The sequence below is a fragment of the Ixodes scapularis genome, unplaced genomic scaffold, assembly GCF_016920785.2.
Source record: "Ixodes scapularis isolate PalLabHiFi unplaced genomic scaffold, ASM1692078v2 PGA_scaffold7__128_contigs__length_106722199, whole genome shotgun sequence".
NCBI classification, from domain to species: Eukaryota; Metazoa; Arthropoda; class Arachnida; order Ixodida; family Ixodidae; genus Ixodes; species Ixodes scapularis.
Window position 1 is genome coordinate 13,907,894 of NW_024609882.1, and position 144,179 is coordinate 14,052,072.

At 49.1% G+C, this 144,179-nt stretch overlaps 1 protein-coding gene and 1 non-coding gene across 2 annotated transcripts; one reads left to right on the forward strand and one right to left on the reverse strand.

Moving 5' to 3' along the window:
- Positions 1–1,507: 1,507 nt before the first annotated feature.
- Positions 1,508–93,909, reverse strand: LOC121833303 (ankyrin repeat and BTB/POZ domain-containing protein 2-like). Its single transcript, XM_042286482.1, has 10 exons — positions 93,510–93,909; positions 37,673–38,007; positions 31,921–32,135; positions 27,079–27,279; positions 25,789–26,454; positions 24,725–25,143; positions 4,672–4,827; positions 2,697–2,877; positions 1,933–2,085; positions 1,508–1,604 (listed from the first exon to the last, which is right to left on the reverse strand). Exons 2-10 carry the CDS (start codon positions 37,955–37,957, stop codon positions 1,508–1,510), a joined length of 2,373 nt encoding a protein of 790 aa, XP_042142416.1. The 5' UTR covers positions 37,958–38,007; positions 93,510–93,909.
- On the forward strand, positions 29,419–29,500 carry Trnas-cga. The gene has a single exon. It is a non-coding gene; the product is annotated as a tRNA-Ser (tRNA).
- Positions 93,910–144,179: the final 50,270 nt, after the last annotated feature.

A 144,179-nucleotide genomic window follows, 5' to 3' on the forward strand; every position in this document is an offset into this window, starting at 1 on the left:
ATACTGGCGCACCGCAGGGACATCGAACGTTTTAATCAAACGCACGGCTCTGATCAAACGCATTCACCAGTCTTAAAAGGATGAAGTAAGACACGAAAGCCCGGGAAGAAAAATCACCAGCACGAGGGGTGCAGTAACAACTTCAACCATATTCGCAACTCTTTAAAAAAGAAATGTCCTCGTCAGTTAAGCTAATAAAAGGCTGGCTGACGCAGCGGTCTGCCGAACCGGAGATAATGAGCGCTTCAAATATTTCTCTACAATGAAAATGGGAGGAATTGTCTCCTTTTCTCCGTCACTGCACCGTTTCTTTTTCTATTTATGGACTAAAAAAGTTTATTAGGGTAAAGGGAATATTCACTGGCATCCGGTAGCTATGTGTGCCACTGCTGAGCGCGTGCTCACGGCGAGCTTCCATAGTTCTTTTGCAACGTGCATTCGACACCTTCAAGATTACCGGTCTTAGCAGCCTATGCGGAGCGCAGGTTCGCCTGCAAAACGGGAAAAAGTTGTTTAAAAAAAAAAATATTTTTTTTTTTCCAAGCCCTTCATATTGCTAACTCTATTCCCCCCTCTCCCCCCGTCCTCCCCCCGCTCCCCCCCCCCCCCCCGCCCCCCCCCCCCCCCCCCCCCCCCCCCCCCCACCCCCCCCCACCCCTCAATCTCCCAAACACTTCCGACGCCTTTGGTTTTTACGATGTATCTTTCAACAAATATTTCACATTCCCTAAAACATCTGTACGGCTCAACAATATTTCGAAGAATCGGTAGTAAGTAGGGCTGGGAAACTGATCACTTAACCTGCCAATTAATCGATTACTTCTTTATTCGCGATTAATTATTTTAACCGATTAATCAGTAAACATTTGCGAACCAAAAGAAAGTAAAAATAAACGGTTGCACCTCGCAGACGTGGACACCTGCAGCAAGGGCAAACTTTAGGTAAAGCCTGAACCCAAAGTGAACCGTAGGGGCGAGATTCGCAACCGCAGACAAGCGCAGAAGGTGCGAGTGCCCGTTTGGATCAGCAGAGGTCGCTCTTGCCGGAGAGTGTCAACGAACCTGCCTCATGCAGCTGAAGTAATAAGCTGTGAGTGTGATTGTGCCTTTAAACTCTTCTCCACTAACCTTCGAGGCTTATTCATAATCAAGATTTTATGTTGCGCCGTTAATAACACACTCAGCAAAAAAAAGAAAAAAGAAAAAAAAATTAAAAATGTAGCCCTTTTACTCTGGTGAAGAAGGAAGAGCAGCGTAGCTCTAGTGTGTGCCGCCATCTATGAGCGACGGCGGCAGACAGACAACCGGCAAGCCGGTTATCTGGTTGCCGCCCTCGCTCATAGATGGCGGTAGCTGTCCAGAGGGTTGTGTCGATATTTACGTGTCCACGGTTACGAAACTGGGGAAACTAGCCCTTAACAGCTCCGTTTTAGAAAAAGTACTACGCATGTAAATAAACGAGTCCGATTAATCGGTTAAAAGGTGGCGATTTTTCGGTTTAAGCAGTTTAATCGACGCCCAGCACTAAGTAAAAGTATTGAGCATTGCGAACCTGACTGAACTGTCCAGGATTTATTTTAACTATATTCACACAAATGGGGACACTGCAATCGTGGTATTGCTCACTTTCGCGTTACATTCATGCCCAGAAACCTAAAGGCCTAAGCAAGGAAAGAGAACTACCTATCCCATAGGTGCGCTTTCTTCCGTGGTCCTCTAACTGTTTGCCTGTTCGTGCGAGTTCTTTCCGTAATGTTACGTATAGTAGAGTTGTATATGCGGAATCAGTACCAATAAATAGTGATTCTGTTTTGGTGATGCGAATGATGATTTATCGCGTCAATTCACACACAAACTCAAATGAAATCTCGTCCTCCTTCTTGATATCCCGTTTCTTCCTGGCCCAAGGCTGGAAAGAAGCTCAGAACCTACCCGAAGGCTCGCACGGGGCAGTCGACGCCTGGCAAGAGTAACCTGGCAGCCTGCATCACGTCGTCTTGGTCCACGATGGGCGAGCGCCGGTGTTCCGCATGCGCGTGTGCCACGCGGACCCATTCTACCAGAGGGGGCAGCACCTGGTAGGGCCTGTGGCGAGAAAACACTTGGAATGAATGAGTGCGCAAGGTTTCCTCCTAGACACTGGGCACTGCACTGGAGTTCCCAATGACGCAGCAAATGCAATACGTTCGACAAAACTCAACGTGCAACCATGCCTCGAACCTTAGAATAAAATTTCCAAAGGTGGTCCAGCCCTAGAAATGGGGTAGACTACACGAACTTTGACGACAACAGCAGCTGTGCTTTGTCAACTTAGAAATTGACTGAACAAACATAATTCCAAATCTAGACCAACGTGACACTCGCGGTCGATCTGGTCTATGGCACAGGCAGGAACGGATCAAGGAGAGGATTTTTGTCTTAGGTTGGCTCGCACACCGAAAGCAAGACGACCTCCTGCTTTTTAATCCCTCTCGCCCCCGCGGGTCAAATGGCTATTCTTTCGAGATCATCTCTTTTCCTTGGACGTTACAAATACGCGTGTTAGACAGCACGCCGTCTAAGGGCTCTTCCAGCCACTTGATGGATCTTCACGGCCTGTTTATCGACAATTTGTTCGCAGAACATTGAAGCGTGAAAACGACTCTTTTTTTTTCCACGGCATCGCAGAGAAAATGCGTGCTAGGACTCCAGCCGACCTCTCGTAGATGAGTTCCGGCCCCATGGCCCTGCGGGACGATCCGTGCTCCGAGTGCTCCAGCTGTGAACAGCGCATGTAGTGGAAGAGCGCGTGGAGCGCCCCTGAGCACCAGGTGAGCGGCGCCCTGGGCGCGCCTGTCTTGCGCCTGTACAGCTGCACCATGCCGCTCAGGAGCTCCCCTGCAGAAACGGGGCACAAGTCAGAATGAGGATGTACGTGGAAGACCACGCTCATCATAAGGCCCAAGAGCCGAGTCCATGTCAGGATACGTGGCCACCCGCCACTTTTGAAGCGCTTCGCGGCAAGGGACACGTCAAGCGCCCAGCCACCCCGTCTCGCTAATCGGTCCTCCTCGTCAGCCGCTTCTCCGAGCAATCAGGTGCGGTAAAGCCTACCTTGTCACGTGGCCTCTACTCTTGAACCGCGCCCAATCTCACGGTTATCCACTAATTTTGGCTGGGCGCTTACTCGCTACTTTAGGGTAATTACACACTAAGAGAAATGTTTCCTTCGAAGGACATGTCACATCCTGTCCACTTGTGAACAGAGTAAAGGAGAGAGCTTCGCTGCCCTTTGACTGCAAGCGCCCTTTTCGGGACCGTACGCACCCGTCGTCGCCCATGCCGTCTGCTCGCTTTCCGACGGACGCTTTCAAAACTCGCTGGCATTATACCCAGATGGAAGACACAACGAAGAAGATTCGAGCTGGTCAGGATTTACACTTCGACACTTCGCGAACGCTAAGCGAAAAATCTGCTCCACCCAAAGTTCGGTACTCCGCAAGCTCGCTTTTCCGCAGTACGTTTGGACAGTTTTGGCGCTTGGGGCCACTTCTCAGCCAACTAAAATGTTCCCTTGGAAGAAAAAAAGAGTTGGACACTCTACGCGACCGGGCCACCCAACGGCACTTAGAAAACCGTAAAGCAACGCAAAAACAATTTTCATGCATGACTTATTTTTTTTGTCAGCAAAAGCTATTCATTTATTTTTTTCAGCAAAAGCTATTCATCCTAAGGCGCACCCAGCACTTGGCCCCCACTCCAACAAAATTGCTAGCATATAAAACAGTTATTCTCTCAAAACTAGAATATGCAAGTATCATATGGCATCCCACATCAAAATTATCTTTCTTCTAAATTAGAATCTGTCTAAAGTAAAGCAGCCCGGTTCCTGTCAAACGACTTTTAGCCTCGAACTAGTGTCCCAGCTTTAAAAGCAAACTTTGGTCTCACTTCATCGTTGGCGCGGAGCAAAATTAACCGAATATGTCTCTTTCATGACTTATACTACAGTAACTAGTGCTTTAAAAACACATATTGTCCTTCCGCACATTATATTTCTTCTCGAACCGGCAATTCCTGCAAAGTACAGTAATACCAGTCACACACAAATTCCTTTCTGTTTCCACCCTTAATATTATTGATTACAGAATGGAATAACTTGCCAGGCGAGATGGTTACTACCACAAATCCCGTAGAAATTAAAGCAATGTGCCAGCGCCTATGGTAAGAATAGTACAGCACGTGCTTACGTCTTGTTTTCATAGTTACTTCCTGTTTCCCCGTATTGCAATTATTGTTTTGTAGATATAGTTACTTGCAGTTGAAAAGTGCTTTGAGCACGTGCGATGTCACTTCTCTTTGGTGAACTGTGTTGGCGCTGATTGCGCTTATTTTGTTACTTTGTTATAGTATATCGACTGTGATCGGAAAATTGTGGGATTATGTTGTTACGAATGCACGCATCGCCTTTGAGGTAATGCGTCCTCGAAAACGCCTTTGAGGTAAATAAATGATATGAAATGAAATATGGGAACCCAATTTGTCAATGACATGATTAGAATGGCAGGCATTCCTCTAGCGCGAGCTTGCCACCTTCGATGATGCTTCAGAGTCTCGCGAGCCTCGAGCGCGAACGCGCAGCACGATAGAAGGAGCGTGTGCACGCCCTTCCGTTCTCATTCCGGCACTCACCCAGTTCCGAGAGGCTCCCCACGCAGGTGGTGAGGAAGTTCTGGTCGTGTGACTCGCCCCCGGGATCGTCCTTTGCCTGGCGATGGGACTTGCTCGACGAGGGGCCGCAGGAGCTAGCGCCACACGGGCCGGGCCACTGAGGCATCGACAGCGCACCTGGACACCACACAGGCGCTGTCTTACACCAAATGTTGTGCACATTAGCGGAATACTTCAGCGATGCGTCTTCATAACGGCCTACGCAGACTTTCGCTCAGAAACCGAAAAAGGAATTAAATAATAAAAGAAAACACTTCCTGGGTGGTCTGTCGATTTTAAGACGTCGACCACGAAATAGGAGTTTCCGAATCTGTCCTACCTCGAAATTTGTCTCGCGGCATACATATTTTGCAAAAAAAGCGAAGTTTTCTTTTTTGGGGGAACGTTTATTCTGTGCCGTATACGTCCAATAAAGAATAACCGGTATTTTCATACAGTGACCGACTGTAGGTTTACAAAGTCTCGTCGTGCGGGAAATGTTCTAAGAAAACATTTCATTTTCACATAGAACAAAACAAATTAGTCGCTAGTCGGTTTTAGAGCAGGAGTTTAGTCTGTCAGAACATGGCGATATTGTCACCTACTGTCGATGAGCAATTTAGATAGTGCAGTCCGACTGCTAGTTCAGGGTCTTTAACGTGCACCACGCAGTAGGGATACACGACCGCACGCCGGTACGATGCTCATCCAGATTGAAACGGCCAGGGGTATCCCTGGGTTCCGCAGCGCGAGCTTTCGCTCCACGTGCTCCTAGCTGGTGTGCCCTAGCCCACTCGTCCACCGATCCGTTTTTCTTCTCTATTTAATGCCGGTCTTTGACATAAACATACAAGAGTATAGATCGCTTCCCATGCTCTCCACCCTGTCCCCGCACTCCCCTTTACATTCGCCTGACCCAGCCTTCAATGTTTCCCTCTTCTTGAGCTCCTCCACCTGTCTCTCCAAATCAAGCGCCACCCGCTTCTCCCGCTCCCTCGTCTGCCATGCGCTCCACCTTTCTTTCCCATTCACTGATGAGCTCCTGAAACTCTACCGTGAGTTGCTCCCCTTTAGCTAACACTTCGACCTGATTCTTCAGGACCACCCGTTTCTCTCGCTCTACTTTAAGCTCCTGCTTGACCTCCTCAACCCTAGCTGCGCACTCCCGTTCGACCTAGGGAGCCTCGCCTCAAACCCGTCCTCGCCTCAAACAACAATGAGTTTCTCCTAGAATTGTCATAAATGCATTCTTTGGCAATGACTGTTTTGTTTAATCTATACCTTTCCAGAGCCGTCTTTGTCTGCATTCCCTCTAGCCACCGATCTCTTTCTGTGGCCTTAAGTTTCTTCTTAAGTGAGACTTGCTCTTCCGTATCTTCGCTATAGCCCAAAAACTTTCCTCTTAATTTCCTAGTGCGCTGTCTCCACTTTGTGTCTACACTCCTCATGTGTAAATAGCTGAAAACCTTTCGTGCCCATTGCTCCCCATCCATTTGCCTCGACCGATCCTCCAATTCTATCTTGCTCACAGCTTCTCTGCTCTTAAATGACGCCCATCCCATGTCTCCTTGTACCCTCTGGTTTGGCGTTCTGCAATGTGCCCCCAAAGCCAGCCTACCTACTCCGCGCTGTTTTATTTCTAGTGCTGCATGCACTTCGGATTTCATGCATAGCACTGCGTTTCTAAAAGTCAAGCCCAGGCACCATGACCCCTTTCCAAATCTCTCTCACCACCTCATACCTGTTGTAATTCCAAAGTGCTCTATTTTTCATTACAGCTGCATTTCTGTTGCCCTTAAACATGGTTAAAATCGCGCACAAAGAGACGAGGACAAACGAGGAAGGAACACAGAACACAGACAGGCGTGCACTCACAACTCTAGTATATTAAGTGAAGAAGAGAAAGATGAAGCACTATTTTTTACAGGGGACAACGTCACCAGGGGGAAACAGATCACCCGCAGTCAAATGATCGCAAGAAGGCAACTTCTTTTTCACTCAAAGCAACCGACGGCTGGCTAACGCAGCGATCGCTCGTTAGCCAGCCGTCGGTTGCTTTGAGTGAAAAGAGGAAGGATGTACTACCACATCCGATATCAGGGGTCCAAGACAGGCTGGATGAAGAGAATAAAGACCATAGATTCTAAGTACGGTGGGGGCACAACAAGGCATCTGGCGACGACGGAACGGGAGTGGGCGAGGACAATACGGACAGAGGTGACACGGGCCGGAATAGAGGACTGGAGATGGACAATGCAGAAGAAACAGAGCCTCCAACTGTACAGGAAACACAAGAAGGAACCAGCACCCTATAGGCCCGTAGCTCTCAAGTTTTGAGCAGCGCTCCAGGCGAGCAAAATAGAATATTTGGCTCGCGTTTCGAACGTGCGTCAATACGCTTCCCCACTAGAGTTTTTTATACTCTGTTCTATTATAAGTGCCAGCGTAGCAGAGGCTACAAGAGCGAGCTCCGAGCTCTTAGTGACCCTGCCAAGCACGCGCGCTCGTGTAGTGCGAGCATCGTTCAGGGGAACATGCTTTAGCAAGTATAGCTTCGGCTTCGCTATCACGTAAAGTGAAACATAGGGGCTCACGGAAGCTATGAAAAAGAGCCATAAGCTTGAAGGAATATTTAATCAGACGCTGAGGCAGCGAGCTGCATAATTCTTTTTCTATTTTAGTTCTTTTTTAGACGTTTGGTTATCGCGCGTCTACAGATGCTGACAGATGCTTGCATTCGAACATGGCAGGTGCAAAATCGAACATTACAGCGCCGCCTAAATGGCGCTGCCAGCATAACATGGTCGCGTCTTGCGGACACGCTCGCGCCCCCTGCCCGAGAGCAACGGGTCTATCCACACTACCGGGGAGACCGAGCCAGCGCGCTGCTGTTCCAGGCTCGAACGGGCTCCCTACTGACCCAGAGACGCAGATTTGAGCTCTATGGAGAGGACCCAAACTGTGGGCTCTGTGGCGGCGACGAGGGGACTGTCGAACACATCTTGGGACAATGCAGTGGCATCGACCAGAAAGGGCAAAACGCGTTGCAGTGCGGTGTAGAAAAGGCCCTTGGCTACGGAGAAGAGGCCGAGGAGGGCAGCGGTGACGACGGTGACCGTAAAAACCGCACGCATTCGACGGACGCAACAAAACGCCGTCTGGTGGCGTGGGAGCGACTTTGTCGCACCGCGAAACTCCTGCCTAGGGCGGAACGCCTGAACAACCTCAACAGTGCACATCAGAAGTGACTATTTTTATTTTATTTATGGTACCAGAGGCACTCCTTCTAGGAGCGCCCGCCCTGTTTCAAAAGGGTTTTGGTCCATCTATTCGACGGACGCAACAAAACGCCGTCTGGTGGCGTGGGAGCGACTTTGTCGCACCGCGAAACTCCTGCCTAGAGCGGAACGCCTGAACAACCTCAACAGTGCACATCAGAAGTGACTCTTTTTATTTTATTTATGGTACCAGAGGCACTCCTTCTAGGAGCGCCCGCCCTGTTTCAAAAGGGTTTTGGTCCATCTGACTAACTGACTAACTAACTAAGCCACGTATCTGGTTGCCGCCGTCGCTCATAGATGGCGGCAGCCTTTCCACTCTGGCTTGCCGACTTGCGACCGGCCATTACTTTCCACTGTACAGCTCCGCTGGTCTTCCTTCTTCACCAGAGTGTTTATTTAAATCTTTTATTATGTCCAAGGCTAACACGCAGGTTACAATAATTATAATTCAAGTGACTAATACTAAATTTATGACTTGGGTAAACCTAGAACTACAAACTAAAACAGGGGGCTGTGTTCAGTTGTGTAGGAAGATGACGTACAAGTGAAAAGAAAAATTGTCCCCAAGTATACACCATTCTGATGTTTACAAGTCCACAGTCCAGCGTGGGATCTCCATAGTTCAGCACGCACATGTTTGTCGCTTCGGAAAGCGAGCAAATCACGCGTCATACGGACGAACGCTGAAAATGCCACCGGCCTGAAGCTGTTTCCTGGGAAGGTTTATGTATTCGCTGGCGGCCACAGCTGAGTGCGCGGCTGCTGAGCGCGGGCTGACGGCGAGCTTTCACATTTCCTTTGCAACGTGCATTCCACACCATCAAGATTACAGTCTTAGCAGCCTATTAATGTGAGCTCATTCTGAGCATGAACTCTGAAAAGCGCCTTCAAATATGGCGTCCAGTCGTGTTTCGTATGCTACGTTGCCAAATTCGGCACGCACTAGAACGTGCACGTACCAAGGAGAACGTACACTCGTATACGCAGCACACGCGCTGCACGCACTGGCCTTGTCTGTATCCCCAGTAGTAACCCGCAAGAACCCTCGTGGACGAACCAAAGAATCGCTGATTTCTTCCTCTTCCTTAAAAGCTCGGATGAGCAGAAACTCGGCGAGCAGCTTCCATGAGCCAGCACAGCCGAGAGCCCGAACGACAGCCTGTGTGACGAATGTTGAAGAAAGCGGTCCTGGACGCCTTGCCGCCCCCCACGGACACGAGCCACGAAACCGCCTTCGCCGACTACGAATCGGTGCCCCAGGCGATTGCGGAGGATATCGACGAAAGCAATACGAGATTCGAATCCAAGTACATATCGCCCTGGTCCTCCCAACCGCGCCGCCAAGGGACGCATGGCACAACTGGTGGCCCACATCAGCAGCCACCGCAGTCACGCCAACATCAATTTCTTCCACAAGCTCCCAAACCGATCGTAGTAAGCTCGATTGGAGGCAACGATGGCCGCTACCTCTGGCTCTTCAGGGATGACCAAGGACTTGTCCACGGACCCTACCCCGAAGACAAGATGGCCTCCTGGTTTGAATCCGGGGACCTGAAGATGTCCCTCAGCGTTAGACGAACTTGCGACCAGGAGTTTCAGATGCTCGGACAAGTAATAAAAAACTGGGGCCGCTTTCCCTTCAAGAGCCAGGGACAAGCCACCAGCAGCGGGGATGTGGTGGACAACTGGTTGGTCCAAAAGCCATTCAAGAACCAGAGAAAGCAACCGCGGCTTCCCCCCGGCCGCCCAATCACAGCTTCCCAAGTCCCGGGCCGTCGCCCCGTACTACCCTGCTCTCCAGAATGCGAAGCCCCCTTCAAAGCCGTGTTGAAGCCGCTGCCACCGCCAAAAGAACGAAGTCACGGCGGCCGCCACGACCAGCGTGAGGCTTCGAAACCACAGTCTGCTTTCCAACGAATCTCTGCCCAGAAGTCGACGTATCTCTTCCTCGGAGACGGCCCGCAAGAGTATCCAAAGATGTGCCAAGCGGCGGCCACGGTCGAGCCCAGGTCGCCCAGAGAGGGCGCTTGGGGAGGGTACGAAAATACATCGTCCCAACGGCGACCCATACCTCAGCCGACCGTTGTATCAACCCGGCTGCCACCGAGTCCGCAGCCTTCAACGTGGGCCGGCGTCTGCCAGAAGCTTCCGGTAGAACCCGTGGAATCCTGGGAGCAGCCGATCGTCATCGAGAACATGACCAGCTTCCCGTCGTTGGAAGGCAAGGCCGATTGTGTCCAACAGCAGAAGAGCCTTTGGGAGAGGCGCAGCGCAGCCGATCAGGAGTTTACTCGTTGGAGCTACGAGTCGCTCAAGGCTTTGCCGTCGTACGTGCACGTACCGACACTCTTTGAGCTGCTCAGGGACGTGGACTCGAGCGAAGAGATCCAAGAGTACGTCAAGATGCACCTGGGTGAAGACGACGACGTGAAGAGGTTCTCTCAGGAGTTCATTCGGCGGAGGTTCAGGTGGAAGGAACTGACCGGCTGGAAAAGCCCGGCGGCCTTCTTCGATCCGGGCAAGGCTGGGTCGAGCAACGACGCATCGGTCAAGAGTAAAAAGAAGATGCAGAAGCTCGACGGTTCCATGCTCGGCTTTGTAATGGCGGGCGACGCCAGGAAAACCTGCCGGTAATGCGGGAGCCAGAAAGCTATACGCCGACGAATCTACGCGTCCGCCTCGTTCCCATTAAAAATTTCTTACCCATTCGGCGCGGCTCTGCAAGAATTTTCGTAGTTTCGATAAATACAGCTTAGAATTATAATTTTTGACATTAAAAACCAATGAAACACGCGCTCTTTATCTTCGCGCATAGGGGAAGATAAACTATAAACATTGGCGGCATAAACTTTGGCAGCTTTGTGGTAGAACTCGGGCACTGCCGGAGTGGATACGCGCTCACTGTATTACGACCTGTCCAGTGAGGCATGATACCACCTATGTTTCCGAAGCGGCACTGGCACATCGTAGGCTCTAAGCGCCACTGGGCGGCCGGGAGCTGTGCTACAGCGCAGCTGCAATCAAAGGTACGGCAGAGCGCGCTCGAGCACTCATCAAAGCTGCTCACGCCTGCTCTCTTTCCCTCTTTGGAAATTCCACAGAAAAACGAGTATAGACTCTGGTTATGGTATAGGCTAGAAGGGGAAGGCGTGACGATCGCGCTTGCGAAAGTGACTCAGTGATTCAGCAGGCGGAGCTGGTTATAGCGGGGCGGAGACCCATCGATAAGTGGATGCAGTGCCACCCTGCATGCACTACAGGGAACGTGAAACAAGTACATCGAGTGGCTTCACAAGCCCACCATAGCTTCATTGCAACGTGTCTTCATTGCATCCAGTTCAAAGTGCCGTGTCCCATTTCGTTATGGCTAACAAGGAAATATTCATTGTGCGGCACTTCACGATCTTGACCAAGGGTGAAGACATTTTCTTCTTCTTTAGCGTTCACAGTGTGGCGCCGCTGCGGGCATATCGATGCTCATGCTGCGTGCTGAACATCCCCGCCATTTTCTCCCGCTGAACGAAGCGAGCGATCGTCACACCTCCCCCTCTAGCCCACCATACTCTGGTCAAAGCAAACTGGAGAGGCAGACAAAGCCAACTTCCGTCCAATCTCTCTCACCTCCTGCGTCTGCAAGCTGGTGGAGAGAATGCTACTCGGCCGCCTCTCCTGGTATCTGGAGCGGACGAAAGCCTTTCATCCGACGCAGACAGGGTTCAGAACTGGCCTGGGCACGCAGGAAAGCCTTATCCTACTCTCCAAAGATCTTATTCCAATGCCCATTCCACAGAAATTTAAAATCAGAACAGTCGTCGCGATCGATGTCAAAAAAGCCTTCGACAGCGTCCCACACTGGGCAATTGTCCAAGAAGCGCGCGCCCTCGGCATTGAAGGCCGCGCCCTAAATTTCATCAAGTCTTTCCTCGAGACTCGCACCTTCGCTGTCCGGATCGGCAAACACCTGGCAGCGCCAAAACCGAACAAAGTAGGAGTTCCACAAGGGTCAGTTCTGTCCCCACTCCTCTTCAATTTGGCCATGGCGCGTCTCCCCGGTCGACTGCAACAGGTATCCAACCTCCACTTCACCATCTATGCGGACGACGTTTCCCTCTGGACAGTGCGCGGCGACGTTCCGCAACAACAGCGCATCCTTCAACGGGGGATCGACGTCGTGACAAGTCACCTCCAAAGCGTAGGCTTAACCGCCTCGCCGGATAAGACAACCTACGTAGTCATAGCCCCCAGACGGGAAAGGGACGCGAACATCAGCTCAACTCTTCACTTGACTCTCGCGGGCCAACCGATCAGATCAGCACCTGAGGTACGCATCCTAGGACTACAATTCCACGAGGATGGCACCGCAAAGGCTTGGCTAACAATGGTCACCCAACAGTGCCAGGCAGCACTAAACGTCATTAGAAGGATCAGCGGCACCAGAGGAGGCGCTGACGAGGAAGTTGCCCGCCGCATGGTGAAAACCCTCATCGTCTCCCGCATCTGCTACGGTGCCCCCCACTACCGACTTACCAACACACAATGGAAGAAACTGGAAATCCTTACCAACAACGCAGCTAGAATTGTCACTGGCCTCCCCCGATATACACCGCTAGACAAGCTCAAGGCACACGCGAAGCTCAACACGGCTCGAGAAACCGTAGAGGAGAGAGCACGAGCTCATCTAGAGCGACTCCAACACTCAGCCTCCGGACGACAAATCCTAGAGATGATCGGCTCTGATATCAGAGCCCTTCCCCCTCTCCCGGAGGTTGACCCCCCATGGAGCGACGATGTGTGCCTCGTGGACGATCGACCAGTACCAAGGGGAGCCGGGCCCAGTCGCCCTGGCAAGCAAGCTTGCCAAGTGCGACAGCACTGCAAACTCGTCCAAGAGTGGACGGACACCAATGAGAAGCTCGCAGTATACACTGATGCGGCTTTCGTCTCCTTCCCTAAACCGATTTGCTCCGCTGCGGTTGTGATTCCCCGCCTAGGAATCACCATGGCCGAAACATTGCCCGGCGGCACATCGGTCAAGGGCGGAGAACTTGGAGCTATCCAACTGGCACTGCGCACCGTCATCGAGAAGGAAATCCGACCGACACACCTACAGATTTTCACTGACTCTGCGGCTGCATTAATAGAATGTCGCTCTCGCCACTCCCCGAACAAGCGAGTTAAGGCAATCCGAAGGATGGCCTCCGACCTAATTGCAGCCGGTACAACCATCAAAGTGTCCTGGATACCTGCCCACGCAGACATTCAGGGCAACGTACAAGCTCACTGCATGGCCCGCGCGCATCTGGATTCCCCCCGCGAGCCGAGTAGTGTGCCAAGTCACCTACAAGAACACGGGTACTCGCTCCCGCCTGAGCTTGGCGACGATGGCGAAGACCCAGACTACGACCCTGAGGAGGCAAAACAGCTCGTTAAAGAATCCTCAAGACAGACCCTGAGGGCAGCCCTGACTCCCTGCGTAAATCCGCTCCCGAGCGGAATGGGCAGGGGATCAACGGTGCTGCTCCGGAGGATAATCACAAACACCACATGCACACCGGCACGCAGGACGCATTGGACCAAGCCACCTACATCACCCCATTGCAGCTTCTGTCAAGACCCCAGCCTTCTTGCCGACCAAAGTCACTTACTCTGGGACTGTCCGGAGCTCGAAGAGATTCGCCGAAAACACATACCACCAGACGTATCCAGCATGGAGGAATGGGTCCATCCTCAGGGCCCTCCCGACAAACGTCGGGCAGTTATGACCACGCTCGTGGATTTCATCCACGATGCGGGGCTCACCGCCTATCTATAACCCCCCTCAACCCCTCAACCCCTTCCCTTGGCCATAGATCCAGGCTTGTAAGCCACCGATCTCAGCCCCATTCTCCCTCCCCCAAAGGCCAATAAACGCTTTCTGAACTGAACTCGTTTTGGAAACTATCGCGGATCCTACTTTGCCCCATTTCTTACGTTGTGCTGGAAATGCCACATGCGTGTAAGGTGCTGCTAGATTCTCGCTGACTGGCGGTGAGCGTTAATTCTGAGTATGAATCCTGAGAATCAATAAAAAGAGCATAATTACAGCGCTGGTTGAAGACCTGAATGCTGACTCTCCCCGAGGTAATGCCACGGCACACAAATCGCAGGGACTGAGCATATTCTCGGTTATTATTTTGATTGCCATTAAAACAATAATCTGCTAAATGCTTCCCTAAGGGAATAGAGGACAACAAGCACGCACCGTACGTGCGTGCTTGTTGACAACAGGGTTTTTTCTTGGCATATCCTCTCTCCACGCGGTGCTTAGTGGGTCATCGCTGGGCAGTTAGTGGAAAGAGACGCCAGAAGTCTTCTCCGATGTTTATGTGCAATTCGGAACACAACAATGCACTAGTGGGCCGCGATCAACAGACCATTTCGAGCATCAGGGTTAGCAGGGTGGAACTGCGAGAAGAGTTAAAATAATAGTAGGATGGCCAACGTCCCAATGCAGAAAGATGCAAATGCTTTCTCTAGAAACAGAAAAAACCGTATGAAAAAAAAAAAGCTGGCTAATCGAAAAAAAAAATTGGGTTGTGTGTGTGTTTATACAGCCTAGAACTTGGTCTGCCTCACAGGGGCGACGAGTCTCCCAGCTGTAGATGAGAAATTTAGCCAGTGCGGTACAGCCGCTAGCCTGGGTTCTTTAACGTGCATCACGCAGTAGTGACACACGACCGCACGCCGGTACGATGCTCATCCAGATCGAAACGGGCAGGGGTGGGGCTCGAACCCAGGATCCCTGGGTCTGGCTAATCGAGTTTGCTTGTGTCTGGGGTTGGCAAAGCCAACGTTGGGCAAAGCCACGGCCGGACTGGAAGCGTGCTCTCTCAGAAAGAGAGCGCGCGCTTCTGCAGTCCGGCTGTGGCAAAGCGTTGGGGCACGCCCCGAGTTCCGCACATTATTAAAGGGGCACTGCAAAGGGACAAAGAAAGCCAAATACTGTTCGAAGGGCGTGCCTTAGAGCCACTAAATGAGCTAAATAAACGTAGCTTATTTAGTGGCACGTGCCTTTCAATATCAAACACGAGCGTTCAGTGACAACATTGGTCTAGAGCGTCGGATAAATGACGACATACAATTTTGGAGGTAAGGCTGGTTGAATAGGTGCACGTGGCCTTTTCTGATCCTTTCAAGTGCGTGATTCGTTGCTTGAAACACCCGTACATCGACTGGGCGTTCACAAATTTATAACTGAACGTTAACTGAATTAGGAAGATCGCGCATGGTTGTTGCATGCTCTTGTCTTTTCGGTTCTCTATTAGTTCAGATCAAGGGCGTCATCAACGATAGAAAATGTGCCCAAAATGTTCAACGTCTTTGACTTATTATGCTCAAAATGCATAATATTTCTTCTTTATTTTATTTCTAATGTGTGGTCAGAGTCCCGAACCCGATGCAAATTAGAAAAAACAAAAAGTCCAGAAACGCTTCGCAGGGCCCCTTTAAGGTTCGTCTATTCTCATCATGCAGCGACTGGGCCCGAGCGACCGCCCGAATGCATGTTGAGGTATTGATTGCCACGAGATGAAATCGAATGCTCAGGCAGTGCTCGTGTCGACTGTAGGAGCCGCATTTAAATGGAAATCGCGAAGCTCGATGACCAAATCCTGGGGATCGGATTGTTGACAACCCCGGCAGCGCCATCCCCGCAACTTCCTCATCAAGTTTGGTGAAGGAGAGAAAGAAAGAAAACATCCGCTTTTATCCTCCAAGTTACGCGGCGACAAAGAAGCATTTAGGTCAGTGGCGTTGCGTGCGACATTACTTGGGTCCCAGTAGTGCCAGTAAGCTTGCATAAAGTGAAAAAAAACATTCCAGCTCCCCCCCCCCCCCCCCCCCCCCAATCCCCTTAAAAAAAGAAAATTAATGAGTTTTACGCGGATTCCAGCATGAGAGGCATAGCGAGTCTTATCGGCACCGACATCAGAATGGCCGCCCTCGGCATGCTCTGGCTTCTGCGACGTGCCATGATCGTTCTAACGGCAGCTCTTGCCCCGAATCCTGTTCTCTTCCGACAATATTTGCTGCTACGACTTTCAAGATACCTCCCCGATCTTTCACAGTAGTAAGTGCTTCGCTGGCGCTGGCCGTGGACGGTGCCATCTTTAGCTCAATTGGGGCGAAACCCCCTCAGTTGGCGGCTCAATGACAGCTGGCGCCGCCATGTAACTCCGGCCGATCGCGTCTGAGTCAAGTGTCGTGTGCTTAACGACAGTTAAGGGCGCTAGTGTAGCTAGGGTATCAGACACTACAGAATTCGCCATACTATTGGAGAGGGATTGAATTTAATTTACACAATCCTAACGAGCTTTTTTTATGCCCAAGGCTTCGGTTAACTTAGATACTCTCCGCAATGGCAGTACACAAAAAAAATTATTCCACTGAAAACCCTGCAGTTTACAAATCATCATCTAGAAATTTTGGCATACGAATAGCGGCATAGGATATAAGAGAGAGGGTAGCATGGCATATTGTTCAATGCACTGTGCGTAACATTTCAGGGATATGGCCGTATTTGTAATTAGGGTCATTCTCCCGAAGGCTTCATCTTTGAGTTCAAGAAACGAATATCTTGCGACGTTGATTCAATTTTTTAATATTTTGTCGATTATTGGGTGAATCATTTGTAATCTTGATAGAAAACATGGCCGAGCTCCCAGACGTTCATTTTTTTTTTTATATTTAACATATTGTAGAATGTACCCTACTAAAAATGAATAATGGCTGTCTTAAAAATTTTTTTCTCGCGCTTATCGCAACATAAATATTGATAATTTTGGAGTGATTTACATCTGCGCCAGCATGCTTTTCATTGACACAGTCAGTTGTTGTTTCCAGGCGAAGAAGTATTTCGGCGAGGGCTGCTATTTTCCAAAACAACAAAGTACCGCCTTTCTGTCTGAAAGCCAGGAAAATGAATCTGAAGAAACGGTGAGATTTCTTTTATCGGCGCATGCACGTTCTCTTCAACGGCTTGTTATCTTTGGAGAAAAGAAAAATTATTCTAGCGCAGCGACGGATATAGAATAACTCAACTCAAGGATGTCACGTCCCCGCGGTGGCGCTGCTATCGGTACTGCGCATGCGCACACTCTCCTCCCGAAACTGGTTTCTTCGAACGCGTAGTGCCTCCACCTGGTGGGGGCGAAACGGGCGTGTTCGTAAACACCGTTGGTCTATAAAATCCCTATATTTTTTAAGCGTTCAATTTTTTTTTATTTTTTTACTGTGGGCAACGCGGAGATTGTCAAATATTGCACTCGGTGGTTCCCATCTAAAAAAAAAAAAAAAAAAAAAAAAAACTGTCTCGGAAGTGAAAAGTTGAAAGGTCAACCTCGCAGAAAAATGCCGAAAATAATTTTAAAAAGAGAAGAGACGGTTAAAAAATAAGGGTAAAAAAAAAACGGCTCTGTGCTCAGCGCGCATCGTGACATTTGATTAACGTTTACGATGAACGATGCTCGAACTTTTGCCATATATTGATGATGGATACGCAAACTTTTACCATATATAACGCGACTGACACGCGACACGGCTTACCCGGGACACATCTGACCATTTTGAGCAAAGAAAAACAAAAATCCCAACTTTTCCCTGAAATGGAAGTTTTAGATCAGTAGGAAGGTATAGCGCTTTTGTCAATGCTCCTTGTTTCTCGTCAATAAATTAAAGGTAGAAAGAAGGTCGTACATTATGCGTGACACCGCGGACACGTTAAAAAGGTACGCAAATGTTTCTAGTTAGGTTTATAAGATCTAAACTTTTTGCACGAAGTGAGCACCACGTTTGGTAAGGCCGTCGTGAAAGGGGGTTCGAAGGTGATCACATACTGAATGCCGTGGATATAACTGTTTATATTAATTCGTATTTTCTTAGCTTCACCTCAAGCATTTCAATCGGTTACAGCCGTTTCTTGGTATTAATTATAAATACTTTGGCAACACTGAGTCTGCGGTCATTTCATAAACGTTGACTAACATAAGTCTACATTCCTTTTTTTTTAATCAGGTTCTTAAGAAATCGGTTTGCTAGAACTAAACTGGTAGGCTTCGAAACGTCTATGATAGTTAACGAATACAGCTTAATTGCCGTAATTACCCGTAGGAGGCATTACAAAAGTAATGAGCTCCAAACATGTGACGACTGAAAATAATAAAAGATGTTTGTTTTTATCGTCTTGTCCTAACAATAAATCTTTAAAAAAATTATCGCAGCTAACGATTATTAAAGTTACACCAATCAGCTACACCAACGTTTCATTTTTCGGGAGAATGACCTCTGAAATACGTTGGTTTCTATGGGAGCTCGCTGCCCTAACCCGCTAAGAGGTGGCGCAAGCTTACGATGGCATAAATTTCTGGCAATGATTACAGCCAAGCAGACTGCTCTCAGTCGAATGTTCACGTTCATAGATGCGTTTGCATCGCCCTCACTCCCCGAGTGATTCTACACCAATCAGGGGCCTTTGACGAAGGACGCATTTCACGATGTGGCCCTGGTACCCTCGCCTTTGCCTAGAGTGAATCGGAGTAGAGCCACGTCCGTCAAAACCAAAATAATAATGAATATTGCGCTCTGCGCATACTACACGGAAAGGAAGATCAGGCGAACGTCCGAGAGCGTGAAGCAAAAAAAGGAATAATAAGAATAACTATAAACAAGAAAAGACGTACACGCGCAAAAACAAACAGCTTTATTTTTTCCGCCTCGCACAGGACCGGCGACCAAGAGAACCTGACTAACCGGTGCCTGACAAAAGGGCGTCACCCGCGGCTTCCTTCTCGTACATTTGTAGTTTATTGCGCTCGTGTTGGGGATGCGTTTCGCTAAAAGGGCGACGCGCCTCTCGCCCTCTTAAGAAAAGAAACGCACCAGCCGAACATGAATCTTGAGCGCAATGGCGGGACAAAATATAACGCGTAGAAGAGAAACGGAGGGGGTGAAAAAAAAAGAGGAGCTCATCGTTCCTGACGCATCCGAAGATAATCAAACACACGCTGTTATGTTGTGAGCCCGTAGAGACCGGGAAAAGCAATAAAAGTTTCGGACTGTGGGAGATAGACGCACGATACATTCTGGGAATCTTTTTAATTTATTATTATTATTATTATTCACTAGTCTCATTTAGCTTCAAACAGATTCAGTGTTAAAGAAAATGGCGACAAAAAAGCACAAAAATAAAAAAGCCCGAAAGATAGAATTTTATTCTCCGACTGCTTGTCACCGGCTCTGCAGGTAACTCTTATTTTAGCATTCGTTCGGAAGCGTTCAGAAACGACTGTTTACGACGAGATGCTCCTACGGGTCACTATGACAACCAGCGGTCGCATGTCGTAGTAAGTCAAAGAGATCGATGGCTGTTTGAAGGGATGAGTCGGTGTTTGAACGTATCGAGCTCAGATTTTTTCACAGAGGTGGCCGGAGAAGGTATATTAAGGGTATAACAATTTCACTGAACAAACTTACCCGAGTGAAAACGGTACGGAATGAAAAACTTGAAATTCCTACCAACGCCGACCGTGTGCTAATGAAAGGCCTCTGATTGGCGCAACAGCCGATAGATGTCGGCGGTGCTCTCCCCGACAAAGGGCAGCAGTGAAGGCACCCCGAGTACCACATTTCCCAGCGGCGGCTTCGGTAACGACAACGCTGTTGTCGGTGGTTTTTAACGCGCAGCTGTTAAGGGCTAGTTTCCGGAGGATCGTGTCCCACGCAAAGAAAAGTCGACACAAAACTCTGGACAGCTACCGCCATCTATGAGCGACGGCGGCAACCAGACAACCGGCTTCCCGGCCTCGCTCATAGATGGCGGTAACTTTTCCAGCCTTTCCACTCTGGTTTTCACCACAGTGGAAAGGCTCAATTTCTCCAGGCGTCGTCCTAGAAATCGTCCTTGAGGTCGTCCTAGACATCGTCCTTGAGGTTGTCCGAGAGATTGTCCTTGAGGTCGTCCTAGAGATTGTCCTTGAGGTCGTCCTAGAGATCGTCCTTGAGGTCGTCGTAGACGTTGTCCTCGAGGTTGTCTTAGAAGTTGTCCTTGAGGCTGTCCTAGAAGTCGTCCTTGAGGCCGTCCAATAAGTCATCCTTGAGGCCGTCCTAAAGGCTGTCCTCGGAGTCGTCCTTGAGGTCGTCGTAAACATTGTCCCCGAGGTCGTCTTAGAAGTCGTCCTTTAGGTCGTCCTAGACGTCGTCCTTGAGGTTGTCCTAGACGTCGTTCTCTAGGCGTCGTCCTTGAGGTCGCCCAAGAAGTCGTGCTTGAGGTCGTCCCATCATGGTACAGGTTCGCTGGTCTTCATTCACCAAAGTAAAAAGGCTAAAATTTTTTTTTTTTTTTTTTTTTTTTGGGGGGGGGGGGGGGGGCTTCTTTCTTGTTGAGGAGCGCCTCACCCAGCGTAGAATAGGTGAGCGGCATTTGGCAATTTCCGGTTCCTTAGGCAGTTTTGTTTAGCTGTTGACGAACGACGTCGATGATCTGCAAGCCTTTCAAGCATGGTTCTGAAAACTATAGTCTGGAGGTTTCAGAATTATGCTTGCACAGGCTTGCACCTCATTGTCGTCGTTTGCCAACGGTGAAACAAAATTTCCCAAGGAACCCGAAGTAGCCAAACGCTGGAGGTCGCCGCCGAAACTCCGCCCGAAAACGTCGGTGAGCCTCTTTCGTCCTCTGACGCTTCCCGAAACAGAGAACAACCTCCACTCGCTTGTTGGGAGCTAAGCGTACCATGAAGATGACTTACACCTCAAAACAGCACGGAAGAAGGTTGCAGACAAGGAAATAGACGCGGTACCAACCAGAGAGTACAAAGCAGACGGCGCAAGAGATTCCCCAGGAATTAAAATTAGGGGGGGTGTCTAAATTTTTAAGGGGGAGGGGGGTTAAAGGGGGCCCTTATAATCGCCACTATAGAATTCATTAATGAATCGATTGATGGGTTTTGTTTATTACCATGCATATTAGCTTAACAAAGTCAAAATCACATATTTTGCCTTCGCTGATACAAACGGCAGAATATACAATTCCGCGTTTTTAAATCAACCTTTCTGTGTAGTTGGGAACAGTCAAAAGACGCGCACATTCACAGCTAGTTACTTCAGCCGTAGAGGCAGTTTCGTCGATATTCTCCGGCAATAGCCAACTCCTTTGATTGCTCAGAGTAGTCCCTGATGCGCAAAACGGACACTAGCCGGCGTTGGAAGTGGATGGGACACGTCTAACCTTCTCCGTTTGTATGGAGCTACAAACCTCGCCCCTGCAGTTTGCTTTAGGTCAACATTTCACCTAAAATTCTCCTTCATCCAGCTGTGTACTCGTGCACGTCTGCGTGGCGAAAGCGTTGAATTTTACTTTTATTCTTTGCCAAAATTTAACCGATTAACCGATTAAAAATATTAATCGCGATTAAAGCGTTAATCTATGAATCGGTAGGTTAATCGATCAAATGGCCGGCTCTAATTAGCAGAGTGAAAGCGGCCTCAGTGCACGCCACCGAAACATCTCGTCCTCAATATCCCCGGAATCCGTTCCCCTCATGTGCCGTCTTATCGTCTGCAACCGCGGCACGACTCAAGCAATGTTCGCTGCATTCGATTTCCCTGCAACTCCTGCACCGGTGCAGTAAAGTGCAAAGCAATGTACAAGGTGTCACAAAACAACAAAAAATACAGTGTTTTTTTTATCGCGAAATTTAGCGGGAAATTCAGTGAATATTTTTCGCTAAATGGGAGGGGAGGAGGATTGGAGGAGGGGAGGGTACGAAGGGGGAGGAGGGGCGTATCCTCCCCTCCGTAGCCTCCCCTCCTCCTCCTCAAGAGCTGCGCTCTGATTTCACATTACAAAGAACTGTAAACGTCTTTCATTTCTTTTTTTGGCAAATTTCGAAATGTTATTTGACGATTGCAATGAGCGTCAGGCACGTCTCAGACACTGTTGACCAAGTTCCAGCCCGAACAGAAGTTTGGCTGCCACACCAATCAATTAAACAATTGTGGTAATATTCGCGCCAAGAACGATGCTTGAGAACGACGCTTGAGATGAAGAGACACAAGTGTCAAGAGCGTTCTCCCCTTTAGGGGAGACTGTATAGACCTTTTTTCTTCTTCTGAAAGTGCAGGCTAGCGGTTAGACTAGACTGGCTAAATTTCTCATCTACAGCTGAGAGGCAAGTCGCACGTTGAGGCAGATTAAGTTCAGGTTGTATGAACTTACACACACCCCAATTCATCACATGCTCTCCCTCCCCCTTCTCGCCGTTCCGAAATTGGACCGCGCCGTACATCGGAACGTCACAACGCGTAAAGCAGACGCTGGGGGCACCAGATATCTCCGGAAAGGTTTATTGGCTACTTCCATAGATACGTCACCGCGCGCGTTGCATTCTGGGAACCTGTGGCAGTTCATATTAATTTTGATTCCCACTGATTCCTCCAATGCATAACGTGGAATTTCGCCGCGATGAGGCGCTTCGAGTTTTAAAACAAGTCCATAGGTTGGTGACTTTCGCAGTTCTCAACGAAGTCACAAAACGCGCTGTGTGGAGAATGCCTTGGAGTGGAGCGAGCCCCACCCCTGCCCGTTTCGATCTGGATGAGCATCGTACCGGCGTGCGGTCGTGTATCACTACTGCGTGATGCACGTTAAAGACCCCAGGCTAGCGGCTGTACCGCACTGGCTAAATTTCTCATCCACAGCTGGGAGACTCGTCGCCCCTGTGAGGCAGACCAAGTTCTAGGCTGTATAAACACACACACAACCCTTGGAGTGGAGTGGAGTGTCCCCGCTTCGGTAATAGAACCTCTTTAAAAGTGAGCGCCATCTATACTCCGTTTCACCTTATGTTGTACCGCAGCGAAGGCTAGAAGCGCGAGCTCATGGCATTGGCGGCTGCCCTTATTGCGCGAGAGCTTGTGCCGCCGAGATGCGCCCTTGAGCGAGGAGCTCGCGCTTGTAGCCTTTCCTGCGGTACATCATAAGGCGAAACAGAGTATAGCAGCTGCAGCGCCATGATCCGGATTGGCCGCACTCTAAAGGGTGACTCACTCACTTGCTTTGAGTTCGACTGAGTGCGTGGGTTGCTATGGCAACGGCTGCGACGGCTCCAGCGCAGCTGTTGCTGACGCAGCTGTTGCCATAGCAACCGACGCAATCGGTCTTACTCAATGCAAGTGTGTGAATCGTCCTTAAAGGAGCGATGCAACAATTTTTGTACTGTGCACAAATACCGCTTAAAACGGATCCGTAACGTTAATGACCTATGAAACACGCGTTCGTTTTTCACCCCACGCAATAGAAGTCCCAGAAAAAAATTTAACAAAAACGAGCAGCGTTCACTCCCTCAACTCGCAGCCAGAACAAGTGGCCACGTGATCTGGAGCCGATTATATGCCGCCAGTGTTGATCATAGCCACGCGCTGGGGTTGGCAAAGCGCAGGACACGCGCTGAGTTCCAGACATTGTTATGGCTCGGCTATTGTCGTCGTTGCAGCGATTGGACACGGGTCACAACCCGAATGCTTCTCGAGCTAGCAATTGTCACGAGCCCAAGTCGAGTGCCCACGCAATGCTCGGGTCCAATCTTTGAACCGCATTCAAATATCGTCACTTGGGTGTACTGCGATCCCCGAGTTACGTCATCAAATTTTGCAAAGGAGAGATTGAATGAAAATGATCGCTTTTGTCCTTGAAATTACACCGCAACAAAGTAGTTTCTTGGCCAATGGCGTTGCGTGTGAGTATCCTTGAGTCCCAGGTGTGCCAGTAAGCTCGTGTAGAGAGAAAAACATTCCAATTGAATATCGTTGCACAGCTCCTTTAAACAGGAGGGCTGCGTCCGAGTGCGGCCTCACTTCCTATCGAGTACTGCGCGGGCGTTCGGCGACGAATCCAACTACACGCGACCGAGGAATGGCCACTACCAATGCTCGAAAAGGGTCTAAATGGCGCAATAAGGACTGCGCGACTGCAGCGCAGGTTTCTTCAGGGCTCCGGCAAACCAGGAGGGGACGAAGAAAGGTGCGCGAAGAAGGGGAGAAGGTCGCCGAACGTCACGTCAGGAAGCCGGGCACGGAGGCCACCGGCCCAGGAATGCGCTGTCCATCTCGGCCACGATGTCCCCTCCGGGAAGACAGCTGGGACAAGAGCGGCGGTCCGACCCCTCGGTGATGCATCACGCTCGGAAACAAATTACAGTGATTTGTGAAGCGCGCCGAGTCAGGCATGCGGAGGATGCGTCCCGGCTTCTGAGGGGTCCGTTGGCCCCATCGGACAGTTTCTTCTCTCTCCCCCGTCGCCGCATCAAGCACGCCACAGGCGGCAGCCGCTCCGTTCTGTCGCGGACTCCGAGGAAACCGCTGATTCCGTTTTCTGCCGCGATCCGTAATGTGATGTGTCATCAACCTGACGGGGACCCCGAAACAGGTTAACAACCATTTTATGAACATGCGAAAGGTAGCTCGCGTGTTAAAAATTCGGTTTGTTTAGAACGAAGGGTACGACCCTTGGCCCTTATTCACTTCAAGAATAAAAAGTGCCTAGATCTGTTCGAGCTAAAGCAGACGTATTATCTAAATAATAGTCTGACCAACCTATATTTCTTTTCTTTAAGGCAGCCCCCACTGAGTGTTCTTCGCGGGCGTGGGTCAAGCGTCTGATCGGGACCCGTCAGGATGAAGACGAGCCTCGATCAGATGAGCGCGCTCGGCGAGTCCGCACTCACCGGTGGCCGTCCTGCCGGCGTTCAGGTGGGCGAACGGCTGGAACAGCCCCCAGAGGTCCCCGCTGAGCGAGATGGCCGCCTCGAGCGCCGCCGACGTGAGCATGGTCTCCGGGGGCAGGCAGTGGAGCACCAGCTCCTCGAGCAGGTTCTCCGTGGCCGCCGTCAAGTACAGGGCCGCGTACTCGTGCACGTACGGCGCGAGCCGCACGTCGCATGCCCAGCGCTGGAACCGGCCCACGGGGAGCTGGAGGCCCGCTCGGGCGCTCTTGTTCAGCCGCAGCTGGTCGCACGACGAGTTGTAGATGGCCGCCGCCCGGTGGCAGGCGCTCACGCAGCTCTCGGCCAGGCTGGGCGCCAGCACCACGCTCAAGGCACCGCTCACCTGCCGCGTGCCGCACACGCCCAGGGCGCGGGAGAACCTGCCGGAGGGAAAAGGGCCTCCATGTCCCCGCGCTCTGCCGTCCGTCCAGTGATCCGAGCTCCGTCCCGAGGTTGGAAATCCTATCGGAGTCCCACCGTCGCTCGACCACTTAGAGGATGTGGCCCGCGCCCTCATCACTATACTCCGCTACAACTTTTCTTGGCAATGCAGTCGAAGGTACGTCCCGCGTCCCCTCTCCCATTTTGAGTGTACGCAGGCTCTCCTCCTCCCCCCGAGGGCTCTGCTCCTCTCCCCGGAAATGGGGGAGGAGGAGAGCCTGCGTACACTCAAAATGGGAGAGGGGACGCGGGCCTGTACCTTCCACTGCATTGCCAAGAAAAGTTGTCGCCGAGTATAGTCGCCATGCAGCGCCACATATATATAGCATGCATCAGCCTGCGCGTCTCGAAGCGTCTCAGAACGAGCTTGACGACGCCAAGACCGACGCGTCTGCCACTCATTTGCCGCTTGGGACCGGTTAGATATCCACAAACAATACACAGGTCTTGTCTTTCAAGTGATATTGGCTCAACGCGCGTCATGAGCAAGAAAGGTCTCTTCAGGAGGGAGTTTGCAACTCCATTTCATGTTTGAGGGCTACCGCCACTGGGAAAGGAGGCAACGAACCGACGACCAATCTCACCTCTGGGCTTCTCTAGCAACCCTGACAAGGGGCCGCTGGAGCAGGAACGCCAGCCTCGGCACCACTTCCATGGAGATCCTCCGGAGGTGGTCCTTGAGCCTCCCGTTCTGCAGCACCCTGAGCACGTCGTGATTGTTCCACGGTACTTGCTGCATCTCCACCAGCCTCGCGTGGTTGTCCACCCAGACGAACTCTTCGGCACTCGTGATGTTGGTATTGATGGTCTCCAGGCTGGAGTGCCGCATCAGCCGCCGCACCGTGGGCTCTGCGTCGGAGGAGTACGTCGACGTCGAGTAGCCACCGCCGCCGCTGCCCTGCTGCGTTCGTGCAGCCAACTGTTCAACGGCCTGCCGGATGTCATCGAGGTTGGCAGACGGCGAAGATTCGTGGAGTTCGTACACGTTCCCCCGGTACCCACGGCGACTGGAGGAAGATGGCGCTTGCGGCCGGCGGGACAGGCGGGACGACGACGATGAACACAGCTGCTGGAGGACGCGGTCGTCTTCGGGGACGACCTTGAGATGGCCAGGGACGTTGTGTAAGGACTTGGACGAAGGAACTGTGGGGTCGTGGTGTCCCCGCACCAGGTCGATGTACGTAGGCGGAGACACCGACGACGCGTACGACGACGACTGGCCATCGCTCATGCTCGCGTGCCCCGATGACCTACGAACAAAGACACGTCTGTGTACCTCTAATGCACCATTACACGCGTAATTAACGCTAGACTTTCGGCGTTGTAGTACAGTAGAATCGTCGAGGTTTTTAAGGCAAAGTTTGAGCTAGCTGGTATGCAGACATAATAAAAGAAAAAAAAAAAAACGGCGCTGTGTCCTGTAGGTTACCTTTGACTTTGTCCTCGTCTTCGCACTCTTTGTTTTCAGGATGCTTTTTGTTCTTCAAAGTACGAATTACTTCGCTTTCACTCTAAGGCGTTTAATCAACCATGGCTTGGAACGTGACCGCCTATTGACTGAGGTATGAAATGCCGCCTTCTGCGGAGTTGTGCACTCCAAGGAAAGAAGCAACACTTGATCCCCCCTCCCTTCTTTGCGACTCTCATGTCCCGTAACTTAGAAGAATCTTGCTTCTTTAACATAACGGTCATAATTCGCGAGATTTCCCAACGTCCAGTTTAGATGGTTTCGTGTCTTGAAACAAATCAAAGTACACAGTGCACTATGCGCGCCATTTCCCCCTCCCACCAACCCGACACTTTAACTGCCTTGCTCTCCGGTCCCCCTTCCCTCGTGTCGTTGAATGTCGCAGCAGACTCGAGGGGTCCATTACCTGTTTTCGTCCGAAGAAGAGCCGGCGTAGAAGTCTCGTCTTCGAACGGGAAATCGCGAGTCATCTGGGTTCAGCGGGAAGCTGAGAATATTCTTGCGACGGGACTTGAGCCTCGCCAGCGGCTTGCGTCGGCAGACCACTGGGTCTCCATCCGAGGAGCTTTTGCTCAGCGATCCACAGTCCGTGTTGGAAGCGAAGTCTCTGCAAAAAACAAGAAATAAAGAAAAGAAGTTGCAGTGTTTCTGGCTCCCAAGGCTGCAGTCCCACTGCTAATACATCATACAAAAGACAGACTGTCTGAGGCGTCCCTCGAATGACGGTCACGCAAATGTGTATGAAAGGAACACGCTTGGAGCATGCTTGAAGCGGGGAATTAATTTCTGCACCGTGCCTTTTGTATGGCGTATGAACTGCGGCTTAAAAGTAACCAAATGGAAGGCCTGCTTCGTGTGTGCGAACTCATATGCTGAACTTGGAAATAATAAAACCTGCATTTGCCAAATTTTTGCCATCTTTTTTTTTTTCAGAATTGTTTTGGTTACTTGTGTTTACATCTTTATTACCAGGAAAGAGAAGTCTTAAGTTGTCAAAACCATTAGGAGCCCGCCACTATGTATACCGAGAAGTTAGCGCACTGTCCCCAAACTTTCTCAAACTCTGGCCAGTGTCCAAATTCCACGAAAAGACGCCGAGTTCTACGGTCACGCAGAAACTCCACAGTCACATTCAGGTTGCGTCCTCAACAACCGCCGACGGGGCATGCATACTCAAAGCCCACGGAAAAGTGACGCACACCTCTCCTCCGTCAGGGGAGACCATTTTTTCCTTCCTCTTCTCGCCTCCCAACAGGTGACGCCATTTTAGTGTCCGCGCGACATTTTATATGCTCGTTGTCCCTCCGATAAATAAAAACACAGAAAAAAACAGCATTGTTCATACGCAGTGCGAAGTAGTTCTTACGAGATTTGGTTGTTGGAGGAATAATAACAGTAATAATGTCGCGTGTATGTTTCTACAGCCTGAAGTGAGTCAGCCCCAAAGGGCGTGTCTGTCGATGAGCAATTTAGCCAGTGCAGCCTGGCATAGCATTTCTGCGGTACATGTCGGGATTTCACGGTGTATGGGAGTTTTCCGAGAATAAACTTCAGTTGCAAGTAGCGCTCTGTGTTGTTCTTTATTTTTACTTGTCCGTTGCTTTTAACGCTTTTACCCTCAAAAACGTAGCCTGGGGTCTTTAACGTGCACCACGCAGTAGTGATACACGACCGCACGTCCGGTACGATGCTCCTCCTGATCAAAACGGGCAGGGCTGGGGATTGAACCCAGGATCACTGGGCTCTTGCAGCGCGAGCTTTCACTCCACGTGCTCCGAGCTGTGGCGCGCAGTATGCGCCCTCCCACTCGACCACCCGTTATTCCCCCGTCTGTCGGAGGAAGCTTCTGGCGTCTCGATAAGATATATCTCATCTAAATGCACTCCGGTACATTTCAATTCCACGCATCAAGGGGGAAATGAGCCGAGCGGTCCTTGAGGTGAGAAGGAGTGATCCCGGGCACCTGAGAGGCGGCGATGGACGACGCCTGCTGCGTCAGCGACGACACGAGTCTCAGCCAGACGCTGACGCTGCGTTCGCCCCTTCCACTCAAATATCTGGCGGCGTCTGCCCGGGGGGGAGGAGGAAAGATCTGACGTCACGTGCCAGCAGTAGCGCTGCTGTCGCCATGCCCCCAGAGTCATATACAGGGGAAGAGTCTGGACATCCATTAGGGGCGAAGCGCCTTAGGGTCTAGCCTTGTCCGTCCGTCCGGCGTCCGTGCTCACATAAAAAGAAAAAAAAATGACCGCATCTCCACTTGGTGAATGTTGATTGGGGTGAAGCTCTGGTGGTGCTGATGATACTGATTTTATTGTTCATTGGTAGTGCTGATGGTGCTGATTTTTTTTATTGCTCATAGGTAGTGCTGAGTTCCGGGTTGCCGTTTCGACTTCATTATTACTGCTTTATGGTCGGTGAAGTGCAGAGCCAGTGGTTCTTCTAGCGGATCAGCATGGATCCGCTAGAAGCCGTGGGAACGCATCGCCAGCGCTTAAGTCAACGGTCCATGTCAGAAAGAAAATGTGTGGTATGGAACGTGGTTATAAACGCAGTTGAGCATTTGACCGCAGCGCCTTCTCGTCTATAAACGTTGAGCCAATGCATGCAAAGTTTAACGCGATTATATACGCATTTGACCTCAGCGCCCTCTCCTGTATAGACGTTGAGCGGCTACATGCAACGCTTCATCCATGATATCCCAGCTCTTGAGCTACTACCACATCTCAGAGCCCCTACTCGTCCCGCAGTCGTGGCCGAGTGGTTAAGGCGATGGACTCGAAATCCATTGGAATCTCCCCGCACAGGTTCGAATCCTGTCGACTGCGCAAACATTTTTTTTTCTCCTTATGTGGGCACAGACGCGGGGTGCGTCCGGACAGTCCGGACGGACGGACAAGGCTAGACCCTAAGGAGCTTCGCCCCTAAAATGTTTGCGCAATCGACAGTATTCGAACCTGTGCGGGGAGACCCCCACTAAAGAAGTGGCCAACATGTTCCGGCTTTCCGCTACCCTCACCACTAACTACTACTCCATCGCCTTAACCACTCGGCCACGACTGCGGGACGAGTAGGGGGCTCCGAGATGTGGTAGTAACTCAAGAGCTGGGGATGTCATGGATGAAACGTTGCATGCAGCCGCTCAACGTCTATACAGGAGAGGGCGCTGGGGTCAAATGCGTATATAATCGCGTTAAACTTTGCATGCATTGGCTCAACGTTTATAGACGAGAGGGCGCTGCAATCAAATGCTCAAATGTATATATAACCGCTTTCCATACCACACATTCTCTTGCTGACATGGGCCGTTGACATAAGCGGTGGAGATGCGTCCCCACGGCTTCTAGCGGATTCAAGCTGATCCGATAGAAGAACCACTGGCTCTGCACTTCACCGACCATAAAGCAGTAATATTGAAGTCGAAACGCAACCCGGAACTCAGCACTACCTATGAGCAATAAAAAAAAAAAATCAGCACCATCAGCACTACCTATGAACAATAAAATCAGTATCATCAGCAATACCAGAGCTTCGCCCCAATCAACATCATTCACCTCGTGGAGATGCGGTCATTTTTTGTCCTCGGTGATCTCTCGCCGTAGCTTCGCTCATCCCAAACTGCTCACATAGAAATGACGTCATTCCCAGCAACCGCCTAGCAACAGAAAACGCCGGGCGACGGCGCGGGTTTGTCCACCACTACCGACCCCAGGCCAACGTGCGTACACACCCTTATTTTGCAAGGTCTCCGGTTAGAAAATAGTCGGTTGTTGTGCGGTTCGATGTTCCAATCAAAGCCGTCACAGTTTTCGTTTTTTTGTTACGATTCTAAAAAAAATAAAACGTCGCGAAATATGGTTGAATAAAATTAAGCGCGACCACTGTGGGCGCCCACGGAAGGTTCCCGTCTTTGTGGGGTAAGAATTTTTGTTTCATTTTGAAACTTTTCTTTTTTATAAAGTAGAATGTTTGTCGCAGTAGCGAGGAAAACTAGTGAACTAGCTGCTACACAAAGCCCGCATATAATGTGTAATTTGAATAATTGAAGCACGAGACAGAACAGTCCCATGGATGTGAAGCTTTTTCACCCTGCCTTCTCCTCCAAAACGCGAAGTGATTGAATTCATTAGTGACTAGATATGCCTTCCAGTACAAAAAAGCTAGTTTTGTTGTCTTCCTACCATTGTGAACCGCGCATGGAGACCAAGCTCTGGTAGAGCTGCGTTCACGGTATCTCTTTCAGAGGCCGGCAGTCGCAGGCCACTGCACACCGCCGCGGTTGTAATACATTGCAACACGTGATCAACTTGCGCCATCGTTACTAACAGACACTTTTCGCATATTGTAGCCGCAGGGTATACAGCAGACTGGACATGGTGACCAGAAGTTCGCGCTGCATGTCTATCGCTCGACAAATTACCGACGTCTATCGCTCGACAAACCGTTGCGCGATATTTATCACCTACTTTCTGAAAATAAAACCTTTGCGTAGGTTCTACGCGAGAACTTTGCACCATTAGAGGAGGGTGCATTTGCCGTCACGTTGAGCAGAGATTGGGATGGCGACCGCAGGACCCAATATCCGTATGCCTCCTACGAGAAGTTTCTAAGGAAATGAGACATTCCGGTCCCCTTGTGCAACGCTTTTCCGAACCGGACTACAGGAATCCTTACACTCTAAAAAAAAAAGGGGGGTATCACCTTACACCCCTAGAGTGCACCCCAAAACTTCAGTTCGGCGTGCAGCGCCCTACATTCGAACAGACGGCCCCAAATTTTAAGAGGGGCTCGATTAATTAGCTACACTAGCTATCACAGACCACAAAAAAAAAACACTGAAGTTTTGCAGTAGGGCCAAAAAAAACCGAGATTATTATTCTTTTTTGTAGTCAGTAACGTGTGCATCGACTATTTTAATCAGTTGTACCAAACGGCTATCAAACCTCTCGTGAAAGTTAGTACCGGCAGATCAACGTCAGTACGCTGTACGTTGGACTGAAGTTTTGGGGTGTATTATATGTGACAAAGGGTGTAATAATACACCCTTTTTTCTGAGAGTATATTTTAACGCGCTTTTTCCGTAAAAGCTGCATGATGTACGAACACGTCGACCAGAAGAGCAGCACGAAGGCCGACATTCCCCGCCACTGTCTCTGGTTCTTGGTTCGTCCGCAGGAGGGCGAGCGGCGGGTTCGAGTTGCGAATATCCGAGACGTTGGTGGGCCAAAGCAGCCGAGTCTCCACTGACCTGTAGCCCGAGAAGTTTGCGTCCAGAGGAAAGCCCTCGTCGTGGTCCTCTGTCCTGGCCGGCGATGCAGGGGCCTGTCCGAGGGACATCTTGGCGGCGGGCGACCTGGACACGGCCAGGCCAAGTCCGGGGGAGGCCTCGCGCACCGGAGTCGTCGAGTGCGGACCCGGGGACGACGTGGCCGCGGCAGCCGACGAGCACTGCCTCGTCTCGGCCTGGGTTCCCAAGGAGACCGCTTAGCCGCCTCACACTGAGCCACTGACAGAATGTTGGAGTCCGCCCTTCCGGAGCTCGGCCCTTTTGGATACATCGAGTGGAAGCTCACGAAAGCGGGACCAGTCTCATTATCACTCCCCAGCCAATGAGACGGGAATTGATAATAATAATAAATAAATGATTTATTCGATTCGTGCCCCAGAGCAACCAATAGGTTGAAATGTGGTGACACATAAAATATAAATCCACAATGATGCCTGCCACTGTTACAAAATACGGTTCGGATCAATAGCCGAAAATATATAAATAAAGCTCTCGTTTCAAGACAAAAAAAAAAATTAAAAAAAAAAACAAAAAAACATCAACGTGAGGCGACAATTTATTACCACAAATTTGCATCTCACCAATGGTGACAATTTCGATTGCACAGAAGGATAAAATACACTCGTTCCTCTAATAGGACGAGCCGGCACATGATATCGCAGCGATGACACCAGTTCACTATCTATTCGCGACTCCAGCGACCTATAGGGGGCGCCACCACCAAACAAACATGGCGGCTGAGTCCAGGTCGCGTCGGCTCGGCCGGGCCGCCTGAATGGGTGGCGCATTCAATTTAACAGATTTTATTTTGCTGAATGCCCAGTTTTATGGGTATTTGAACTGAGACAGTTAAGTGTAGCCGGTGCGCATAAACTTGCCGAGCATATTTTTGTTTTGCCGGTGTTTTTTGTTCTTTTCATGTCAAACTTTCGTTTCGGAGACTTCGATCAAAACCGAAACTATGGGCTCCGGAGAAACAGTAATAGACTCTAATTAGTTTTGATCATTTAAATAAAGCGGCGAGGGCTACAAAATTGTTCCACCGAGAGTAATTTTTAGCTAACCCGCATGCCTCGACCATGCGACTCATCAGTCCGCGAAATTGAGCTTTTGTGCCTGTCCGCTCCAGTCGTGTGCTCGGTCAAGAACACAGGCTGCAGGAAAATTACGAAAATTAAGCAAGCGCTTCTTGAGCCAAGGAGCACGTCAACTCGCTGGCGCTTCATTAAGCAGCTGATACTCGTATTTCAATTCAGGTTTTAGTAGCAATCGAGAAGTCATTTGATGAATATGCGGATTATGTATTATATTACGTACTATGGTCCCACTAAAGCGATATTAGTATTTATTCGGGTTGAGATGTGAACTTAGTTGACTAACTATTAGGTGAACTGCTGAATAAAAGGATATTTGACAGACAGAGCGATACTACTTAAACTTAGCCAAATGGTTCTAGCCGGTAGAACGGAGACGAATGCGGACAAACTGAGGAGAGTCTTTATCGGAGATTCACTCAGACCTCTCTGCATTGAACTTGACTTCGAATCCTGAACGGAGAAAATGAGTATTTTTTTGTGGCCGGTCAACCTGAGCAATGTAGACGTATATTGCTGCTGGCTTCGACAGGGGTTATAATATAAATATTGGAGGCGCGATAGATCCTAATGACGTGACAGCTTCTAACTTTGCGAGACGTGTCCCCCACCTTTTGAAAGCAGATAATTTCCCTCATTAATCATATGCAGCGAGCAGGTTTTCTGAATTAAGTAATTGCGAAATTAGCTCAACTCATTCAATGTGGTCTTTTTCGGCGAAAAGCCGTCAAGATGAATAGCCATCGCACCGGCCGGCGTTAGTGGCTCAAATTAACTTGAAGCCTTAATCGAGCACAACCAAACTCAAGGAAAGCAGCTATCGAACCTTCCTATTCACCTGACTGCAACATTGTTGTTGCCTCCAGTGAAACACTTCGTCTGTCGACCTCAGTCCACTGTTCTACACTCTTATAAAGAAACCACTTATCAGTTACCAAGCGGTCGTCACTTTGAATGTGATTAGAGACAGACGAGAAATCAAAACGTTTTTCCGTGATTCCTCCTCATCCAAAAAATTGAAAGCACGCGACCGTGTGTTGTGGAGTAAACGGGCTTTCAAACACGTGATGGAAAGAAACAATCTACTGAGGCTTCACCACACTAATGAACGCTCAGGCAAACTTAAGAAATTTTCGGACCTTCGTCAAATTACATTGCTCGCCCCCCGCGCCGACAGCAGGTGTCCGCGAAAGCCATCAAAGACGCGGCGGGGCGCGGAGCGACCTGGACCAACTGGTTCCTGGTTTTCCCGCTTGGCGGCGTCCGTTTTGCTGGAGTCGCGAATATGACCGTGAAGAAATGTGTGTAAAAATAAAACCTCAAGAGCAGTTTATCTTTTTAATAAGTTGCACGAGGAAAGTTCTTTAAGAATGTATTCATAGTCGCAATAACATATTCTCTCAAAATACCGATCATAAACAATTCGAACAAATCGTTTTTGAACCCTTTCGATTCGCTCTGCATCAGCTGGAGCCAGCGAATTCCATGCAGCACTGCAAAACTCGGCTCTCACTCGCACCAAGGAGCAAAACAAGCGGACGACACAGGAAGAATTGGAAAAGTTACACGTCATCCATGATATCATTCCCATCACTCGAAAAGCTGAAGCGACACTCTGGCTAACATGACCCAAAAAGGGAAAGACTGCTATTAAAATAAACGCCAAGGTCGCGTACTCGTTCAACCCGTCGAGTAGTGCAATTGCCAAGTACGTAAGGGTGAAAAATGTTTTTTGCGTTTTCCACACACAGCGAGCATATTAGTGTTAACTGGGTTAACCAGTAAACAATGATCAGAACACCATTCAAAATGCGTAATATGTGATCCTGTAAAATAGCGTAGTCACCTTCTTATTGAATTCTCATAAAAGGTTTGATGTCTTCCGTATATAAAACCACCTGCGCATTCTTTAAGCACAGGTTGATATCATTGCAAAATACGAAAAAAAGAAGTGGCCCTAGGTTTGATCCTTAGGGGACACTGGAAGAAAGTACAAAAACTCCTGACAGACTGCTCAATACACGAAACCTATTTTGACGATCAGTAAGATAACTATTAAACCAAGTTAAACGGGGCGTTCTTATACCGTATAATGATAGTTTATACAAGAGCAATTTATGATTCACCTTATTGAAAGCCTTGGATAAAACAAAGTAAACAATGTCAGCTTGCCTCGCGAAAGAACATTCGGTGCTATATAATCTAGGAAAGGACAGAGATTTGATTCTACTGAGCGACCTTTCATAAATCTGTGTTGAACGGTGCCTGGTTTTCGACTGAAGTAAAACGAAACACGGCTATGTACGACACTCTCAAAACCCTTTGAAAAAGATCACAGGGCGAAGCTACAGGGCGGTAGTTCTCTACCTTTGACACGTCACCGGCTTTGTGCACTGGCACTACAATCGACTTTTTCCACAAAGAGGGAGAAACTCCCTGACTTAATGAAAGATTAAATACATGCTTTAGCAAAGGGGAAAACAAATCAGCGCAACCCTTGGCAATGAAAACAGGTATAAGTTCGGCACCGACAGAACGCTTAGGCTTTAATATTTTCATTGTCTCTAAAATTTCGTTTCTGTTGAACTTGTGAGACTGTAAAAGAGTCGTTACAGCCAATGTTACCAACATTGGCTGTGCTTCCACATACATCAATAGAGTAACACTCACTAAAATAGTTTCGAAGGATACCCGCTACTCCTTCAGGAGGAGTTGCGTAGTCCGTACTATTACGTAAAGAAATGATTCTCGAAGACTCCTTCCTGTGTTGATTGACGAACCGCCATAATTTATCGGGCTCGCGAAACAGACTACTTTCAAAATTCTTTCATAAACATGTTTGTCATATTTAAACAATTTTTTCGCTAGCGCACGATAGACACTGAATTTTTTTGTACTATAGTTGGGCCCCAGTTATTTAAAACAGTTTATGGAAATGTTCTTTCCTATGCATATAATACAGTAATTCTTTTGAAAACCAAAACGGAAACTTAGTAGGCTTAGAGACACGCTTAGGAATGAACATATCAATTGCATTTCCTACTATATCTGTGAAAGGTTGAGTCGCGAAATCAACACAAATATCGTTAAAAACCGCCGACCAGTTGTACTTTCGTAGAAACATGTACAACCCCAAATAATCACCATTACGATAACCCTGGTTGGTAGAACTCTGACGATGACATGCTCGCCCTGAAAAGCAAAACGTTACTATAAAAGGTCGGTGAAATACGTCACGCCGAACAAGAGGATCATTCACTGGAAATATACTTTCTAATGGGAGTTGGAAAGACGGAAATCGAAGACATTCCCGGCATTGCTTTTGTAGTGATTGTGTTGTGTGAGCCTATTAAAATTAATAAAACCAATTAAACTGGATAATTTTACTGTATGGGTGATTCCACTGGAAAGTATAACGGCTGCCCATTCTGTGCCTCGAAGGTTAAAATCCCCATAAAGATGAACTCAAAATTTTTAAACATCAACTTTCTGTTCGAGCGTTTGCAGGCGGTTAATAAACGTACTCGATTTCGATAGTGGAGGGAAGTAATAATTTCTGATAAGGTAATTAAAGAGGGTCCAATCATAGTGATCAGAATAGGCTGCGCCTTTTACGCTCTCAGTGACTACGGGCTGTTCGGAGCAATCGTCTGAGCCGAGTTACAGAAGTCTTCCGAATAAACGACAGTCACCGTTATTTTTCTTCGGTTCTTGTCATAGCGCAAAGGCGATATTGTCATTAGACTCGTTCACATCATGAGAAGTTTGGTGAAACAAAACAATATGGACTTGTGATTCCTGAAGGAAGCAAGGAGGTGGGATACAAAGCGGACCTGGTCCTTCATCAAAGGGGTAGCAGCCCTTGTACTTTCAGTAAATACCGCTTGAGTGATTCCTTGAAATTCATAGCCTATAAAAACGTGTTAGTCTTTTTCTTTTTCCAGCAATGGGAGGTGCAGGAAAAATTCGAGAAACACGAGTAGGTTGACCAAATTAAACATCGTCACCGCGAAGGTCGCAAATCTCGACGACGAAATACTGCGGATCGCTTTGTTGACAACGTAAAACATGCAATCCCCGCAGCTTCGTCATCAGGACTTGCAAAGGAGAGATTGAAAGAAAACGTCCGATTTTATCTCCAAAATTACGTGGTGACAAAGAAGCTCCTTGGTCAGTGGCGTTGTGGACTTGGGCCCCTGGCGCAAATGCCCGTAAGCCTGTCTAAAGTGAGAAGCATTCGTACCCTCTTTAACACTCCAACTGAACAAGAACTTAACGCAGGTCGTCACTGGTGTAAAAGTTTCGGCTTACTTCGGTGCGATTTGCACGGGACAGCAGCCCTTGGCTGCGCCCGCCAAAACCACCTACAGCCGCCGTCTGTTTTTATGTCGCATGCTCGTCTGGCTTCTACAGGGCGCCGGAGTTAAAGGGGATATACACGTCTCGCACTGACTTCACATCAGCGACCATTGTAGTGGCCTGGTTGTTGAGCGCTTATTTTCCTGGCCACTTTTTTCTTGGCAATAACTAGCAGCATGATGCAATGGCGTGCAAGCCCTCTATTGAAAGAAGACCTCGATGGCCCGCTAGCGACCGTAGCCAAGAACAAGGGGCAGCACCTTGCTGGGCGTCGGACACAAGGACAGCTCCCTCCCGGAGAACTTGGAGAGGGAGGGCGCCGACCCGCCGACCATGTCCCGGTGCAGAGCCTTCAGATGAGACGTGCCGGCGGATGGCGACGACGACGCGGCGCCTTCGGCTGGCATCCTTAGGTCGTGAGGCGACGCCTGCGACGACCGGCTCAGGTCTCCGAGGCGCCTCGGCTTGGGCCGCAGGATCTCGACGCCGTGCTGGCGGCACTGGTCGGCGTCCCGGAACTCCGGTACCGCCGGCACAGACGTCATCGCCGACGGCTTGGCGGGGTGGCCGCTATGTCATCGCTCGCGCCGGGCCTCTGCGAATGAGAAACCGGAAACACTGTGACGTCACGGTCGAGAACACGCCTCCCGACTGAACACACGAACACGGAGTAACCGGCTTTCCAATTTGCATTTTTTTTTTTTTTTTGCTACCTGAAAGGCTGCTATCAGGAATACTATGGTCTGGTCTATTGCGATCTCAGGGGTTTTCCCAGGAATTGAAATTAGGGGGTGTCTAAATATTTAGGGGGTGGGGTTAGGAGGGGGGGGGGGGGGGGGGGCATCGATAATAGAGGAGTTGTTGCAAATTAATGGGGGGCCTTCAGAAAAACAATGGAGGAGTTCATGTTCAAAAACAGCGCGACTGGGACGAGGACACAAAGAGACGAAGAGAACACAAGACAGAGCGCTGTGTCCTCTTCATCTCTTTGTGTCCTCGTCCCAGTCGCGCTGTTTTTCAGCATGAACTCTCACCAACTCGCCCAGTTATCTATCCTTATCAATGGAGGTATACAGCCCCCCCCCCCCCTTTTTTTAGGGGGTGTGAAGGGAAATCACTGTGCGATATATATAAATGAGAGTGAATTCTGTCCGGAATTCACAAATGTCCCTTCTCTACACTTATCACCTGAGCCCTCCCTATGGGACAGCCTGCTCCCTATGGGACAGCCTGCTCCCGCTGTAGTCCGTGCACCTCTCACTAGGTGGCGCTGTAACTCGGTCCTCCTAATAGTCGTGGGTGCGCGGCAGCAGACCATTTTATCGCATCAAGCGAGATTTACGCCGCCATATTTCTGGGTCTTTCGTCGCACAAAATTATTCTTAGATTCCCCATCACAAATCATTTTCTTTTTAATCTCGTTTTAGCACGACAGTTCATTTCCTTGTTTTTCTTATTGGAACAGGCGGCAGCGACGGCACTGAACACGCAACCTAAAAACTACGTCCCTGTACTTTCAGAAATACACGTGCCGGACTCTTGACCATACGGGAGACAGGCCCTGCAACGAACACCGTGCAAGACACATATCAGAGCAGCACCACCGGCAATGATCACCGAGGAGATTGCGCCTGGTCACGGTCATCCAGGCTTATGCGGAGGACGGAACCTTCTGCAAAGTCATCATCCAGCAACGGTTCAATCGTCCGCGAGGATTACGACGCTACATTATCAGCTGTCTACCACCGGCCCCGGCACAGGCAGCAGCGGTGGCCCTGGACAAGCAGCCTAAACACTGCGTGCCGTACTTTCAGGATGGTTTCCGACCATTTTTTTGTCGTTTCTTTGTTCTCACCCCTGCTGCTGTCATACAGCCATGGAGTGTGTAGAGCATGAAAAACTAAAATCACCAATGTTTGCCACGTGGCAAACCCCTTCCTGATGATGGAACAGTCGCCACGTGCTCGGAATGTTCCTATAGTTATCGTTTCGGAACATGTAGCGGATTGTCTGAAGCTACATTCGAAAAGAGAGGCGAAAGTGCTCGGGAGATGTGGAAATGTCCTAGTTGTCAAAAAGGCGAACAAAGGAGCCAGTCGCTCAAGGGGCCAAAATATCGGAGGCGGATATTGCCGGTAAGTTTGTTACCATCTGCCAGAAACTTGAAATTTTGACGAGCCTAAAAGGAACAGTCGACGGCATAGAGCTCTCCGTGCAGATTATGTCGGACCTAGTGTAACTAAATAAACTACGCTTCGGAATAACGGCACTTGCCCATATTGTGGCTTAACATCATGGTTGCCAGTTATCTTAAGCTTTATCTGAAATCACTAGAAACGATTTTTGGTCCTCCACAAATGTTTAAACAGTTCGCGACAGAGCAAACCCATATTACATGAGCTTCCTAACACCGAATCTAACGCCGCACTTTTGAATTATGACGATCGGCAATTGTGTCTGCTCTGCTCAAGCACCAAAATGGCGGCGCCCGCAACAATGTCGGGAAGCAGAATGCCAATACTCTAAGCGCAGCTCATTTAGTGGCTCACCAATATGATGAGATCATGACCCAACTAGCGACCCAAAGCTCAGATACCAAAGACTTGAAAACACGTGTGACAAATCTTGAGCAGAGCAAATGCGAAGATGAGGTTCCACAGCTGAAAGAAGAACTGAACAGACTTGAGTGGAGGAGCAGCCGCCTAAACCTCGCGGCATTCCGTAAACCAATAACGAAAACTTGCTCAAGAGGGTAAACAAAGTTGGATCTAAGATAGGTGCACCAGAACTCGCAGAATTAGAGGTAGAACCTTCCCCGGTTTTACAGGAAGCACACCGGCTTCCTGTAAAACCGGGGAAGGTTCCAGCCATTTACAAAACAGCGAACCCGTGATCAGTGAATAAAAGGTTAAAAAGCGCGAACAAACGGGGACAATTAATAAAGAAGCACGGACGACAGGACAGGTGCTTCATTCTCAAATTGAGAGTGAAGCGCCTGTCCTGTCGTCCGCGTTTCTTCATTGTCCCCGTTTGTTCGCGCTTTTTAACCTTTTATTCAGTAATGAACCAACAAGCCCAAACCCAAGTTTTAATGCGTGATCAGTGGCACAAGAAAAAAAAAAAAGCTAAAAAAAATTCATGACGAGATTTACATACAAGAGAACATGGCCCGGCAGAGTATAGGGTTCTACGTGCTGCAAAAGAGTGGGCGACTGCGAAAAGATTTGAATCCACATGGCACAAAAATAGAAAACTTATTGTTCGCGCAAAAGACGGGGATTGAGCAATCGTTGTAAATAACGTCGAAGACCTTCCAGAAATCGGTTGAACGCATCTTGCCTAACGCATAATTTTAGACAGTTCCTGCGAGATGGTTCATGCAAACATTATGCTACCACGGGAGCTAAAAGATTACTTGGGCACAAAAAATGCCCCCTCAACTGAATGTTTTCATTTTAAATACAAAGTCTACCAAAAACAAATCTGCAGCATTAGAAATTCTTTTCCATGTACTTGACGTCCCTTTTGACGTTATCACGTTATCTGAAACCTGGTATAAAGATTACAATGACGGTCTCAATCTTTCTGAGTATACCGCACTCACTGTGTAAATCGGCTATCCAAGTGTTAATACAAAATGATATGAGATAGGAACTTTTGACGGAAATTTCTCTATCGACCTACGAGTACGAAGTGCACTCGGTAAGAGCAAACCAAAATGTTTTGTCAGTGATCCATCGTCCCCGCAAGGGAAATATTTCGAAGTTTTGTGAATTTTCGGGTGGCTTCTTCGTGTTTGAAGGAAACAAGTGCATAGTGATTTGCTCGTAATTAGAAACAATGCCCGCAGGAGCAGAGACATGGCGGCGGCCATGTGTGATGTGCGCGATCCTAGTGTTGTGTGGACAGGGTGAGAGTGGACACACAGCCGGGACCGGTGCTGCGAGTGCTCGCGTGACACGCGGAAAATAACATCGCCGAAAAGAAAAAAAAGAGCATGCCACAATGACGACGGCGGCCTACCAGCTGTTGTTCTTTTCCTTAAAAAAAAAAGAGACCAACTTCGGAAGAACAGTTGAGGCTCAAATCCACCATGTGAAGGTGGTTGGGCAGCGAAGATCATCTGCAACCATTTCCCACTGCACTGTAGACCCTTTTTATGGCAAACGCCACCAGGTGGTGCTCCACTTTTGGACGTCCCAGAGAACCTCCCTTAAAAAAGAAAGAAAAAGAAGAATGAACGAAGGCCACCTTAACACCGCTGCTTGACAGGTAGATGAAACGTTTGACCACGGATTCTCCAGGTGAACGGTAAAAGAACGAAAAAGGTCGAGATCTGCTCAAATGTTTCGAGTATTGTAAACCAACTTGCCTCCTCCAAGATGTAATATTGTGGAGCCGCTCGTTAAACCTCAAACTCTGTTGCCCGTGTAGCATTTGGTTACGCAAGCAAGCTCAACAGGCTTCCAGGCACACTGCTGAACATCGGCGTCGAGTCGTACCTAAACCTGGGCGCCACCGGAAGCCTCAACGCCTCAACCAACCGGTGAACTCTAGCTAGAACTGATAGTGCTTAGTTCTCTTTTCGATTTCAACTAAAACGAACGCTACCGTTAGGGTTAGCGCCAATATCTTGTCCTCATTACTATGTCTTTCGTCTGTCTCAACGCAGACCTCCGTGTTTTCTCTGTATAGTTCTTTCATTTGTTTTGTTTTCACTATAGTGTTTTCTCTGCGGTCAAATCGCTTCGTCTTGTGGTTCTTCCCCGGATTGGTTCCCAGTAGTTGAGCACTCGGTTGACCGAACCCCGTTTTCCTTTTCTGCCCCAGTCGCGTGACCGTGCAAAGCAAGAACGCGCGGGGCTTTTGAGCTCGCCCTTCTAGCTTTGCCTTCGCTCGCACATAAGGAGAAACGAAGTATACACCATTTCGATGTTTACAAGTCCTCCACCCAGTGTGCGATCTTCACAGCCGAGCACTTGCGTGTTCGTCGCTTCGGAAAGCGAGCAAATCACGCCCCACACGCACAAACACTGAAAATGGAGTCAGTCAAGAGCCTTTTTGTTTTTGTTTTATGGAAAAGTCTATAGCTTACTCGGTCATTCATTCCCCACGTTCCTGAATAGGCTGTAATAAAGAAATCTCTACTTATTAGAAATTCGTGATGAACGGACGTGTCATTTCATTTCTTCCTCGGGGAACAGAGCTCGTGTGTTTAACAGAAAACCGCTCCAACCAATGGTGCGCTTTAATTTAAAAAGATTTGCCGCGATGACCATCGCAAGTGGAAAAAGCGTCTATGAGTTTGGGGTTACACAGATTGGGTCCATACCTCACGAGCGATCGACGTTTTAGCGAACAACGACATTTGAGCGAATCGACGTTTTAGCGAATAGCGGATGCGCGTGTTAACCCCTCCCTTAATCCTCCTCCTCTTCCAACACCTCCCACCCCCCGCGCTGCGCTTATGCCGCTTCGCAGCGATAGTCTGCGGCGGCTCATAACAAAAATGTGGACCCATTTGGCCCACCCGTCAACGCCGCTTCGCGGCGGCCGACTATTCGCAAAAGTGTCATTCGCTAAACGTGGGCGTTCGCTAAAACATCATTCGATCAAGTGAGTCCCTTGCACACAGATTGCCCCGACAGCAGAGATTCGATTTATACTTTCATTTAGGGGCGGAATACTTGCCGCAGTAAGCATTTGTTTACTACGTACCAGGACTTCGGTCGTGTTCAAATACGCTAAGAATACGTAGGCCTCCGCGTAACCTGGTTTCGGCAAAGGCATTTCAAAAAGCACCGAAGCTTGCTGAAAGGCTGCACGGCCTTTGCACCTGGCGGCCTTTCTTTAAGATCTGCCGCTTTTTACAATCTTTCCCTGAGACCTTGGAGACTACAATGACATACAATGCACTCAGCTCAGACATCATTTGTGAGTCTCGCAAAATTTTGTTCGTAAGCTTGTGTTTTCTCGCGTTTACTAGTCCATCTAATTTGTATGCATTTTCTTTTTATATACGAAACAGAGACATCACAGTTGAGAAACTGAGCACGCTGCACGTGAAGGTCAGAGCCTGTTTTAAAATAAATTCTTTAAAACGATCTCCTGGATTTCGCTATCCTCGGGTGTAATTTGCCCGCAAAAATGAAAACCAACACGCTCGTTTGTAATGTTCATGTGCGCACGAACATTAAGAACGAGCGTGTTGGTATACGTAGCGCGCAACGTCCGGAAAGAATAAGCACGAAAGGGGACGGAACACAGACCGAACAGCTCTTTCGTTTTGCCCCCTTTCGTGTTCATTTTTTCCAGATATTTACCGCACCAATCTCTCCGAAAAGACAACCCCAAAATGATCCTAAATTCTTTGTTTTGGGACTTTGAGCTTCCGCGTAGATCAAGGGGCGCGTGTAGCTGAGGCAGCCCCGAGCGAAGCTACGATGAGCGGGGGTTCGCGCACGCACTCTGTGCCGAAGTGCACGAGCCCTGCCTCGGTCCGAAAGCGCGCGCCTCGGAGAAGGCGGCGCTCGTTGGAATGCAGGAAGCCCCGTTGTTTCTCTGACGCGCCGTCTGGACTCAAGGTCAGCTCCAAGGCCGTCCATTGCAGCGTCGCCGCCCAGCCGGCCCGTCGGGCGGCGGGGTGGGCCGCCGGCAGCTGCGGCCCGCACCGGCGGCGTCGGCAAGTCTCTGACCCCGATCCGCAGCCCTCGAGACAACATTCCCGTCTTTCCCCGCACAAAGTGTGCGCCCAATTAACGGCCGCTTTATGCTAACGACGCCTAGGCCGCACTGGCTGCGGCTGCTCCTGCGGCTGTCGGGTTTGGGAACGCGTCCGACGAACGAGCGTGGTAGCGCAGCTCGGGGCAGGGGGAGCGAAAGTTCCCTTGGCAGAACCCAGGGGCTCCAATCGCCACCGCTGCCGGTTTCCATCTGCAGGTTTACGAATCCACTCCGACTCGTTCCTGGCCCGCGACTGCCGCAAGTTACAAATGCGGTCGTCGAAGGAAAATGCCCGCTCTAGAGGCACATACACCTTCACGCACGTTGCACTCGCGATTTTTTCTCGAAGGATTAGCACGACGTCGATTCTTGATCGATATCCAAGCGTGCGAAGGCACAGAAACGCCGCCCATCGTCGTGCCGAGGCACGTCCTTTTGTCACGCCGCCTGACGGCGAGACTCGCGTTCGACGAGTTCTGCCGTTTGCCTGCAGTGCTGCGCCGTCGCAAAAAAAAAAAAAAATAATAATAATATTAAATAAAATAAATAAAAATGCCACGTGTTTTCGAAGGCAGCTACGACTGTTTCCCCAAAATTTTTGTAGAAACATCTTCGGCGAATGACGGCAAATGACGGCCAACGAGCAGGACAAGTGCCTCGCAGAACGCTCAGCCCCCGCAGTCCTTCAGCCGGCAGTCTTACACAGATTCAAAATGGCCAATTAGAAACTTCCGGCGGCCGTCTTGCGCCGCAGTCACCAAGCGGGAATGCGCGATCCAGCCAATTGTCATCAAGATCAGAGCGGCTAAGACTGTATGAAAGAAAGCGCTTCCGAAGCTAACGCCCGAGCGGAGTGGCACGTCAATGCTTTCTCTCAACCGCTCGGGCTACCCAGGCTTGGCAGGCTTCCTTTCGCACAATCCATAAGCTAGACGCTGATTCTAGAGACGATGGTATAGACGCAGATTCTATAGACGAGAGACCATGCATGGTCTATCGTCTATAGAATCAGCGTCTAGCTTGCATGTATGTATGTATGTATGTGGCGATTCCCTTTGAATCGGGCGTCTACTAAATAGACACGCAAAAAAAAAAAAAAAAAAAAAAAAAAAAAAAGCTCAGAAAGCGGAGTGTGTTTATATTTCAGGGGCCCTAATCTGGGGGGCTAAGCTCGCCTCCGGCGGGAATCTCTCCGATGCCACGTCACGAGGGAGGGGAGGAGCTTCTTTTGACTCCGCCCCGGCGAGTTTCCCACTCCCCCTCTTACATTTCCGACCTCCCCGGCGGCGGCGAGTTCCCCAGCGTAGCTCCGATGTTTCCCTACGCTCCGCAGTGAAGGGTTTTTATTTTATTTAAATGGGGGATCGGTGGCCGACTGGGCTAGCGCACACCAGTTCGGAGCACGTCGAGCGAAAGGTCCGTTGCAGAGCCCAGGATGCTGGGTTCAATCCCCACCCCTGCCCGTTTCGATGTTGATGAGCATCGTACCGGCGTGCAGTCGTGTAACACTACTGCGGGATGGACGTTAAAGACCCCAGGCTAGCGGTTGTACGGCACTGCATCGCTAAATTTCTCATCTACAGCTGGGAAAATCTTCCCCTTTGAGGCAGACCAAGTTTTAGGCAGCATCAACACACATACAGTCCAATTTTTTTTATTTAAATCGTAAATGACAAATAAGAATAGGTAACAGCAGGGATGCTAATTATACAAACATTTCTTGGATGTGGGCTAGTTGACTAGACATTTTGATGGTTTGCTGCGCCACGTAGATGCAAGAAAAACGCTCTTGATAAAGATATAAACTAAAGCAGAGTATAGACGAAAAACAACATACAAGAATGGCGCAGATTAACAACTGTGTAATTTCTTTCTCATCTTTTTCCCCTCCCTCCCTCCCCTTCCCCCCTTACCCCCCCTCCCTCCCTCTCCCTCCCTCCCTCCCTCCCTCCCTCCCTCCCTCCCTCCCTCCCTCCCTCCCCCCCCCCCCCCCCCCCCCCCCGCCACACAGCCACAATATTTTTTTTTTTTTTTTTTCAGAAGATCTGAAGATGTGTGCGCGATGCCTCTACATGCAACCCAGGGATCCGAGTGACGAGTGGAGTATGGTATAGATTTGTTTCTAAGCGACGTCAAAACTAATAAAAGGCTATTCGTCTCACGAAATTCCTGTTTACACTTCATACAAAGTCTAATTCATTAAAATTTATATATCTTTAGAACACCCATACTATCAAAAAGTTGGTTAGTATGATGACTGTGGGGCACGCCGCCCACCATTCTTATCACTTTGTTCTGACCTAATAATAGTTTTTGGAGGTGGTTTTGGTTGTCGTACCCCAGACTAGATTACTGTAGTTCATATGGGATAGAAATAATGAGTTATTTGAAAGCAACTTAACTCCAGTTGGAAGGACATACGATATCTGTGTAATAATACCACTGATACATGCGAGTTTAGAAATTATATGATCCACATGTTCAGTCCAAGTCATGTGCTTCGTGAAAATCCCCCTCAAAGTTTTAAACGTACCATTTCAATAGACGAGGAGTCTAAATAAAAATCACCTGGAAGGTCCAGATCCCTATTTTCGGAGCTAAAAAAGATGGCCTTGGTTTTATTTTTATTTATTATGAGATCATTTGCACTAGCCCATATTTAAATATGCGTTATGGTGTTATTAGCTTGACGCGACCGCTCATTACAAGTCTTAGCTAAAAAAAAAAAAAGAGGCTGGTGTACTCCAGATTTAATTGGTTTAATTTTGGAGGAGTGATTGTGGATATGAGAAAAATGGTGCCAATTTTCTAAATACGATTTGATAAGAAGAGTAGCGTGCCCTTTAATACCAGAAATTTCAAGTTTTCGAAGAAGCACCTCATGATTAATGTAGTGGAATGCTTTCGTAAATCAATAAATACACTAGGAGTATACGTTCATTGCTTCAATGTTGCCCAAAATAAACTATTTTTGATCTAGCAAAGCAAGTTCCGTAGAGACTTTTCTTCGACACCCGAATTGGGAATCTGTAATTATGATTATCTAAAACTTTGATGAGATGAATATAAAGAATTTCTTCTAAGCTAAAACACCAGAATAAGTGATACAGGCTTGTAGTTGTTTATATGATTTCTGTCACCTTTTTCATAAAAAAAAACAACCATTTTCGCAATCTGCATTTTTGGGGAAATGTGGCCGGTTCTAAACAAACGTTGAAAATATATGCCAGATAACGGCCAAAAATGTCCAGAACATGTAAAACTGGACGTATTTGTATACCATCGGCGTCACAACTATGACTCATGTTCACGGTGCGGAATACTGACACCTCCTATTCTTCACTTACCGGAACGAAATAAATGGTATCTTCAATGTTACGGTTCGTAGAATGACAAGTATCCGTTATGTTCGAATTCCCTCCTAGATTTACAAAAATAAAGTAATTAAATTGACTAGAAACAGGAACGGCCGGTAAATTCAATATTGTTGTGAGCGATGGATTCAATTTTGGTTTCCATACCGTTACGGTTCAAGACAGCATTTCTCTTTCTCCACATCACGTCTGTGCATTGCAATTCCTTATTGAACGAATTGTGGTCGTAGAAAGCTTTACATTTCTTGGGTTAGGCTATTCCTGTACGTCTTAAAAGTGTTAAGTTTTTCTGGGTCTTTTTTTCTTATATATACAAGTTTGATATAGCGCGGTTTTTATTTGCATCTTTGCAACCAATTCTGCTGTTCTCCGTGGTTTTAGAACTTTTCTAAGACGCCTGATTTTTTTTTTTTTTCTATAAGGAAAGTGCTTATCGTCAGTAGTTATGAAAGTACGAAGAAATGCTTCGTAAGCTTGATTTGCACCAGTTTGGGTTAAAACATCCACCCAGTTTGCATTGTTCAGACTTTCTCTGAACTGCACTAGTCGGTCGGCGGAAATTCTTTGAACCAGAGTGTGAATTTGAGGAAATGTACGTCCACTTATATAATGTGTGACTCAAAATCAGTACTGAAGACATCGGTAAACGTTTCTGGCGCTGTAGAAATGCGCGTTGGCTGAGCTATGACATTCATGCACCCGTTTATTTGAAGAAGCGAAGTAATTTTTTTGCGATCAATTAGCATGCCAACATTTAAGTCCCCATCCCAAATTACGTTATACTTACTTTATTCGATGAACTTAAAAGAAAAAAAGTCACCCAGGAATTCACACGAAATTTTCAAACGTTTTCACTTGGGGACGGTAGAATGCAGATACAACATTTAGATGAACTTTAATCGAGAGCATTTCATAGTCATCGGTCGAGGTGCAGTATTTAGTCAGAAGTTCATATCACATGGTTTTATCTATCAACATGGCAACACCACCGCCGCGCCGAGATAACTTATTTATCGAATGAGATTTATTATAAGGTAGTTTAAAAACATCATCACATTTGCACCAAGCTTCGGATAATACGATTACGTCTAAGTGGACGTTAAGCGCATGGAAAAGTTCTTCCGAATTAGCAGATTTAGATTTCGCAGATCTTGTAGTGAAGGGGCGTATTCTTTACCAATTGACAGTCTTTTAGTTCCTGCGGTAGTGAGATGTTGTAAGTCGCCGTTTTACAGAAAAAACAAAGTAACACACTAGGCAAAGAAAGGAATGAAATTATAAAATCTTCGTAAGATCATCAACATTTTTGAAAGCAAACGCTCAGTCACCGTTTTTTTTCGCGAACGAAAAGTTTTCCCATTTTTTGTGTAAAATGAACTTTAATATTTTCACACTCGCCCAGTCTTTTACAGCCCGAAGCAGTTCTTGGTTATGTCGAGTCATGTTTTCCTGAGTCTATATAATTTCTCGGGTTTTTCTTCATTCGCTTTTTTTTTGTTTTCCAGCTCTTGATCTCGGGTTTGATGTTTTGCGAAGTAAACAATGACCGATGGAACCTTTGAAGCCTATGTGCCGATACTACTGCCGGCTCAGTGAGGACTGGTACACTAAGCTTAGTTGCGACATCGTTCACTTTCTCAAGCAAATTCTCGTTATTCGTTAGCGGTATTCCGTGAAATTTTAAGCTTTGGCGCCTACTTCTCCATTCAAGTTCGTTCAGTTCGTTTTTCAGCAGGAAAATCTCATCTTCGCTACTGTTCTCCTCAAGTTTTGCGATTCGTGCTTTTAGATCCTTTATATCTGCGTTCTGTGCTTCTAATTGGGACATGATTTCGTCGTATTGCTCGGACATCATCTGCACAGATTCTGCAATGCCCTCAACGGTTCCCTTACGTCTGGTTTCCTTGAGAAATCGACTTCTTTGTTTGCCGTTTTTACAAGTCGAACGTTTCCATCCTTCTCTAGCACCTTCTCCTTTCTTTTCGAACAAAGCTTCAGATGCTCCACTGCACGACTCGAAATGATCATTATAGGAGCATTCAGAGCAGGTTGCGACGGGTTCATCAGCAAGGAATTTACCACATGGCAAACATACGTCCTTCATGGCACTAGACACGCTGTGTGGCTGTATGGCAGCAGCAGCGACGAATATAGATACGTAAACAGGGACGGGTGTCAAACCAACCCGAAAATACAGGGCTTGTGCTGTTACGGCTGGGCGTGAGCGGGATATGACAGGCATTCTATAGAGGAGGCGCTGCTCTCACCCGAAGATGACGGGGATGAATCACCGCTTCCTACGCCAAGAATCGGAAACGAGCAGCAAACCCCTTCAGAGGTTACGGTCATTTTTGAAACCAGTTCGCCAATTCCGCATCTCTTCAATCGCTGTAAAAAAATAAAGGCAATTTTTCTCGACCGAATTCGTTCTAATCGTACGAACGTCCACGTGCAAAACCGTGCCAACGTTGTTGCGATCGACGTGAAAAACAATCGTGAGGCACAAGAACTCATGTAGATCCAGAAAATAGGCAAAGTGTCAGTGGGGCCCTCATTGCTCGCCCCACAGAGTCGATCCGCAGCGTCATCCAAGTTTCCCCCCAGCCAACTTCACTGATAATGAACTCGCATCGCTGTGGTGGTCGAAGAAGCGACTATCCTCACCAGCACGAGTCTTGGGGCAACGAAGCCTCCAGTCCCTGTCAAAGGCACGCAATAGATCGATACCACCAAGCGAAACGCACAGGCGCGCGCAATCCGGAAGTATCGCCGCCGCCATGCTACTTGTAGTCATCGCTCTCCGGCTTCCCGGCTGAATAGAGCTCATGTGGGCGTAGATAATAATTTGGGAAGCCCTGGTATTAGCTTGGGTTCTCCTGCATGTCTGTACTTCATAAGATTCTGTTGTTTAATTAGTTCGTCATCAAACGCAGAAAAGAGTTACAGTCGTCTTAGCACTTTAGAATCGCTTTGTCGTCTGCTTCGTCGTCGTCGCCTTCTTCGTCTTCGTGAACGCTCGTGAACCCAAAAACAACAACAACAACAACAAAAAATAGTCGTTAGTTGTTTATACAGCGGGAGTTTAGTCTGCCAGAACATGGCGACATTGTTACCCAAAGTAGATAAGCAATTTAGCCAGTGCGGTACAACCGCTATAGCCTGGGGTCTTTAACGTGCACGACGCAGTAGTGATACACGACCGCACGCCGGTACGATGCTCATTCAGGTCGAAACGGGCAGGGCTGGGGATTGATCCCTGAGCTCTGCAGCGCGAGCTTTCGCTCCACGTGCTCCGAGCTGGTGTGCGCTGGCCCACTCGGCCAACGATCCCACCCTCGTGAACCCACTGCGTTCACGCGGTGGTCCCACTGCGACCGCGGGGAAAACAACGACGCTACGATACTTTCTCGAGCACTCCGGCTGCTCCGACGTCTTAATGAACTGGGAAACAAGTGAACATCTACTTCAATATGAAAGAGCACAAAATTCGAGGGACCATCGGCTCGGTGTAGCACCGCCGAACAGCGTCAAATGTGTCGGTGGCATACTGAGCTTTCTAGTGCTCAGACTTGGGCATAACTTTTAATCGACAATGAAGTAAGACGAGCTAAATAGACATTCTTGGGAGCAATAGTTTTCTAAAACTCGTTTTATTCTGGTTGACAGACCTTGCGACAGGGCACAGATGAACTGCGGGAAAAAGCCTGCCCACAAACAAGAAACGATCCATAAAAAGACCATGACTGACGCGTCGCAACAACTGGCATTTGTCAAAATGAACCAGCCCTGCGAGATACCTGGAAACTTCGGGTAGAGATGAGCTTTTGTGCACAGCTTCTATGCAGTTTTATTTTGTTTGCGCAAGCTCCGAACGGTAAAAATTGCCCGACAATGAATTTTTTTTTTTTTTTTTTTTTTTGCTGTCTTGATTGGCGTTAACACAAAATGGATCAGTAACGCCAGCCAAAATCAGGTTGTGGCATAATAGCCCACCAAAAGGTGGGTCAGGTTCGTTTGCAACCTTTTTCGCTGTAAGTCTTGTACTTCTAAATTGCATTGTGCGGTGTTTTCGCGTTTTGTTAAAAAAAAAAAAAAAAAAAAAAAAAAAAAAAAAAAGATTGAGAGTGATTTTGAAAACGTCATCTTATTTCAAGTTATACATACCGAGAATCGCTGCTCTTTCTTTAGTGATTGTCCTGATCTTTTGAAGCACAGTAGTGCTTGAAACATGTCGTCGCAATAACAGTTGTAACCACCAAAGTACGTCGAGCAAAAGGTTAATTATAAACTACCGCTGCAAAGCAGTGAGGAGGTGCCGATTGAGATAGATCAACGGATATACCGCGGAGCGAGTGTTCAGGGAGATTCCAACGTACGGAACCTTTGGCACGCCCTACTAGGTCTCGTGCCCTGTAATCTTACACTCTTTAGTTAGCGTGCAATAGGGTGAATATAAATTATGAAGCAAATCACGAAACAAATCAAAAACGCTCTTTCCTGCCGCTCTTCTCCAGCTCTCTTTACCTTTCTAAGACACTCTTTTCGGGGACTGCTTTCTTTCGGGAGGACAGAAAATCCGATGCCTTCTTGCCTGGTGTTGTTATTGTAGCACCTTGACATACAACGGGTGAAGCCACCCACTAAAAAAAGCCAGTAAACGCCCGATTAAAAGACTCATGCTAACCCGAAAATTTCCAAACGCCGGGCGTACAACGCGCTCTGACGCGGCCAGAAAACTGGGGAGAACTACAGGTACCAGAATGCACCACGGCAGCGGTGGCGTCGCGCAACCCCTGGTGAGATCGGTCCATTACTGCACCTGGTAGATGTGGGATCACTCCGCGCCCCTGTGATGCCTTATAGACCAAAGTCCGTTGCCTGCACTATTTAAGTTGGTCCTGGCCTGCACCAATTGCCTCGGGTTTGGCTACAAAGCAGATAATTGCCCAACCCAACCAGCTGCGCTCGATGCGGCGAACAGCACATGGCCGAAACGGCTTGCCTCGCAGAAACCCCATGTTGTTACAATTGTGGTGGTGAGCACGACGCAATGTCACCAAAATACCGAAATCCCGTTATGAAAACAGCCATCATAGGAAAAATAGAGGTCAACCCTCTACTATCCTGGACCGCCGCACGTCGCCAGGCGACCAGCGAGCGACGCAAGATTCCGCGCCCAAGGGATTCCGCGCCCAATTGAGATTGGGAGAAAAGATTTAATGAAAGAACTGCTCTCATTTCAATACGTTACCATGTTGCACTAAGCCCTAGGGTCTAGAGAACAGTCACACTGCTTCGCATCCTTCGGTGGTGGGGGCGTATTTTGCCGACGACTGAAGTTTCCTAAGCAGGACTTTATCCTGCAAGACTCGGTTGTAAAAGTCTGCGCACTTTTATATATAAAAAAAAAAAAAGTAATCATGTCTCGAAAACGAGACGTGATTCTTTGTTGGGACAAAAAGACGGGACGGCAGAAGCGGAACTAAAAAACGGGACTGTCCCGGCCAAAACGGGACGTCTGGTCACCATAGTAAGAGTCTACTTCACCAGCACCGCGATTATAAACAATAAGTAGCCGGCGAATGTTTCCTAAAAGTTTTGTTAAATAATATTCAGATCTACATTTTGTTGCATAATTAGATATGTGAATTTGATAATGCTCAGAGCCAAGCGTCATCTATCGTGTGGTAAACGAAGCAAGAGAAAGACTCGACTGCGCCTGCCCAGTCAACTCAAGAGCGTCGTCTGCCGAACGGGTTTGCTCCTGGCCCCGCTTTCCTGGCAGAGCACACTTTCGTTTTCTGGCTGCTCGAGCAGTGTTTACATTGTTTGTGATCGATCGCTCGTGTGCCATGCCAAAAGGCTGTAGTGTACCGAAGTGCCCGAATTACAGTTTCTGCAATCCGGTGGGTAAAAAGAAACAGTTGCAGTTTCACCGCTTGCCACTCGATGAACCACGTCGAAGCATTTGGTGCAGGTTCATCGGTTTGAGGGACCCCGGGTCTAAGGTCATTCGTGTATGCTGGAAACATTTTGACACCAAGCGTGATTACAGCCACATTCACAGTGTTCTCCACGAATGCGGGCAGGTTCGAAAAGGACTGGAGTCTTCGTTGGAAGACTCGCCGCACTTCCCAACAGGCATACCGGCGTGTGGGACTAGACCCATGCTGTCGCTGTAGCGCAACATATCTAATTGAATCTCGCTCAGCTACGATGTTTCCATGGCTATCGCGGCGATGAGAGGCGCCGATTCAGAAAATATGGCGGTGGCATCAGCACCGTCGGTGCAGTAAAACCTACCGGCACACCGCCAACTCGCTGCCACTAACGCTCCCATTCTCCTACTGCCGAGAGAACTTCCGGTTCCGATGCCGGCGGACGTCACGACCGTCAAAATTACGCCAGAGCTTGTTGTGCGGTCAGTTGGAGACGAAGAAAAAGTCGATATTTCGTTAATTTGTTGCGTAGAAGTTAATAAACCGAAATGAAAACGGATGCCTGTTTGGCATTTAGTGAACATTGAAGGTTTAATGTAAAAGTTATTTGGCAAAAGTAAAAGCGCTGTTCACGTGTCTTGAGCTACTTATCGTCTGCCATGAGCAGCAGTTTTGACGGTGCGATACAATCTGCTGAAGGCTCCCGCCAGCACCCGCTTAGCGCAAAGCTAGCGCTGTGCTTAGAGCACTGCGGTGTATGTGTGAACGGGCCTTGCGTGTGGTTTGGGGGTGCATATCAACGAGGAAGAGGCGCTTAGAGCGATAAACTGGCAGCTAAAAGTGACCCCCACGCGGCCGCCACCATGTTGCACATTTTTTACCACTAGACAGGTGCCAGCTTTACGTCTAGATTTTAACGAAGTACCACGCACAGATAATTGCTTATTGATCTTTAATAACAGTACCGACGAGGTAAGCTATGCCTCGTTTGTTTTAAGTCCAAAATGTGCTTGTACGACCAAAAAAAAAAAAAAAAAACTCGGGCAGCTTCGCTATATGCCCTCAGCCGCGGTGCTGTATTTTTGGTTTTTGATCGGAGCTAAACACTGATCTCTGGGGCTAACAATATTGAAAAATAGTTTATCATAATTTTTACAGCGACCGCGATACAAATCTCGGCTCAGTTTTGCGTAAAATCTTCAAGATTTGGTGCGCTAACGCGTCTAGTGGTCAAAATTGTACAACATGGCGGCAGCCAGGGGAGGTTGCCATGGTGAACCGTTTAGCGCTCTAAGCCCCTCTACCTCGATGGTGTCATTTAAAGTTTTCGCGGCACCAAAAGCTTGGTGTCAGAGACGACACGATGTCACGTCGCAGAATCACGTGACGTCACGACGTCGTCTCGCGACGAAAGCGCCCCCCGGCGACGCCACGAAGACGCTGCGAACTTTGGCCGAGCATTTCTAGGGGGTATGGACGGGGTCCGCAACCGATGACGTAATGCGCGGGCCTCGTCTTGCAGGTTGCTCGGACGCGCCGCGGGCACGAGCGCGCAAGAGGCGGTTTTTCCGCGGTGACGGGACGGCGTCCGGAATTCGGCTCTTCCGGCACCCGTGGCGGATAATGGAAATTAATGCGCGCCCTCGAAACCCCGTGCACGGCGACACCTCCGCCTGCGTCCGTGGGCTCACACAACCTTGTGAGAATGCTCTAAAGTCCGAGGCAGTGGACAAGGCCTGCGCATGACGTCATCGGTAGTGGGAGCTGCAAAGACGCGTCTTGGCCTCGCCGCCTGTTCGCCCTCCTTAGGTGATACACGCGCTGGCGGCGAGCCAAGCGGCGATACGTGAATCCACCACGTTTGGGGGCGCGTCTTGTAGGTGCTATTCAATGGACTCGTTGGTCTTCTTAAAAAAACCGCATAACCCGGTTACCTAGGTTACCGCGTCATGATTTACAACAAAGACGCCCGTAGATAGGTCATTTTATTATTAGAATGCACGAAAATATCGGCCCAGTCGAGTCAGAAGCACAACGGTCCATACGAACGAACGTGCAGCTCACTTCTTGGGAGAAAATCATCCCATAGCATTGTGCGGCTGGGGATTTCCCCTGGGGATCATCATATCTAATCTCCATGCCGTCACCGGGGCTCGGGGGTGGGAAACAAAACCCCCTAGATGTTGGGCGAGGAAGGAGAAAAGGGGCCGACAGGGGGCGATCGGAGCCCTCTTTCCCGACGCCTCTGCCACCATGACGCTTGTCGGCTTCACCCGAGCTTACCTCATACGAAAGTATTTTCTGTCATTTCGTTCCTCGTCCTTAAACATGTTTACGACAGAATACCCGTAGTCTGTTGCAGGTTTAGAATAGCATTTCCAAAAGCCCCTGGCATAAAGCCCTCTGCTCGCCCTGGTTTCCTCCTCTTGCCTTCTGCGCGGTCAAGTATGGGATGTAATTGCAGCGCCATCTGCGCCCAACTGCCACGTCCTGCCATATGGAATCGAAATGCCAGGAATCTGCGCCCAGATTTCGGCAAAAGTTAATTTCTTTTTACGAATGCCGAAATTCAGGCGTCGCTCCACTGCCCAAGTTGTGCCGGTCAGTTATTTTCGATACTCTCGGTTTTTGACTCGATATTCGTATCGAATACCACTCAATACTCGCCCAACGGGGAGCGGTTCATTTACCTCCGTTGAGTGCACTTCTTACCACGCGCCGGTGCACTGCAAAGAAGCTACACCCGCGACATTGCAATTTTGCTTATGTCCACCTTCAGGGTAGAACCGAATTGGTGCACAACGACGCGTTAAAACTTTTAACAAAAAGATAAAAAAAAAAGAGCTTCGTGAGTATTAATGTGACAATATTTAGCTTGCTATAAAAATTGCTTAAAAATACAGTTAACATAGACTGACATCCACACAAATCGCGCTCATCGTTAATGATGGGTTTTTTTTTTTTTTTTTTAAGAAGAAGAATATGTTTAATTTCGTTTCGGGGAAGAGAGGACGAATCACGTTCATTATGCTTAAAGGCCGACGTACAACTCCGGTTTTCTGCAGGCAAGCTAACCGTCGTAGTTTTGGCCTCTCCTAAGCAGCGAGGTGAGCCAAGTTGGGGCAAGGTAAAAAGTGGAGAGGATATAGGAAAGGAGGAGGCGGGCAGGAGTGGAAATCATGAAGTGTACGTCGGCCTCTCACTGAGCAACACTTCAGGTTTAACTTTTGTGTTTAGTTAACACCTCTAAATTTACTTGTAACTGTTCGTGAATACATTGAAGTTTGATTAAAGTTAAGTTTTATCACTGGATTGAAAGCTTGGAAGTAACATTATTGCATTGAGCTGGATTTTGTAAGACACAATAATTGTTCTCGTGCAGAATTCGCAATATCATAAATCTCTACATGTAAGGCGCCATTGACGCGCATAATTAAGATTTCTTGGCAATTTTAATACGCTTCGCAAACGGATGCTAAGACGTGCTTCCCCAGAAGTGGGAAGGCAAAGAGTTAGACAGCGAAATGAATGAAAACTAAGAGCATTATTGTGCTCCAAAAGTGTCTCTTGCTACTCGAAAATAGACTTTTGACTGCCCCAAAGGTGCTCTAAAATTACTCGACCCAATGACATATCACTGTGGAGAAAGAGAAGGGCATTGTGGGAGGGGTTTGTCCTGCTCTTCTTAACCGCCAACAGACTTCATCACACCTCAGCGCAAAGTCACGTGGTCTCTTCCAAAGGATAACGCGCCTTCGGGTTCCGCGTAACAGACTGTCGCACGGATCCAGCCTAATTGGTGGCATACGGGACGGACACGAAACTCGTATTGCCAACAGGCTGTGCCAGGTCGAGTAGCCGAGCAGAAATTACGTTATCAAAATAGAAATTGAATAAATTGCTCAATCTCACAAAAAGTAACTTACTATGTTGAAAGCTGTTTTTTGCAATAACATTTTCATGGCAAGAAAGAAAAAAAAAATGTAAGACAAATTTTTGAACGATGAATCATAAGAACGGGGAATACATCATCTGCCTTCGGGCAGAAAACAGCTCTACTAAAAGCTTTGCTTTTCAAAATGCACGGTTATTACAAATACGCTTGCGTTCTTAGCACTAAAAAATAGTAAACGTTGTGATGCTGACGACATGCAAATTGGGCCAATAAAATACGTGATAGACATGATATCTCCCTGCTTGACGTATATTTTGAAATTTGTGTTTGCAGACCGGGGTTTTCCCTTAGAGAATGCAAACCGCAAGGGTAATGGTTTTGTACAAAAAGGTGACATAAACGATTTGGGGGATTATAGGCCTATTTCAATTTATCTGTTTCTTCATATGGTTTTGAAATAATTCTGCCGTCCCGAATGGGACGGCAAAATTTTGCGTTTGCGTTTGCGGACCAAATACAATATAATCACTCCGTCGCAGTTGAAATTTTGTAAAGGCCGGTCTACAGAGCTGGCCCTACTGGAGCAAAACGAAAACATTTTGCATAGCTTCGAAGATGAAAAAGATGACTCTTGGTATTTTCGTTGATTTTACGAAAGCCTTTGATTATTTAGACCATGACTTGCTAATACAGAAACTTGAAAGGTACGGATTTCGCGGACAAGCGTCAGCTATCATTTCATCATATCTTGCTCATCGTAAACAATATGTTCATATCAACGGGTGCTCTTCAGATATCCAATCTATTATATCTGGCGATCCACAATGCAGTTTTTTAGGCCCTTTTTTTCATAAACGTAGATCAAAATACCAAATATGTCATCAATGGTGACGATAGAAGTTCGTTTTTCACAGGTGTGTGCTGTGATGACGAAGCACATAGGGCGAATCAAACTCTGCAAAAATTTAATAGCTGGAGCCACGCTAACGACTTAAAAATCAACGTGAGCAAGATTAAGGCTATTTTGTTTCATCAGAAGAAAAAAAAAAGGCAGCTATCACAAGAAATATTATTTTCAATTCGAGAAAAATATAAGTTTTCACCAGTTTTAAGATTTTTGGATTTGTTTTCACGCAACAAAATGACTTGGGATGAACATCTAAACCATATCTTGATAAAGCTGTCTCGTATGATTGGCATAGTGTATCGTCACCTCTCTATTTTGCCCAAAAATGCTAAATTGTTAATCTATAACTCATTATTTCTTTTACATATACATTACTGTCACCTCGTCTGGGGAAATACTACAATGGCAAATTGGAACAATATACTTATGCTAGAAAAAAAGATACTGCGAATAATATGTAATGTTCCATACGATTACACTAGTAGACGTCTGTTCACAAACTTAAATTTAATGCATTATCACAATACCTATAAATATCGGTTATGTCTAAGTTACAGGTTTGAAATCAAAGAAATAACATAATCAATCTTAGTGAACTGCATCCTTATCGTTGAAATTGACAACATATCACACTCGTAGCCTAGACAACTGGAAAGTCCCCAGTTGCAGAACACCCTATGGTGAGCAAATGCTGTCCAACATGCTGCTTAATTACCTTAAAAGGGCGATGCAACGATTTTTGTATTTTGCGCAAATACCGCTTAGTACGGATCCCTGACGTTAATGACCTGTGAAATACCCGTTCGTTTTTCACCCCATGCAATCGAAGTCGCAGAAAAAAATAAAGGAAAACGAGCAGCGTTCACCCCCTCACCTCGCAGCCAGAACAAGCGGCCACGTGATCTGGAGCCGATTATATGGCGCCAATGTTGATCATAGCCACGCGCTGGTATTGGCAAGGCACAGGACACGCGCTGAGTTCCAGACATTGTTATGGCTCGGCTGTTGTCGTCGTTCCAGCGATTGGACACGGGCCACTACCCGAATGCTTCTTGAGCTAGTAATTATCACGAGCCTAAACCGAGTGTGCACGCCATGGTCGGGTCCAATCTATGCGCCACATTCAAATATCGTCACTGGGCGGTACTGCTACCGCCCAGCTACGTCATCAGGTTTTGCGAAGGAGAGATTGAATGAAAACACTCGGTTTTGTCCTCAAAATTACAGCGCAACAAAGGAGTTTCTTGGTCAGTGGCATTGCGTGCGAGTATCCTTGAGTCCCACTAGTGCCGGTAAGCTCGTGTAAAGTGAAAAACATTATAATTGAATGTCGTTGCACCGCGCCTTTAATACTCATAATATTCATCCTTCAACATCAAGAGTAAAACATATCAGAGATTATTTTTTCTTGTAGGGAGGATTCGCGTAGCAATGACTAAGTAAATATTTCACTCAATGTCCTCATTTATAAGTCGCAGTTATATCCGTTGAGAATGAATTTATTGAATGAGTATAGTATTAAATAGTCGTGCTATACATCAACTCATGTTTACAAACAAACCGGAGCGCCCCTAGCGGACGCCACCGGGGCCGCGCATGGGCGATGGGGGTGTGGGCACGAAACTCGCCGTCGCCCATAAACAAACCATTGAAATGCGATGTTGTCTCCGTCGGTGTGAGTCCCCCTGCCATTTTTCACGTTCGAATTGTTGATTCTACGTCTTCCTGGCGATGTCTGACTCTCTTGAGCGGCGTCAGCGAAATTACCGAGGCTCGTTACACCGCAAAACTTCGCGTGAATAATGTGACATGTGGTGATTCATTCCGCGTGGACGCCGCAGTATGTACGCTAATGCCTGATTCGCACGATGAGATTTCGCTCGCAATTTTCAGTCGCGGCAAAAGCGTGAACCGTAGCTGAGATGGTCGACATCGATACTGAAAATCGCAAGCAAAGTGAATTAGGCATAACAAGTCGGTGATGGTCACTCGTAACAATGATCAACATCTCCTTGTGTCTACTGTTCACATCGAGCCTGCTTACCAACCTTCAAATTTAAGTCTTTTGAGGCCTGCAATTACTTCTTATCGCAAGCACAGGGCCAACATTTGGTCTACGGGCCGGCGTCGTCTAAAAGAGAAGACGACAAGCAGAAACGTTTGAAAGAGCAGATGACAGTTCGAACGATTAGGCGGCCGTTTGAACTTGAAGACGCACTGAACGTAGTCCGCAGGTGGTCCGCACAACTTGACGGTTTCCTGGCGTTCATGTTGGAACAAAAAAAAAAAAATCTGATGACAAGTATCCGTGAATTCAACCCAAAGTGCTTCCCGCCCAAGCAATCCTTGTCCGGCGGCGTCTGCTTTTCCCTTTTCACGGCACATGTCCAGATACTCGGACGGACCGAGCACGTGAAAGCTGACCTTCAAACCTCTCTCGACGCTTTTGGTACGGCCCCAGTCGCGGCGTACTGACGAGAAGGCAGGTTTTTGTCTGGTTCCTTTCAAAACAACACAGGAATACACGTCTGGCTTGGGAACTTCTGCCCAGTGCCCCAGACCGGAAGTGCGACCGACGCGCCACCACCACGCCGTGACGTCACAGAGTTGAGTTCGTGTATATATCTAAGCCATTGACTCCGTAAGTGTGACGGCATGGGTTCAAACAAACCGTTGTTGAGGTCGTTGTTATGGACAAATACATGTGGCTAGGTTTCGCTACGAAAACCCGACCGTTCATAAATCGGGAGTAGGTTTTAAACTTCTAAAAATCACAGATATAGAAAGCTTGAATGCCATATATGTTGCGACAGAAGTGTGCCGGTAATCGCTGGTTTCTGAAATATTTACGACTGCAACTTCCGGTCCTCAAGATGCCTGCAGCAGACGACGAATGCAAGAAGAATGCCGCCTGCCACACGCCCGCCGGCCAAGTCGGCGCCGGCGTCTGAATCGGGTGAATAAAGACGATATTCTGATATTGCATTTGTTTGAAATATGATGAGTTTAAAACACGTATAAGAATTCATAGTGGGGTGCGATGCAAAATATGGTTTATCGAAAGTCCGGGCATCGGTCAAGATGATCGTCTGCTAAAAGATCGCAATGCACCCGTGAGAAAAGCGCTTCAGGCGATCGGTAGAGATCCCAAATTTTGTTTGCGGACTCGCGCTATGGGAGGGTGCTTCGTATCTGATTTTAACCATCGCGTGAAAAAAGATTCTTGCAGTTTCTTCAGGTTTCCGCAAAACCCCAAAACGCGAAAGAACTGGATAAAAAAAAAAAACATAAGGCGAGTTTATTACAGATTGTGCTCTCATCGCGGGTTCGATGGAGATCTTCACCGAAAGAGCACATCCACTAAATTTAATATAAAAAAAAAAAGTTGCGAAATTACGATAGACATGCAATATTTTAATAACCTGACAATCTCAATAATAATAATAATAAACGAATTACCTTGACGGCGTACGATTTGTTTCTCATGCTGGCCTGCACTACGCCGGTTATGCACTCCAGGTCGTCGTCGTTTAACTGATCTGCATGACGTGGTTTGATTTTACGGAATTTTCGCCCCTCTGAACTAAGCTGGGTTCTTCACAGAAAAAAAAAAAACGCACATTGCGGAGGCCTTTGCGGCCATGGCGATGCACTTGCTTGTGTTGTTCGTTTACCGACGCAATTCAATGAAGACGCCTGCTGCAACAGACGCCAGCAAATCTATCGTGTCGTCTGCTACCAAAGCAAAGCGGAGTGGAACACTTTAGAAATGGCTTTCATCGTTGCAATACGACGCTGAGATGACAAGAATATCTTTAAAATTAGATATCAAGAAGTTAGGTTGCTTAAAAAAAATATTTACTTACTTATAAGCGAAAATCTAGCCTCGTGTGGAGTCTCCATGCATTAGTCCATAGCAACGTCGCTAGCAACGGTTTGTTTGGACCCAGACGCCAAGTTGTGACGTCATCACTTACGGGGTCAATTGGATGTCCACTTGTTGCTTTTATAGTAAACCGTCTGTTTAGTAGAGCTAATTTATCTGCATTATTGGAATGTTCTATATTGAAGTAGTGACCTGTGTATTTTTTTAAAGCGGAGCTGTTAAGAGCTAGATTCCCCAGGATCGTGTCCGTGCATGTCGACACAAACCTACCTGGACAGCTACCGCCATCTGTAAGCGATGGCGGCAAGCACACAACCAGTATGGTTTCAGCCGTCGCTCGTAGATGGCGGCAACCTTCCCAGGTATAATAGAAGAATGGATAGTTGGACGAGTTGGTGGGAATCCATCGTAGGAAACAGCGCGAAAAACAGACGACGACGAAGAAGAAGCACACAGTGTATCGAGTACAGCTCCGTCGGTCCTCCTCCTTCACGAGAGTGGAAAGGCTGAACGATTTTTATTTCGTTCGTTCGTATATCAAGCGATGCATTCCTTCTTTGACCTGCCGATGTTGCCAATTGGGGCTCAGCACACGTCAAGCTGCACAAATGCAGCTTTTTTCCTCAGTCCCCATCCATCATGTACATGTACGTGCTAGAGAAATAAATGAATCGTTTTCCTATAAAGTTTAATTACTTTCCTAGCGGTGGACAACTACGCACAGCTGCAATTACTCCGAAGGCGACACGCTCCCCACGCCAAGGGATGGAGTTGGAGGACGTAAACGGGAGACTTGGGAGCCTTCCTATACTTGGGGAAAGTATCGAGCATCCATCCTATTTTATGACCTATCACGCGAAAGTTTTTAAAATCCTAGACAGGACCGGTTGCACCGCCCGAACAGAGGTCAAACTAATTAACGCTGGTACAAAATCCCGACCCACGTGACAAAAGTGCCTCTTTTCAACCAGATACGCGCACATTCCTCCGCGCAACGGACCGACAGGAAAGGGGGAAAACAACGCTTATTTTTCCTTCGACTATGCTACATGGAACCAGTCTCCAACTGGGGTATTTACCGCGTCATAAAAAGTGGTCCCCTGGTTCCCACCTTATGACGTCATTCCTACAGCTACTCGATCGGGGTCAGGATAGTTTGCCTGCGTTTGCCATACGAGCTGTGAGGATTGATCCCCGAATAACCCGCAACGCCTTTGTTCTAGGCAAGGCCAGTGGAATACGCACACTGTCGCCGTATTGCACGACCCTAGCACCCGAGTCTCTCCGATCTTGCATCGTCACGCGTAATTCTTTTCCGACGCGTCTTTTGCTTTGAAATGTGCGCGCGTCCTTTCGCTTTCAGACGCGCACGTGCTGTCAAGCCACGCGGCGAGAGAGAGAGAGAGCAAATGATAACGCGTATGTCACAACCAGAGGCCGGACGGTCATGTTTAGTCAGGGTAGTAGGGGGCAGGGGAGGAGGGGATAACAGCACGCGAAGTTTATATGCCTGGATGGTGTACAGGTGGTCGAATTTCGCGCCTCACCGGCGTTTTGACAATTTGTGTATAGGTCCCGGTACGTGTTAACGTGTTTCCACCACCGACGGGGTTGTGCATTTCCCAAGGCGAGCCATTGCCCACGAGTCTTCCCCCTCACCCAAAGTCCTCCATAACGGGTGAATAGTGCATGCACTCTTAGAAAAAAGGGTCAGTATAGTCCTCCCTAAAGGGAGGAACGCTCTTGACACATATGTTCCTTCAGAAAGGGAGAAACTTTCGTCCCTTAAGCAGGGGAGGAAAAGTTCCTCCGTCGACTGCATCTCATTATGGCGGCCACGAATCGAGCAAATCGAGCTCGGTAAGGCTTAACGAGAACACTAAGTCTATTGCACGAAGCGAGAGGAGCAGGAAATAAAAACGTAACACGAGTTTTCCGCGAACTGTATTCAATTCCGAAGTTTCTTTACCCCTGCAGGTAAAGAAACTTACGTTTCGAAAGCATGCAGTCACTCAGTCTTCTCATCGTCAGCACTGCGATGTTCAACGGAGACAACCGGCACTCAGTTCGCGCACTTTATGTCCTACCTTTGCTATTCCTCGAGCCACAATTCCTTCGTCAACCGTTGCGTCAACCGCACATCACGGAGGAGTGAAAATCATTCGCCCGCAAAACCAAAAGCCGCTCTAAAAAAAAAAAGCAAATCCGAAGCAACCTCTTGGCTTATCTCAGCACGGTAACACGAAATTATGGCGTAGCCGCGTAGCGTAAAAGGATGTTAAATCGCTTGCCACTAGATGGCAGGGTTAAGCAGAGTAATCGCACGTAGCTAGGCTGGGTGGCGCTAGGTACCGCCCAATTCATGTTTTACAAAAAAATATTTTTATTTTCTTACGCCACAATTGCGTTTCCTTTTCTTCGGAAACTCTAACACATGTAGACACGTTGCGCACACTACAAACATCAGGTCAACATATATTGAACGCACACACAGGCATCGCACATACAAAGATCAATACAACAGCACACTACCCCGATCACTACTACCGAGCCCTGCGTTACCGTCTTTTATAGTGGTCGTTTTGAACGTACGGAATTTTTCGGTGACTCCCTAAGCAAAAAAAAATATTCCGAACATGTTCATTTTTTTCCAGCAATGTCATACATCTGAGGCTATTTTTAATGGCTCAGGGGATGAATCTCTTATTAAAAAGAAGACGCTCGATCATGCCATAATTATTTGAAAGCCCATAAATCGAGCCGCTCCAATGTGGTTCCAAGGCATGAGTTTGTTTTCCCGCATGGCCCTTCGTAGCCAGTATTTATACTGTAGTGTTCGTTTCTCTATTTGTGCTGTTCGCGCAAAGCTGCGATTGCCGTCTTGAATTAATCTCTGTAGAGCGGATATCCACTCAGCTGGAAGAGATGCTTCACGGGCACAGAAATCGCTTTTCGATCAACTTGAATGCAGTCAAAGCCGCGACTTGCGACAACTGTTAAGTGTACGGAGCTGCGCCGTTGCGAGCTCGAAAACTTATAGCGCTCATCCCAGCGCGCCACTTCAGAGGGCAGTTTCTACAGGAACCGTAATATATTTAAACAGTAAAATAAAGGATAGCGTTTTTTTGTTTTTTTTTTCGATTTTGCCTGTCTTTTTTTTTTTATGCTAAACTTCCATTATAAATATACGTACTTTCCGTCATACTTTCGTAGTGTTGTCTTTTCCCCAGAGCCGACAGTCTCATTGGCCACTGTACGATAGGAGCTTACCGTTCAGACCAGCGTTCCAACATGACTATCCACACGTCGATCGACTGCACCTAATCCCTCAAGTGGTTTTAAACTCTTTAATGTAAAGCGGAATGTCATCCTGCGACACCCCGGCCCCTCCGATAACGGCCCGACCAGCGGCATCAATGCCCGACAGTTTACGTCATCTCATCTCGTTGTTACACCACTGATACGCGAACACACGGTCACATCGGCGATAATTCCAGTCTTCTGTTCACAAGCCACAACCACCACAACACTGCCATCACGATGTCGCTGACACGCAGAAATACAGAACCACGTTGACGATGTTGCTGACACGCAGAAATACAGAATCACGTTGAACGCCGGTTGGCACTCGGCACGGGACAACGGAACCGAACTCAGCACGGAAGGCACCCAGGCAGCCGGCAGGAAAACCTGCCGGCTGCCTGGAAAACGCAGTTCTCGCGATTTCCATAACGTCGAAAACGTCGACACAGTTCCTCGTGGTTTCGCTGCTGTAGTTCCGCGTCTGTCCCGCAAATTGGAGACGGCCGTCTTACCCAGTGTATGTAGCGCTGCTGGCACTGCTCCGGAACTTCGCTGTTTCTAGCGGCTTCGTTAGCTCGTTTGATAAAATTAGTGGTAAAAACGTCAATGCAACCGAATTGTTCTGCACGTTTGGACTAGAAGACGGAATTACAGGCGGCCTTTGCTGCCGCTGAAGCTCAATCAACTCAACATTAATTTATTAAACAACGTGCGCGATGTGCTCGAAAAACGAAACCGAAAGAAGATGGGTCGGGAGGGCGAAAGCTTTCTCCGGTCTGCCTGGAGGAGGAAAACGTCTCGGAGAATAATAAGGACTTTAATTTTCCTTTCATCGGTCGGGGTTTGTTTATGTGTGTTTTGGTAAACAAAAATAGAAAAAAAAAACTTTACAAAAAAAACAAAAAATATTTTTTTTTTGTGGGGATCGAACCGTTGACCACTTGGTCAGTAGCGCGATGTTCTACCCCTGCGCCAACTGAACAAGGAGGAACTCGCCCTCCTCCTTTCATCTGAACTGCCGTTCCTCCCTTCTCTGGGCAACTTGTCCGCAACAAGGAGGAACAGTCGCTTTTGCTACCTTTCTCCTCCCTTTTTTCTTAGAGTGTGGTCTCCATATTCGCGGGGGGGTCCCTCGCGCTCCGTACTCGAGGGCCGGTTTTCCTCGATGTCCTTGCGATTCTCGCCGAGGAATCATCGGAGCCAGCTTATTTTCTCGGACTATAAACGAACCAGGGCTCAGTCATTAGGCTCTCAGCCGGGGGACCTGTCCTTGGGAGCTTTTGGCCTTCTGGCGAGGGTGGTTTTGTCCGTCCGATTTGTCGAGAGTCCGTCGGGGCCCCAATGAGATTCGGACCCTGGTTGGATCGGCGCATGGTCATGACCCCTGATCGGACGGAAAACTGTCGAGTTTGGAACGGGCCCGAGTGGCCTCGTAGTTCTCTCCCGCGGCTCGCCGCGCTACTTCTGTAGAGCGCGACAGTCCCTGCTCGCCGCCGCCGTCCTCACCGTGCGCGGGAGGACAGTCGACGCGTTTCTTAACTGCATAAGCCGTACGCGGCTGTTAGTTTTTAATATTTGTACTCTCTTCGTGGTTTGACGCAGCAATAAAGTTTTTTTTAGTCGTATTCAATAAACGTCGATTAACTCTCCGCCGTCGGCCACAAGAAGTCTTCAACTCCAGCCACAGCATCCGCCTGTTCCAAGGTCATCCCCTCGTCCCCGGCGGTGTTTGCAACTCCAACGCCCTATAGACCTTTTTCACAAGGGTGCAGCCATCTTGAATTATCGTCACCTCCAGTATGGGCGAAAACATTGTTTTGCCGTCGCCACGCCAATAGAACGCATTTAGGAGACAAGCGTAACCCTTACCCGTTCTCGTGTTGTCTTCCCTCTAATTGTTTACTATTTGCAGGTTGAAGCGTTTTAATCTTGTTTCGTCGCCCCTACCGCATATGTCTTCTTGGCGGTCGCGGGCGAGAGTAAGCGGGGAAGGTCTATAGATTGTGGGCGGTAGTTCCAAAATGGCAGAAGATACAGGGATAGACCCTCCGTGCGCCCGGTCGCTGATGCTGGTGAGTCTGCTTAAAGCCATCTATTTGACTACGTGTGTGAAGCGGCCAAAACAAAAGCGCATCGCACGTGACGGAGATAACGAAAACAATCCCTGGAGAAGGGGAACAAGAGGGACAAAGGACGAACACAGATCTCCAAACACAGCTAGGCGACTGCCCAAGCAGCACGAATTTTGGCCAAGCAATGGCCAATGTCCGGCGATGGTCTCTTGGCCAGTGGCCAGAGAGTGGCCATTCATTGGCCAATGCTTGGCCGATGGCTGATGGCCAGTGGCCATTGGCCAGTGGCCAGATAAAGGCCAGTCACCGGCCTATCTCTGGCCAATGTCTGGCCACTTGGCCAAGGACCATTGCCAGCCATTGGCCGATGACTGGCCAACTCTGTGCTGCTGGGGTGGTGCGCGACCGAAAAATCCACCTGGTCCTGGTATCAGGGACCCCTCCATTTCCATTGGAGCGCTCTACCAACTGAGCTAACCAGGGGCTAGACGTCAGTAAAGCAAATGGGTTTTATCAGCTGTCACCAGTCTAACACCAACAAGGGTGAAAGGTCTGCATTTTTTTAAAGTTTATGATGATAATGCAATTGAATGCAAAGGAACAAGGGGGACAAACACACATCTCCAAACACAGTTAGGTGACTGGTGCGTGACCGAAAAAATGCACGTGGCTGCATCAGACGGATTTTTTCAACCAGAAAGGGAACGCTAAGCTTTGGAGTGGTGAGTGATGACATTTGCAACATGCACACGCGTTCTTTGCACTTGCGTTAATCGAAGAACGACTTCAGGAGCTGCGGCTCGTGTTTTCAGATGTAATTTATATCTCGGAAGGGGCTCCACGCCACTTAAGTGTCGTTTCCAGTTCTACGAATTCGAGGAGAAGGGAAATGTCACCAGGTGGACCTCCTCAGTGTCAGGGCACGAAAAAAAGCGCGTGCACAGCCGTCAATTTCACGCCGAAGCATGCATCTAGCAATATTTTTTGCTCATTTTATCGGAGGTTTACGAGATGCGCACGCAATAAAAATAATTACAATAAAAAAATTCTACGCAGACATTTTTACGAAACACGTCATACAGGCACGTTTTATAGACAGATTCATAAATTATTTATCAACAAACTACTTCATATAGACGCTTTGCAGCAGCTGTGCATGGGCGCCGCCATAACCGACCTTCAGTTTTTGCTTCCTTATCTTCCGTTTACTCCACTTCATCATTAACAAAGCAGGACAGGTTATTGTCATCTTAGATTCTACTCTGTCCTTCTCCCCAGAATTGGCCTTTTTTGAGGCTCGTCAACACCCGCCTTAGTGGCTCGGCATCTCGGTAAGAAAATATCAGCAATGGCGGCTGCAACCTAACACGTGTGTAAAGCGCCTATAAAACGACAAAAATGTATCAAAAGGAGCATATTTAGATGCATTTTTCGAATATATACGAACCATATGCTTTGTCACATTTGTGGTTCTGTTACTAATGGTGAAACTCAACTCATTTCCCTAAATGTGGCAAAATTGCACGCCAATATTTAAACAACTCCACTTTCTATTGTTGTTTAAGCTCTCCTTTAACCGTTTACAGCGACTTGAACTAACTTGTGAGGGCAAAACATTAACATATGACCTCCTTCAGGAAATAACGACAACAAACCTCCATTCAAATCTTATCTTCGTTATGGGGGCTTTGCCGCGCGACGTCGCCCCCAAAGAATCATCTGGAACGGGCAAAGGCTGTACAGGGGTGCTGTTCTGTCCTAGGGTGTAAAAAGTTACGGTGTACGCGGTTTAGCTTTATATTTGTGTTTCCTTGCGTTGCCTCCTAAGACCCCCAACACCCCTCTTTTCTTTTTTAAAAACACGCTTAAATTTGTGTATTTTACGGAACGCCGTAAAAGGCTGCGCATGCCTCATGTCTGTAATGTGAATGTATGTAATAGTTTTCAATCACGCCCACCATGTTTATATTTTAACGATACCTATAAATTTATTAATTATAAAGTTAATTACTAATATTAATTATTAACCTAGGGAAGTATATCCAACACAATTTTTTCCTACATTTGCCCTTTGTCAGAAACAAATATTACATGAACCCTTTATAAATTTATGAATTATAAAGTGAACTACTAAAATTATCTATTAATTTAACTATATCAAACGCAAGTCTTTCCTACATTTGCGCTTTGGCAGGAACCAATATTACATCAACCCTTTATCATCATTACATCAACCCTTTATACATTTATTAATGATTAAGTTAATTACCGATATTAATTATTAACCTAATTATATCAAATGCAATTTTTTCCTACATTTGCCTTTTGGCAGGAACCAATATTACATCGACTTTTTATCTGCGCGATGCGTATTTTTGGCAGGAACGATTTGGCCCGCGTTTCGTGCAACACCCTGTATGTACGGCTGAGTGCTTCTCCCAAGGACATGACTCTCACACATTCTGACAAGAAAGCCCACGCGTCTACTTTCCCGCACATCACTCGGGGAACCAATCACCACAACTTACAGAGGCAGCTCAGCCAATGACGATGCCGAAACATATGTTTCGACCAAAAAACACATTCTCTGAGTTGTGACATTAAGCAATAAGTATATGTATCGGCATCGTCACTGGCTGAGCTACCTCCGTAAGTTGCGGTGATTGGCTCTCCAAGTGTTGCGCGGGAAAGTTGACGCACGGTCCTAATTTAGAGTGTATATATTTTACAGAAATATATAAACTATGAGCCGAACCATCGTTGCATCAACTGATATGGAGACACCCAACCTGGCTATCAAGCTCTATCTGTATTCCATTGGGTACGCGTGGATACTTCGAAGGGGTTAAGCTGGTTCGATTGTCGTCACACGATGTTCAACACGAAGACCCTCCTTGTTTCCGCAGTGAGAGAGCTTGCTCGTGTTTGGGCTTATGTGCTGTGCAGACAATTCTCAACTGCCGGTGGCGTCCTCCCTAAGCCCTTCGTGAGCTAAAGGAGGGTCTTAGGAGGCAACGCAAGGGAACACAAATATAAAACATACGAAGCTAAGAGCAGCAGCGCTGTACAGCCTTTGTCGCTTGGAAAAAAAAACATGTCTCACTGGGGCCGATGTCGTGCAACAAAGCCCACGAGGAGAAGCTAGGTCAATAACTTGAGCGAACTTGTTCTCGTCCTTTTCTTAATGTTACGCAATGTTTTGCCATTACAAGTTAGTTCAAGTCACTCTAAACGGTTAAGGAGAGTATATATAAAAAGTCGAAGCTGTTTTGTTTTTTTTTATATATATATTGACGTGCAACTTTTTCAGATTTAAAAAAATAAATGAGCTCCGTTTCTGCTGTAATAACAGAAGTAAAATAACGGCTAAGCATATTCTCTTATATATTCGTAAAACGCATTTAAAGATGGTAATTTTTATCTGTTTCGCGTCGTTTTATGTGTAGTAGTTCGTTGGTAAATAATTTCTAAATGTGTTTCGAAAGCGTGTTTATGTGACGTGTTTCGCACTTTTGTTTTTTGCAGAAAACTATTTTATTGTAATTTTTAATATTCGTGTACACGCCGTAAACCTTTTCTAAAATAAATAAAAAAGTTATTACTACGTGCATGCTTCAGTGTGAAATTGACGGCTGTGCGAATTAGCATAGCGAATCCCTGACACTCTTAACGCCTCGAGCTTCGAAATTTTTTATCTCCGGAAGAAAATTAGCTACGGCGTTCGCATATAGCTGAATGCTCCTCCCAAGAACATGGCACTAACATATAATTTATACAAAGGATTCCGTGTTTTCAGATAAATTCGAAAAACACCCGCCGATAAACTTTTCGTCTATTCGGATTTATCCGATAAACTCCGAATTTCGGTGTACCAATGAAAAAATAAAGACGGTATTTACAATTTAGTTTGGACAGCGCCTAGCGGTAATGTCTCGAGGAAATGTCACCCCGGTTTTCTTTCAACTCTCGGACCACTGACAAAGGATATCTTACGGCTTATCTCGCCAAGGTTCTAAAGGAATAAAGATTGAGCCGCCATCTTGGCACCTCGAGCCTTGGAGTTTCAGTTGAGTGTACCAGAAAGTCGTCTCTGGTTCACTCTAGTTTCGGTACACTGGGAACATTCAGTGACTCTAGCAGTAGCCATATAAGGCAACTTTCATGTTTCAACTCGTCGCTCAAAGGTGGCGCTGTTTTCGTATTTAGCTCGGTCTCGGTAAACACAACGGCCCAGGTTTCAAGGGCGAGTTACCCAACTGAGTGTTCTATAGTAACGTTGGTGCGTACGCAGTAAACGCTAGCCCTTCTATTACGTTCTGCGCGGGTGCACTTGCGACCAGCAATTTCTTTGCGTGCGCCAAGCTTTAGCGCACGGTCCACTAATACCGTCTATTGAAAGCCGGGAACGAAGCTGGAGGAGCAGCCTCGCGCTTGAAGGCGGCCGCGTGGCGGCGCTTCTGCATGCAGCACCGCGGCAACCACGGTTGCCGCGATGAATTCGCAGCAGCCGACGCGGTTGTGAGCGTCGTCGCTCTGTGTGCGCGCTTTTCAGGTGCAGATGTCGGTGTTCCGTTGATTGCCTGTGATCGTGAGTGGAAGCCATGACCGTGAACGTTAAGGTAACACATGTTTCAATTTGATATTGGTGCTCTACTTAAAACACATGCGGACGGTAGACCAGATGAGTCGGCGTCTTGAGTACCTCGGTGGACGCGTGACAGGTGACAGGGTTTCGCATGTTCATTCTTCGGGCGTGTCAACATACGCTACTTAGGTCTTCGTTGTCAATTGCTTCTTGTAGTAAATGTAGGTGTACCACTTCTATAATCTTTCTGTACCGATTACCCTCTCTGTGAAATCCTTTTGGCGACCGTACGTACGACAACCAATGCGCCACCTGTTTTCTTTTAATGCGAAACCATTAAATGTCTCATGGAGCGAGCCGACGTCATCAGCTTTGAAACCACGCAAAACGGCATCTTAAAGGGATGGTAAACTAAAATTTGGATTTCAAAAAAAAAAAAAAAAAAAAAAAGGTACAGGAGATATAGGTGGGACGGCGGGACGCTACAATCCCGAAAACACTATATACTCGTAAGGCGATATCTCGAATGGACGGCCGTATTTTTGGAAAAAAAAAGGTCGAGATTGAACCAGGCCGACGAAGCGCGTGACGTAGAGATATCTCGTTTCCTCCTCTCTTCGCTTCGCTCTCTCAAGGCGGCGAGGCGGAGAAGAGGCCGTTCCCTCTCCTTCAAGGAGAAACAAGCAGCAACATTTCTGTCAAATGCGCCTCCTTTTTTTTTTTTTTTTTTTTTGAAAAATACGGTCATTCGTTCGATATATTGTTGTATGAGTCATGTTTTGGTGTTTGTAGCATCCCGTTGCACGCTTTTGCCGCGTGTTTTGTGGAAACAAAATTTCGGTTCAGCATCCCTTTAATGAAACCACGCGCAAAGCTAGCCAACGGCACCTTTTGCACTTGGGTTCCATTGGCTGGCGCGCGTCGACGAGGCTCCCATGGGTCGCTGCGCAACAGTTTTGTGTGGTGTCATCCTGACCGTGTTGTCGCACTGTTGTGTTATCACTGATCACCGCGTTCGCTCGCCTCTTATCGGTTGTACGGCGCGTGGCAATATATACGGCGCATGGAATAAACCAAGGGGTCCGTTCTGCTGGGATCTACGTTGCTGTCTGTTCCTTCCTCGCGCCGCAAGGCACACGACAGTTTGAACGGTCGCTCACCCGACGGCCCTGCGTGTCCGCGAGGCAGCGGCTCCACCGTTCCACGTCCAAGGTCAGCGCGTTGTACGCCGCAGATTAAAGAAGGGAGCGAAGAGCGGCGTGCGTGCTTTCGCATTCACAACTCATAAGAAGTGCTTAGGTGTACCTAGACCTTTCTTCTTTTTCATGTGACCCTTGATATTACACTTTTGAACAGTGATTACAGTATAATAATGTAATTAATTTGTCAACTAGCTCCGCACACAGCCTCTGTTGTCTCTTGCACCGTACCGCGGAATAAACAAGAAAAAAAGAAATGCGATGGAGAAATTGTAACATTTCGTAAATTGCACGTCCTTATTTATTATGCGTAGTTTACTTCTAATGTAATTAAATGTTAAAAAACATGCGCATAAATATTGCTAATTACTGCGACATGATAAAACAAACGAAATATACGCTCACACGCTAAGCATCACCAGATGAAATGAGAGAAGTAACACAATAAGATTACAGCACGTATTGTGGGGTGCGTACGCAGGCTTAACTGCTAGTTTTAACTAAGGTAAAATAAAAAAAGTACATAGGTAAAATAAAGTGGATCGATAAAGTAAGAAAGACGTGCTTATTAGTTTTGACAGAAAGAAAAATACAGCCCTGTCCTTTGTGAGAGGAAAGGAGATACTTGAAACACTGCAAAGCTCCGTTGAGTTCGGGCGAAAATCGTTAATTAGCATTTTTTTTTTTTAGGTAGCCGTATCGCAAACAAAACTTTTATTTTGATTTGTCGATAACCGAAACCCGAATCGAAACCAAAAACAATTACCTGGTAGGCGATATATTATAGCGGTTCGACAATGAAAACATTTCGGCAAATATTTCCGATAAAAAAATCCCACAACGTGGGTTTCTGCTGTGATTATAATGCAATTAAATGCAAAGGTGCAAGCGAGCTAGACAGAATGACGAAAATAATCTTTGGAGAAGGGGAACAAGAGGGGAAAAGGAGAAACACAACAAAGCTAGGTGACTGGTGCGCGATGGAAAAAATCCACCTGGTCCGGGTATCGAACTCGGGACCTCTCCATTACAGGTGGAGCGCTCTAGCAATTCAGCTTACCAGGGGTTGGGCGTCAATAGAGCAAACGGGTTTTATCAGCTGCCACCAGTCTAACACCAACGAGGGTGAAAGGTACTTGAATTATTTTGTTAAAATACATAACCTGTGGACGAACTACAGTTTGAGACCGTGGGCAAGTCTGGTAAAAGTAAATCGAAATGGATAAAACAATCTCCGATCGATTGACTGTTCGACGTCTATTTTTCAGTTACTTATTATTGTCGTATTAGTACTGCTTTTCTTCTAGCAATCTGCTCTCTGAGAGGCTCACGACGAACAAAAGAAGATAACACATTACCCATAGTGTTGATTATCTGGCCCTCCACTAACGGAGATAAAAGCGAGGAACAGAAATAACTCTGGTACAGTAGTAAAGTTATCACTTTTGCACGAAAAAACAACGCTAGAAAATTGAGAAGGGGAATAAATTTCCTTATCACAAACTTTAAAACAGTCATCTACTCTTGCGCATAAATCCAGTAAGGAACCTTACACGTTTACATTTTTAAAATGAACTTTTTCATGAGCCTCCAAAATCCTGGTTTTCTTCTCTTTTTTTTTTTTTTTTTTACATATAATGTTACATGTACTTTTTTTTTTTTTTTTTTTTTTTTTTTTTTGAAGTGTACAATTAGTCGACATCTCTCACACAACCTTCAAACAACTTCTCACTCGGTGGGGATCCTGGGTTCGAGCCCCACCCCTGCCCGTTTCGATCTGGATGAGCATCGTACGGCGTGCGGTCGTGTATCACTACTGCGTGGTGCACGTTAAAGACCCCAGACTAGCGGTTGTACCGCACTGGCTAAATTGCTCATCTACAGCGTGTGACTCGTCGCAACTTTAAATGGCTGACCAACTACACGCTGTATAAATATCCCCACAACCCTCAATTTTTCTCACTCGGTGTATCGAGCGATGAAAAAAAAAATAGAATCGATTAAAAATAGAATCGAATCAAATTATAAAATACTCTGTCGCGTAGCATCCGCTATCTCAATCAAAACCCTTTTGAATAGTCTACAAAACTGAAATAATCGGATAACCATCGCGCGAGGGCGGACATAGCAAAAGGAGCAAATATTTCATCCGGGCACTTTCAACTTCGCAGTGTAGCCATTGCTGTCTAGCGACAGAATCAAAAATTAAACGAACAACTGCTCTACGCCAGAGAACGACTCGCACAACCTTCTTAGGGCAGGTGTGCTTACCGTCGTCTGCTGCCCATACATCAGAAGCGGTCCCGAAGTCGCAACAAGTGACGTCACAGTGCCACGCTGTCGGATATGTCGCGATCCTGGCGGTTGGTGGCAGAAATGCCGGCGAAAGGCGAGAGCGAACGTGAGTGTCGCTGCCGCCGTGGGCTTGTGGCCACCGAAGATTCCGGGGACATTGCAGAACGACCTGCAGCGGAACCGGCGTCTGCCAGATCCACGATCGCGACAACGTGACACTTGCCTGACGCCACGAGGCGGAAATAGACAGACCACTCGCGTGGACGCGGTCGAGGACTGGCTCTGGGGGGAATGAAAAAAAGCGAAAGGCGCATCGAATCGGTCGAAGGAATCCGGCGCAAGAGCGCTCGATCGTGACTTTCCGGCGACCCGGCACGATCCCGGATTGGCACGCGCCAGCTTCGCCGGCTTTCCCCTCAGTCATGACGTCACAAAGACACCGACGGGCGCCTCTTACTACGTTACGGCACTGTCCAAAGCGTCGGCAAGCTCAACGGTGCCACCAGACCTCGTACGCTACTCATTACGGGTAATCAAATACTTCGTAATCGATTACTTTTTCGAGTAGTAATCGTTTGGATACATTTATTAGGAAGTAATCGCGCGAGTAATTTCATTTGGGAGTCCTGAAATTACTCCTTCCTCTAGTTCCCTCCCTTTCCTAATGGCGCCCTTTGCTCGAACCCGCTTCAAGAAATCCCCGAACCGCGCCTCCTCCGACAGGAGAACAGTTTACCAGAATCGGTGAATTCTCATGATGGACAGTACGAAAGGCCCGTTTTCTAAGCAGACATATGTCTGTCCTTTTGAAAATCTCAAGTAATCGGAAAAGAAACCTTTTCATGCAACGGCCAATCAGTTTTCTTCTCAAGTAATCGAATTGAATAATTTTAACCGAGAGTAATTCTTATTCTAATCCATTACTTTTTTTCGTAACGCATACGAAGCTGGGTGCCACGCAGCACAAGAGCGTGAACAGCTGAGATAACGGACGTCCAACGGTGACTGCAATTTTACAGCGGAGCTGTTAAAGGGATACTTCAACGAAATTTGAAATATACCCGTCCTGTTCAAAAATAGGTTGAATATGATCCACAATATTCGTAAATGACAATCGCACGTTTTTATTTTGAGCCTGGTGGCTGTATTTGTCGTTATAAACGGCCCACCCTGGCAAGCGCTCCGAGAACAGCCAGCGGAGAGCATGTGACATCCAACGCAATCGTGACGTAGTTCGTCTCGGGACGAGCAAAGCTGTCGGCGAGGCTGACGTCGAGAGGATGGACTAGTCAAATAGTCGTTCCAGCCACCGAAGCGACTGCTTTTGTACGAAATTTGAGTGACGGGTTAATCTTCTATTATCTTGTAGGGGGACAATAGCGACTTTTGCGACACCCAAAAGGGATTCTCGGGAAGAGGGGAGTTCCTCCTTCCCCTAATCTCTCGTCGTGGCCGAAGGCGAGACAGTTGCCGTCACTACCTCTCAAGGTTGCTAGACGGGCATTACAAACGAAGCGTTAGAGATATCCACCAGGTGCTCTTTGCTAATCGTTTAATTCGCCTTAAAATTCCTTTTCGTGACTTTTTGAACAAGATATTGGTGCGTTCGATGTGAACCTGCTCCTTTGAACACATATAGGTAAAAAAATAAGCGCCAAAATTTCGTTGTAGTATCCCTCTTAAGTTTGTAGAAATCCTGCTTATTAGTTAAAATGATTTTAAAGTTTATCTTTCCAGAGTTGCGTCGGCATTTTTTTTTTTTTTTTTTTTTTTTTTAACTTTCTAGGTTTGTGTCGGCGGGGCCAGAGCGTCCGCAAAGCGGGAGCGGTTCCCCCGCAGCCGTTAAGAAGCGTCTCGGGTTTCGGGAGTCTGCTCGGACCGGGACCGGGAGAGCCCGCGCTTGGAGATGCTTGTAGCTTTTAGCCGAATGTGCCTGTATATAGAGGGTTTTGCCGCTTAGTGTAAAATTGTCGCTTTTTGCCCGATGTAATAATTTAGCTGTTGGCGCCAGCCAGTCTGCGTAAAATGCAGGGGTTGACTCTAGAAAGAATTTGGATTTGGCGGTTGGAGCGCCAGGCTGACAGCTCGCCGACCATTGGAGAACAGTGCACCACGTGGGAGTGGTGAAATTTGAAGGGATTGGTCGGTCCCTGAGGGGAAAGGAGGCCCCTGCGAGTCTACAAAAGGATCCCAGAGAGGATTCTGGAGGATTGGCTTCGATTCGATTTTGGGAGACTGGGAACAAAAGTACGGGGTTTAATTTTGGGATTTTAACTCACTGTTGAGTTGTTTTGGTTCATAATAAAGGTGGCCACACTGGCCACCGTAAAGTCAACCAACGTCGCAATGTGTTCAGCGGGGTCGAACAACTTTTAGTTTTTTTTTTTTTTATTATCAACTTCACGGGGGCTGTCATCGGGCGAGCACCGTCATCGGTAGTCACCATCCGGACCAGGACGCGCCCATCCCCATACCACGAGGTTCCCCGGCAAAGGAAGTTGACTTTAAAGGCTTTAAAGACTTTAAAGGCTTAAAGTTTAAAGGCTAGTCTCCCCAGTTTCGTGTCCGTCACCCAATAAATGTCGACACAAAACCCTGGACAGCTACAGCCATGTATGAGCCTGGAACAACTGAGAAGGAGGGGAAGCGGCCTCGCTTCTCTCATCTTCGCTTCGGTTCACTGGATCGAGGGCATGAATCCAAGATGAGAGAGAATATAAGGCCATCCGTTAAAGATATCGCTGTAAGAGTGATGTTTCTGGGTTTTGCAGCGTCCCGCCTATCCCTCCAGCCTTGCTTTGTGAGCTCTAAAGTTCGTTTCAGCCACTATACTGACAAAGCCTGGCAGATAGTCACGTGACGCGGCCGCCGAAAGTGAAAACGTAGAGCGGCAAGTAACTGATAAGAGGGGAGCCTAAAGGACAGTCATGTAACGGGCGCCCCGCTGCGGCGAGACGCCGAAACACACTATACTTTTTTTTCTCCTATTGGCAAGGGTATACATGGAACGACACCCGTTCCTCCGTTTCGGTTTCGTCTGTTTCTTTTGGGCTCAAAATTGAGCGGCAGACTGCCGGGGCTGATTGATTACAGATTACAGCTATTGATATACAGGAACAGCGTCGAAAGGTCAGTACGCAAGATGACGACAACGACGTTGAGAGGATGACACATTGGGCGACGGCGGTGCCTCAATCTGAGCCCTGGGGGGCTATGTTGCGCTTTTTGCACTCCCAGGAGACTAGGGAGAGGGAAGTGACGTCAACAACGCAGCAAATGCAGATTGGATGTTGATTTTGTTTTCTTCTGTCAACATCCAATCTGCGTTTGCTCTAGTCGTTGACGTCACTTCCCTCTTCCAAGTCTCCTGGGAGTGCAAAAAGCGCAACATAGCACCCCTGGGCCTCGGTTCCTCGGAGGCGGCAGCTTCTGCTTTGACTGGGCTACCTCCTTGGAGCCTGATGCTTCGACCCCAGTGGACCCCAGTGAGCAACAGCGCCATCATGTTCCTGGGGTTTCTTCATGCACCGATCGAACGGCGTGCCAGATCCCCATAGCTCGCTGCTGACCCGCCCAACCCGCCTCCACGAAATCTGGACTTCTACGAATCGGACTACTATCCTCCCAATACCGACAACCCATGTCGTCGTCATCTTGTATGGATATACTCATCACATTATCCTGTTCACTAGACGCGGCACCGTGAGCCTCCATGGTACGGGCTGCTGCATTTCCACGGTGCTGCGCCTCTCCAGAGCCAAAAAATAAAGACAAAAGACTACCCCCTGCTTGTAGTTTTTTGGCGTGACATGCGCCATAGGGCACACAACTGCCCAGACAACGCAGATGGTTCCGAGGACGTCCTCAACTGGTCGAGACGTCTTCGTCCCGACGAAGACGTCGTCGGGACGTCCGGACCTAGTCGGGACATTCTGGTCTTTTCAAAGACGTCTTGAAGACGTTTTCAGGTTCCCTTATTCAGGAAGACCAAAAAAGTATTTTCCCGAATGATTTTCAGTAGTGCAAAATGTTTCCACGCCGGGAAGTGAAAACGAAACCAGAATGAGTACGAAAATAAGAATTCGTTAAAGGATATTTTTACTGAACATTATAATTGCTCTAGCCTCGCCATCAGCAGCCAGTCACATCGGTTTCTCAGGCGCGAACAGTGTGTTTCGGGTCCTCGCCGCTCAAAATAAGCTGTGCGCTCACTACCGGACCCCACGAGAAATGTCCTGTGCTACCAGATCCTCGCGCTCTAAATCTGCGACCGGGCACTCTATGGTCCCGTCGACGAACTGCCAGGCTTTGTAAGCATAGAGGAGGCTATGGTTCAGCATCCCTTTAAAGGGGCACTGAAGTCGATTCTGAGATCGTCCTTTTGTGGCGACAACTCAATCTAGACGCTCTAAGCATCCCAACAAACCCGAAACCACAACCGTGCGTAGCTTATTTCCTCTTTAAAAGCATCTTCAAAGATCGCAACACGCCCTTTTTGGGAAGAATTTTCTTCCGGGTGAAATGGTCCACGAAGGGCGCTTGGCGAGTTGCAAGCGATGGCTTCGCCCGCGGAGAAAAAGAGGAGTCTTATCGGAATGTGTACTTATCAGACTCTCTTCGAAACGAGTTATAATAAAATCATTCGGAATCTGCGTGAATTGTAGGGCTTTCTTTGGTCCACACAATGTAGGTAGTCCGCGAAAAAAAGGAGTCCACGTGTTTTTCTATTGCCCTGAGATGAATAGGCGGTTTTGTAATATAGGACTTGGTATATGTGGGAACTAACACATTGTAAACAATATAAGATGAAAAACAACCTTTTTCAAAAATGACTTCAGCATCCTTTTAAGGTGGAACGTAACATGCTAACAGCACGGCAGATGGTTACTGACAAGTTGTTACATCATTTGGATGTGCCGCTCACAAGCTGAATATGCTCCTGAATAATCTCATGAAGCTGTAATCCCTGGAGAAGAACCCTCTCCAGGGATTTTAGCTAGATAAGCGATCAAGTATGTTAAGCAGACTCACGTAGTTGCTGCAACGTTTTTATAAAAGCCGGAGTCCAGGGGTGCTATGTTGCGCTTTTTGCACTCCCAGGAGACTTGGAAGAGGGAAGTGACGTCAACGACTAGAGCAAATGCAGATTGGATGTTGACAGAAGAAAACAAAATCAACATCCAATCTGCATTTACTGCGTTGTTGACGTCACTTCCCTCTCCCTAGTCTCCTGGGAGTGCAAAAAGCGCAACCTAGCCCCCCAGATATGGCAACTCCACGACTCTCAAGGTGCCCAGCAAAACAAAATGAGGTGGCGTTACTCTCCTACTTGAACGCTTGCTTAGGACCAAATAAGCGCTGTAAGAGACCCCTTAGAGGCTCTGAAGGTAAATGAATCAGTGCCGTATGCTGTTGTAGTGATCCAGATTCCACGAGAACCAAGCGCTGGCCTAGTAAAGAAATAAAAGTAGATGTGCTGGTGGTGCGTGACACTCGCACGCCTCGGACACAGAACACAAAAGAACACCAACTGGCCGGTCGCTCTTTTCTTTGATGCCGACAAGTGGTGACCCGGACGTGCCTGCGACTTCGAGCATGACCGACGACCAAACCCCGGCTTCCACTCCAGCTCCAGTTGCGGATGTTGCGGTGCGGCTCCCGCCGTACTGGGACCGCAACCCGCGAGTCGAGTTTCTGCCAGCGGAGTCGCAGTTCCATCTCACACACATTACACGCCAGCAACGTATGTACCATCACGTCGTATCGGTTCTTTCTCCAACTGCACCCCGTCCACCAGCAACGTCGCTGCCACAACCATAGCGCCGGCAAGCGATGCCCCTAGCACGACACAAAATGTCCAGATACCAAACGCGTCACAAGGATACGTTGAGCAGCCCTGCCAACGTTTGGAACAAGTGGTACTCGCTGCAACAAGCCGTCGGGACTCTGCGCGCACTCCAAGCCGTCGACGGCACTCTATACATCGCGCCGACCTGAAAACGACCGCACGGGCAGAGACCACTCCTCCGGTTTGTGTTACTACCACCAGCGATTCGGTCCCGACGCGCGCCGCTGCCAACGCCCCTGCGCGTGGCCGGAAAAGCGGCCGGCCGACCGCTAGAGGCGACGAGCGGTCCTAGCCCACAAGAAAGTCGCCTCTTCTACGTGACAGAACGAGCCACCGGAAACCGCCTACTCGTCGAGACAGGGGCCGAGATCAGCGCAGTTCCTGCGTCTCGTGCCGACCGTTCATGTAAGCCCATCTCCTTTTTACAGGCCGTGAACGGCACGAACATCCTAGTCTACGCAGAACGCTCCATCTCACTGAATCCTGGTCTTCGATGAGTTTTCCGGTGGATACTTCTGGTGGCAGACGTTCGTTAGGCGGTCCTCGGAGCAGACTTTCTTAAATACCATTCGCTGCTGGTCGACGTCAAGAAAAAGCGCTTCCTACCTTGACTCAGCTACACAACTGTCCCTACAAGGCGTCGCAACGACGAAAGCTCCGGTGTTCGTCTCCACCTGCAGTCAAGTGCAAGGAGCGTTCCAAGCACCGCTCGTCGAGTTCCCCTCACTTACGCGAACTCCGGACTGGAAGAAACCTGTTGAGCATGATGTCACGCATCACATACCAACAACAGGCCCACCAATTTTCTCTCGACCACGTCGTCTAGCTCCGGAGAAACTCCAAACTGCTCGGGCAGAGTTCGAACACATGCTCGAACTAGGGATCATACGACCATCCTCCAGCAGTTGGGCATCTCCGCTCCACATGGTCTCTAAAAAGAACGGGGACTGGAGACCATGCGGAGATTACCGCGCTCTGAACAAAAGCACTGTTCCAGACCGGCACCCGCTCCCCAACATCCAAGATTTCACGGTCAATCTTCAAGGCTCTACCACCTTCTCGAAGATTGACCTAACCCGAGCCTATCACCAAATTCCAGTATAGTCGAAGACCCAAGACAGCCGTCACAACGCCGTTCGGCTTATTTGAATTCCTCCGCATGCCTTTCGGCCTTAGTAATGCGCCGCAATCATTCCAACGATTTATCGACGCTGTGACTCGAGGCTTGCCCTTCGTATACTCCTATGTCGACGACCTACTGGTCGCGAGCTCTACTGCAGAAGAGCACACCACCCATCTCCGACTTCTCTTCGAACGGCTCGCCAAACATGGCATCCTCATCAACGCCACGAAGAGCGAGTTTGGAGTGCCCGAACTAGACTTTCTTGGCCACCATCCAAATAGCTCAGGCCTTCGACCTCTGCCTGCTAAAGTCAGCGCTATTCAAGACTTCCCGCGGCCAACATCACTCACCAAGCTCCGTCAGGTCATCGGCCTCATAAACTTCTACAGACGCTTTATTCCACACTGCGACAAGCTGCTTCAACCACTCGACCTTCTCCTTGGCAAGAGCGGGCGACCCACTTCTCTTCCCTGGAACGAAGCAGCTGAGAAAGCGTTTTGTGAAGCGAAACGAGCGTTGGCAGAGACTACCCTTCTGCAACATCCCATGCACGACGCTCCGACGTCGATCATGACAGACGCCTGGGCTACCGCCGTCGGAGCCGTACTCCAACAATACATGACGGTAAGTGGCAGCCACTCGCTTTCTTTTCCAAGAAGCTGAATCCCGCACAAACGCGCTACAGCGTGTTTGGGCGTGAATTACTGGCTGCATACTTGGCTGTCCGTCACTTCCCACACTTTGTCGAAGGAAGAACATTTATCATCTGGACAGATCATAAACCTCTGACAAATGCCATCTCCAACACTGGATCCCATTACACACCACCGGAAATTCGTTAGCTCGCGTTTTTGTCAGAATTTTCAACGGACATCCGACACGTCAGAGGCGTGGACAACGTACCTGCCGACGTCCTCAGCCGCATTGATGCAGTTTCCTTGCCTCCACTACCGGACCCTGCAGAACTTGCCCGTCTACAGGTCAACGATGAGGAACTAAATAGGTCGCGTGCGTCATCGTCTCTGCAGCTGCAGGACGTCACATTTCCAGGAAACATAATCGTCACGTGTGACATGAAAACTGGAAAGCCACAGCCTTTTATTCCTGCTCCGCTACGTCGAAAACTCTTTGACGCCACTCACAGTCTGTCACATCCGGGCGTTCGGGCAACGCAGAGGCTCATGACGAGCAGATACGTATGGCCCCGCATCAAGGCAGACGTCCGGGACTGTCCACGCTCCTGCATCTCCTGTCAACAGGCAAAGGTACATCGGAACCCAGTGCCCCCGATCAGGACCTTTCTCCAACCAGATACGCGTTTTGACAAAGTGCATCTGAACCTGGTCGGGCCTCTTCCATCGTCACAGGGACACCGATACCTCCTCACCTGGATAGACAAATTTACAAGATGGCCAGAGGCAACACCCATACCTGACGTCACTGCCTCCAACGTCGCAGCCGCGTTCATCTCGACCTGGGTGTCCAGATTCGGATGATCTTCCGAGATTGTCACAGATCGCGGACGACAATTCGAGTTCTCACTCTTCACAGAGATCAACCGCATTCTCGGAACGACAAGACTAAGGACCACAGCCTATCATCCGCAGTCCAATGGTCTTGTTGAGCGCTTTCACCGCCACCTAAAATCGGCACTGACAGCACATGGCAACCCAAACGAGTGGGCTCCTCAAGAACGGCCCTCAAAGAATACCTTGGATGCTCCACCGCAGAGCTCGTGTATGGTAGCAACCTCAGGTTACCATCAGACTTCTTTGAGGCAGAGCCAATATCTTCAAAAAGACCCCAAGATTACGCTGAAACACTGCGGCAAGTCTTCGAGAACCTTCGTCCCATTCCAACTCGGTCAGGTCAAACCAAGTCGCCCTACTTTACCGAAGATTTAAAAATGACCACACACCTCTTTGTACGTCAAGATCACCACAGGAAACCACTACGCCCTCACTATCAAGGACCGTTCCCTGTGGTTCAGAGAAGAACCGACACATTTGTGCTTCGTATCAACGGCAAAGACGATACAGTTGCCCTACACCGCCTCAAGCCTGTACACCTTGAAGCCGCACCCGTAAACCAGGTCAACGCACAAAAGAGCCTTCAATGGAAGGATATAACAACTCCAACTTAAATATTCCCAAAGGGGGGCATATCTGTAGTGACCAGATTCCACGAGAACCAAGCGCTAGCCTACTAAAGAAATAAAAGTTGATGTGCTGGTAGCGCGTGACACTCGCACGCCTCGGACACAGAACAGAAAGAACACCAACTGGCCGGTCGATCTTTTCTTTGATCCCAACACTGTCTTGGACGAGGATGGACTCTGGTAAGCCCTACGCAGTTGTTTGGAACTCGGGACGTTCATTTCTTCGGCCATTACGGCATTGGAGTCTGACAAAGCTTCGCTGTCGGACGTTCCCAATGTTCCTCATTTTAATAAAACCCCAGTGATCACCAAGTTGGCGACAACCATTTTGACACGAGAAGAACATGCTCCCGTAAAAGAGGTTACCACCAAGCGCCAAGTGGTTTGTTTGCGCCCCATTTACGTTGCTGCATGCAAACTTACTAGAGACGCAAGATACAGAGGTAAGCATCTGGATGATGCGCAGATTGCAGGCGTATTTGACTGGATGTCCCAGCAAGCGGGACACATTTCGATTCACGTAGGAAAATTGCTTTCTAACGTCGCAGAGGACAAGGCAGGAATTCGATTCGAGAAAACACTTTAGGAGTCTGAAAAAGCATCTGGAACTGCCGGCGAGGACACTGTATCTGACCAGCTACTGGCAGCCCTGGCATGTCCGCTGCTGCAGATTCCCCCATCGTCTGCCACATGTGAACAGAACTGGTCTCAGTTCGGAAATGTACTACATACCAAAACTGCGCAATGGGCTCACGGGTGAACGTGTGCGAAAACTTGAGCGTATGCACTGGAACTTCAACGCAAAGAAAACTTTGATCGAGGCGAATGTCGTTTGCCTATCCAGCAAAACCGACTCAGAATAACCCAGCGCTTAGAAGCATGTGTACATCGTGTAATTTTAGCTATACCGAGACAGTATTTTTATTTGTCAACGCGTTGATTCCTATTTTATGATATAAGTTCCTGTGGAATATTACTTTCGAAATCCCAATTTATATGAAACCAAAGTCAAATTTGGGGGTTTTACGTGCCAAACCAACGACGGGCATCTGGCGCGCCCCAGCGGAGGACTGAGGATTAATTTGGACCACCTGGGGATCTTTTGACGTGCAACCGAAAGCTCGGTTACACGGCGCCTTCTCCGCAATAAGCCTCCGTCAGATTGCGGGCACCTCAGCCGGGATTCGAGCCCGCCACATGGGAATCCGCAGGCCAGCGCTCTCGCCCGCCTCGGAGCCACCGAGGCGGCTGCATTTGTATGAAGATTGTATTAAACAAATATCCAAGTTCAATGGCATTATACTCTAATTTTTTTCCCCAAATTATCAAATAAGAATAAGTATTTTTTTATGGACTGTCACTTTTAAAATTCCGAAAATTTTGTATATTTACTTTAAAAAAAATATATATATATGGGTCTACATACATGTGAAACACCTGCAGAGCCGTTAGTGGAACTTTGGCGTAGCTAGCGACACGCTCAGTGATGTGATTGGCCTAAGCCATTTTGGAGCACGTTTCGGAGCAGCCAAAACAGTGTTTTGGAGCAGCAAATATGGCCTTTGGAGCAACCATAAGAGTGTCTTGGAGGAGCAAAAGTGGAATTTGGAGCAGCCAAGACAATGTTTCGGAGCAGCAGAAGTGGCTTTTGGAACGGATATTCTTAGAAAAATAAAAATATTTGCTTTCAGTGCTGTACACACGAAGGGCACTTTCTGTTGTGTTGTGTTCTGATGTCACTTGTTGTGACGGAACTCGCTGCTTGTGGTTTTACTGCTGAGACATCCCACAAGTGTACAGTGCTGTAGGCATTGCCGAGCAATTCCAAAACACCGCTTGCCACAATTTTACTGGTTCTCGACGTGCCAGATTTTCATCAAAAGTAGGCAAACGTGAAACAATGAATTGTAAGCGTCCCGGCTGGTGCCTCTGTCGTGCAATCATGTTCGCATGCACGTGAGGGCAACTTCGGCAGGCTCGCAGTTGCGCGTGCTTCGTCGCGCGAGCGGAGACAACGGCTGTTTGATCGAAACCGAAACCACGCCACTCCTACCGGTCGCTAACTGGTTCCCAAAATTGAATGCAAAATGTAACTTCGGGCATACGACGAAAACAGTTCAGCGGCGCGTGCATGCCAGGTCGGCAAACAAGGTACAAACTAAACAAAAAAAAAAAAAACTTTCAGCCCTTTTTTTTTTGGTGAAGAAGGAAGACCAGCGGAGCTGTACCATGGAAAGTAATGGCCGGCCGCAAGTCGGCAAGCCAGAGTGGAAAGGCTGCCGCCATCTATGAGCGACGGCCCAACCAGATACGTGGCTTGCCGCCGTCGCTCATAGATGGCGGTAGGTGTCCAGAGCCTGGTGTTTTCATTTCTTTGCAGGGGACACGATCCTGGGGAAGCTAGCCCGTAAAAGCTCGGCTGAAGAAAAAACAGAACCTGAGCGCATTGATGCAGACATTGCGAGCCAGAGTCCAAAAGTTCTTGGAGCGCTTTTTGCAACGACTGAACTCGAGACAAACAAGCGCGCTGTGCGGGTTCAGCGTGCAGATTTTGCTTTCTTTGCTTTAGCTCACTTCTCTTCACCGACATTTTTTCGCGGGAACTTTTTCACGTACCGGGGTCCCTCTCGAAATAAAGACCGCCGAGAGAAACCTATGTAATCAATACTTCGACAATGTATACAGTCTTTGAGTTAAAGAGGGACTTTTATAGTAACGTATGATTTCAACAAGAACAGGAATGTTGATGAACATGCTGCACTACTTAGTTTCATTTTAGAAAGCGCCATGTATGCAGCGACGTGGGGACGGCAATACTCGACGTCGCGCGACCACGCTGACTAGGAGGCAGGGACCGAATACAGATTTCCCACAACCGTTGCTTTCAGGAGCGTGTGCTTCAGCTCACAAAGTAACTCCCGCCGCGCAAAAACGTGGTTTCGTTTCACTGCATGACGGCATGGCTGGTACCCGGCACCCTAGCGTCTGAGCCGCACACCCGCGTCTATCGTTCAAAATATTTTTGAAAAAGACGCGAGACGAGACCCAGGAGACGACCAGAACGCGAGACGGCGGGAAAAGCACGCAAGACCGGATGGACGCCACTTTGTGTCGGGCGACCGAAATTGTTTTTTTGACGCAGGCTTAGCGCAGATTACCCATATTTTGCCAAAATGTAGCAGGATCTGGTTAGCCCCTTGGCGCAGTTTGGCGCAATTGGCGCAGCAATCACATCACTGCACGCTAATTTCTGACCTAGGCGTCCATGGCGGCATGCGGCGCTAAGAAGAGAAGCGTTATTTCTTGGTCAGGTGCAGCCTGTCGTCGAGTGCTCTAGATTAAAAAAAAAAAAAAAAAAAAACGTGTTGAGCGGTCATTGGATGCATCAGAAGCGGACAACTCACGTGGTTGCCATGCTCCGACACGATACTTGATGCGAATCGATTCCTCGGGGTGACCATCAGCTTTTTCTCGGTTTCGAGAAAACTGCGTCAGTTTCAATGAGAGGGGGTGGGGGTCGCATTATTTGTAGACCATGCGTAAATACCTGGTAGAATCAGCATGTCGATAACATTGCTACCAACAAGACGAGAACGGTTTTCCCTTTCAGAAGATGTTGTTTCTTCTTTGCATATCCATTTAAGAAAGAGAGAAACGGCGAGACCAGTATTGGAATAAGTAACACTGCATATTCGGTTTCTTCACACGGCAGAAGAGCGAAGGAAACAGGAACTTGTTGCATATTCTATTCGACGCAGGAACCAGATCCTCGTGTCGCAACTGACTACGCGAGCATTGGGAGGCACCTCTTCCTCCACTCCGAGCTCATCTCTAGAAGACGGAAAAATGCGTAGCGTTCTCATCTGGGCAGTAATCGAGGATCAATCAGGCGCGATCGCTTTTTACGATAGGAATTGTTTTGAAAATCATCTAGTAAGGCTCGTGTTATTTGATAAGCAATCTGTTATAGAGAGAAATGCTAAAAAGAAAACGGAAGCAACTCTTTTGCGCGCTGTTAGGAGATATTGGATTCCTTCCCCCAAGGACGAATGTGAAGATGCGGTCATGGCGAACGGCACACTGGGCACAATGACGCTCCAGGCACGCGCTCAAACAGCCACCGCCTTTCACATGACCGCCTTAGTGGTCAGGACGTTTTCACAACCGCGTTACCGGCGTTACTGGGAACGCGGTATTTTTTCGGTAACGTAGAAACGTACCCGTTCCTTTTTTCACAACAGTAACGGGTAATGCACACTTACGTTACTTATTTGGAGTAACGGGTAACGTTGTTACGTTACTCGCTACTTTTTGTTCCCAAGACGAAATAATTACATTTAAATTTTTTTTTTCGTGTTTTAGGCGCCAAGCCACGTGATTTTTTTTTTTTTTTTTCCTCGCGAGTGTTTAGGGGAAACCGTAAAAATTGTAAAGTAATTAGGTTTAGTTTCTGCATGAACATGATGTTTCTCGAAATATGGCGCTTACGTATGCCTGTATGGTCAAAACAGTAAAACGTAAATTCATAATTTAAAAAGTAACGCAAAAGTAACGTGAGAAAGTTTTTATCGGTGACGGTAACGTGTTCCTTCCAGTTTGAGCTAACGATACGTCGATAACGCGTTCCTTTGATTTGCGAGTAACGAGTAACGCATTTCGTGACTTCTATTTGGTAACGCTACAACACTACTGAAATACCCTATCTGAGATTTTGCAAGATCTCAAAGACTTTGGCCAAACTTTGGGTATCTTACAAATACATTTGATCGAGAGTATCTTAATCACATTTGTCGGTATCTCGTATTCGTAATCTCAATTACCTTTTCGATATCTTTCTTAAAAGAATTTCAGCGGGAATGCTTTACGGGAATAAGAATCGGCACACCCTTGAACCGATCGCAAACTTAAAGCAGAAAGGATCGAGAACAGAACCAGAAACAAGCGCGGACCAAATATGCGGGCTTAAAATGCCAACAAAGAACAAATAGGAGGAAATGAGGTGAAAACACGTGTTCATGTTTAACTCCGGCAAAAAAAAAAAAAAAGTCGGTTTTGTCTGACAGCTTTGGAAACACAGTTTATGGCGACCGGTGATAGCCCACCTTCCATGAGGTCGGATTGTAACGAGGCAGGACACTAGCTACGAATATGATGAGTTCTCAGAGTCCTCCCAAATTTGTACGCTTTTCTGAACACGTTTCTTGAACTTAGAATGGGAAACATCACCAATATTTGTTTTTTGCCACTTTAGAGTTGCGTAGCTTTTTATATATAAAAAATGGAAATACGAAGCTTCATTCAAACTGCCCGGCAGTGCCCTGTGACGTAACAATGTACCGCAAGATGTCGGGGCGGTCAGAAGGGAGGCATCGCAGGAAGTCACGTGAGTTCTATCACTCCACGTGCTTACCGCGACAGCGTGTAATATATTTTTTATATATTTGTTATTCTCCGCATTTCCGCGAGCAATTCAAATAGACAAGGTTTCTTTTATTTGCTTTTCATCACCTAATGTTGCTGTAATGGTCGAAGAAGAGGAGTCAGTGAACCTAGTAAACAAGTTCCACCCATGTTCTAGACAAAACACGTACGTTATGCTCGACGTTTACTTGTACTTGGTACACTCACCAGTTCGTATTCTCCAGACGGCAAGCGTCTTCAGCCTGGACAGTATCCGGTGGTTCGACGACCTCGGTGTCTGAACCTTCAGCAATGCGATCGGGCGTGTCGTATGCTAGCAATCCTCATTTCTGCGAGCGTTCTATTTTTTTTTTTTCAAAACTCGATAGGTTGTTTTGTACGCAGTTTTACTGTACCATCGGACTGATGGCATGCACTCGTACACTGGCTTGTACTCGGAACGCTTTTATCATTGATCTCCATCACGTCGATCCACTGACTTAGTCCTCAACTTTTACAGCACGCAATCTAACCAACGGTACAGCCACGGCCACTCGATTAGGGGGGGATCGAGTGGCCGTGGTACAGCAATATGGAGCTAGTGGAATTGAAACTTCTGCGATCGCTCGTGGAAAAAACCATAATAATAATAAAGAAAAAAAGTCTTAGGCATGGTCGTGGAGAGCACGAAGAGTGAAACTCATGTGACTTCCGGCGAACTCACTTTCAGTGACGTAGGTCGATGCCTCCCTTTAGGGTGCCTTCATACACACGCGCGCTTTTGCTTGAGTGGTGACATCTCCGCCATTTTTCCGCCCAATCGTTTTTTTATGCATTTTGAAGCGCGCGCAATCTGGTGTCACTCAGCTCGAGCGCGTAGCTTTGGCTAATGCATAGACGCCATTTTACCGCCCAAGTCACGCACCGAGTGCGCCCGAGCGTCACGCGCTGGCACATTCAGGGCAACAATGGATGTCTTCACCCTGAGACAGACAGACACGTAGGCACCCTACCTCCCTTCTGACCGCCGCGACACCTTGCGGTACATTGTTACGTCACAGGGCACTGGCGGGAACTTTGAATTTTTTTGGCGTGTCAGAGGCCCTTTAACTCTATAGGTGCGCGTTATAAAACCACCGTAAGATATGATTTTCGGCGCTTAACTTCTTTTACTCATTTGTCCTGGAGATATTTCGTAAAACGCACCAGTGATGCTGCCGCTTGCACTGGGACAGCACAGAATAACACCGCAAGTTTGTTTTCTTCTGTTGCTCGCAAACAAAGTATTCTGGTATCACGAAGTCGATGCAACTTATGCTATGAGGAGGTATCCGGGAAAGTAATTGATTTACATTTCCAAGTATATGTGCTGTACTCGGTATATTCTGCGGGGAAAGTAATTCGGGTAGGACCCTAAATGCATTATAAAGCGGGTATTATATCAACTTACCTTAAATACCTTCGTCGGGTATCTTTCAACGCTGCCTCCGAAACAGACAAGCATTCGAGGTTATCCGACTCGATCTCTTCGGTGATTCTACTTTGTCTTAACATGAAGTGTAGTGAGTGGAGCAGATCGGCTGCAGGGAGGTTTCTGGGTTGTCCTGAAGTCACTGCATCCTAGGAAAGTAGCGCCATCGCCTTCTCTGCCTCCGGGCACTAACAGAAACTAACATGGAGGCGGCAAACATCTCGCAAGGCGAATCGCTGAGCGGGTCCCCGTTGCCATGACAATCACCATTTCGGTTCATCCAAATCTTCGAAGTAGACATCTAGCCAGGGGCGGAAGCATGCCCCCCCCCCCCCCCCCCGATATCTTCCATTTTGCTGGGACCTCCTCTCCCCCCTCCCCCTCATACAGCATCTCGTCATGAGCGCCCGCCGCCCCCCCCCCCCCCCCCCCCCCCCCTTCCCGAAACAAAAACCTGACTGCGCGCTTGCTTCGAAGCTTCGAAAGGGTCGTTCTAAACCTGTTGCATTAAAATCCCCATGGAGCATCATCGTACTGAAGGCGTTCCTCGCCAATACAAGCGTCCTTGTCACTGTGTATGCCATCAACTTACCAATCATGCCTATCTTCACGGACCTCTTACAATTATATATTGTTCTTCTTTCGTGTTTTCAAAGAGTAAACTTATCTTTCGGTGCCTCCACGCACCAACACAGCATCTGGTGGTGGTAAGAAGATGTACGCTTGCTTCGCCATTGAGGGGACAGCAAAATCTCGGCATACAGGATGATGATGATGACAACATTTAATTTGCCCATAGATGGGGTCAGGGAAGATAAAGCTATCCGTCACCAGCGAATTTCGATCGTCTCACCAAGAATGCAGAGGTCGAGGAGAAATGGCGACCATACTTGGCGCTACTTTCCCAGGGTCCAGCGACTTTGCAACCGCACAGGATAGAGGCAACGAACGCGTGCTGGGTGGGGGCCCACACATCCTAAATCTACGATAACTACACGTGCGCTGCAACCCTCTGAACAAGCGAGCCAGACATAATAGAGCACCAACAAAGCTGCCCGCTCGAGCCTTCGCGGTCGCTTGTCAACGTTGTTCAGGTTAAAGTCACTGGATAAGTTCAGGTCACAGAGCCCGGCTGCCTCCACCCAGCGTCGTCCCGCTTCCCTCCACACTGTATGGCTGAGGGGCCGAGCGAGGCATCGGTCGCAGCCTCGATAGACAGAAAATAAACGGCCAATATATAAAAAAAACACTAAATAGAGAAAAGCATTTTAATGTAAAAATAAAAAGTAAAGTACACTTAAAAATATATATATATTAAGATGTAATAATCGAAAACCTACATGCGAATAACATGACTCACGAGTAATACAGTTGAATATGTTCTATAGATGAGTATTTAGCTAATTATGGCATATAATAATTGTAGCCCAGGAACCTCCCCGGGCTTAAATCGTGGGAAAGTTGCCATATTTTCAAATGGCAGAAGACTACTGAAAAAGTTGTCAGGCGAGAAAACGCAAATTCATTTCGACGTAATTACACGGACACCAAACAGAGGACCAAAAACTGAGATGTCGGTGATGACAATGCGCAGTCAAATCAGGACGGACACGAAGCGTTTGGTGAGCTTAGCAGCGCCGTTTCTTTGTACGCTGTTCTTTTCGCGCCGATGGCAATGGAACGTGCTGGAAACGGGCCGCGGGCCGGGCGTCCCTGCGAGGAAGGACCGCGGCCAGCCGCGGCCGACGGGAAGGCCTCCGTTGGACGCGTCTGGCCCGCGGGCCGGGGTTTGGAGACCCCCGGCCTAATGCAAAATTTCTTAATGTTAAACTAAATACAAAAAAAAAAAAAAGACAGTGTGGACAGTTTTCAGTGCAAGACAGTGTACCAGCGTCGGTTCAGCAACGTCTGTCACTCACCGCAAGAGCGTCGAGACAAGCCCCGGCCGCAGCACGTGGTCTAGACGTCTCCTGGCTAGCATCCAAATCCAGCGCCACGGCGTCGCCTCACGAAGCCCGTCACCGCGGTAACCCCGCCGCCGCAGGCCACGCACGGATTCACGTATCCACAAGGCGTCGTCGACTCGAACGCACGGCGACTCGGAGGAACGGAGCACGTCTTGCTCGCACAGCACAAGGCACGGAAGGTCTACGCACGACGTCGCCCAGGACAGCCCAAACCGCTCGTAAGATGATAGCGTCCAAGACAGGGCGACCCGCGGAAGCCACACTATTGCTCACTGTGGTATTTCGGCCTCCTCGCCGTCCTCGCTGGCGGCGAACGAACCGGCCGGCCGCGGCTGCCGCTGCGCTATCTTGGCGCGCTCGGCGCAAAGGGCGGAGGGGGTCATTTGGGCTGCCCATGCAGTGGGGCTGGCCAAAGGGGGCCACAACGCCACAGCCAAACGCAAACCGGTGGCGACATCGAGCGGAAGAATTTTCGGGCGCGCGGAGCTGCCGCCGCGAGCGACTCCCCCTGCGGCGAGCGCTGTTTGGCTGATTGCCGTTCTGGTATTTCCCGCACGGTCCTTGGCATGCACGGCCTCTCGGGGAGGGTGGGCCGGTCCCTCTCCGAGCAGCTTCCCCTGGTGGGCCGCTCCCGCTGCTGCCCGCACTCACGAACCCCCCCTGCGCTGTTCCCTCCGGAGATCACCTGCGACGCGAGCATGTTTTTCGTACGTATGCTCGGCCTGCAGGCGCTTATTGTATGTGATACGAGTCTGCTGTATCTTTGGTAAACACCTCCAGGAACGTCAGCATACCCCTTTGCAAACCTTTCCTTCACGACGTTGCCTGAACGCAGCCCAAGAGGTATCTTACACGCTGGATATCCAAACTACCGCCGTCCTTTAAACACGTGCCGCGGGCGCTCCTGACGAATGCCGCCGAGGCGTCGCCATTTTTTGGCTCATGGAGCATCCCATATTGGTCTGCTGTGGCGTCTGGCGACGCGCCGCCATTAGCGTGCAAGCTCCTTATTGGTCCAGTGGTCAGGGCGCGTGTTGGTCTAAGGGCAAAAAGGTTGTCCCACAACCCGAAACGCTTCGAGATAACCTCGCGAAATTTGGAAAATGCGTAGCTCCAAAGGCCCAACGCAAATTTAATTCGAATGCCTTTAAAGTATGGGACTAAGAAATCTTTCTAATATTTTACGTGAGCTCCACTGTCTTTCTTATACCTAAGCTTTGTTTTCCCCGCAATATGGAAAATTTCCCATGACACGGCAGCACAGACCCCTGCTTCCTGTTTCCCCACTCACGTCCAAACGCTCAGGAGCAGAGCCCTGCGCGGACGACACTTCGATCATCAAATTCGCATACGCAGGTTTAGCATCCGCATCTGAACTGCAGTCGGCAAAATTCGGAACCGCATGCGACCCTCATAAGCGCATTCATTTTGCATCATAATATCGAGCATAAAAAAAATAAATAAAAAGCACTAGGATTGTATTTTATAAGCCGTCTGCTTACCTCTGTACGAAGGACACTTCGTGACAGACAGGCACGCAGCCAGGATTTTGTTTCGGGGGGCCGCTTATGACAAAATGCTGTATGAGGGAGAGGGGGGAGAGGAGGTCCCGGCAAAAAAGAAAATTTCGGGGGGGCGGGGGCCATGGGCTCCGCCCCCCCCCCCCCCCCCCCCTCCCTTGGCTACGTGCCTGGTGACAGAAGTGGGTGAAAGTCATTTGATAGTCTTCTGTTATTTATGTTCCAAGCGATCATCCTTCCAGAGACACTTCGCATCGCTGGAAAGATGATCCCAGTTAACTCAAGTTTTGTTTATTCCTCTTTACACAAGAAGAAAGAGAGGAGGGAAAAAAGCTGTAGAAAACTGCCTTGACAGTGCCCTCTCCTTTTTTCAGGAGAGGGCACTACATTTCCTATGGGCTGAAATTGCTCTAGAAACATTTCACGATAAGGAAAGAGGGACATTTAAGACAAACAGACAAGACAGGCTTTCGGCAAACATTTCATGTTTCTACTTTTTTAGGTCGTATTGGGAGTCCGTGACACTCTGTCCGGATGCTCTCAAAAGAAAGGAAATTTTAATATTTATTTTTCTCGGCTTCGTAAAACCCACTCCAACCAGACGCACATTTTCTAAGCAAGAAAATCCACAAAAGACAGACTAATAACACTGCATCATTTTATTTAGGTCAAACAATAAACAAGTTGGAAAGGCGGTCACTCACCGCAGCAAAGTACTCGTGTATACGTGGTAAGGCGCGAGTACATCCATTGGGAAAATATCACAATATTCAACATTGACAACATCTCCTATCGGCTTCAAATTTAAGGTACAGAAAGTTCAGTTCAGTAAAGTTGAGTTCGGAAAGTCGACGTGAATGGCGGGCAGTCGCGTGTTCGTGCTGCTCCGTGTTTCGTGCATTCTCGTCATGTTTAAAGGGGCGGTGCAACGATTTTATGATTAAAAGAATTTGCATCTCGTCATTTTTACGTTGTTTATCGTGTCCCAGAAGATAGAGAAAACACTCCCTTCATTAAAAATGTCGCGATTCCGCTGCATAATCGCAAAGCAAAAGTCGAGCTTTTTCCCCCACCTGCAGCCCCAAGTGGCAGCCGAAGGAACTACGGCGGAAAGATTACGTGACCTCGCTCGGCTCTAAGCTGCAGCATAGCGCCCGCTAATGTACGCAGAGAGAGGGAGGGGAAGCGTCCTCCGAGATAGCACACGGGAAGCTACACGGCACTCCGAATGACGTCACTGGGAGTGCGACCAGGTGTGACCCTGAAGCAGACATGTACAAATTACTCAAAAAAGGTAGTTAAGTTAAGTTACTGAGTATCGACGCACAAAGTAATTGGAATAGAGTAGAAATTACGCATTTGTAATAGTAATTGAGTAAAATACTAACTACTGTAAAAAAGTAGCGAGTTACTTTGAAGTTACATTCGAAGTTACTTTTTTTATATTTTGTGGTAGCGAAATAAACATCAATTTTGATCCGTGAAAAACCCAGCGAGCCTCAAATAAATGCAGTCATTTAAATGCTTGCGTTTTCACCAAAATAGATTATTCGCCCGCAGAAGCAATTGACTTTCAAAGTTCTTGATACGGGAGTTTTCCCATTTTCCTCCTAAAGACGTCCCCAGCCAAGCTAAAATGCGTTCCATCGACGCGCTGGATGGAACGGCAGCGTTGAATTTGAGAAAGAGGCTGTGCAGGGTCAGGTAAGCGAGTGTCGATCTTAGGTGTCCGGGACGAAACATGTGAGGTTTGCCTAGGCTAGAGGGTCTTTTATAAGAAAATCTCGTGCTTTTTCTTTTTTCTTCGGCAAGTTGAGATTGTTATGAATGGCCCTTCTTTATCCCACGACGTTCGGAGAGTACGCTGAGCGAGTGCATCTGACCGTTAAAGGTTCAAATCTCGGGCCACGACGATGAGATCATTCGGACGACTGTGCAGTGCTACGCTACTGAAAAAAGAAAAAAATTGCTATGGTTTGACAGAAGATGAAACGAAGCATATTACGGCGCTGATGTCGGGTCCAACAAAAGGATCTCCCAAGGATGACTCGCAATCCTCGCCGGCGACTACGGTATCTTGACGCGCCTGACACACCTGACAAGTAAATCGTTTTTAACAAAGAGGAGGTCTCCTTAGCGTGAAAAGTCGGAAGGACGCGTAGTCGAACTACGTGAACAAGCATCGTCGCTCGTACAGTTGCACAACTGGAAGCCGGAAGGTGCTCCCATGAACGGATTATCCGTGTCTGCGTTTGTGCGCGGGGGAGTCGGGCTTCGCAAGGGAGCACGTGCTGACGACAAGGCGACCATGGGAGCAGGAGCCCAGCTGCGAGGTCATTCCAGTGGCGCTCTCCGTGGAACCCCCAAACTGTTTGAGGCAGAGGTCACTAAAGGCAGACAACATGAAAACAACAATAACCCTGGGAGTGTCCCCGTCTTTCACGGTTGCAGCTGGAGGCAGGCGCCTGCGTGCATTACCGGATTAGGTCAATACCCGACCAAGGCTTGTTAAGCATCTTTGCCTGCGTTCGTGCGCGCCGGTGTTATGTTTTGGTTGCTCGTCCCCACCTTGGCCCAAGGACGCCTTTGATGCAGTTTCTGGAATGGGAGGGGGCCCCTTGTTCCGGAATGCCACTTCATCTGCTGGCGTCTTATTTATTCCTGCGCTCAAACTTTTGTGATGAGCAAAATTAGCGGTAGATTTCGGAAGTACTTAGTAGTTTGAGTAGAAGTTACCTGAAAAATGTAGTTAAATTAAACTACTAATTACCCAAATAAAGTTGTAATTGAAAGTTACTATACTCCGTTTCAAACATCGCGTGCAACGCTGGGAAAGCTACTGAAGTAGTGCGCATGAAAAAACACACAAAATTGTGTTACTCCGCGAGATTTCGTGGACGAGCGGTACAAGGCGCTGCTCTGGCGATGCCGGCGATGCCGACATCTCGGTGGCGGTGGTTCGAATCTCGGTGGCAGTGGTTAGAACGCAAATTTTTTTTTTTTTTTTTTTTTTCACGACCGATTTTTTTGTGCAAGATTGTGCGTATTGCGGAAGTGCATATTTCAATTCCCCTTTTCTTGATTTTTATTTATAAGAAGGTAGACTAGGGGCTGGTGTTCCGCTCGAACTTGCGCCGGCCTCGTCAAAACGGAAGAACGGTCGAGATCCAGGGCGTCTCTATTTAAAGCCGTTTATTTACATGGTAGCGTGAAAATCAGAGAGTACCTTGAGAGTGTGGTGGACGGTCCTTTATATAACGAATATTGTGATTAGGGGACCGCACTGCCATTGTTCAGACGGCTTGGCATTCCCTCACGTGATGTGACTTCATGGAAGTTTCCTTCAGTCAGAATACTCGCCGGTGTATGAAAGAAGTCATCCAGACGGCAGTATCTCGGTGCTCTGGTGCCGGCGCCCCCATGAACCGGGAGTGATTCACAATAGACGCGTACACAACACACGGCACTCGAGATCAGGATCGAGTGTTGTTTCCTTTTCGAGGAAAGCAGGAGCCTCGGAATACAGGCACGGGCATGTGCGTCGTTTACTTAGCCGACCAAGGTTAAGGTGCCTCAGGCAGACGGAGCCGACCATGGTTACGGTCCCGCAGGCAGAAGAACCCAGACGCTTCGGAATGCAATCACGGGCACCGCCTGCGTTAAGGTCCCGCAAGCAGACGGAGCCGTAGGCACGATTCATCACCGACACAGTTCCTTCTTGAGGCTTGTTTCACTTTGAAGCCATAAGGCCGATTTCAACACCAGAAATAACAGGTGGCAGTTCACAACACTGTCCGCGTGCTCGGAACTTTCACGTTGCGAGGTCTTCGCTTCGGGGACGCCACCTTGCCAGACACTCCGGTGTCGTTACCGACCGTCTCCAGGACCTCACGGACCGACGTCTCCGGGAAACACGTTCTTGAACTCGCGTACACGTTGGCGATCACCTGCTTGCACTTTTGCGAGATCTTCACACAACGAATCTTCGAAAATATCCGAGCAGGAAAAGAAAGCTCCCCGCGTAAGACGCCATCTTCACGAAACCGGCGAGGCAGGGGCAGCCGCACAACCCGAAAACCCGAAGCGAGTGCGAGTGCCGCACGAACGAAAACGGAAAATAATTTGGAGTAGTTTACATTATCTTTTCCTTTTTATTGAAAAAGAATCGGTGTTCCCTCGAAATCATAACGCCACATAGTTACTAGCTCCAAAAATGTACACTTTTCGACTTTTTTTTTTTTTTTTCAGGGGCCGCACTATTTTGTGGAGCGAACGTAGTCGCGGTCGGCTGTGCAAACCGGCGCGCTAGCTTTGACTACATTGCACGCTATGTTTGAAACGGAGTATAAGTTACTCGGAAAAGTAGTTAAACTACAGTAGTTTGAGTAGAGTAGTTGAACTACGTCCAAGTCTGCCCCGAAGGCTGGGAGTGAGTTGACGGGTGCCCGAAATGCCAATCTTTATCTTTTGTTTACGCAAAAACTAGGACACGCAGGCGAAATCGGTTTTCTGTTCTTTACTTCAGAAGTGTCAGGGGGCAACTTCCAGAAATCTTTGACCGAAGTCCGAAAATCGTTGCACCGCCCCTTTAATGGCGTATTCACACGGCAGACAAATTAAGGGAATCAATCAGGTCCGCGGACCAGAGAAATGTGCGTATCACGTGACCTTGACGTCATTTCGGAGAAATCCGCAGGTCCGCGGCTAATCCGCGGACCTGGCTCTAAATCCCACGGTTAGCGTGGACCGAAGTGAGGACTGCGAGTCCGAGCTCGTAGCTTTGGTAGCTGCTTTCGCTGCACGTGCTACCAAACAAGATCAGCCCGTCCCAAAGTTGTGACCCTGCGCTCATAGCTTTCGTTGCACTCCACGCTAAAAAAGAACCACTAGGCAGCGCACGTGACGCTGGATTTAGCGCCTGGCGAACCTGCCAGTGAAGAGGACAAAGATGAAGAGACTGAGGGGCGAAGCGACGTTCTTTTTCATTTCTCTCGTGGAAGAATTCCCTCAGTTGTGGTCCCTGCCGCAGGACCAGTACAGAACAAAGGACATAAAATGGAAACCATGGGCTGAAATCGCCAAAGAAATGCAGCGGTGCTACCTCCAGTATGGGCCATATACACTGCGGGTGAGTTCATTGAACCCCGATTCACGACGATTGCGTATATCCATTTGCCCTTTCATATTTCTACGAACGCATGAAGAACAGTTATCTTTGTTGTTTTTGTGATCAATAAATATTTGCGCATTGCTCAGTTCTCTCGCACGTTTGTCCCCTTCTTTCCTGTGTTGAGTGAAGTTGTATATTGTGCCACGGCCGGAATGGAAGTGCGCGCTCTCTTTCTCTTCTTACGGCCTTTGGAATCGCCCGGGAGTCAATGGCCTTTTTTCTCCGTATGTAGTTCACTTGCTTGCGCCAGGGGCGCAACCACCTCACCCCACTTCACCCCACTCGGACCGCCGAATTCTGAAATCTCACTCAAACTACACTCAAACTGAAGGTCCCCTCCACTTCCTCGAGGAAGGCGCGAGGGCCGGCGCTGGCCAATCGCGAGGACGGATCCGCCGTCACGATTGGCCAGCGCCGGCCCTCGCGCCTTCCTCGAGGAAGTGAAGGGGCCCTTCAGTTTGAGTCTAGTTTGAGGGAGGTTTCTGAATTCGGCGGGGAGAGTCCCTTCGAGCTGCTTTGCCCCGGTGTTCGAGCTTGGTAGGTTGTTGTTTTAGAAACGGTTTATTGAACTTCACTCCGATTTAAGTCACTCTACCGACAGGCAGTGTCGTCAGCAAACTGCGTTCCCGTGGCATGGACTGGACCTCTGTACTTGTCTGACCCATCGCACGCCGTTGTTCGGAAAGCACGATCATGGTCTGCTGCTGCGTTCCGTTCTGTCAGTCGAAGCAGGGTACGACACCTGGGGTTTCCTTTCATCAATTTCCTCGTGATGAAGACCTATCCGCGAAGTGGCAAAAAGTATTTCAACAAAAAACCTCGTTATTAATGACAAATCGGCATCGACCGTGGTGTGCAGCAGACATTTCCTTGACTCTGACTATGGTTGCCGCATCAGGAAACTGCTTCCAGGTGCTGTGCCGATCATCTTCGACCACTATCCGGTTTACATGGCGCCAAGTGCGAAAATGCCTCGCAGAGAACCAACGTATCGTGAACCGTTAATTCATCGAAGACCAACCAAGCGTAAAGCAGAGCCAACGACAACTGCTCATGAAGCCTTTGACGTGCTGGAAGAGTCAAAGGAGAAACGCCAGGGCCGTAACCAGGGGGGGGGGGGGGGGGGGGGTTAGGGGGTTCTGACCCCCCCCCCCCGAAATTTTTTTCTGGGTACGGCCCTGGTCGGTGCACTGGCAGCCAGCCGATTTTAATCTCCACCTCTGCGCACGCGCAGTGGCGCCGGTCGGCTACCGGGTACCAAATCGGGACCGGTTCTCCGGTTTGGTGTAACTCTCCATTATATGCCACCGATGCACATGATTTATAGGCGAAAATAAGACAATAGACACTTTCAAAATGGCCGCCGTTGTCCCCAAAACCCCCCCCCCCCCCCCCCCCCCCGAAATTTTTTTCTGGGTACGGCCCTGAGAAACGCGATGTCTTCACACACGCTACGAGTGACGATGCCCAGCGAGCTAGTCGGTATGTTTCACCGGCAGAAAGACGTCGCTGCTCCCAGGTTGTTTACCATCGCTCGAAGTGCGGAAAGCTTTTGCAACAGCTTGCAACAGAAAAAAAGAAAGTGAAGTACTGTCAAGAGTGCGAGCACTACGCCTCCATGAAGAAGGTTGTTGCAGGTTCTCAGAAAGGAGAAAAAAGCTGTATTTCTTCTCCACCACTTAGAAAGCTATAAAAAAAGTTAAAAAAAAACGACCAAGTTATTCCGAAGCACGGTTGATCCGGAGAGTCTCCAGACGCAGCTATGGGCTCAAAGAAAATGTCACCTGCCGGCTCGTCCGAGCCTTCACGCTGAGTGGGATCATGTACGCCGCTCCGTAAATGTACCTGAAGCCATCCGGCAAAACCGCAATAGACACCATCATTCGGAAGTCCTTCAAAACCGTCTGCGGCTCCGGCTAAGACTACCACTGGGAGACAAGTCTTGCGCCGAATGGAAATAACCCCTGTTATGAATGGCCCCCGGACCAGACCCTCTCGATCTAAACCACCCGGCACTGGGGAACCCCCTTGAGAATCCTCGCCATATGGTTCCGGTCAGTTGAGATTGAGCCCGGAAACGAAGCGAGCGGCGACAAAGGGATGGCTTTCGACGGAGGACCACCGTGTTGATGCCGCCACACCTAGGCGCGAAGCTGAGCCGGACCCTTACTTCTGGCGGGGATTACACTGGCCCGAAACGGGGTCACCCGACGCAGGAACCGGGGATTATTGTGCCAAGATTCCGGATGACGGTGCGCCAGCTGCGGGACCTCCGTAAGGGTGTGTTCAGCACGGATCATCTTCGGACCCACTTACGGTTGTTCCGGCCCAACCCTTTTCGTGCCACAAAGCCGCCTAATGGAGAGATCGGCATCACCTCGGCCAGCGTCGTCTCCCAGGCTGAGAGTGGACCCTTTGTTGTCGCCTCCTCGGCGCGGCATTCGAGGGCGGGAGTGACTCGGCGCCGGGATGTGATGTCCGGCCGCTACTACACTGTGTGCTTGTGCGTGCTAGTGGGCGGGGCCTGACCAGTTGGGGAACGGCGTCCTGGCCTAGAGACGTAGGGAAGGGGGACCTTATAAAAAGAGCGGTTTTACGCGCTCTCGGTGTGTTCTCACGTTGTTCTCATGCCGAACGGCAAACTGTACATAGAATGTAATAATTTTTTCGGTCGCTCACCAGTCACCTAGCTGTTGTTTGGAGATTTATGTTTGTCCTTTGTCCCGCTTGTTCCCCTTCTCCAGGGATTAATTTCGTAAATAAACAGTTTGAGAAGATACACCCTGGCTCGCTACCAACTCTGCCCGATGTCCTGGGCGACGCATGGCTCCAGTGGAGATCGACTACATGGACAAGCCCCGAGTCACAACAACTGGATGGCAGCGGTACGATTCGACTCCAAGCCACTGAGGAGACCTGGTACGATACGACGCCAAGCCGCGGAAGAGACCTGATGGGAGCGACGGCACGGAACCTGCGGAGTTCGGGCTGCGGCACCGGTGAGTGTTCGACACTTTTCCTTTGAGATTTACCAGGATTTAGATATCAAAGAGTAATATTTAATCAGGTTCTGAACGTCTACCTGGAAGAAAGAAAAGGGCTACTTCCAGGTGTGTGATAGGAAAAGTGACTTACACGTCAGGTATCATGGATCTCAAGGCACTACGCAAACCAGATCTAGAGGCAATTTGCCTAGAGTTGGGGATCGACATTGCGGGCCTGAAAAGAAAGCCTCTAATTATGGATGCTATTCATCAGTCGGGTGCTGACGGAGACGAACTGCAGGAGTGTTGGGAGTTTATTCAGGAACGCGAGAAAAGAGAGCAAGAGGAAGAAAGGAAACGCGTGGAAAGAGAAAAGGCGCAGAAAGAGTCCGAGGAGAGAGCAATCGAGAAGGCCAGGATCGACCTCGAGCTTGCGCGGGCAACTGGGAAACCAAGTTCAGTGGGGCAGCAGGGCTGGAAAATGAAGAATCTTTTGCAGCCCTACAAGGTTGGCGAGGATATAGGCCTATTCCTCGTCAATTTTGAGAGGGCTTGCGAGAAGGCAAGTTTCTCTCTGGAGTCGTGGCCTCAGCGCCTCTGGACGTTGTTGCCGTGTGAGGCGGCGGACGTGGTAGCCAGGCTGAGTAGGGCAGACTCGGAGGACTACACAAAAGTAAAATCGGGCCTCCTCAGGAAGTACAGGTTGTCCGCCGACGCTTTTCGTAAGCGATTCCGCGAAGTAAGGAAAAAGACCAGCGAGTCTTATCCTGAGTTCGCGTACAGCCTGAAGTCGAACTTAGAGGAATGGCTAAAGGGTTCCGAGGTTTTTGGGGACCATGACAAGGTGGTAGAGTGCGTCTGTCTGGAACATTTTTTTAGTACCTTGCCCGAAGAAACCCGCTACGGCGGAACTCGCTGAAGAGTTCAGCTCTCGTCGTGGCGTGCTTCCCGAATGGCGCGGTCGCCAGCACAGAGACCCCTCGAAAGGGACCGGCGCGGGGTTTAAGGACAGGTTACGACCAGACTTGTACACGTTACTGAAAAATAGTAAGGAATTACATTTACAATTACTCAAGGCTAAATTGTAATTTGTTACAATTACAATTACCCTCCCATAAAAGTAACTGACCGTTACCCCAAAAAGTAATTCGTTACTTTCGTGGCGTTACTTTCAACATTAATGTCCTCAAGGAAGAAACAAAGGGAAGGGGGTTATTCAAGTTCTTATCGTTGCAACCTGTTCCATTTAATAACCTTGAGTATTTTGAGCAACAGCTGGCTCTGGAAAGTCTCGTCAGACATTTTGCGTTTTTTCTTACTCAACAAGTCGACTGCTACGCTGAACACCGTCTGAACTGAGGCACTGGATGGGAGTGCCATATTGTTCCTCACGAATGCTTCATGCTGTGCATTGAGTTTCTTCAGCGAAGCAATGGAAGTACTATTTACCTCGAAGATAGAGCAAAGCTTCGTCGTTGCAGCCGTTGCCTGATATCCGAGTGTTTTAGTAGATCGTTCTGATACCTCTGATGGCCCGGATAACGATATGATGCATGTGTGAAGGCGGCGGCTGAGTATCGGGTATCCTTATCGGAGTCATCGGACCGATCTACTACAATTGTTCATTCTCGAAATCGCGAAGTTGTTGAAGTCATCATATATCTAGCCAAAACTAGAATAAGAAATGATTTATGTCCGTCTTACTATACCGATATATATTGCCAGACACAAGCAAAACATAGTTGTAACAGTAAGGTGATAATTAAATAATAAATAAGGTTTGGCTCGATATTCTCCTTCCTTTGGTTCTGGTTAGGTGGAGCCTCGGTTGAGACGTTGGTGAATAAAAAAAAAAAAGGTTTCCAGTATATAAATATAAGTAATAAAAAAAAGGACACTGATAACAACAATTAATTGGAACGTATTTTAAAACAAGGAAATGTAAACGCATGTTTGCCGTGTGTACCTTTCTTGGTGCCGTTCAAAACGTACGGTGCACGAACCGACTGCAGTTTACTCCGGTGTACTCCAGACAGACGTCCGCTGATGCCACGGGCAGCGAAGGGCAGAGTACTAAGTAAGCCGCGCTATGGCCCCACTCACGAGTTTCACTCTCTCCTCAAGCCCAGAGTATCAAGTCTACGTCAGCCACCATTATGTTTTATTTGTAAAAATATCTGCTCAGATGAAAGGCGTCCTGCTGGGGTAAAAACAGGAAGAAGAAAGGAAGACTATTACCATTTTCCAAGTGCTCGCAAAAAACTGACACCCAAAAAGGGTGATTGAGATGCACATAACCTGGCTGGAATTCACAAATAAAGTGGGCCAACCCTAGAAGTTGGACAACAAAAATGGAAGTAGGCTTTTAAAACAGGGCCAAATGATGTGAAAGATGCAGAAAAAATACAGCCTGTTTTCTAAGAGAAGATGATAACTGTGCAGCAACGAACGAGGATGCTTATGGCAATAGCACCTTCACATATTCTCACATATCTTTTAGTGGATTTTAGGGTAGACGGAGCGTTGTCTCGTGTTGTGACATTATGAAAATGGTCGTTGTCACTATAACCGAGAAGAACATTGTTAATTTTTTTTTTTTTTTTTTTTGTGCACTTACCATCCCTAGCTCCTCGAAGAGGCACACAATCACTTGGTGTCCTCCTCTCTCCGTCTTCGATCGCAAAAAACAAACAAACAAAGGGACTCAAAAAAGCGGATATAACTTGCCCCCCCCCCCCCCCCTCCTTTTTTTTTGTAGAAATGTTTATTTGTATTTTTTGACATTGTTATTATGGAAAAAAAAAAAAAAAATAGATTCAGGGGCTTGGTGTTGCAAAAAAAAAGGCTTTGCGGAACTGAAGGGTGCCAAGCCTTCCTTTGCACTGGTCGATTCGCATGACAGTGTCACTGCGCTCGACTTTACCAAAATAAAAAGAACCCTTTCTTTAGAAGGGGAGGGGGGGGGGGGGGGCTTGGTCATAAAAAAAGTAACGGATTACAAGGAATCCGCTAGGTAAAAAATGTAAGGGAATTACTTTAAAATTACTCTAGACAATATGTAATTATTCCGTTACAAAATTACTGATAAATGTAAGGGATTACAAGTAATTTCGTTACTTGTAACGGATTACGTACAAGTCTGGTTACGACAAGGGAAAGAGAAGGGTGGCCACAACGGTAGCGCAGATGGGGCGGCGAAGGAGGGCGAAAACGGAGGAAAGAAATTCGAGGAGAAAGGGCACGGGAAGGCGTTCGAGTCCCGAAAACCTTCAGTATGCTTTAGGTGTCATGAGCCAGGGCACTTCGCTGCCGGGTGCCGTAAACCACGAGTAGTGTTTTCTTTCGTGAGTGAAGACGATGAGAACATGCGTCTGTTGGAGCCCTACATGCACGATTTGGTGGTGAACGGTAGACCTTGCAAAGTTCTCCGTGACTCAGCCGCTACAATGGACGTGATTCATCCGTCCTACGTAAGTCCATCTGACTTTACGGGCGAGTGCGCCTGGATTAGACAGGTCGTTGAGGAGAACAGCGTATGTCTGCCGATTGCTAAGGTCAAAGTGGAGGGTCCTTTCGGGGAAATAGAAGTAGAAGCCGCGGTATCAAAGTACCTGCCCGAGAGGTACCCTTACCTCTTTTCAAACAGATCCAATCACCTTCTGAGGGAAAAGAGCCTAAGCTTTGAAGAAGGAGTTGTCCAGGCTTTGACACGTTCCAAGGCGCGCGAGCTCGCAGCTAAGCAGTCGACCGAACACGGTAGTGAGGGCAGTCGGGACGAAAAGCACAGTGGGTCAACTCCTTCCGACTCCATTGAGATCCCTGAAGTGATTGAAGTTGCGCCCAGAGAGAGCAGTGACAGTGGGAGTGATCCGGCTGAGGATCAGGAACAAGTAGATAGACCAACTCCGGAGGAAGAGGGTAATTTTCTCTCGCCTCACTCATCGAGTTTTCAGAGCCTGGTGGAGGTGGACAGAGACACTTTAGCGGCCGAACAGGCGAGTGACCCCACCCTGCGTAACATGACGAACCACACTCAAAGGGAGGGAGTGGCTAAGCGGAACGTTTCGTTCCAGACTCGTTCTGGCGGTTTACCGACAGTACAGGGATCGCAAAGGGGTCAGTTATGACCAGCTAGTAGTTCCGAAAAAGTATCGCAGGGACCTTCTCTGTCTTTCGCATGGTAGCTCTTGGTCATGTCACTTAGGCGTAAAGAAAACCAAGGCACGATTGCTACAGGAATTTTACTGGCCGGGTTGTTTCAAGGACGTGGAAGAGTTTGTGCGCTCGTGCGATGCCTGTCAACGCGTTGGAAAGCCAAATGACAAGCAAAAGGCGCCACTGAAGCTGGTACCACTAATCACCGAACCGTTCCGACGTCTGGTGATTGACGTTGTGGGACCTCTTCCGGTGACCGATTCGGGATACCGGTACGTCTTGACCATGCTTTGCCCCGCGACTAAGTTTCCGGAAGCAATCCCCTTAAAAGAGCTTAGTTCCGCCGGGGTAGTTGACGCGCTTCTGTCGGTGTTTGCTCGTATAGGATTTCCGGCAGAGGTGCAAAGTGACCAAGGGAGCGTTTTTACTAGCGCCCTGACCACGACCTTTCTAGAAAAATGCGGCATTCGCGTAGTGCACAGCTCGGTTTACCACCCTCAGAGCAACAGCGTTGAAAAATGGCACTCAGGAGTCAGTTCTCAAACGCGTTATACACGCGCTCTGTTACGAGCATAAGAAAGACTGGGAAGCCTGTCTGCCTGCTACCATGTTTGCTCTGCGGACGGTCCCGCATGAAACTACTGGGTTTGGTCCCGCTGAGCTGGTGTACGGGCGATCCCTGAAGTCTCCCCTCCGAATGTTACGTGAGGCATGGGAAGTCGAGGGCGAGCAGGTGACGGTTGTGGCCTACGTTTTAGAGCTAATTGCTCGCATGCACAGCACTAGAGAGTTAGTAGAGGCTAACATGAAAGCCGCGCAGACGAAAGCCAAACTCTATTACGACAGAACAGCCAGACGTCGCACGTTCGCCGTAGGGGACGCGGTCATGCTGCTCAGGCCCACTAAGAAGAATAAACTAGAAGTTCAGTGGGAGGGGCCAGGTGAGGTAGTTGGAAAGTTGTCTGACACGAACTATGCGGTGAAGATGCCTGGCCGGCGTAGGGAAGCCAGGATATTTCACAGCAACTTAATGAAACCATACCGACAACGGGAGGCAATAGTTAGCTCTAAACATGCCCGAAGAAGTCGAAGCAGACTTTTCCGCGGTCGATAACGAGCCAGAAGGTGAGTCTCTCCAGCGAATGCTGGAGAGAGTAGAACGCGAGACGGAGTTAGATCCAACACAGGTAGCCGAACTCCGCGCGCTGGTTAATGAGTTTCGTGACTGTTTTGCGGATAAACCAGGGAGAACCAGCCTAGTGGAGCATGACATCGAATTAACGACCGATACTCCGATCCGTTCCAGACCTTATCGCGTCTATGGGAGTGTCACTTGTGTTATGTATTTAGGGACTCTATGGTTCGATGTCAGCCTGATTTTGACGAAAAGCATCATCATATGACTTTCCTTGGGATCAAAATTGAATGAGTTAATCGCCGGCTTTCAGAGGCGGTATATTCTTCTTAACCTTTACATTTGGTTGCGTGGTATATATTTTCTAGATATTTTGACGTATCAGTTACGGGGTTGATTGTATTCACATTAGTGGTCTTAATTGTTTGTTTTCGCTACCTGGTAAATTTCACTGGTGGAGTGTTGGGCACTGGCTGGGGTTACGGCTTCGGCTTTTTGCGGGTTCTGTTATGCCTTCGACAGGTCTTCACCCAAGTCTGCTCCACCCGGGGCAGTTTTTCGTTCGCCAAAAAAGTCTACGGAGGAAGCGGAACTTCCTGGACTCTTCGGAGAGCAGCAGTGACTGCAACCCCTTCGAGTCCACTACCTGGCGGCGGAGGAGCTGTTATGAATGGCCCCCGGACCAGACCCTCTCGATCTAAACCACCCGGCACTGGGGAACCCCTTGAGAATCCTCGCCATATGGTTCCGGTCAGTTAGATTGAGCCCGGAAACGAAGCGAGCGGCGACAAAGGGATGGCTTTCGACGGAGGACCACCGTGTTGATGCCGCCACACCTAGGCGCGAAGCTGAGCCGGACCCTTACTTCTGGCGGGGATTACACTGGCCCGAAACGGGGTCACCCGACGCAGGAACCGGGGGGGATTACTGTGCGAAGATTCCGGATGACGGTGCGCCAGCTGCGGGACCTCCGTGAGGGTGTGTTCAGCACGGATCATCTTCGGACCCACTTACGGTTGTTCCGGCCCAACCCTTTTCGTGCCACAAAGCCGCCTAATGGAGAGATCGGCATCACCTCGGCCAGCGTCGTCTCCCAGGCTGAGAGTGGACCCTTTGTTGTCGCCTCCTCGGCGCGGCATTCGAGGGCGGGAGTGACTCGGCGCCGGGATGTGATGTCCGGCCGCTACTACACTGTGTGCTTGTGCGTGCTAGTGGGCGGGGCCTGACCAGTTGGGGAACGGCGTCCTGGCCTAGAGACGTAGGGAAGGGGGACCTTATAAAAAGAGCGGTTTTACGCGCTCTCGGTGTGTTCTCACGTTGTTCTCATGCCGAACGGCAAACTGTACATAGAATGTAAATAAACAGTTTGAGAAGAGACACCCTGGCTCGCTACCAACTCTGCCCGATGTCCTGGGCGACGCATGGCTCCAGCGGAGATCGACTACATGGACAAGCCCCGAGTCACAACACCCCACACCAGGAGAGGGATATCAAGTTCACAATGCCGACAGAGTGGACAAGCAGCATGCGGTGCATCCCACTGCCTAAAGATATGAACTCGGTGCACAACCTAGGACGAAGACTTGCCAGAGCAAAAGCACTCGACAAACTGCACTCTGGGAAAGAGCACGTGTTCCGTGCGGACGCAGAACCCTAACCCGGCGAACCTGGAAGATACGTAATAGCGGTACATAACTCCCAACGTGACACTGTTGCTACAATCAAGGCAACGAACATAGATGAAGCGGAAGAAGCTGCTGTGGCCCTGGCGCGTATGCAAGAAGAGCTCCAGGGTGTAAAGGTCGCTACCATTAGAGCACTATATAGCTCCTACGGAGCAGAGTAGCGCAATCCTTTGAACCCCGTGTTTTGCCGACAAGATGGCCGACAGAGCGGCTCGGCGCGAGTCACGTGGTACTCAGGGTTCCAGGAGGCGGCCCGCCCTATGGGAGAATACATGGAGATCGACACAACACGGCTGATTAAAAAATGAACGGCGAGTTCACACTTTTCAAAACTAGTCTGTCGTGAAGTTAGTAAAGCATTAAACACTTTATCAAAGTTTTAATAATATCGGATGCGTGTGCAAATTTTGAGAAGGCAATTTCTAAGGCAATGACTTTTGAAGCAGACGATTTTTGCTCGCAGCGGAGATGGGCTTTTCGGGTTGGCTGGAGCGGGTCACGTGAATGGTGTGACGTCGCCGTGTCGTCTGCTGCATAATGCCGCTCAGGCAGTTTTTTTTTTTTTTTTTTTTAAAGTTACGTCCTTGCGTGGCACGAAACTTAGCGCAAATTATTCTAAGATGTTCCATTATTATATCAAAAACGATTGCCATTCCGTACATCCCCCCAATACTGAAGAAACAACGATTTTCTCACGTTCTCCATGCATTTCTGACCGCAGTTGGAACCATAGAGTTATCATAATGTACGCTAGAGGTTCAACTGGCGCTAGTGTCTATGCGACTTCCGTGACGCTAATTGAAGCAGACAGCAACCAGTCTACTTTAGCGGTGCTCCTGTTCATTCCTATGGGAAAACGCGCGTGCATTTTGTCTCTTCGCCGGAAAATAACACGAAACACTTAGGTTATTTGGGTCGTACCGAATAGTATGTACCTTGATTAACACTGTAAAAGTGTAATTGCTTTCGTTAGCGCATTTTTCTTTATCAGTGAACGATATTTAACTTCGGTACATTTCAGTCCCAAACGTGTGTTCCGCAGCAGGTGTGTAAAAACAAGCGACGATTCAAAGCAAAATTACAATCGAAACGAATATAGAGTGTGTTCAAGGCTCGCCAGCATTCCGGTGACGCTTGTATATTGATAATATGCCAGTCCTGTCACTATATGAAAATGATCCCGTCGTGCATGAGCGGATAAAAACCTTCAAAACGTAGAGAATAAAGTTTGTGTGCTATGAAAGGTGTCTCTTCGTATTGTTTTCTACCGGGCAGCTTTTATCGCGCACTTCTTCTCAAAGATTTCGACGGCGCGGGTGATATTTTGAACGTAGAACAAGCAGCTTCGCTCAGGGCAGATATAGAATAAAGCAGTATATTTACTTACTTAAAATCGAAATAGATTACGTGGCCTTCAATTTATATTGATCGTGCATGCACTGCGAGTTACTGATCCAGTGTTACTGCGTAGTTCTTGCCGCCGCTCTTCATTTTCAGGTGTCCTTCGTTCGTTTGGCATGTATATCCCCCATGCTGGAAATCGCCGACGCCGCGTTCGCGCTAACAGTGTCCGACAGTGCACATAAATACACGTACGAAGCCGTTTTAGCACCGTTTTTAATGCGATGAATTCGGAAAAAAAACGCCATAACTGACCAATTATTTCGTCGGCCTGACTGAGAAATGTTCCAAGCTACGTAGTACGTACGAATTATTTGGGATATTTGCTCTTATGATCGAGCGCAGGAAGAAAATTCACTCACTTTTTCCCATAGGAATGCATTACCGGAAGAATTTTCGACTGGTTGCTGTCTGCTTCAATTTGCGTCAACACACTAGCGCCACTTGAACCTCTAGCGTACATTATAATAACTCTATGGTTGGAACCCTCCGGGCGTTCGCCGCTAGTCGCCGAGAGACGGCGTTCCAGATTGCGCTACTCTGCTCCGAACGAGCTATATAGTGCTCTAGCTACCATCACAACTGACTCCAGAACGGCTCTATTCATCATTAGTCGGGGAAGAATTGGACAAGCGGCGCACCTGCTGTACAAGAGAAGACTCGCAAGCTACGACGCAACACACACGTTGACCTGGGTGCCCGGACACTCTGGGTCATAGGCGTAGACTACGAGGGGGGGCATCGGGGCTCTTGCCCCCCCCCACCCCGGGCCCGGGTCATGATCCTTACCGAGACGCTGTTCACGTGCTATGTAACGAGTTTCTAGTAATGGCATGTAAACAAAAATATGCCCACATTGCCTTTATTGACAAAATGCGTGGGAAAGAGAATCCCAGCGTACTTCCGGGGAAAGGGGGGGGGGGGGGGGTGCTCTTCTGCTTGCGCGGAAAAGCACCCCCCCCCCCTTCCGGAGAACTTCTTAGCTTGCCCCCCCCCCCCCCCCCCTGGAGGAATGAAAGGTCTACGCCGCTGCTCTGGGCATACAGGCAACGAGATGGCCCATCTCGCTCGTGGTGCGCGCACCTCATCACCGTGCCACGAGGGAGTCACGCCTCCTCACGACCAATGGTGACCACAGTTACGGGCCTCATCCTACACCCGAGGCCCCGTAACCTACGGCGAGCTCCTGAGGGGCCTCCGGCTCCAACGGAAGATCCTGGCCGGGCCCCACAAAGGGCTCTTCCGATATCAGGAGACCATCTGGAGGAAGTTGCAGCTCCGCAACACTCTTACCCCCCACATCCTAAAGAGGACCTGGACGGACCTCTTCAGCGGGAGGTGCGAGGAGTGTGGCAGCGGCGACGGGTCCTGGCGGCACACCTATTGGGAGTGCCCGGGGGACCTGCTGCCCTACGGGAGCTGCAACCCGAGCAAGACGACGGGCCGCCTGACTGGGAGACCATCCTGGTCAGGCGCCTGCTGCCTGGAGGATCTGGACACCCAGCTAGCGACCATCGCTCGGGCGCAAGAAATTGAAGACCGGCTGGGAGCCCGACTACGACAAAGAAGAGTCAACCCTCCCATACCCCCCATCCCCTAATCTCGAACCCACGGTACTAGGTCTTGTGGCCTAGTAATTTGGTTCAATAAAGTCGTTCACTCACTCACACACCTTTGCTACATTTTTTTCTGTTTTCTTTTTTTTTTCTTAGAGTGGGGAGACTCACTCACACCCCCTGCAGCGAGTTGTCGCCTCCGTCGCCCTCTCAGCATCCGAGCATTCCGGTATCGACTCGGACCCGTCCATATGCCCGCGGACTCCACCACTCACCCTGTTGACTCGGGCTTCGTCGAACGCCGGTGTTTCCGACAGCCACTCTTCGAGCGTTCCATTGAACGCGGCCGCTAGCCCGGACAGCCAAACCTCGGACGCTTCGTCGAACGCTGCCGCCACCCTCGGGTCTCGCGGCACTGACTTCGACGACTGAGCGACGATTCCAACCGCCTCTTCACCACGGGGGAAAGCGACGCGACTCCAGGCCATGGACATCCGCCCTTTAATCCAAAGTCTTCGGCGCTCGGACGCCAAGCGCGTTTTCTCGTCTGCTGGCGGGGGCTCGGACGCGGCTCCCACGTCGTCAGTGAAAAAGAAGCGTCTCGGTTCTACAGGCGCCGACTACGGGGGGGGGGGGGGCTGAACTTTTCTTTTTTCCCCATTTCTTTGGGGACGCTTCTGGTCAAAAGGTCCAACGCGTCATGGCCGATTCACACGACGGACCGATCCGCGGACAGATTGGTCACGTGACGACATGTCCGCGGTTCGTCCGTCTCTCAAGCGCGTCCACACGAGGGAGACGACGGGCAGACGTTAGCGAGGACGGACCGAACCTGTTCGCCACCCCGCAGTGCCGCAAATCTCCAACATCACACCGTGGCACCGCTGTCCAAGAGAAAAATCGACGCTTGCTAACGCGATAAAGAGTGGCACGCGGCTGTGACGTACAGATCGAGACAAAACACCGCGATAGGCTTCGCACGAAGCGCCACCAGCTTTACTAATCCAAAGCATGACAGTGACACAGGCATGGTCGAGCTCGAGAAGGGTCCGGCGTAGAAGCGACGGAGTTCTGGGCTCGCGGAGGGGCGATGCCTTCGCGCACTCCGCGCTCGTGCACAACACTCAGGTACGTACATCACAGCCACAAGAGAGTTCTTGCTCGATGAAATCCTGGTTGGATGTGCAAGAATTATCGCGGCGTGCTAGACGAGTTTTGACAGGAACATCTTGACGCGGACCCAGAGGAGTACCAAAACCGGCGTCGAGCCAGCCGGACAAAGTTAGTTTCTTTCACGCATGGAACCCAGAATGGCGCGACAAAGTGAACCAGCGAACACGCAAAACACAACGATGCGCCAGTTTTGTTTTACTCGTCCAGAAAAAAAAAAAAAAAAAAGAAAACTTTGCACCGTTGCCAGACTAAACGCTTTTCAAGTCAATCGCCCGCCAAAACTTCGTGAGTGAAAAGGGCGCTCGACTTTATCCTGAGTTCAGAGGTCGATACCGCTTCAACAATGGTCCCCTTGCGCGTTCACTCTGAAGGAAAGTGGGAAGTGGAATCCCTAGTAAGCGATCTACAGTTCACACCATCCTTTGCTGGACCACAATGAATCACGAAAAAACCAAACGAAAGCACAAACACGCGCACACACACAGAGACAAAGAAAAAAACGAAGTATACTAATTACAGGCAAAAACTTCGAGGCCCGGGGACCCACCAAGTTCCGTTATCGGTGCAAGCATCGGCCCACCTGGACGCTTTACTTGAAAATAGGAGCAATAATAGCCCGTTACTGCGATCTAGCGCTACACTTCACCGCACTGCATTCAGTTGACGGGAGGTACGATGCGTAGAAGTTGCAAAGAAGCAAAGGAAACAATAAAACAAACAAAAAATCTCGCATGCGCCTTTTGTGTTTTCTATATTTTATCTGATAGGCACGTCAGGTCAAATTATCTTGAGAAATTCGCGGGAATTTAGGCATGCAGAGCTGAAAAACAGGGTCTCCAACATTCGACTGTATACATGCCTTGCACGTGACGTCATATTGCACCGTACCAGCCGCCATTGCTCTGTACCAGGTTCCTGTACGGTGCCTTCTGTGGCATACATTTGGCACCATCGAATCTGCTCTTCTCGGTAAGCCTTGACAAGAAAAAAAAAATTCAATGGTGTCAAATGTAGGCTGCAGAATTTACGGGCACAGGAGAACGGTACGGAGCAATGGCGGCTGATGTGACGTCAATCCAAGCCATGTATACTTGGGACCTGCCATCGCTCCTTGAAAGGTACCCGTAAACGCTAGCTTCAGGCTGATTTAGTTGCTTGGTGCTTGCCAATAGATCGCAATCGCGCGACCCAACTGTCCTTTTTTGAGCACTCATCTGGATTTTTGGCCCGAGCGTTTAGCTTCTTGGAACACTCCTACGGCAGTTGTTGGCCCAGTACGCGCATCAAGTAATAACGGTTCCATGATATAAGCTGGCCTCCTTACCATGTCCCAAGAACCAGCGAAAGTGGCGAGCTTGCTGAGGATTTTTTTAACAAAGATTTGTTTCATCTGTTGCTGAAAAGAGACGCCCTGTGCGCATGGCTTCGTTAGCAGACGATTAAAGGGCTGACCGATAACCAGCGCAGGTAAAGACAACTAACAGATGAGGCTTCCATAAACGTTCACGAGATCATGTAGATACTGCCAGATCAATTTCCGGCACTATCCTCTGTCTTGTCGCATCATAATTAAGATACTGCAGCGACATTTTCATCGCCAAAGCCCGTTTAACTGTAACTCAATGAAAAAAAAAAAAAACATTCGGACCTAGGGAAGGCATGTTCCTGTAGACCGAACTCGGAATTGGATCACAGTTTAAAAGCAACGCTTTGTAGCACTTTGAACAAGCGATCTTCGTGTTCCTGATTACATTTGTGATGTCTCATAATGATTTACTGATTAGAACCAGGGCTATATATATATATATATCTTTGCATGTGCGCCTTAATTTGGATGATGCAATAGGGGCAAAAGTGATGCAAACTGGGGAACTCGGGGAATTCCGAAGCCATAAAGAGTTATTGACTCTGGTCCTAAAGAAATGGAGCGAAAACCATAACCCACCAGGGGCGCGGTTTCAATGCCAAAGGCTCGTGAAAAGGGTTATGACGTAACACATACGTAACCCCAGAGTCACACAGTGCGAGTGCATCGAGAGACGTATAAATGGAACACGATGGCCGCGTCACGTTTTCTTTCCCAGTTTCGTCGTGCTGGTGGCCCGTCGCAGTGACCTCCGAAAATAAGTTGTTAAGACTTTTTTTTTTTTTTTCCCCGTTTGGCGCTCGTCACCGTTGCATGGCTAAGCGTTTTTGCTCTTTATCGCGTGCCGCGCTAAAAGTTCGATGTTCGGATTCTCGTACGCTGCGTGCGCTGTCTTGTTTTCAACTCCGCAACGTCGGAGTCGTAGGCAGGAACGTCTAACAGCCTCCAAGCCGGCGTTATTGCCAACGTTATTTCGTAGGCTTTGCAACGTGAGCCAGGGCAACGAAGCCGTACACCAACGGATTCACTTTCCGGCCGCCTGGAAAAATGAGAGCTTGCGGTATCGTATGTTGTTTCGTAATGCCGTTTGTAATTCGTGTATTTTTGGACGACACTTTCGTGCTGACTTTGAGCACGACGACGTTATGAATGTTGGGGTGCGCAGTTTGATGCCGCGCGTAAAACGTTTTGCTCGCGAGCAGATAAGCAACCGCAATAACGGCGTTTTTTTTTTTTTTTTTTTTCCTTGTTTTTGTCGGCTGTGCGACGAGCTCTGGGCATGCGCACTAGTTTTCGCCTGCAAAGTCGTCACAGGTCAGTGAGTCAGCACTTTTAGCCTGGGTGTTAAATAAAAGCTGCAAAGCGTATATAAACGATTAAAATATATAAAAAAAAAGTTCGCGTTTGATTTTACCGTTTCGTTAAAAGACCCGAGGCTGGGCGAAAAAAATCTTGAAACAACCAGAGTAGAAGCAGCAGCGTAAGGAGTCAGTCTGCCTCTGACTGACTTTCCCTGTCACTTCTACATTAGTTGTTTCAAGATTTTTTTCGTCCAGTTTAGGGTGTTTTAACAAAACGGAAAAATCAAACTCGAACTCTTTATGCATCTAAGTGAGCACAAACGCTAATTATCCGTGCTTTTTTTTTTTTTTTTTTTTAATTTGAATTATTCCTTTTATTCGAGCGCTTATGGTGGTGCAACTGCGCGTGTTTGAATAGCTTTTTTTTCTTTTTTTTTTTTAATGTTAGATTGATTGATGGTGTGCTCTTCCAAACGTTAGCTCTTCCGCCATGCTGGACAATATATATTCCACGAATTTGACAAAACGTTTGTGTGTGCTCAGTTATAATAGTAACTGTTCAAAGTGTCATCACCCGGGAAACGCAAATTTTTCGGGCAGCTAACCCTTACGCAGATGTGGAACTTACGGTTACGAAGATGTGGAACTTAAATGTGAAACCGCTGCCTCACTGTAGCTGGTTTAACGTTGTCGAGCACCAATGGAACTCGCTAGCTGTCGCCTGGCCTGTTATTCCTGAGATATGCCCGTACGGTCTGCTAGAAGTCTGTTGGCGAGGTGGCATTTGGGATGGTGGCATTTGACAAGCTTTTGCCTGTCTTCCGCAGCTACTAATCCTCGTTGGTGTGACGGCGAGACCGTCCAATCGTCGGGGTTGTGCGCGGCCATTCCTCGGTGTTGTGCCAGTGAGACTTGGACTGAACAGTGTGCGGTGTTGTGCGAGCCGATCCGGACGTGTCCACAAGGGCCGCCGCGGGATCTTGGGTGAGCAGACGGGCGAGCCAAATCTTCGGCTCAAGTCCCCGTTCTACGCGACACGGGCGTTGGCCTCTAGTCGAAAACCAGACAAAACCTACACAGGACTGGAACTCTAGGGCATGCATAGGCTCAGATCAGCTCGCGTTCGCGATGTTGGTTCGAGTCCTGCGTACCGGTTCTAAGGTTAGCTGCGAGACTGGGCGCATAGCGGGGCCAACTGCTCCCCTGTCGCAAAAGCCACACTCAGCGTCACCCAAGTTCCAGCGCTCGCGGTTGAAGCGCGTACTATCGGGGAAAAATGAAATGCGAACAGAGGAGCGCGTGGCTCGCGGTACAGGCTGCGCCGCCTGGAAGTGAACCTAGGGGCGAGGGTGCGTGGCCTACTCCGACGTGTTCACGCCCCTCCCTCTGCGCTCCCCAAGCTTCAGCAGTGCGCCTCTTAGTGCGCTGAAAGCTATCACCGCTATCTTTGCTGGCTCAGCGCGTGCGGTGCAAAGAAGCTCGCCGAACTCGCCGAGCAGGCAAAGATAGCGGTGACAGCAGTGACAGCTTTCAGCGCACTGAGAGGCGCACTGCCGAAGGTGGGGGAGCGCTAATCGAGGGGTGTGAACACATCGAAGTAGGCCACGCACCCTCGCCCCTAGGTTCACTTCCAGGCGGCGCAGCCTGTACCGCGAGCCACGCGCTCCTCTGTTCGCATTTCATTTTTCCCCGATAGTACATAGTGTGACAAGTTGGTAGCGCCCCCCTCCAGTCCGCCCGTCTGCGGCCGCCTGGCTCGGCGGGCAACATTGTTCACCTCACCAATAAACACCGTGAGCACACGTGCTCCAGTCAGTCATCGTCCACCCTCAACCAGGCTGCGTGTCGTCTCTCCTCGGCGGGTACTTCGGCCCCCTTCGTCCACGTTCGAGAAAGATCGTGACACTGGCGACGAGGAACCGTGGCACTGGAGGCCACCAACGTGCACGGTTCGGCCCACGCCGCCGAGAGAGTCGCAACACCGCCCCCCGCTCCTGTCGCCATGCCGCTGTACGGGAGGCTCGAGCCGTTCGAGGGAGATGGGTCCGCCTGGCCGGTCTACGAAGAACAGGTCCACGTGTTCTTCCGGGCGAACGACACGCCCGAGGCGAAACAACGGGACATCTTCCTGGCCAGCTGCGGGACCCGAGTCTTCAGCCTCCTGCTCGACCTCCTCAAGCCGGCCACGCCGCACGTTAAAACGCTGGGTGAGCTGCTCGCCACGCTGCGCTCGCACTTCAGCCCGGCGCCGTCCACGCTTATGGAGCGGTTCCGCTTCAACAACCGGAGCCGCCAGGACGGGGAGACCCTCGGGCAGTTCGTCGCTGCGCTACGAGGGTTAGCGAGCACCTGCGCCTTCGGCGACCAGTTGGACTCGCTACTCCGGGACCGGTTCGTCTGCGGCATCAACAACCCTGCCATGCAGACGCGGCTCCTGGAGCTCCCCGACCCCTCGCTGGACGACGCGGTGAAGGCAGCGCTGGCGATGGAAGCAGCAGCGAAAGACGCCAGCGAGATAGCACGTGCGGCCGGCTCACCGTCGACGGAAGCGGCGGTGAACAAGATGGCGGCAAGGAGCGGTGCCTGCAGCCGCTGCGGTGCTGCCCACTCCCCCTCACAGTGCCAGTTCGTCCAAGCACAATGCTTCACGTGCGGGAGAACTGGGCACCTCGCACGTGCCTGCCGAGGGGGGAGGACGAGCGGCGGCCAGCAGCAGCAGCAGCAGCCTGGTTCAAGCCCGGGTTCCAGCCAAGCCCGCGGCCAGGGTGGCCGTCGCAAGAGAACGCGGCGGGGACGAGCGGCACCAGGCCCGGGTCCGTCTTCAGCCAGGGTCCACGTCGTGGCCGAGGACCCGCAGATTTTCGACGTGTGGCAGACGAGTAAGCCTCCATCGTCCGTGCCACCTTACTTGGTGTCCGTCGAAATCTGCGGCCACCCCATCACCATGGAGCTGGACACGGGGGCCAGCGTGTCTGTCATGCCCGGGAAGCTGTTCAAGCGGACCTTCCCCGGCGTGTCTATTGAGGCGTCTGACGTCATGCTGCGCAGCTACTCCGGGCAGCTTTCCCAGGTCCAGGGTCGGGCCCAAGTCAGCGTTCGCCTTGGCGACAGAGAGGCAATCCTTCCCCTTTACTTAACCAAGGGGTCGTCGCCGACGCTGCTGGGCCGGAACTGGATTCACTCGCTGGGTGTTCGGCTGCCGGAGTACCAAGAAGCTGCGCTGCACGTGGTGAAGGACGTCCCGAGCCTCCTGACCGACTTCCAGTCCCTGTTCCAGCCGGGGGTGGGCACCCGTACGAAAATGTCAGATGGGAGCGGTCCCAGTTCGGGTCCGCGGAGTTCTGAACTTCTGTACAGTTCCGATCAGCGCGATTCTGGGCGTAACCAGTCGAATCCAGTGAGACGCAACGCACTGGAATCGCACGGTGATCGGTGAATCTGATCCGCTCCCCTTGTTCCAGTAGGGTCTGCTCCCAGCCAGCGGCTCCCAGCCAGCGGGCGCGCAAACTGTGGGCGCGCAAATGCGTGACTGGAGGAGGGGAGGGAGGGGGGATGGCGGAGAACCACGGAGAACTTACGTGTTGACTTACGCCACTTTCGCCGCTTGCGCGGTCTCTCGCGCGTCACGTGTTAGGGACAGGCGCCTCCGCTGCATCCCCTACGCGGGCGCTGCGAGCGGGCGTTCTCCGCGCGCGCGCCCGGCTTTGTCTGCGAGTCAGTTTAGTTTTGTTTTTCGCGCTCGTTGGGCGGTCGGTCGGCGCTCGACCGGCGTCGACGTTCGCGCTGCGGGCGCACGGATACTGACGCGCCCATCGTTGCCCTGGATGGATACCTACTGACCTCGGCTTTGCATCTTTATTCAGTGTGAAGCTGCCGACCCATTGCACTTTGGCTCGGCATCTGGATGCGCTTGGCGCTGGTGTGCTTGGTGACAATGCTTGGACAACTCGGACACCGCTTGCCCGCCGGAACTTCCCGATGCACTCCATCACTGGATACTGTGCTTGTGCGTGCTGTGTGTGTTCCGTGCACCGTGTTTGGCGAGGACGCGCGCCTTGCATTCATTGTCTGTTGCAGTCAGCGGCAGCGCTTCGACAGTTTCGGTTCTTCTCCGCTCCCGTCGGACTGCCGGCCGGCGGCGACGTTCGCGCTGCGGGCGTACGGATACTGACGCGCCCATCGTTGCCCTGGATGGATACCCACTGACCTCGGCTTTGAATCTTTATATAGTATGAAGCTGCCGACCCATTGCAGTTTGGCTCGGCATCTGGTTGCGCTGGTGTGCTTGGTGACAATACTTGGGCAACTCGGATACCGCTTGCCCGCCGGAACTTCCCGACGCACTCAACACTGGATACTGTGCTTGTGCGTGCTGTGTGTGTGTGTTCCGTGCACTGTTTAATGACGACGCCTGGACGACCGTGTGCGCCGCCATAATTACCGCTGCGCTCACTGGACTCTACAGAAGTCTTCCGTGCGATGCCCTTAGCCGTTACAAGCGAGAGATCGTCGCGATTTCAGACCCACTCCGCCTGGGTCTGAAATCACGACGATCTCTCGGTTGTAACGGCTAAGGGCATAACGCGAAATTCTTTTGTAGAGTCCAGTGGTGAGCGCAGCGGGAATTCCGGCGGTGCAACGGTCCTGGGTTTAAAAATGGGACTGGAACTGCGCGGTTCCAGGCTGGATACAAGCTGGTGCCCCAATTTTGGGTCTAGGCGGAACCGGCATTTTTCATTCCGGCCTGAATCTGACATTTTCGTACGGGCACCTTCGCCGGCACGACGGTCGGCATCCACGTTCCCGAGGCGAAACAACGGGACATCTTCCTGGCCAGCTGCGGGACCCGCGTCTTCAGCCTCCTGCTCGACGCGGACGCGCCTCGGTTCTTCAAGCCGCGTCCGCTGCCGTTCGCCCTGAAGGACGGGGTCACCCAGGAGCTGCAACGGCTGCAGCGAGAGGGAATCCTGGTGCCCGTCAAGTCTTCCGAGTGGGCCGCACCGATTGTGCCAGTCCTCAAGCGAGACGGCCGCGTCAGGATCTGCGAAGACTTCAAGGTCACCATCAACCCCGTCGCTACCGTCGAAAAGTACCCGCTGCCTCGGGTAGAAGATCTCTGGTCGGCTCTGTCCGGGGGACAGAAGTTCACAAAGCTCGACCTTCGAGATGCCTACCAGCAGCTGGTACTCCAGGATGCCGCCAGGAAGTATGTCACCATTTCAACAACCATGGGACTCTTCCAGTACACGCGCCTTCCGTTCGGCGTGACCTCAGCCCCAGCCATCTTCCAGAGGGAGATGGACAACCTCTTCAGGGGCATGAGGCACGTGGCGGTGTACTTGGACGACATCCTGGTTACCGGTACCGACGACGGGGACCACCTGCAGAACCTGCGCAAAGTCCTGACACGACTACAGGACGCCGGTCTCAAGCTGAGGCTGGACAAGTGCGTGTTCCTGACCCCCAGCGTGGAGTACCTGGGACACATCATCTCCCAGGCTGGCCTGGCCCCGGCACCCCGCAAGATTGAGGCCGTGCTCAAGGCGCCGAAGCCCAAGAGCAAGAAGGAGCTTCAGAGCTACCTCGGCCTCATCAACTTCTACGGGAGGTTCCTGCCCAACCTTTCGACGCATCTAGAGCCGCTGCATCGCCTGCTTCGTGATGGGCAGCAGTGGGCCTGGAAGAAAGAGCAGGACTTGGCCTTCCAGCGCAGCAAGGAGGTGGTCGTTAAGGCTCCAGTGCTGGTGCACTTCGACCCGGCCAGGCCTGTAGTCCTCACCGTGGATGCGTCGCCGTACGGGGTAGGAGCCGTTCTGTCGCACCGGGGTCAGGATGGTCAGGAACGCCCTGTGGCGTTTGCTTCTCGTCGACTACATGCGGCGGAGCAACGCTACAGCCAGCTCGACAAGGAAGGCTTGACCCTCATCTTCGGGGTCCAGCGCTTCCATCAGTACCTGTGGGGCCGGCAGTTCGAGGCAGTCACGGACCACAAGCCGCTGCTGGGGCTGCTGGGACCTGACAAGGCAGTCCCAGTGCAAGCATCGCCTCGTGTGGTACGCTGGGCCTTGACGCTGGCGGCCTACAGGTACAAGCTGGTCTACCGCCCTGGGAAGGACCTGGGACCTGCCGACGCCCTGAGCCGCCTGCCCCTCCCGGAGGTGCCTGCTGCCGTTCCAGAGCCAGCTGACGTGTTCCTGCTGGAGCGGGCCTACCCGGTGGTGCTCACCAGGACTGCGGTGGCGCAGGCGACCAGCCGGGACCCGGTCCTGTCTCAGGTGGTCAAGGCGGTTTCCCGAGGGGAGGAGCTGCGTCACCAGGCATACAGCCACAAGACCGCCGAGCTGAGCTTGGAGCAAGGCTGCCTCCTGTGGGGTTCCAGGGTGGTGATTCCACAAAGTCTGCGGGCCAAGGTGCTGCAGCTGCTGCACGCGGGGCATCCTGGCATCGAAAAGACCAAGATGGTGGCACGGTCGCACGTTTGGTGGCCTGGCTTAGACCAGGACATCGTGCACCAGGTGCAAGGCTGCCAGGTCTGCCAGGAAAACCAGCGAGCCTCGCGCCACGTGGAGATCACCCCCTGCCCGTTCCCACAGAGGCCGTGGTCCCGCTTGCACGTGGACTATGCGGGACCCTTCAAGGGCCACTACTTCCTGGTGGTAGTGGACGCCTTCTCGAAGTGGGTGGAGGCACTGCCAGTCACCAGTCCATCGGCAAGCGCGACCATTGCGGCTCTGCGGCAGGTCTTCGCGGCGCAGGGATTGCCGGACATCATTGTGTCCGACAATGGTCCCGCTTTCGCTAGCGCCGAGTACCTGGACTGGCTGCAGAGGAATGGGATCCGCCGGATGCTGGTTCCGCCGTACCATCCTGCTTCCAATGGTGCGGCCGAGCGAGTGGTCCAGACCATCAAGGACAAGCTCAAGAAGAGCCAGCCCGGGGATTTCCGAACGCAGGTGGCCCGGGTACTATTCCAGTACAGGACCACACCCCATGAGGTCACTGGCCGTGCCCCCTGCGAGCTTCTGCTGGGCCGGATGGTCAAGACACCCTTGGACGTCTTGCACCCAGACCTCCGGTCCTCGGCGCTCCTGAAGCAGCTGAAGCAGAAGCTGGCTGCTGACCGAGGGTGCCGTCCCGGGCCTTTGCCGGAGCCGGGAGCGTCGGTGTACGCCAGGAACTTCCGTCCTGGCCCACCCTGGTCTGCCGGGCGTGTGGTTTCACCAGCGAGTGCCTCATCGCTGCTCGTCCCCCGCAGGGGGCACCTGTGAAAGCAGGTGTTTGGAGAGTGGCGTCTCCACGAACCCCGAGCCCCGCAGGGGGCGCCTGCACCTTAGGTGCTAGGTGCTTGGTGAGTAGCGTCACCACGGACCCCAGCCACGTGGGCCACCATACCCACACGCAGGGGGCACCTACTTTAGTAGGTGCTTGGTGAGTGGCGTCACTACGAACCCCGAGCCTTGTGGGTTCGCCCACCCACGTCTGGCTGTGCGTGGCGTACCCGTGTCCGGGGAAAAGGGGACCCTGGTGGTTGAGCTGAGCCCGGGGTATGCTTGGACCCTTCGGGGCAACCCGGGCAAGGCAATACACCGCTTCGACCCCAGCTTCTCGTAGACGGGTGTCCTGGCTTGGCCCGACCAGGATGATTCAGTCAGTCGCCTTTTCTACCCTCTTCTTCCTTCTTTCACTTTTCCTCCCACCTCTTTCTCTTCTGCACTCTCTTCCTTCCTTTTTCACCTTCTTAGGCGGCAAGGGCTAACCTTGAGTGGAAACAGGTCCTGTCCCTGCATCCACACTCGGTTATAGTGCCCGGGCAGCACTGGTAGAGTAATTGTGTCAGCCAAGCCTTTCTTGTTATGGCACATTACCTACCCCCTTGTTGGGCTCCGTGGTGGGCGGTGCACCCGGGCACTGAACTTCTTTCCCATCTTTATGGGTTCTAGACAAAAAACCTCTGATCGGGCCCTGAAAAGGGTCCACACCGAAGCCATCACTGCAAAGACACCTGACCTTCCTCCAAGATTCTCCAAGTTTCTAGTCATTCATTCTGGAGGCGATAAACAGCTCTCACAGATGTCCCCATTCTTAGTTGCAAAAGTACTTGAAGGTGCAATCGGGAAAAACTACAAGGCAAAGAAAATGAGCTCCGGCGATTTACTTGTTGAGGTGGAAACGAATCAGCAAAGTACTGCACTACTAGGTTTAACATCTATTTCCGGTTATGACGTCTCTGTCTGTCCCCACCGAACGTTAAACAGCATCCAAGGAGTTATTTCCGAGGATGACCTCCTTGACAGCTCTGAAAGTGAAATCGTTGAAGGCCTCTCTGAACAAGGTGTCACAGCTGCAAGGCGTATTACCATTCGTCGTGACGGGAACGAGCTGAAAACAAAACACGTTGTACTCACCTTCCAATCGACCGTCCTTCCTGAAGCTGTGAGGGCTGGGTACCTGCGCTTCAGGGTTCGGCCTTATGTGCCAAACCCCCGTAGATGCTTCAAGTGCCAGAGATTTGGCCATGGCTCTCAGAGCTGCCGTGGAAAGGCCACCTGTGCGAAGTGTAGCAAAACCGACCATGAAGCTGATGCATGTTCTAACGACCCACACTGTGTAAACTGCTCAGAACCTCACCCAGCATACTCCAGATCATGCAAGAAATGGAAAGACGAGAAAGAGATCCTCACCTTGAAAGTTAAAGAAAACCTTTCTTTCCCTGAAGCACGCCGTCGCTTCGCATTCGTGCAGAAAGGCGGCTACGCCCATGTGGTGCAGCGGGGACCTGCACCACTGAAGGTTGCAGTGGCAACCCAGACGTCCTTCCTGGACTATGGGAAGCCACGGCAGTCCCCCACGCCCCAGCTGAAGATTCAGCTTCCGGGGCGTGCAATCTCGGCTGGGCGGTCTGCGGACCCTCCCAGCCAGAGTGCGAACCCTCGCACTCCAACAGGGCAACAGCCTGGGTCTTCCCAGACTGTTTCCCAAACCCAGGAGGGGCCGGTGGCTGCCGCAACCGTCCCTCCTCCGCGATCTCCTTCCAGGGAGAAGGGTCGACACTCTCGCCCACACTCCCTGGAGAGAGCATCATCGAAGGAGCGGCATGGCTCTCGTGCTGCTCCTGCAACATCTAAGGGGCAGGAACGGGTGCACTTGGGCGATTCTCCGCCCAGCACCTCCTCCGCCCATTTGACTGGGGCTGGTCGTGGACGGGGCATGGCGCTCCATCCTCCGAGCCTGCCCAAACCAGCAGCAAAGGCCTCGCCTCAAGAGGTAGAGGCAATGGATGAGGGTACAGAAGTCTCCACTCATGCGTCTGAACAAGACGACATGGAGTGGCAGACTTCTAAAAGTAAGCAGAAAAACAAGAAACCTGTAATCCCTCCAAAGTGACGTTATTTTTTGTTGCCATATGCGGCAGATTTACAACTTTTTACATATTCTTAACTAGTTTTACTCTTTAGTTTAGCAACTTTTTAACTTCTTTTTAGAGGAATGACCAACTTTCACTTTATGCAGTGGAACTGCCGCGGTCTTTTACGCAATATTGAAGATGTTAATTTTTTTATGGATGATCTACATCCTATTGCTCTCTCCTTACAAGAGACTCATCTTAGCGATCATCATAAGTCAGTGTTGTGTCGCCATCAAGTTTTTAGAAAAGATCGCCCCGCAACTAATTCATCTGGTGGAGTGGCAGTTGTTGTCCAAAATGGGGTAGCCTGCTCTCAGGTTCCTCTCATTACGCCTCTTGAGGCTGTGGCTGTGCGCCTTCTTTTGGACCGCCTTATCACTGTTGTGTCTATTTATATTCCACCAAGCATTCCGCTGCATCTTCATGATCTCCAAAGACTTATTGCACAGCTTCCTCATCCTTTTTTACTTTTAGGAGATTTTAATGCTCAGCACCCCTTGTGGGGTAGCGCCCGTCAAGACTCACGTGGTGGGGTTCTTGAGCGGTTTTTATTAACATCTGAACTATGCCTTATGAATAAGAGAGAGCCAACCTTTTTTAGTGCAGCTCACAATTCATTTACATCTATTGATCTTTCTTTCTCATCCCCCTCATTGTTTTCTTTATTTACATGGAAAGTTTTCAAATAATCCTTTCGGAAGTGACCACTTTCCAGTTGTCCTGGAGAGTTTGGTTTCTGTACCAAGCCTTATGAAACGTACCCCTCGTTGGAAACTGGAAAAAGCAGATTGGAGTCTTTTTAGCCTAAACTCGGACCTAAAACCTTGCATGTTCCAGTCCTTAACACATGATGAAGCCACAACATACATTACTGAACAGATAATTAATGCCGCTTTTCGTTCCATCCCTCAAACTTCCTGTAAAATAGCCAAAAAATGTAAGCCATGGTGGAATGACGATTGTTCCATCTCCAAGAAGAAACAGGATAAAGCTTGGGGCGTATTTCGCAGGTATCCAACATTTGTGAACTTAATAGAGTTTCAGCGAAATAGGGCTCAAGCTCGTTGGACAAGAAAGCAGGCCAAGCGGAAGTCTTGGAGGGGATATTTGTCCTCTATTAGTAGCTATGTCCCAGCAAAAGAAGTGTGGGACCGACTTCACAAGGTCGAAGGCAGATACCGTTGTTTCACAGTTCCCCTCTTTCCATCTGCATCCTCATTGCACGACCAGGCTAATCTGTTGGGTGCACATTTTGCAGCCGTTTCAAACTCCTCGCACTACTCTTCGGCATTTTTGAAGTTAAAATCTGATGTAGAGAGAATGAGAATCAGCTTGGCAGGAGGAGCCTCTGCACCCTACAATCAACCGTTCACAATGGTGGAGCTCCAAATGGCTTTGAATATTCGGAAGCACTCTTCCCCAGGGCCTGACCGTATACACTATGAGATGATTCGACATTTATCGAAGGAATCACTCTCAGCTCTCCTCATTTATTTTAATGGCCTGTGGAGAGATTCATGCTTCCCTGCCGAGTGGAAACGGGCAGAAGTGATTCCGTTACTGAAGCCTGGAAAAGACCCATGGGCGTATCAACCGGGGGGGCAAGGGGGGCACTTGCCCCCCCAGTTCTCAGAGTGGGGGGGCAAGGCATGCGTTTTGCCCCCCCTGAAACGGCCGCCACTGGGCAGAGCAGACACAGGCCGGCGGCGCCCAAGGAATACCAAGGGCACTGCCCCCCGACCCGCGCGGGCATATTTTTAACGCGCAGCCGATACAAACCCTAGCAACGGTGCTCACGCACGCCGGATTGGCTGGTTCGTAAAGCCTTGCTCCACGAACAAGGCTACACGGTAACCTAACGGAATCCATCCGCGAGACATGGGCCGGACGGGCCGTCCAGACCAGGACGTAGGCCCTTACACAAAATAAAGTTTTGCTTGCTTGCTTGGAGATAGGCGCTGCCGCCGTCAACATAGGCAGCGGATGCAATGCGAGTTTCCGAAGAGGTAGCGTAACTTAGTGGTGAGATGTCTGCCTCATACGTGTCAGACCCGGGTTCTATTTATGGTGTGGGCCGGCTTACTTCTTTTTATTTTTTTTCTCGAACATTTTGTTTTGTCGAGGCATTTGGCGATATTTACATTTCTTTTTTACCATTAACACTAAAAAAACGAATGTTGTTGACGAAACATCGCTAAACTAAATCGTATCGACTCTATTTACGGAAGTGCATGGGGGGCAGCGGGGCTTGGGTTGCCGACCGGACGCCGCAAAGCGGCGTGTACGGGGGGTGGGGGGGCTAGGTGGGTTAATAGATTTGTAATTTGCAGCCGCACACCGTCACCGCGAAGTGGCGTGAACGCAGGCGCGGGGGTGGGTTAACGCGCTTCGAGTGATACACGAGCAGCCTATCCGGCGTGAGCGTCGTTGTTAGGGGTTCTATCGCCTGCACCGTAAAAGGAGCAGTGTGTGCACCTCCTGTAGTGGGCAAGAATTCCTACATTGGAGAGAAGCGGGGACAAGCCCTTTCTTCAAATGCGTCAAGTCTCCTTGAGCTTCGGAATACAAAGAAACGCCACTATTCGGAGCTAATCCCACAGTTACTCGACCTCTCTTGCGTCGTGTCTGTTCGCTCCCCGCGCCTCGTAGCAGTGTTGTTGCAGTGGGGGGCTCGTTAAAATTTTGGGGTTTTTTGGACTATCTAAATCACTTTCTTCCTTCCCATCCCCCCTTTTCTACTCCGCATGCTTTCCCCTCTGCAAATATCAGCTGACCTTCCGACCTCTGTTCTCTGTTGATAGGCAAAACAACCACTAAAATTAGAAAGTAATTTGTAATTTGAGTGGAAGTCACTCGGAAAAGTAGTTAAAGTAAACTACTGATTACTAGAATAGAAATGTAATTAAAAGTTACTAAACTACCCAGAAAAGTAGTTAAACTACAGTAACTTGAGTAAAGTAGTTGAACTACGTACAAGTCTGGCCTGGCAAGCGCTCTGCGTAAGTGTTTTCACTGATCTGCCTAGCCCCGCACACCATCACATGGGCCAAGAAAGGTGTAGTTTTACTGCAGAGGAGAAATCAGCAGGGTCCAAGATGGTGACGATGGAGGATGGGGGACTGTTCCAGTGGCTGATGGCTTGAGAAAGGAATGACCAATTGAAAGCGTTCGTAGAGCCAGAAGTGTGTTTGATGGTGCAGACGTTGTTGAGGCGAGAAGATGTTCGGTCGAGGGGTAATAACAAAGTGGTTTTGAGGTCGGGAATGTGGTAGTAGATTTTGTGAATAAGGCACAGCTGAGAGACTTTCCTGCGAAGCTGCAAAGAGGACATGGTTAGTTCAGTTTTTAGCGCCGAGACACTGAAAGAAAAGTCATAAGTGGATAAAATGAAGCGAGCAGCTCTGTTCTGAACTGCCTCTACAGCGTATTGATGAGGTACAGTCGATGGGTATTCCAGATGGTTGAAGCATATTCTATTTTTGGTCTGACGTACGTGATAAAGGTTAGCTTAGGGACAAAGGGTGGAGCGATTTATTAAGTTACGTCTGCTTAGTCCAAGAGTTCCAGATGAATTGGCGGTAATGACTTCAATGTGGTTATTCCAGGGAAGGTCAGATGTTAGTCTTACACCAAGGTATTTATACACAGTAGCGGTCTCAATCATATCGGAGTCGAAGAAGTAATTAAATGACAGAGTGGTTTTTTTCTTGGTGAAGTGGATTAGTTTGCGTTTATACTTGTTTGGTGACATAATCCACTCTTTGCACCAATTGTTAATTTTATCTAGATCTTCCTGAAGCTGGTTATTATTTTGCACACAAGTTACTTTGTTATGGATGACGCAGTCGTCGGCGAAAAAGCGTTTTTTTGAAGAAATCCCAATGGGAATGTCATTAATAAATATTAAAAAGAGTAAGGGCCCAAGTACGAACCCCAGGGGAACACCCGGAGATACATTTATTAAGGAAGATTCATGATCATCATGGACGTGACCTGTACACGGGAAAAAAGAAAGTCACGAATCCATGCAAACGGTTATTGGTCGAGGCAAAAAGATGATAGCTTAGAAAGAAGGCGTTGACGGAGGACACGGCCGAACGCTTTGGAAAAAAAAACAAACTGCGTCAGTTTGGACGTGACATTCAAGGTTAGTGTGCAAGTCATGGATGAAGTCGCAGAGTTGCGTTCCGCAGGAAAGTACCTTTTGAAAACCGTGCTGCTGTTTAAAGAAAAGAAATGGGATGATAGGTGCCTCATGATATTGGAGTAGAGGATATGCTCAAGTAGTTTGCAAGAAATTGAAGTCAATGAATTAGGGCGATAATTAGATGCGGAAGAGCGGCTGCCCTGTTTAAAGACTGGGAATTACCCTTCCCACCTTTTGGTCAGATAGAAGGCAGCTTTGAGATGAGGACTGAATGAAGATGAGTTTCAAATACTCACTAGAAATAACACGGGTGTTTCTTTTAAATTTTAGGGTTGATGTTATCGGTTCCAGCGGACGAAGTAAGTTTTAGTTTATCAATCAATGTTTTAATACCAGCGGAGTTAACGTTAATAGGATGCATGCGCTCGTAAAGCTCTTCAGGGAGAGTGGGGACGAAGTCCAAGCACTCGTTAGTAAACACTGATGAAAAGTATTCGTTAAACACAGAACTATCATGCTCGACGTTGCACATCCTACATTCCTAACTCTCCCCATCTTCCTAAACGTCCGTGTGTGTCCTAACACCAGAAACCGGAATTTTAAAGGTTAAAAACGGCACGTTGCGAATATGGAACGCGCACTTTCATGCAAAGCTGACGTCAAGTGACTCAAATCGAAAAACATGCATATTTACAGTATTGTTATCTCTTCTGGTGAAGGCTAAACAACCGTTGCATCCGTTTTCGCGCACGAAACGGTGACTTCCAGAGAAAGTAAGAACGCAGTGATTGTCTTTATTTTAACAATGTAAACACACTTGCAGGCGTGCGCTGATGAAGCCTGAAAATCAAAACTCTCGTAGTGTGATTCTTGACTGCTCCGGCTACTACCCAACCTCGTTGTCACGCCACTTTCTGCAAGCAAACACTAAAATTGCCACTAAACACACAAAAGCGACATCGATACAATTATCTTGTACAATATCACCTTATTTAATCATAACTGTTTCAATAGGCACTACAAGTTGTATTTATTTTAAGAAGAAGAAGCAAAATTTTTTTCGTGAGAAAAAACAAAATATCAATGTTAAGTCTGGTAACGTAGTAATTTTGCCGAATCATTGCCACATCTTTAGAAAAGTTCGACAAAAGTTGCGCCGAATTTTCGATTAAGGGGGGGAGGGGGGGGGAGGGAAGAGGGTCGGGTTTGCCCCCCCACTCAAAAACAAGTTGGTACGCCACTGAAAAGACCCTTCCCTCCCGTCAAATTACAAGCCAATAGCATTGACAAGTTGCCTGGGAAAAACGTATGAAAGGTTAATCAACAAGCGTCTTGTTTACTTCCTTGAGCAAAATAATATTTTGGATGTAAATCAGTGTGGCTGTCGACCTGGACGCTCCACTACCGACCACTTAGTTCGGCTGGAGACTTTTGTGCGGGAGGCATTTGTCAACAGGCAGCATTGCGTATCGGTATTTTTCGACTTGGAAAAGGCTTACGATACCACTTGGCGACATGGCATCCTGCGTGACCTTTTTGAATATGGAGTATGCGGCAGATTACTTCACTGCATCAAAAACTTCTTATGTGATCGCTCTTTTCGTGTACGGCTAGGTACAACACTTTCCGACTTGTTTGTTCAGGAGAATGGGGTTCCTCAGGGTGGAGTCTTGAGTGTCACCCTCTTTGCTGTAAAAATTAATTCTCTATGCCGTGTTATACCTCCCTCCGTATCATACTCCCTTTATGTAGATGATATTCAAATTTCTGTAGCATCGTGTAATATGTCTAGCTGTGAAAGGCAGCTGCAGCTAACTATAAATAAAATGACTAAATGGGCAAATGAAAATGGTTTTAAGTTTTCTTCAGAGAAAACAGTCTGTGTGCCCTTTTCTCTGCGGCGTGGACTTTGGTTAGATCCAAATCTTACTTTAAATAGAAATACCATTGCAGTTAGACCAGAGCATAAGTTCCTTGGTGTGATTTTTGACCGCAAGTTGAACTTTTTATGTCACCTTAAGTGGCTGAAGCAAAAATGTCTACAGGCGATGAACATCTTGAAAGTTCTTTCACACAAGTCTTGGGGTTCCGATAGGAGGTGTCTACTTCGTTTGTACTCTTCTCTTGTGCGATCGCGCCTTGATTATGGTGCTATCGTGTATGCGTCTGCCCGGCCATCTGTCTTAAAAATGCTTGACCCTGTCCATCACCTTGGGTTGCGTCTTGCAACCGGTGCTTTTAGGACATCTCCTGTTTTAAGTTTGTATGCTGACTCCAATGAAATGTCTCTTGAAAAAAGACGGCAGTATCTGAGTCTAGTTTATGCCTACAAAGTGTTATCGGAACCCAGCCATCCAACCCACAGTAGTATTCGAGAGTCAAAGTTTTGTTCCACTTTTAACCATAAACCAACTGTTATTCAACCCTTGAGTCTTCGTTTTGAGAACCTCCGCCACTCCCTTAACCTACCACGCGAGGATGTTCATTTTCTAGAAAGTGCATGTCATACTGCCCCATGGGATATTAAACCTATAGCTTGTGATTGGTATTTTACAAAATTTAATAAACATAACGTCTCTCCACTTATTCTACAACAGGAATTCCTAGCTCTGCAAGAAAAATACAGACATTACTGCCAGTTTTACACTGATGGTGCCAAGTCCTCAATTTATGTCGGCTCCGCTGTTTATTCAAATTCGTTTACTCATGTCACTCGCCTCAACAATGTCGCCAGCATTTTTACTGCGGAACTATATGGTGTTCTAACAGCCCTTGACTATATAATCAGGAGCAAAGTGATGAAAGCCATTATTTTTGTAGACTCTCAAAGTGTTCTTAGTGCAGTATGTTCTGTTACATCAACTACGAATAAGTTGACTCAACTCGTACGGGCCAAAGTTCAACAAGGACTCGCTGGTGGGAATGACATCATATTTTGCTGGATCCCGAGCCATGTGGGCATTGCAGGCAACGAGGCTGCAGATAGACTAGCCGCCTCTTCACGGAACCTTTTACCATCGAATATCCACATACCTTACCAAGACCTTAAAATGTCTGTGAGATTTTCACTTTCACTGTTATGGCAGTCTGAATGGAAGTTAGCCGATAATAATAAGCTTCATGCCATTAAACCAGAACTTGGCACATGGGAAACCTCCTATAATAAAAATCGTTTCCACGAAGTTCTCCTGTGCCGCTGAGAATTGGCCACTCGTTCATTACTCATCAATACCTGCTGATAGGTGAGGAACCGCCATTATGCAAGTACTGTGGAGAAACTTTATCTGTTCTACATGTTCTCTTTCTTTGCCGTGGCCTTCTACAACAATACAAGACCTTTTTTCCTGAATTTTTTAAATACAACATCCCGTTTCACCCTGTCTTGGTTCTAGGGGAACAGCCTCTCATATCATTTGAACGCCTTTTAGCTTTTCTCAAAACTATAGATATTTTACACAAACTATAGCCAGCTTCTAGTCTAGTCTTAGTGTACTTTTAACAATGTATTTTTAGCTTACCTAGTTTGGCGCAGTATGGCCATCGGAGCTCTTGCGCCATAAAACCCGCAAACAACAACAATCGCTGCTCGTCCGGATGCCCGACGGGACCACCTGGCACCGGCACGCCGACCATGTCAGGCCTCGTTCCGGGACCTGGCTTGCACCCTCGGTCGTCGCTTCAGAGGACCAGCCTGCAGGGGGCCCAACAGCGCCAGTCGTGGCCAGCGGAGCGCCACCCACGCCGGAGGCGACAAGCATCGCCACTCCCGTGGCACCAGTGCCACTCCCGTGGCACCAGTGCCACTCCCAAATCCGGTCCCTGCAGCTCCACCGGGTGGAGCGCGACCGGTTCGCGTATTAGCAAACCATATCCCGTACAGTGCCTGGCCACGCCCCCTTCGGCGCGACGCAAAAGCGGCCATTTCATTGGTTTTCAAAATGTCACGTGACATGACATCACTTCCGCGCCGTTTGAACGCATTTGAGCGCGTTTTCGTCTCGCCAAGATGGCGTCCGCCGCTACGCTGGTGGGTGAGACGCGCGTTACGCTGCGCCACTGTAAACACTTCGTTTCGCGCGCGTGCCTAGATGACTCGAATGCTTTCAACTTAGCGATGTGAACTCGTTTTTCGGTAAGATGAACGCCCAGGACTGCACGCCCAGATGATGCCACCGCATACGCGCCACTGCCGAAGTCGCCCCTACGAGTACGACCACTACAATCGTCGAAGTTCACCCGCTGCACCGTAGCACCAATTGCTAGCAGGGGGACGGCTCGACGCGGACGCAATGCTTTTTATACGTGAATATGTTCTCGTTACGGGAATTCGCGCCTAATCGAGACACGGCCGCGCTGTGCGCCTGATGTCTACGCGCGTTCCAGTGCGAATTCGGAAAGCGATGGAGGTGTCGTTCTATCACCATCAAAGTACTCGGGCCCCTCAAATTGACTCACACCTTCAGTAAATGTACCGCAATAGGTTGGAGTTGCGCATCTCACGACATAATGCTACAGCGTACGCTGTAGCATTATGTCGGCATGCAGTCCTGGGCGTTCATCTTACCGAAAAACGAGTTCACATCGCTAAGTTGAAAACATTCGATTCATCTAGGTACGCGCGTGAAACGAAGTGTTTCCAGCGGCGCAGCGCGTCTCACCCACCAGCGTAGCGGCGGACGCCATCTTGGCGAGACGAAAATGCGCTCAAATGCGTTCAAACGGCGCGGAAGTGACGTCATGTCACGTGACATTTTGAAAACCAATGAAATGGCCGCTTTTGCGTCGCGCCGAAGGGGGCGTGGCCAGGCACTGTACGGGATATGGTTTGCTATTCAGGCAGCGCCCGGCGTTGCCACACCTGGCCCGTCGAGACCTGTACCCAGGCGGAGTGCACGGCAGCGGAGGCCACCTGACCGCTACTCGCCGGGGTGACCTTCATCGTCGACAGCCCGGGACTTTGCATGAGCAGACGCCGAGTTGGTGTCGGCCGTGTGTGGTTTTTTTATGTATTTTGTTTTAGAACAAACAAACTGGGGGGGAGGAGTGTGACAAGTTGGTAGCGCCCCCCTCCAGTCCGCCCGTCTGCGGCCGCCTGGCTCGGCGGGCAACATTGTTCACCTCACCAATAAACACCGTGAGCACACGTGCTGCACGTGCTCCAGTCAGTCATCGTCCACCCTCAACCAGGCTGCGTGTCGTCTCTCCTCGGCGGGTGCTTCGGCCCCCTTCGTCCACGTTCCAGAAAGATCGTGACACATAGTAGTGTTTGAGGCGGTCTGGCTTTTGGGACGGGGATTTTCAGGTCGACGTGACCCTCGTCGGCGTCGTGGCCTTCACCTACGAGAACTTCGCATCAGGCTGTTTGTATCCACCGCTTGTCGGCTGGGACATTCGGCTGCAAGTAAGTGGGATTCACTATTTTTCGACGGCGCGCGCGTATATCGCTTAAAATCAAATAGGGCACCGTCATCCGGTGATTCTGCCTTTCCGTGTACTTGGTCCGCGGTCGTGTTCGAAGCATCTCTCCCCCTTCGCAATTGTGTACTGGTTTATAATAAAAATTAAAAAGAATCATTTTATGCGCTTGTCTTTTGTCCTCCCCTCCCTTCACAAACACGCACAGCTTCCGGGAATCGCAGGCTGTCATATCCGTGTCGTTGCCTTTCAGGAACTTTTTTTCAGTGTGCGAATGTGTCATCATTGCGCGGCTCTTGAATATGAAGGACCTTCCTAGTCGCTGTATTACCTGGTTTATTATTATTGTTTTAGGTGGCCGATATTAGAGCAAGTGGCATCCCGCCGAATGCGATTTGCGAGATATCGAATGAGTCTGCGCAATCCAATGGGGACATTGGTAGGGTTGGAAATGTGTTTACTGATGTACTTGTATTTTATTGCTTTTCAGATGGGCCGCGGCTGAACGTGGACGCGTTGTGCCTCGGTGGCCTCGTAGTCTGGAGGCTGATTCACGCGGCACTGTTCGAGTGGAACCACTGCTCGCACACCGTTAGAACTTTTGTGTTTGGCGGCGAGTTTTTCTTTCACGAAACACTTTGCTTTAGACGGCATGTGTGGGTTTTGCTCATGTTTTTTTTTTCTAGGTTGCAGTTGTTTCTTCTGTGAAATATTTTCTCCCCTGTATATTTGTAGCGGTTATTAATAAAACTTGTTTGAACTTTTCTCTGCTTCTGTTCCGTGTTCACCGCTTCACAAATATGCACAGCTTACGGGAATCGTAGGTTTACACGCCTAGCCGTGTCTTTGTCTTTAAGGAGCTTTGTAGCGTGCGAATATGTAGCTTGAAAGCAATAAAATACTTTATCTGTCGCTCTTAGTATCTTGTTTATTTCCTGGGTTCGCTGATATCTGGGCGAATCGCATCCCGGCAAATGCGATTTGCTAGGGTATCGACCAACTTTTACACGCTCCACTGGGAACCTTGGTGTCCATGCGTCTGTTACTGGCGCCGTCTTGTATTTTTGTTTGTTTTCATGTGTGGAGATGGCTTGGTTTTCTGGTACTGCCTTGCATTTTTCTCTTCAGGTGAGCCGTGACTGACCGTGGATTCGTTCTGCGTCGATGGTGGCGTTGGGATTCACTCCAATCTCGCCCAAGTGTTTTAAGGGAGTCGAACCGTTTTTGAAGAGGTCACATGAGCTCCCATACTAGTAGTAGTACCAATATGTCTCGTATAAACTTTCTACTTCTTTTCAGATTTTGTCGAATTCCGATGGTTGGTCTTGTACTGTCTCGGTTTGTTGGGTTTTGTTGTTTCAGGTGCGGCTATGCCGAGGTTTGCGCGGACCAAGTTTTGCGTGGACTCTTGGCTTTCTAGCTGGGGTCATGGCCTGATGCTGCGGTTCTGGGTCGTACCGGCTGCACGAGGAGCAGATTCCTGTCTGCTGATCACGGAGTTCCCGATGTCCAGACTGCAGCATAGGGTGTCTGAGCCTCCTTGAAGCCTGCAGTGTTAGGCAGAATGCCATCGTCAGCGTCAGTCGCTCCCGAAGTTGCGGGAACCGCTGAAGGTTGATACCGCGGACAACTTCAAGGTGCTCTCGTTTCGAAGGATCCAGAATTTTGCGGCCGCTCCTTGCAGTCCACCGCTTCAGTGTTGATGAAAGTTGTCTCCGGTGAAGTTCCAGCAGATCATGGAAGTGATGTGATTCCCCTGGTGGCGCCAAGTGTCCTCTAAGACCTTGCTTTTTTTAAATTAGTCTACTGTGAATGTCAATAAATATCGATGTTCTTGCGGTTTTCTCTTCGTTCTGCATGCATGAGTTCATAACGGTGTGAAAATGAGGTTTAGGTTAAAAATATTTAACCGGTTAGACGTTAAAGAAAGACAAAAACGGAGAAAAAAATTTCACGAGAAAGTGATAAACTTCGTATTAGGGAGAGAGGGGACTTCTGATAAAAAGGTAAGCCTTGCGTAGTATTTTGTGAGGATATTCTCGTTCGATGGAGAACGGTAACTTATGAGCTAAATAAGCGAGAGATGAAATTGCAGAAATCAGTAATGCCATGATATATATTGATTTAGAATGTAGAAAGTGCCTTCTAGAATTCCGCTTCCTAGATTTCTAGGTCAACACGATAGACAAGGAGACATTCTTGACAACAATGATGGAGAACAGTAAGTTGTGATCATGGGCTACATAAGCGAGAGATCAAATTCCAGAAATCAGTAATACCATAATATATATTGATTTAGAATGTAGAAAGTGTCCTCTAGAATTCCGCTTCCTAGACTTCTAGGTCAACACGATAAAAAAGGAGACACCCCAGTCCTCCTCATCCGCATAAATTAGGCATTGAAAGTTTTGACAGAACAAAAACTTGCACTGGCGCTGAATCGGTCGAAACTGCCATCATCGTAGCGCAGTCGGACCTTTTGTATAATTTGCACAGTCGGCGTGACGAAACTGCATTAATAGCCCCGCATATGTATATTGGCACAAGAGGGAACCAATTCCAATAATCAAGCGCAACTACAGGGTCTCATACTTACAGAAAACAAAGACGCAAGATGCACCGACGATAATTTTCTAAAACAAACCGGGGAAATACGACAGTCTAGTTCTGCATCTTTGCACCAAAAATAATCCGCGGTGCTTTTAGATAGGGCCAGGTTGATCCCTGTCGCGGACCTGTTGGCTGATCGTAGAACGGAAATCCTTAACGAACGGGCGTCAGTGTCGTGGTCTCATCACAACGCCCGGTTCAGTTCCCCCTGGGCACCCGAGGCTCTTGAGGTTTCCCACGTCTGGCTCTTGAGAGAGGGGCGTTGGAGGAGGCAACAGAACAGACGTCGGCCTCGACTACCTCCGTTATTAGACCAGAATCGCGACTACTGATATTTCAGTGATCGAATCGGAAACTAAAGTTAACTCTGTCTCTTGAGTGGGGCTGCAGCATGCGCCTTCTACCAGTAATTCTCACATTATTACATATTTATCAAAGTACAAAGCAAGATTTAATTTTTAGATTAGGCGGCAGCTCGCGCCACCTAACCGCGGCTATGGTGTCGAGCGCATAATTGGGTAGTTCCACGTGCCGCCGCTTCATGGCGAAAAAGTGGCGTTTGAGAGCGTTTGACTGCGTTTGCGTCGAGAGCCGAAAGCGAGTCACCGGCAATTCTGCGCTTTGTATGATGCGTGGAATCCAATTCAAGGGATTGCTTGGCACGCGATAAAATAAGTATGGATGCCCTGCGTTCTCGCAGTCGGAACGCAGTGAAACGCTCTCAAACGCAACTGTGCGTCGGGGCCAGGCACGTAGCCAGGGGGGAGGCCCATGAGGCCCGCCCCCCCTCCTTTTCCGAAATCTTCCATTTTGCTGGGACCTCCTCTCCCCCTCCCCCTCATACAGCATTTTTTCATGGGCGCCGCGCCCATGACAAAATTGTAGTATCCCTTTCAAGGGATACTACAACGAAATTTCGGCGCGCTCCGTGCGCCGCTAGCGGGGGAGCGTTCGACAGTGAGGCGCGCTCAGCAGCCTGCGGCGCCTTTTCGCGTGCGAAGCTCTGGCGGCGGAAGCGCGCACGGTCGGAACTTTTGCTTTTTGAGCCGATAAGTTGAGGGTGACGTTGCATAAGTGCTGGGGCAGGTTTAAAAAGGGCATTTAGCTGTTCTCCGCTTCTTATATATTGAGTTTGAGTCGTTATTAGCTGCAATTTCTTTAGTTGCGGTCGAAAAAGGGGTTTGAGAAATTTTCCGAAAAGAAGACTGCGAAAGTTCGCGACTGCAGAAGAGTGCGAAAGTTCGCGACAAGTACACAGATATTAACACAATCCTGCCTAGCTATTTTTCTAGACTGTCACGTCATCGCTTGACCCACAGCTTGCAATTTTTGAACTAAAATAACTTCATCAGACTCGGGACAATAAACGGACTGCTTTCCACCGACATAAAGTTTGTCGTACACAAGTTTCACTTTTATGTTTTGATTTCTGAACTGCGCACTGAAATGCCACAGTTTGCTCCGGTGGTGGCAAACCCTAGGCGAAAAGTCTTCTGAGATAGAGACCTTAAGTGAAGGCGAGTGTTTAAGTTTGTTTGCATTATTCAGTACGTTCTGTTTTCCTCTGAAGTCCAGAAAACGCACCACAATCGGTCGGGCTGACCCCCCCTGCTTCCGGCCAACGCGGTGGGCACGTTCAATCTCTCCCGGTTCTATACCCAAATGGTCCTTGATAAAGCCTCTCAAACAGTTAGCCGTATCCTCCCACGTTTTATTTGGTTCTTCTGGGATACCCCTGACTAATAAGTTATTTCGCCTCATTCTGTTATTTAAATCATCGAGACTAGAGTCAAGGGTGCAGATTTTATCATGCGAGTAACGGACGTCTCTTTGGACGCCACTGATGGTATTCTCAACCACGGCGAGTCTGTCCTTAATGGCGCTAATCTCCTGCATTTGTTTCCCTAGAGTACATACCTTCAGTTTAAGTTCATTAATTCCAGAACCGATAGAGTCCAGTCTCTTTCGGGTTTCGTTTTGGTGTTTTTCAGCAGTAGATGCTAAGTTTTCGATTAGCTCGCCCAGTCTTTCGATTTCGAAAGGACCGGGATTAAGCTCGACGTCTCCAGACAACATCAGCAATACGTCTAGGAAAAGAAGGCCACTGTCATGGGGCAGCGAGAGCAAGCAGCTAAACACAACAGAGACAACGCGTCTATAGAGTGTTAGTAGACTCTTTCTGTCGATGGGGCACGACACATTTAAGAGCATTACGTTGTTAGAGCGATAACATTTCGCGTAATCCAAGTAACCAACCTGAGTTACGAAGCGTGTTAGCGTCGGCATCGCTGTGTCGTGCCCCGAGGCTTGCGTCGGTGGTAGGTCTTTTTGTAGGCAGCCTGAAGTCGGAAACGGAAGCGTTCCTCGGTGCGCCATCACGCGGCAGTCTTGTAGGCGGAGCCACGGCTGAGGTGAGACGGCAGTTTCCCCTTGCGTTGTGGAATCCAAGTCGAAAACGTGCTCCAGCGGCCATGACGATAGACAGGCCACGCCCCCATCCAACGCACTTGGTGACACCGTGAAGAGCAGCAGCAGCACCTGAGCTACGAAGCGTGTTAGCGTCGGCATCGCTGTGTCGAACGAATAAAGGAATAAAGCTGTCAGGAATATCCAATACTGGACCCAAAACGTTGTCTTCTTGGACAGGTTCTTGGACATGACCGTAACTTGACACAACAGTTATAATACCAAAAATCGGTGGCATAGAGAAACCAGGCGGAAATTTGGTTTGGGCGGCGTAACTGAAAGGGAAACGGTATTGACCGTGAAAGGGCTCTCAAGAGTATACCACGCGTCGTGGGAGATGGAGACTTTACAGGTAGGAAGGGACTAGTGCACTGTACTTCCAATTGGAACAACTTTACGAAAGGTGGCTTCAAAGCCGAGAAAACACACGGTTCGACCGTCAAAGGCTTTTGCGGTGCTGGTGTGTAGTAATCTGGTTGTGCGAGGTGCTGATTTTCGGCACACAAGTACTTTGACAACCGTAACTTGACAAAAAACTTATTATACCTAAAAGAGGTGGCATTGTTTAACCAGGTGGAAATATTTTTGAACAGCGTAACTAAATGGGAACCGGTTTCGACTGTCAAAGGCCGTCAAGAGAATACCACTCATCATGGCCGGGAGGTGCACACTTTACAGGTTAGAACAGCGCTTAAAGTTCCCGTAAATTGAGGGGGGTCCCTACAAGAAGGTAGGGGAGAGGGGGGGGGGGGGAGTTTTGATGAGATGGAATAGATGCACATAAAATAAACCCCAGTGCTGACTCCGTCCACGCTATACCTGCAACCCTCAACCCCAAATGTCACATCCTTGAAAACAAGCTATCTTATTGCAAGGTATGATTTTGATTTCACTAATTGTGGGGCTGTGGAGGAGGGTCTCAGACCATCCGTTAAAATCAGGGGGGGGGGGGGGGGGGCGAGATTCCTTGAGGCCCCCAAACTTTAAGCCCTGGGTAGGAAGGGACCAATGGACGGTACTTCCAGTTCGAATAACTTTGCGATAAATATCTCTAAAGCCGAGAAAAAAAAAATTGTTGTCTACAAGACTCGGGGTGTCAGCGTTTCCGCATCCAAAAGGAGGCTGATAAAAAAAGAAAGCACACCACACAAACTTCCATACTCAAATATCAATTGTCCAGTGATTCCAAGTTTCATTGAAGTTTTCCTTAGATTCACATTTGTCACTTTTTGTACCGTCCGAATCTTTCCTCATGAAGTACAGACCGCGTGCCATACTGGTCCGGAAATATTATCGACACGTACGACGGGGACGAAACTTCTTTCGAGGGCATTCCTTCAACGAAATTCGCACTGCATACCCGCGAGTGTGGGATGGCATTTCAGTTCGAGATGAGATATGTAGGCGTTACTGGTGCGAAAACAAACGCAGAGCGCAGAGCGGCAGTGTAGAATATGTCAGCCGTGCCGACACAGTGGCAGACATGATCGGGAGACCAAATTTCTCGCTTCCTACGGCACGGCTCCATCGTTGTCGCTGTCCCACAAAACATCAGCGAGGTGAAAAACTGTAAAACTTTGTCCTCACGAGATACGACGCATAACTATTGGAGCACTTAACGACGCAGCAGTTCATGCTGTTAACCCAGCGCAACTGCACCGCTCCGACTTCAATGCGTACAAATGTACGTGGCGTGGTTTCGCTTCGCAGGGGCTCTCCTCTCACTGCCTACCTTCGGTAACGGCCGCGCGGCGGCGGGCCGGTCGCGTCGCACGGAGTGTATATGTGTTAAAAGGAGCAGTATCACATCGAACATACCGATATCTTGTTAAAAATACTCTGGGAAAGGACTTTTAAAACGAATTAAACGATTAGCAAAGAGCACCTGGTGGATGTCGCTAACGCCTCACTTGCAATGACCGTCTAGGAACCTTGACAGCTAGTGACGTTGAGTGTCTCGCCTCCGGCCACGACGAGAGATGAGGGGAAGGAGGAACTCCCCTCTTCCCGAGAATGCCTTTTGTGTGTCGCAAAAGTCGCTATTGTCCCCCTACAAGATTATGGAAGATTAACCCGACACTCGAAATTCGTACAAAAGCAGCCGCTTCGGTGGCTGGAACGACTAGGCCATCCCCTCGACGTCAGCCTCGCCGTAGCTTTGCTCGTCCTGAGACGACCTACGTCACGATTGCGTTGGATGTCACGTGGTCTCCGCTGGGCCTCCTCCGAGCGCTTGCCTGAGTGGGGCGTTTATAACGAAAAATACAGCCACCACTGCAGGCTCAAAATACAAACGTGCGATTGTCATTTACGGATATTGTTGATCATATTCAACCTATTTTTGAACACGACGGGAATATTTCAAATTTCGTTGAAGTATCCCTTTAAAGGACACATGCAAAGAAAAAAAAAACATCTTTTTTAACCACCTCAGATGGAAAACGGATGTCATAAAACAATACTACATCAAAGAAAAAAAGGTTAGAGCCATATTTGCGACGCTATACGAATTTGTAGTTAGCGCCCGCCGGCGCCGCGGAAAAGTTGCCCTCATTTATCACGTGACTGGCCCTTATTTATCACGTGGTGCTTGCGCTCTTTCGGAAACTTCCTATCGCGTCTAAAAGTAGAGTATTCACCTTTGTTTGAAGTATAACAAAAAAAAAAAAAAACTAATATTAATAGGTAATTTTCAGAGCCCAAAGGAAACTCCTGAAAAAGCGCTAGCAGACGTGATAGATCAGTGCGCCGGTCAGACGACGGCGGCGGCGCCCGAAGCAGACGAACTTGTGCGGCGGCGGCGGCGACGGCGGCGTGGAGAAACGCGTACGCTTGTGTTCGCACAACGCTCAGCGTGCGGCGGCAGCGTGGCTTTGCGGCGGCGGCGACGCAGCGCGGCGGCGCGCGGGCCTACCACGTGACCAGCGGCGATTCCCGTGGGCGCCAACTACAAATTCGTATAGCGCCGTAAATATGGCTCTAAATTTTTTTTCTTCGTTGTAAAATCGTTTTATGACATTCTCTTTCCATCTAAGCTGTATAAAAAAAAATGTTTTTTTTTTTCCTTTGCATGTGTTATTTCATGGCGAGTTCGTTTCACACGCACTGGCACCGTTCGAGTTCTCTCCCAGT

Bases quoted from the DNA above. Each gene is read 5' to 3' on its own strand.
- LOC121833303 (XM_042286482.1), bottom strand. From the start codon at position 37,957: ATGACGTCTGTGCCGGCGGTACCGGAGTTCCGGGACGCCGACCAGTGC. The intron at 32,136-37,672 runs GTGCTGCCCCTT...TTGGGAACCCAG, and splicing joins TGTGTCCGACGCCCAGCAAG to GCCGAGACGAGGCAGTGCTC. The intron at 2,086-2,696 runs GTCGGCTGGAGT...TTCTCGCCACAG, and splicing joins CCGGAACTCATCTACGAGAG to GCCCTACCAGGTGCTGCCCC.